Source organism: Bubalus bubalis, chromosome 1, assembly GCF_019923935.1.
Source record: "Bubalus bubalis isolate 160015118507 breed Murrah chromosome 1, NDDB_SH_1, whole genome shotgun sequence".
Taxonomy (NCBI): domain Eukaryota; kingdom Metazoa; phylum Chordata; class Mammalia; order Artiodactyla; family Bovidae; genus Bubalus; species Bubalus bubalis.
The window spans coordinates 192,341,112-192,485,290 of record NC_059157.1 but is presented as its reverse complement, the minus strand read 5'-3'; the positions used below and the strand labels follow the sequence as shown (position 1 = coordinate 192,485,290).

Here is a 144,179-nt window from a genome sequence, read left to right as displayed (position 1 = left end):
TCTTCCAGGGACTAATTTAAAGATGTTTATATTTTTATTTGATACCAGATATTTTAAATGTCTCATTCCAAATAATACCATGCCAATCTCTGAGTATAAATTTTATGAATAAATTTAAGAGTTGGAAAAGGAGACAGAAGCACTTTCTAGGGGAGGTGTCAGTGTTCTACCCAACCCTACAGCAAAGTGTAGATTACTGAAGAAGTGGTTGATTTCTGTCATTATCATAACTACTCCCATCATCTCATCAACATCCTCAATAATACATACTTTTGAGTGCCTATCATATAATAAGCTTATAAAGAATATGTGACTGAGAAGTTTACTATTTAAGTGGGAAGAAGGACAAATAAATCCCTTACAATTATACAGTAGAAGTAAGAAATGGATTCAAAGGATTAGATCTGATAGACAGAGGGCCTGAAGAACTATGGATAGAGGTTCGTGACATTGTACAAGAGGCAGGGATCAAGACCATTCCCAAGAAAAAGAAATGCAAAAGGCAAAATGGTTGTTTGAAGGGGCCTTACAAATAGCTGAGAAAAGAAGAGAAGCTAAAGGCAAAGGAGAAAAGGAAAGATATACCCATTTGAATGCAGAGTTCCTAAGAATAGCAAGGAGAGATAAGAAAGCCTTCCTCAGTGATCAATGTAACGCTACAACATTCGAATCATAGGGGTCCCAGAAGAAGAAGACAAAAAGAAAGACCATGAGAAAATACTTGAGGAGATAATAGTTGAAAACTTCCCTAAAATGGGGAAGGAAATAATCACCCAAGTCCAAGAAACCCAGAGAGTCCCAAACAGGATAAACCCAAGGCGAAACACCCCAAGACACATATTAATCAAATTAACAAAGATCAAACACAAAGAACAAATATTAAAAGCAGCAAGGGAAAAACAACAAATAACACACAAGGGAATATCCATAAGGATAACAGCTGATCTTTCAATAGAAACTCTTCAAGCCAGGAGGGAATGGCAAGACATACTTAAAATGATGAAAGAAAATAAACTACAGCCTAGACTATTGTACCCAGCAAGGATCTCATTCAAGTATAAAGGAGAAATCAAAAGCTTTTCAGACAAGCAAAAGCTGAGAGAATTCTGCACCACCAAACCAGCTCTCCAACAAATACTAAAGGATATTCTCTAGACAGGAAACACAAAAACGGTGTATAAATTCAAACCCAAAACAATAAAGTAAATGGCAATGGGATCATACTTATCAGTAATTACCTTAAACGTAAATGGGTTGAATGCCCCAACCAAAAGACAAAGACTGGCTGAATGGATACAAAAACAAGACCCCTACATATGTTGTCTACAAGAGACCCACCTCTAAACAGGGGACACACACAGACTGAAAGTGAAGAGCTGGAAAAAGATTTTCCATGCAAATAGGGACCAAAAGAAAGCAGGAGTAGCAATACTCATATCAGATAAAATAGACTTTAAAACAAAGGCTGTGAAAAGAGACAAAGAAGGTCACTACATAATGATCAAAGGATCAATCCAAGAAGAAGATATAACAATTATAAATATATATGCACCCAACAAGGGAGCACCTCAGTATGTAAGACAAATGCTAACAAGTATGAAAGGAGAAATTAACAATAACACAATAATAGTGGGAGACTTTAATACCCCACTCACACCTATGGATAGATCAACTAAACAGAAAATTAACAAGGAAACACAAACTTTAAATGATACAATAGACCAGTTAGACCTAATTTATATCTATAGGACATTTCATCCCAAAACAATGAATTTCACCTTTTTCTCAAGCGCACATGGAACCTTCTCCAGGATAGATCACATCCTGGGCCATAAAGCTAGCCTTGGTAAATTCAAAAAAATAGAAATCATTCCAGGCATCTTTTCTGACCACAATGCAGTAAGATTAGATCTCAATTACAGGAGAAAAACTATTAAAAATTCCAACATATGGAGGCTGAACAACACGCTGCTGAATAACCAACAAATCACAGAAGAAATCAAAAAAGAAATCAAAATATGCATAGAAACGAATGAAAATGAAAACACAACAACCCAAAACCTGTGGGACACGGTAAAAGCAGTCCTAAGGGGAAAGTTCATAGCAATACAGGCACGCCTCAAGAAACAAGAAAAAAGTCAAATAAATAACCTAACTCTACACCTAAAGCAACTAGAAAAGGAAGAAATGAAGAACCCCAGGGTTAGTAGAAGGAAAGAAATCTTAAAACTTAGAGCAGAAATAAATGCAAAAGAAACAAAAGAGATCATAGCAAAAATCAACAAAACCAAAAGCTGGTTTTTTGAAAGGATAAATAAAATTGACAAACCATTAGCCAGACTCATCAAGAAACAAAGGGAGAAAAATCAAATCAATAAAATTAGAAATGAAAATGAAGAGATCACAACAGACAACACAGAAATACAAAGGATCATAAGAGAGTACTATCAACAATTATATGCCAACAAAATGGACAATGTGGAAGAAATGGACAAATTCTTAGAAAAGTACAACTTTCCAAAACTTGACCAGGAAGAAATAGAAAATCTTAACAGACCCATCACAAGCATGGAAATTGAAACTGTAATCAAAAATCTTCCAGCAAACAAAAGCCCAGGTCCAGACGGCTTCACAGCTGAATTCTACCAAAAATTTAGAGAAGAGCTGACACCTATCCTGCTCAAACTCTTCCAGAAAATTGCAGAGGATGGTAAATTTCCAAACTCATTCTATGAGGCCACCATCACCCTAATACTAAAACCTGACAAAGATCCCACAAAAAAAGAAAACTACAGGCCAATATCACTGATGAACATAGATGCAAAAATCCTTAACAAAATTCTAGCAATCAGAATCCAACAACACATTAAAAAGATCATACACCATGACCAAGTGGGCTTTATCCCAGGGATGCAAGGATTCTTCAATATCCGCAAATCAATCAGTGTAATACACCACATTAACAAATTGAAAAATAAAAACCATATGATTATCTCAATAGATGCAGAGAAAGCCTTTGACAAAATTCAACATCCATTTATGATAAAAATTCTCCAGAAAGCAGGAATAGAAGGAACATACCTCAACATAATAAAAGCTATATATGACAAACCCACAGCAAACATTATCCTCAATGGTGAAAAATTGAAAGCATTTCCCCTAAAGTCAGGAACAAGACAAGGGTGCCCACTCTCACCATTACTATTCAACATAGTTTTGGAAGTTTTGGCCACAGCAATCAGAGCAGAAAAAGAAATAAAAGGAATCCAAATTGGAAAAGAAGAAGTAAAACTCTCACTATTTGCAGATGACATGATCCTCTACATAGAAAACCCTAAAGACTCCACCAGAAAATTACTAGAACTAATCAATGACTATAGTAAAGTTGCAGGATATAAAATCAACACCCAGAAATCCCTTGCATTCCTATACACTAATAATGAGAAAACAGAAAGAGAAATTAAGGAGACAATTCCATTCGCCATTGCAATGGAAAGAATAAAATACTTAGGAATCTATCTACCTAAAGAAACTAAAGACCTATATATAGAAAACTATAAAACACTGGTGAAAGAAATCAAAGCGAACACTAACAGATGGAGAAATATACCATGTTCATGGATTGGAAGAATCAATATAGTGAAAATGAGTATACTACCCAAAGCAATTTATAGATTCAATGCAATCCCTATCAAGCTACCAACAGTATTCTTCACAGAGCTAGAACAAATAATTTCACAATTTGTATGGAAATACAAAAAACCTCGAATAGCCAAAGCGATCTTGAGAAAGAAGAATGGAACTGGAGGAATCAACCTACCTGACTTCAGGCTCTATTACAAAGCCACAGTCATCAAGACAGTATGGTACTGGCACAAAGACAGAAATATAGATCAATGGAACAAAATAGAAAGCCCAGAGATAAATCCACGCACATATGGACACCTTATCTTTGACAAAGGAGGCAAGAATATACAGTGGATTAAAGACAATCTCTTTAACAAGTGGTGCTGGGAAATCTGGTCAACCACTTGTAAAAGAATGAAACTAGAACACTTTCTAACACCACACACAAAAATAAACTCAAAATGGATTAAAGATTTCAACGTAAGACCAGAAACTATAAAACTCCTAGAGGAGAACATAGGCAAAACACTCTCCGACATACATCACAGCAGGATCCTCTATGACCCACCTCCCAGAATATTGGAAATAAAAGCAAAAATAAACAAATGGGACCTAATTAACCTTAAAAGCTTCTGCACATCAAAGGAAACTATTAGCAAGGTGAAAAGACAGCCTTCAGAATGGGAGAGAATAATAGCAAATGAAGCAACTGACAAACAACTAATCTCGAGAATATACAAGCAACTCCTACAGCTCAACTCCAGAAAAATAAATGACCCAATCAAAAAATGGGCCAAAGAACTAAATAGACATTTCTCCAAAGAAGACATCCAGATGGCTAACAAACACATGAAAAGATGCTCAACATCACTCATTATCAGAGAAATGTAAATCAAAACCACTATGAGGTACCATTTCACGCCAGTCAGAATGGCTGTGATCCAAAAGTCTACAAGCAGTAAATGCTGGAGAGGGTGTGGAGAAAAGGGAACCCTCTTACACTGTTGGTGGGAATGCAAACTAGTACAGCCACTATGGAGAACAGTGTGGAGATTCCTTAAAAAACTGGAAATAGACCTTCCTTATGATCCAGCAATCCCACTGCTGGGCATACACACTGAGGAAACCAGAAGGGAAAGAGACACGTGTACCCCAATGTTCATCGCAGCACTGTTTATAATAGCCAGGACATGGAAGCAACCTAGATGCCCATCAGCAGATGAATGGATAAGAAAGTGGTGGTACGTATACACAATGGAGTATTACTCAGCCATTAAAAAGAATACATTTGAATCAGTTCTAATGAGGTGGATGAAACTGGAGCCTATTATACAGAGTGAAGTAAGCCAGAAAGAAAAACACCAATACAGTATACTAACGCATATATATGGAATTTAGAAAGATGGTAACAATAACCCTGTGTACGAGACAGCAAAAGAGACACTGATGTATAGAACAGTCTTATGGACTCTATGGGAGAGGGAGAGGGTGGGAAGATTTGGGAGAATGGCATTGAAACATGTAAAATATCATGTATGAAACGAGTTGCCAGTCCAGGTTTGATGCACGATACTGGATGCTTGGGGCTGGTGCACTGGGACGACCCAGAGGGATGGTATGGGGAGGGAGGAGGGAGGAGGGTTCAGGATGGGGAACACATGTATACCTGTGGCGGATTCATTTTGATATTTGGCAAAACTAATACAATTATGTAAAGTTTAAAAATAAAATAAAATTTAAAAAAATGAAAACTAAAAAAAAAAAAAAAAGAAAAGAAATAAAGAAATAGAGGAAAACCATGGAATGGGAAAGACTAGAGATATGTTCAAGAAAATTAGAGATACCAAGGGAACATTTCATGCAAAGATGGGCCTAATAAAGGACAGAAATGGTATGGACGTAACAGAAGCAGAAGATAATAAGGAAGAGGTGGCAAGAATACACAGAGCTATACAAAATAGATGTTCATGACCCAGATAACCACGATGGTGTGATTACTCACCTAGAGCCAGATGTACTGGAGTGTGATGTCAAATAGGCCTTAGGAAGCATCACTATGAACAAAGCTAATGGAGGTGATGGAATTCCAGTTGAGCTATTTCAAATCCTAAAACATGATGCTGTGAAAGTGCTGCACTCAGTATGTCAGCAAATTTGGAAAACACAGCAGTGGCCACAGGACTAGAAAAGGTCAGTTTTCATTCCAATCCCAAAGAAAGGCAATGCCAAAGAATATTCGAACTACCACACAATGCACTCATTTCACACACTAGCAAAATAATTCTCAAAATTCTCCAAGCCAGGCTTCAACAGTATGTGAACAGTGAACTTTCCAGATGTTCAAGCTGGATTTAGAAAATGCAGAAGAACCAGACATCAAATTGCCAACATACACTGGATCATCAAAAAAGCAAGAGATCCAGAAAAACATCTATTTCTGCTTTATTAACTATGCCAAAGCACTTGACATTGTGGATCACGACGAACTGGTAAATTCTTCAAGAGATGGGAATACCAGACCACCTTACCTGCCTCCTGAGAAATCTGTATGCAGATCAAGAAGCAACAGTTAGAACTGGACATGGAATAACAGACCAGTTCCAAATCAGGAAAGGAGTATGTCAAAGCTTATTTGTCACCCTGCTTATTTAACTTATATGCAGAGTACATCATGCGAAATGCTGGACTGAATGAAGCACAAGCTGGAATCAAGATTGCCAGGAGAAATATCAATGACTTCAGATATGCAGATGACACCACCCTTATGGCAGAGAGGGAAGAGGAACTAAAGAACCTCTCGATGAAAGTAAAAGAAGAGAGTGAAAAAGTTGGGTTAAAACTCAACATTCAGAAAACTAAGATCATGGCATCCAGTCCCATCATTTCATAGCAAAGAGATGGGGATACAATGGAAATAGTGAGAGACTTTATCTTTTTGGGCTCCAAAATCACTGCAGATGGTGGCTGCAGCCATGAAATTAAAAGATGCTTTCCTCTTGGCAGAAAAGCTATGACCAGCCTAGATAGCATATTAAGAAGCAGAGACATTACTTTGTCAACAAAGGTCCGCCTAGTTAAGGCTATGGTTTTTCCAGTGGTCATGTATGGATGTGAGAGTTGGACTATAAAGAAAGCTGAGCACCAAAGTTGCTTTTGAACTGTGGTAATGGAGAAGACTCTTGAGATTCAACCAGTCAATCCTAAAGGAAATCAGTCTTGAATACTCATTGGAAGGACTGATGTTGAAGCTGAAACTCCAATACTTTGGCCACCTGATGTGAAGAATTGACTCATTGGAAAATACCCTGATGCTGGGAAAGATTGAAGGCAATAGGCGAAGGGGATGACAGAGGATGAGATGGTTGGATGGCATCACGGATGTGATGGACATGCGTTTGAGTAGGCTCTGGGAATTGGTGATGGACAGGGAAGCTTGGCGTGCTGTAATCCATGGTGTCACAAAGAGTCAGACACGACTGAACTGAACTGAACTGAAGGACAAACAAAAGGGCACTGACAGTGTCCCAAGAAAATGAAGAATGAGACTTCCTTGGTTGGGAAAAACATGTGCGTCCCCAGAGGAAAGGCTCAGCTCAACAGGAAAGACCTAGCTCTTTAAAACTGGATTATGGCATTACTCCTGAAGAAACAACAGGACCTTCTCATTCTGGTAAAAACAGGAAATTTGTATTCCTATTCCTGGCAGGAATTACTTGGTTGACTCCTTGCCACTTGCTTACAATCAGGCCCTGCTGATGAGTTTAAGGAGCTTTGATTTTCAAAATGGGCTTGTAATCGCAGCTGTTGGAGGACCTAGGTCACAGCAACCTGGGGGTTGACATAAGGCTATAATTGTGTTAATTTCCTAGCATTGCTATAACATGGTCCCCAAGACTGAGCAGCTTACCAAACAGAAATGTATTATCTCACATTTCTGGAGTCTGTAAGCCCAAGATCAGATGTTGGCTAGATTGATTCCTTCTGTGACCATGAGGAAGAGTGCCTCTCCCCTAGTAATTGTAATCTTTGGCATTTTTTGGTTTGTAGACTTGACACTCCAGTGTCTCTGGAGTTCTCCCGGTATGCATGTCTGTGTCCAAATTTACCCCTTTTATGAGGACAGGAGTCATTTTTGATTAGGGCCCACCTTACTCTGGTATAATGTCAACTTAACTAATTATGTCTACATCTGCCCTATTTCCAGATAGGATCACATTCTGAGGCCCTGGGGGTTAGGACATCAACATACAAATGTGGGGGAAAACAGAGGATTCAACCCATTACAGTAGTAAAACCCCATATTTTGCTATCACCACCCCCTCCTGCCACAGATGAGGTTTCCTAGTGTTCTTGTCTCCTGTGCTGTGCTGTGCTTAGTTGCTCAGTCATGTCTGACTCTTTGCAACCCCATGGACTGTAGCCCACTAGGCTCCTCTGTGCATGTGGATTCTCCAGACAAGAATACTGGAGTGGGTTGCCATGCCCTCCTCCAGGGGATTTTCCCAACCCCGGAATCAAACCCAGGTCTCCCACATTATAGGCAGGTTCTTTACCATCTGAGCCACCAGGGAAGCCCAAGAATACTGGAGTAGGCAGCCTAGCCCTTTTCTAGGGCATCTTCCCAACCCAGGAATCAAACCAGGGTTTTCTGCATTGCAAGTGGATTCTTTACCAGCTGAGTCCCCTGCTCAATGTCCCTGTCTCCTAGTCCCCGGCTAAATGTCCTCCAGGTATTTCTGAGTGAATGGTGATGTTCTCAGAAATACCTGTCAGATACTGCTTGCTGTCTACTGTCACCAACAGTCTGCTTCTTCCCTTGGGCACAGGTGACTCTCCTGGGTACCAACACCTGTGCCATGGGTCCTTCAGTCCACAGACCCTTGGCACACTGGCACTCCTATAACTTTGCAGTCATCTTCATGCAAAGGGCTTTGTGAAGTGCAGAGAAGCTTCTTTCCCCCATGATCCTTACATGGTACATGCCATCAGAGTGTCATTGAAGCAGGATAGCCTACGTGCTGGCTGATTATGTAACAAAGCTTTTAGTGAAAACAGATACCATGCTATACTTGGACTGACTTGAGTCCACTGATGTCTCAGGCCCAGGGATCAAGCCAGCCCTGCCTTCTTGCCTTTGCGTTCCAACAGCATGAGCTCTTTTCCAGAAGGTGTTTATGTCCCGCATGCAAATCCCTTCCCTTTAGGCATCCCAAGCCTCACCATTGAACTAGACATCCTCAGGCAGTGCTGAATATTATGTAAAGTGGTGATATTTATCTTTGGATCTTCTTGGAGTTTTTCATTTCCCTCTTAGCAACCTCCCTTCCACCTTTACGTGTGTGTATGTTTGCAAGGGCATGTGCATACTACATGTCATCTTGGGGCTTTCTCTCAAATTTCTAGCCTGAGGGTTTCACTTCTGCCCTCATTTATTATAGTGGTAGTGGTTTAATTGCTAAGTCATGTCCAACTCTTGTGATCCCAGGGACTGGAACCCACCAGGCTCCTCTGTCCTTGGGATTTCCCAGGCAAGATTACTGGAGTAGGTTGCCATTTCCTTCTCCAGGGGATCTTCCTGACCCAGGGATCGAAGCTATATATATCCTGCATTGCAGTCAGATTCCTAGTGCTGAGTCAGTAGGGAAGCACATATTTAGTATAGTAGTTTTTGTGTAGTTTTGATCATTGAATTCTTTCTTCAGATATGAGTGGACAGTCAAACGTGGGCCCCTGAGTCTAACCATCTGACTTCTTAACTTACCTGCTGTGTGAGTAAGGTCAGTTTACCAGTGCATCAGTTTCCTATTCCCTAAAGTGGGGAAACTTTATACTCAACAGTGTTGTTACATAACACAGTGTTATTATAAGAGCAAGTGGCTGCACATTGTTTAGAACAATGCCTGGCATACAAGCTTCCGAATAGGACATAGGTGAGGGGTCAGTTCCCTCTCCTTAGATAAGCCCCTTTCTCCTTCTGTGTTACCTTTGAGTGAAAGGATTTCTGAAACAAGTATCAACCTCCCAGTTTCCAATATTTGGGCAGTGATGTACTTAGTGGTTCTCACACTTTGGGGACTCCTGGGCAGAGGAGTGGGGCTTCCTAGGTGGTGTTATTGGTAAAGAACCTGCCTGCCAAAGCAGAAGATATAAGAGGACATGGGTTGGATCTCTGGGTCAGAAAAATCCCCTGGAAGAGGGAATGGCAACCTACTCCAGTAATCTTTCCTGGAGAATCCCATGGACAGAGGATCCTGGCAGGGTACAGTCCATGGGGTCGCAAAGAGTCAGACATGACTGAAGTGACTCAGCGCACACGGGTAGAAGCAGTTGGGTATTCACCATGGAACATGGGCATTTGAATATTTTCTGATTCTGGGGGACTTGATGCTGCAGGTAAGAAATTAAATTGTGTTAAATAGGTATTAGGTAACAAATGTATGCACAAATCAGAAAACTTCCTTTTAGTTTAGATCCTTCTAAGGCCAGCCTATTGACTTTTTAATTTGTTTAGCTGAAAACTTCTGCACCACAAGACAGGGATTCCATGACTACAAGGCCGAGCAGCCTGACACACCTGAGTCACAGCCATTAAAGCAACTCAGGGCAATCCCGTTAGAGTTGATGCTTTAGTAATTACTTGGATGTTTCTTTGTCCCTTTAAGGATTGAATTTAGAGATACCAACATTGAAATCCCATGAGCCTAGGATTTAGTCAATTAATAAAGACTTCAAATAAATAAAATATCCTTTTCTTTTTTTATTTTATTTTTTTGAGAATGGCTATGAGCTATTTGGTGGATTAAAAAACACACACACACACACACACACACACATCAAGGTGATTTTGCATCTCAGAACAACAGTATTTATCAAGCAAGCCCAGGGGGACAGTTAGAAGTAAGATTACAAGAGATGACAGTCACCCTTGTGAAACCATCTTTGCCTCATATTTGACAGATGTTTCAGATAGCTGGATGAGACGAACAAATTGCTAAAATGAAACTGAGATAGCATCTCTCGTCAACACATCAAGACGCTTTGATAAAAGAAAAAGAACAAACAGGAAAGGCAAACTGCATGCTCAGAATCACTGGGACGTCTAGAAGGGTGACATGAGCTCCTGGGTGAGGCTAGTTTATTTACTTGTGAAGCTTGAATGTTAGGATTATAGCTCAGATGTGATGCCCAGGGTGATTAAGAGCCCAGGTGGAATACCAATCTGTAGGACAATTAGAGCAGGAAGCCAGGAGGAGAGATGCTGGTCACAATATGCCTGGACCCAGGTTTCCCCCAACCATAGTAGCCATGTGTATGAGGCTTTGGAAGCCCCTGGTGAGGTGATTGTCTGTGTAAGCAACAAGTACAGGGCATGAGTGTGAGGGACTGACTCCATTTAGATGCTGTTTCACAAACACACATAAAAAAGTTACAATTTAAAGAAAATGTTGCTTCTAATACATGCATACGTGGATGTTTCTGTTTTCAGTGTTTGAAAAATGGAAACTCCTGCGTCCATCTCAGAAATTCTATATCAGGCTTCAGGGGCTGGGATTTGCATTATTTACTCACATGCCAGGAGATTCTGATGAAGCCCATCAGGAGGCAAGGTTTGGAGGTCGGAGTTCTAGTGTTTTGCCTAAAACATCAAAAATGACATGTTGATAAGCACATAACTTATGGATGCAGGTCCTTAGCCACACTTGCTATGCTCTTTCATTACAGCCGTTTCTAGATGCACTCACTGGCATAAGAATCAATAATTTCATACTTAGACAAATTACAGAAATAAAAATACTACAGGTACTCTTTATTTACCATGCTCCTTTTAGTTTCCTTTGTTTTACTTTTTGTGCTCTCTCTCTTTCTGCGTGCAAACACACATACACACACATCTTTTCTTCTGAGTTATTTGAGGCTAAGTTATGAACTTGGGCAAACTCCAGGAGATGGTGAGGGACAGGGAAACCTGGTGTGCTGCAGTCCATGGGGGTGCAAGGGGTCGGGCATGACTGGGCGACTGAACAACAGCAACACTATGTACATCACAGCCTTTTCAGTTCAGTTCAGTTCAGTTGCTCAGTCGTGTCCGACTCTCTGCGACCCCATGAATTGCAGCACGCCAGGCCTCCCTGTCCATCACCAACTCCCGGAGCTCACTCAAACTCACGTCCATCGAGTTGGTGATGCCATCCAGCCATCACATCCTCTGTCGTCCCCTTCTCCTGCCCCCAATCCCTCCCAGCATCAGAGTTTTTTCCAATGAGTCAACTCTTCGCATGAGGTGGCCAAAGTACTGGAGTTTCAGCTTTAGCATCATTCCTTCCGAAGAACACCCAGGACTGATCTCCTTTAGAATGGACTGGTTGGATCTCCTTGCAGTCCAAGGGGCTCTGAAGAGTCTTCTCCAACACCACAGTTCAAAAGCATCAATTCTTCGGAGCTCAGCTTTCTTCACAGTCCAACTCTCATATCCATACATGACCACTGGAAAAACCATAGCCTTGACTAGACGGACCTTTGTTGGCAAAGTAATGTCTCTGCTTTTCAATATGCTAACTAGGTTGGTCGTAACTTTCCTTCCAAGAAGTTTTTTACTTCTTCCTAAACTCTTCACTGTGTATTTCCTCAGAATAGGGACATTATCTTACATCCACACCGTATAGTTATCCATTTTGGCGATTTTAACATTGATAAAATATTTTACCTCTCCTGACATTTGTGTTTCAGTTTTATCAGTTGACCTTAGCAATGTTTTTTAGAGTGTTTTCCTTCCAGGATCGGATCCCTGTAGGGTCAGGAATTGCATTTCATTGTCCTGTCTCTTTAATTTTGCTATTGAGTCTGGGTATTTCCACAGGCTTTCTTTGTGTTTTAGGAACATTTTGAAGAATACAGTCACCCCACAGCCCTACTTCTTTTTGTGAAAGCTTCTCATTCAGGGCTTCAGTGATGTTTCACTGAGATTGGATGCAGTTGACAATGCATTCCATGCTGATGGACTATGCAGGGGATGTAGTCCTTCTCAGGGCACCATATCTGCAGACATGCAGTGGTCACCTAGCCTCATTGGTGATGTTAATATTAGTCACTTGGTTGATATCTGCACTATTTAATTACTATTTTTTTCTCCCTTGCAACTAATAAACAGATGACACTTGAAGACCATGCGTATATTCTATTGCTGTTGTTCAGTTGCTAAGTTGTGTCTGGTGTCCGACTCATTGAACTCCAGCACACCAGGTTTCCTTGTCTTTCACTCTCTTGTGGAGTTTGCTCAAACTCATGTCCACTGCAGAGAAGGCAATGGCACCCCACTCCGGTACTCTTGCCTGCAAAACCCCATGGACGGAGGAACCTGGTGGGCTGTAGCCCATGGGGTCGCTAAGAGTCAGACATGACTGAGCGACTTCACTTTCACTTTTCACTTTCATGCATTGGAGAAGGAAATGGCAACCCACTCCAGTGTTCTTGCCTGGAGAATCCCAGGGACGGGGGAGCCTGGTGGGCTGCCGTCTATGGGGTCGCACAGAGTCAGACACAACTGAAGCGACTTAGCAGCAGCAGCAGCATGTCCACTGAGTCAGTGATACTCTCTAACCATCTCATCCTCTGCCACCCTCTTCTCCTTTAGCTCTCAATCTTTCTCAGAATCAAGGTCTTTTCCAATGAGTCAGCTCTTCTCATCAGGTGGCATAAGTATTGGAGCTTTAGTTAGTTTCAGCATCAGTCCTTCCAGTGAATGTTCAATATTGATTTCCCCTACTAATAAAGGAGGGGTGGGGAAAGACGTGAATTCGTATTACCTTTACCAACATGGTCTAGTGTAGTTCTTTCTTAAGCTCCTTCACACCCCCAGGCACCTGCTGTTGCCCATCCTGGCTAATGTCAGTGGCACTGCCTTGCTCACCAGCCTTGCCCACTACAGGTTACTGGATAAGGCAGGATTCAAATCTCACCTGGGATGCCTCTTCCCTCAGCTTCTTTTTTTTTTTTTTCCCAGGAGGATGCTTCATGCCTAAGCCTCCCCTCTGGTCCTTATATCCATGTTACTTCTTTTTCTGTTCCCATCATCCTTTCTTACCATTTCCAACAGGAGAACTCACGGATACTGGAAACAAAAAGCCCAACTGTGACAGAAAGATAAATGATTACAATCTGCTTGTTTTACCCTTTACGGGGCTGGGGACCAAAATCTCTCGTTCCATTTTTGATGTTTTTGTCATTACAAAGCACAGGTGAGGCCCTGCAGCCTCCATGCTATGCACTAGATTCAAGGGGAGGACTTTAGGTACCAAATGGAAAAAAAAAAAAAAAAAAAAAGCAGGTCCAGGAAGGGACAAAGGCAGCACACGGGAGCAGGGTGGAGAGCCTTAACCTCCTCCTGGCCTCAGTTTCCTCATCTGCAAAATGGACAAAAGCAGTCCTTTACAGAGCAGTTGTGAAGTGAAATATAGATTTTCTAGAACAGTTCCTGGCATAAGATAAAGTGTGAACCAGACTAAGCAGCTTCAATCCCCACTTCCATCACTTTGATTCATGGGCCTTTTTCCTCAGTCAGCCCCACCTTATTTGTAAAATGGAGAGGAAAGATTGTCTGCCAGGAAAACACACAAGATCAGGCATGAAATCTCCTGCACATACAGTGTACAGGGGAGCTCCTGTTTGTTGGAAAAGTCGGGGTAAGCAAAGTTTCTCTGCAGAGACCCAAACAATCATATTTGGGGCATTCTTTCTGCACCATGCACTGACTGTAAGGTTCACTCGGCATCCACCAGGTGTGAGTCCCATCCCATCCTGCAGCCATTTATGATGAAGTTCTATAAATACAAAAGATGAGGTAAGGTGGTGGAGGTTATGTCACAAAGACGGTGGCTGTAGGAGTCCCAGGAAGGCAGCCGTACTGATGGTTCTGATAATCATCAATGAACAGCAGGCTGCAGCACTGAAGTAGACTAATGTTCAACAGCAGCTAACATTTTCTGAGCCCCAGCTGAGTGCCCAGCCCCGTGCTGAGCATTTATGGGTCTGCCTGGTACCCTTTGGGCTGAACTTCTTGGAGTGAATTCACATGTTACAGGCAAGGGAATGGGGCCCAGGAGGGTTGCACAAGCAAAACTGGGTTCTAGAGAAGGAAGGTCAACTGAATGGATTTAGGTGATACTTTGGGATGGCCTCGGAAGGGTGCAGTTGAACACCTGTCAGGCAGCTTACACCCGGTGGGAGCACCACGGGGTCGATTCATGGGGAACTCTAACGAGATGGTTTCCAACTTAATGAAGAGGTACTCCACGTTATGTGTGAAGTTCTGAACAATGATTTTGATTTTGGGGTGTTTGGTGCATGAGTTTAAAATATTTTAAAGTAGTCATAGGTACTGGGATAGCCCGGAATTCTTTTCACGTGTGTGTGAGTGTGTGTATGTGCGTGAATTTCTCTATTTAAAGAGCCAGCAGTGAAAGTCTTTTTTATTAAATGCTGCATTCTTATAAACAAAATAAAGAGATTTTATTGGTTAAAGAGATTTAACTATAGACTTTTAAGATTACTGGTTTGACTATATCAAATGAAAAAAAAATCCATGATCAATGGAAAACGTTCAATGCGCGTTTTCAAACAATTCTTAAATTCAGCATGTAGATAGGAAACTGATGTTTGTTCCAAGGAATGAAAGAATCTAAAAAGAAATAAGAAAGGAAGGAAATTTGGAAACTTCTCACAGTGACTTCTGTCTGTAAGTTGGAGAGATGTTTCACACTTACATAATCTGTTGTGGGTGAGAGACTGACTCCTACAAAACCTCATAGGTTACATTCATCAAACTACAAGTTCAAGTTTTTTAGCAGAGTAAGTAGCCTTCAAGGAGATCCATCCTAAAGGAGATCAGTCCTGGGTGTCCACTGGTAGGACAGATGTTGAAGCTGAAACTCCAGGACTTTGGCCACCTGATGTGAAGAGCTGACTCATTTGAAAAGACCCTGATGCTGGGAAAGGTTGAGGGTAGGAGGAGAAGGGGATGACAGAGGATGAGATGGTTAGATGGCATCACTGACTCAATGGACATGGGTTTGGGTGAACGCTGGGAGTTGGTGATGGACAGGGAGGCCTGGTGTGCTGAGGTTTATGGGGTCGCTAAGAGTCAGACACGACTGAGCGACTGAACTGCACTGAACTGAGCTGAAGTAGCCTTCAGTGATGGATGGTGAATGACACATGCACAGCTTGGTGAAACGGTCTCTGAGGATCCCTTCAGAGTCACGTGAGTTGAGAGTAAGTATTTGTTCACCACTGCCCTCATGACCACTTTAGACCAACTTGTTTGTTTTCTTTTCTGTTTGGTTTCTGATGAAGCATCCAGAAAGCGTAGGTTTACTGAATAGATCCTTTTCAGTTTCAATAAGCCTCAGTTGTGTGGATTTGTAGGGAAGTAACTGACCTGTTTACACACAGCATCTTGATTCCAGTAGTTCCCAGTGGAAACAATTTTCCTCCAGATATTTAGCAAAGTCTAAAGACGCCTTTTTTTTTTTTTTTTTTGGACTGGGGGTTAGCAGGTACTTCTATACTAGTGGTATTTCCAGTGGTAGAGGCCAGGGATGCTGCCAATCATTCTGCAATGCACAGGGAGAGCCCCCACAGCAAAGACCTATCTGGCCTAAAACATCCACAGTGCCAGGTTGAGAAATCTTGCTCTGTTCTAATATCATGCTGGTTGCGTCCTATTGTTTAATTTGAAAGACCTTCGTCAGATAGGGGTGACTTACAGAACTAAACTCACGCACAGTACAGATGAGTAATGTGTCCCAAGCCTTGAGTTACAGTACAACAAAGAAAAAGTTGCCAGCCTGCAATTGCTTGTAACTTGACAACAAGTAAATGGGCTAAAGTTTCATGGGTACAAGCAGTGAGGGACAATGGGAGGAAGGGCAGACGCACTTTTTAAATTTCAGAAATAATAGCTGTAAATTAGTTCAGATGATGTACATTTCCCCTGGACCGATTTGTACCATTTCTCCCTCCCTCGACATTGAGGTTTTTCCTTGTTTATTTGTAAAGGAAAATGGTATACATTTAAGGCATACAATGTGGCGACTGGATATGCACATACACTGTGGAATGACTCCTGTGATCCATTTCTGTATACATTCTTGCTGCGATGGGAGAATGAAGTGCTGTTGTTTCCACTTGTGCCAGCTTCTCAATACCCTGCTGTGGACCCGCGTGCCTCCTGCCGGCAGCCGGTCCAAGCAGAGGTTGATTGAGCGCCGCTGTCTTCTCCTCAACGATCTGAGCACGGCTACACCTGCTTGTAGCAATTAGAATGTGTTGTGCGCAAAGACTCGGGTGTTGACTGAACCAATTAAAAGATCAATTAGTGCAGTGCAAGTGCTTAGAGAAGTAGTTTTCTATGACACAGAGCAGATTTTCCATCAGTACAGAGAGCTACAAGTGAAACCAACCTTCAGGAACGTGTGTTCTTTCTTCTTAACTCTTTTTTTCTTTTAAAACATTCTGTGTGTTGTTAAATATTCAACAGAGGCTATCAGTCAATGGACTCATGTGAGAAAAAAAGCATTTCTTGCATTTTGATTTCCAGTAATCAATGAGTTACTCCACATTCATAGAATGTATATTAATTAAATAATCATAATTAAAAAATAGTAAAGTAATACTGGACTTTATGCAACTACTTTGTTTATGGCTCTGATAGAGACCAGTCAGAAAGGCTGTTTTCCCACTATTTATTTCTATAGGGTTTGGATGTCTTGTTGTTTCCATAACCAGAGAATTCCAGTTTTAGTTTTTCTTCTTACTTTGGAATCTCAGTGCGTGTGTACCACAAGCTATATGCAAAACTCGGGATGTCACAGATTTTGTGACGTGGTTCTTATAGGCCACGGGATGGAGTGAAGATGGAATGCATTGCATTTTCCAGTTTCTGAAGTACCTAAGTCCAGGAGCGTTCTTCTCAGTAGGTGAGAAATAAAAACTGACTCCAAGAGAAGTTATCAAGATGTAAACTCCTCCTAATTTTATCCAATGAGTATTCATACAATTAGTGGGAAACAGAAGGTGTTATGACGGATGCCCAGGACACATTTCCTGCTCGTTGGTGGTTTATACTTTAGCTGGAGAGGCAACTAAGGTTATGTTAGGGACCGTTATGACTGTGGGTGACCAGGAGCAGAATCCTTGCCTCCTTTCTCCACTTTCTATGACCCTGCGAGGTCCCCAGAAAGACAGTCACTAAAAAGAGAAGCAGATGACATCATGGGGTGTGTTGTCCAGGGCTTTGGAGATAAACCTCTCTAAGGAAGTTCTACCCTTGATGAGTTAAATTGGACCAGAGTGACCCAGGAGAGGGGTCATCTTTTCTGTGGAAAGAAGTCCATCATATGACCTCCCTTAGGTAGTCTTTCACTTGGGTCTTGCCTCATTTCCTACTTGGCTCTTTCCTTATTCTGGAATCCTCTAACAAAAAGAAGTCTTCTCCAGGTAGTTCTCACTCCCGAGCCACAAGGATTGCCAAAGGAGACAATTCAGAAAGAAATTCAAGAGAGGAACTAAAAGGCAGATTCTTGGGAGAGTATTTCAGGTTGATATCTTAGGGTTTGCTCTTTCCTTTTCCAAAATCTCTGCCCCAGCATCATGGTCCAGCATCCCTTGACATGGGATGATTCTGGCATTTCTCCTTGTGGATGTAAGGGTAGAAGGAGCTACAGTCATCCTCTGGAAGCAAGGCTGCCTGGCCCACAAAGTATTTATGTGAAAGAGTTGTGACATAATATGGTATTTGATTGGGCTCCAACATGAGGGCTTCATTGTAGAGTATGCCCCAGAGTTCTTAGTTACAGGCAACAGAATTCAGTCTAGCTTAGTGTATCTATATAGGCAACCTGGTTCTGGGTAGCTGGTGAAAATTCTAAGAAATTCAGAGAATAATGCTTCTACACGTGCCAGGAGAAACCCACTCACACTGGGGCTGTCCTAGCAGAAACCTCTTTGCTGCTACCATTACTGTCATGGATGACCAAGGAGATCCATGTCCCCTCCTGTAGAGGCCCCTGGTGCTCACTTTCAAGTTGCCCCTGGGGGCATCTGTGTGGCAGAACACAGCCGATCAAGAAGAAAAACTAGGGAGTCTGGGGAATGTAGTTTTTAGCTTTGCAGATGAAAGGATGGGAGTACACTAGAACAGATGGGAATGGGTATTGACTGGTCCCATCTGTATCTGCAAAAATGTTACAGGACTTGGTTGAAGGTGAACATGAAAGGGGATGGAGTTGTTGGGCGAGACCTTGTGAGGAAGTGGACCTTGAGTTGAAGTAAAAGGGTCTGGGCTGTTCAGATGAGGGATGTGGCCAGTCCCTGGAAAAAAGCCTGGCATTGAGGTGGATATGACTTTGTCTATAGGGATGGGGGGATCTCAGGCCTACCGTGGCAGGGATGGACCGAGAGTTCATATTTGAGAGTCATCATAGCTGAGACCAAGCAGAGAAGATGAGGCCAAGATTTGAAAGCATTTGGGTACCAGGAGATTTGGGACTGTATCTTGTGTGTGCCAAAGAGTGACTGGAGGCTTATCACAGAGCAAGGCCGAGATCAGTGTGTTAGGAATTGTGTGGTTCTCCTATGTAGGATTGCTCGAATGGAGACAGCTTAGAGGCAGGGAAACCAGCTAGGGGGTCAAATAATCTGGGTGACAGGTGGTGACAGCCTAGTCTAGGGCAACAGCGGGAATACACACTCTCAGGGAATGGCTCTCAGAGTCTTTTCAAAAGAAACAGCAGGATGGGGAGAGGGACCCAAGTTCAAATGTTACAGTTTTTCACTTACTAATGGTGGGACCTTCATATCTCTTGGTGTTGCTGAGTTGACTTTTGCATCTGTAAATGAAAAGATAATACTCCTTCACCATCCCACTGTCCTGAGCAGCCATGAGACTCCAATAAGGACAGTTTACAAAAAAAAAAAAAAAACAAAAAAAACAAAAGCACTTTGCAACCCAGGAGACATCATGTGTTATTTTCATTGTGAAAGGAAGAGTCAGCATGGTTGGGTGACTGATAAGGAGAGAAGAAAGGAAACTGTCAAAAATGATACCTGGATTTCTCCTAAGAGCAAGTGTGATCTGGGTGGGAAAAAGGAACTCTATGAGACTTGGGGGAGGTGTGAACAGTCTGAATTTGAACAGGGTCACGGCAGACACAAGTGAAGACACACACAGGAAAGCTGCAGAATCAGGACTAAAGCCCTGGTGAGTTCCAGGCAGGATGAAATAAGAGTGTGATTTATGCTCCTTGTTGTTCTGGAAAAGTCATAAGAAATGAGTAACAGGTTAATTTTCTGTGTTGATCACTTTTTTGTTTGTTTGTCTTAGGGATAATATCTGTTTAAATTCTGCTTTAGCTGCAAGCCAGGAATATTTCAGCTGCTTAAGGCCTAAAATGGTACTGAACTGAATGGTAGCTCAGTTGGTAAAGAATCCACCTGCAATGCAGAAGACCTGGGTTCAATCTCTGGGTCGGGAAGATCCCCTGGAGAAGGGAAAGGCTACCCACTTCAGGATTCTGGCCTGGAGATTTCCATGGACTGTATAGTCCATGGGGTCTCAAAGAGTCAAACACAACTGAGCAAATTTCACTAAGGACTAAAATATATCACAGGAAGAGAAAATTAACAGTAGGAGACTGACCTTCACATTTGCCTGAGACTGGAGGGTTCCCAGCACTTGAGAATTTTAGCCAAAACTGGGGGGAGTCTGGGCAGTTGAGGGTGAGATAGATGGGCACTCTAACAGGTGCAGAAGAAGCAGGAGGAGGTGAGATGGTAGCTCCTAGAATATTGAATGGTTACTGAAACAAGACTTGGGGGGCTCAAGGAGGAGTAAGAAGTGCAGCTAGAAAATACTCTAGCTTAGTAAAAGAAATTCTGTAGAGCTATAGGGTCTTGCTGAGTTCTTTAAAGTGTCACAAAAGTCTCTCCTGGGAAGAAAGAAAGCTGTCATCTTCAATACTCCAAACAGTTCCAGGGGTGGGGCTTATCACATCAAGTTATGAAGGAAACCTGTGAAAAATATGTGGAAGTGATTGAAGCTAGGCTGACTAATAAGGACACATGTGTACTTTGTACTTTGTATACAAAGGTCTGTATGGTCAAAGCTATGGTTTTTCTAGTAGTCATGTACAGATGTAAGAGTTGGACCATAAAGAAGGCAGAGTGCTGAGGAACAGATGTTTTCAAGCTATGGTGCTGGAGAAGACTCAAGAGTCCCTTGGATTGTAAGGAGATCATACCAGTCAATCCTAAATCAACTCTGAATATTCATCGAAAGGACTGATGCTGAAGCTGAAGCTCCAACAATTTGGCCACCTGATGTGAACAGCTGACTCACTGAAAAAGACCCTGATGCTGGAAAAAACCGAAGGCAGAAGGAGAAGAGGGTGACAGAGGATGAGAAGGTTGGATAGCATTACCGATCCAATGGACATGAACTTGGGCCAACTCCAGGAGATGGTGAGGGACAGGCAGGTCTGGTGTGCTACAGTCCATGGGGGTGCAAAGAGTCGGATATGACTTGGCAACTAAACAACAATAAGTGTACTTTGTCCTTTGGGAATCTTCATTTTTTGTGAAGTTGCTCTGAGAAAAGATTTTTCCTCTGTGTATTTGATGCGAGTTTACATTTACCTGATTCAACACATAAACATCTTTTTTACTTTGATCAAAGACCAGGGAATAGAAAGATGGATGTTGGCATGGAGCAGGACTGGGTGGGAATGTTCCCATCTTGTCTGTTAGGAGGAAAGGTCTGGATGACCTCATCAAGGGGTGATGGTGGCCTCACCAAAGTGAGAGCAGAGCTTCATCGAGGGAGCAGGTCCAAGAAGTATAAGGACCCTCATGTTCTGAACTTTCTGGACTAAGTGGCTCTGAGAGGCTAGATGTTTGGCCACTGCAGATTTCCTTGCCCAGCTGTGAGCTTTTGTGAATGATCCAGAATTAAATGGGGCTCTGATAACTGGGGAAGCCAAGAATCATTAGAAAAATATCAACTGTACCTGGGGGGTTCTCAACTTAAAAAAAAAAAAAAAAGAAGAAGCATACCCTTAAAAATACTTACTTCATGTGTTAAAGTCCTAACCCCTAGTGCCTCAGCACATTGATCTGATTTGGAAAATAGGGTCATGGCAGATGTAATTAGTTAAATGAGTTTGTGAAAGTGGGTCTGTAATCCCTTGTGATTAAAGACTGATGTCTCTTTAAAAAGGAGAAATTTGGATGCAGGCTGCAAGCAGGGAAGATGCCATGTCAACTTGAAGACAGATTGGGGTGAAGTTTCTACAAGCCAGAGAATGCCAAAGATTGACCCAAATACCAGAAATGTATAAATATCTGGAATCCATTCTCCCTCCTAGCCTCAGAAGGAGCCAACCCTGCTGACACCTTGATGTAAGATTCCTAGCTTCCAGAATGCTGAGACAATGAATGCATCTCTTTAAGTTGCCCAATATGTGGTGCTTTGTTATAGTAGCCCCAGGAAACAGATACACCAATAAAGTTTTATTTGTACATTTTCTCATCCAAACAAAAACAATAGAATGTCATTTTACCACTGTTTATTTACCTTTAGGTTGAGTAAGAAAGCGTAGCAAGGTCCACATTTTCAAAGCTATGGTTTTCCCAGTAGTCATGTACGGATGTGAGAGTTGGACCATAAAGAAGGCTGAACACTGAAGAACTGATGCTTTCAAATTATGATGCTGGAGAAGACTCTTGAGAGTCCCTTGGACAGCAAGGAGATCAAACCAGTCAATCCTAAAGGAAATCAGTCCTGAATATCCACTGGAAGGACTGATGCTGAAGCTGAAGCTCCAGTACTTTGGCCACCTGATGTGAAGAACTGACTCATTGGAAAAGAGTCAGATGCTGGGAAAGATTGAGGGCAGGAGGAGAAGGGGATGGCAGAGGATGAGATAATTAGATAGCATCACCGACTCAACGGACATGAGTTTGAGCAAACTTTGGGCGATAGTGAAGGACAGGGAAGCCTAGTGTGCTTCATGTGTGTCCATGGGGTCACAGAGAGTCGGGCACAACTTAGCAACTCAACAACAGCAACAAGAAAGCATTAGTTTGAGAGATTATTTCTAAACAAACTGAAAACCATTATACAAACTAGAAGAAACCAGAAATATTTTTATTCATTTGTGTCAAGAATTATTTTTCAAAAATCGTGATTGACAGTCACTCATGTGTATACAGACTTCCCAGGTGGTGCTAGTGGTAAAGAACCTGTCTGCCAAAGCAGGAGATATAAGAGATGCAGGCTCAGTCCCTGAGTCGGGAAGATCCCCTGGAGGAGGGCATGGCAACCCACTCCAGCATTTTTGTCTGGAGAATCCCATGGACAGAGGAGCCTGGTGGGCTACAGTCCATGGTGTTGCAAAGAGTCAAATACGACTGAAGCAACCAAGCATGCATGCACGCACACATTTGTATACAGTAGGATTTCCCCTGTTAGCAGTGATCATTTAGGAAATGAAATATTAGTTGAAGACCTCAAAAGATTGGCAATAAAACTGCTAAAAGACTTTTGATCTCTAGGAAGCACCGAGGACAGATGCCACTTCATTCCTCCTGTAAAATTCTTTGTTCTTTTCACTCCACTTACAGAGGCAATAAGAAAGCATATAATACATTGGGCTTTCCGTCTTAGTACCATAACATTAATCCAGGTCCTTATCGTATGAAACTGCACAGGGATATAATCTTTTAGAAGACATAAATAATTATCTGTAATACATTTGGAAATACTTTGATCTTTCTGTATATTTCTCCACAGCAAGATTCCTGCAAACCTATTTTACTGATTTAGAGACTGGTTAAATAAATAGGGTCATAATAGTAGAGTTTTAAAATTGCATTTTAAATATAAGCTACCAAAAGGATAAAGATAATTTTACTATGTCCTGAAAGATTCTGAATTACATGCCAGCCTGCTACCTCCCATTCCAATGTCAACACCACAGACTTAGTTTTCATATATTTACTCTTCTCCTGTTTTATTAACTCTGTTAATGGACTTTAAAAGATTCTTTAAAGCCTATCCTCCCTTGAAAATTTTAATATTCAAGCAAAATGTTCTTTCTTGTAGCATTCCTACTTTACTTGTTCTAATGGTCCTAATGGTCTTTCCAGCCCATTGAGGATTAGGGTGATTGAGGGATTGGTGGGAAAGGGTGCTAGAGAGGAGGGTGTATCCTAGAAGGTCCTTATTCATTCCCTGATAAAGATCTGAGATTCCTTTCACAGGGGGTGGGGAGCTGCTGAAGGATATGAACCAAGGAAATGATAGGATCAGATTTACATCTCGAAAAAATCACTCTGGAAGCAGCTTGGAGAAGGGGTTCATGGCCTGGGGGTGGGGGTATCAGACTAGAATCAGAGATCTGGTCAAAAGGCCACTGAAGCACTCAGACAGGGTGGCATCCTGGGGCTCGGGGAGAAAGTATAGATGGACTCAATGAGATTTTGTCAGCTATCCAGCACTACCCATTTATTAGTAACTTCACTGCTAAAAACGCAGGTAATATTAATTGCTTGACCCATTGTAGGAAAATACAATTTAGTGGCTGGTGCGGTTTAAATGAGCACTCTAAGAAAATCAGGGGTCATCATTTGCCCCTAGATGTTTCCACCCCCAACTCTCTTAATCTCATTCTAAGGAATTCAACCCACGTCAGATCAAGAAAATAGAGTGAGGTGAGCTCTTGGGTCACAGAGCTCCCTGGGCTAGTCCAGGGGGCGTCAGCTACCTTACGGTATTTCTTTGCTGTGTCTGTCATCTGAAACACTTGGGGTCATTCCCTTCTGATAGGCATAGACAGAGCTGGAGATGAGCTAAGCCTGAATTCCCAGTGTGTTGGGGTGGGGCATTGGAGAGTTTGCTTAGCATCCAATGGCCCCCTGAGTTGTGATCACTTGCCCTGCTCACAGTAGTTGAGGGAAGTGGTCAGTGATCTCTGAGAACTGGGTGCACTACTGTGGCATTAGAGGGACCCCTATCATTCTCCAAGGGGAAACCCTTGGCCAAAGGTCTGGCTGCAGTGACATCATCTCCAATCCTGGAGCAGGTAAAGCCTCGCTTCCAGGTGTGATGAAATCTATTTCATGCAGCAGGCCAATAGGTGGCAGAACAATCTTTGCTACTTGCCACAGTAAGGATATATAGAGAAATCACCATTCACAGAGCTCCACTGCTCAGCTTTGATAACGCGCATCCCGAACGATTCTATAACCGTGCAGTTACACATCTTTATACATTTTGCATATTATATATTAACGTTGTGTAAAAAGCATCGAGCTAATGACAGTTGTAAGCTCCAGCACAATTCCTCAAAGTATTTATAGACACTGTTTACTTAAATCTTATCTTCCTGTGGCTAGAATTTTTTTCTCTAATTTTATGGGATATTTCCACTTTTTTAGTGTGCAGAAACAAAGGTGAAAATAATTCTAATTTTAGGCTATTTAAAGCTTCTATTCTCTATTGATTAGAAAAGCAGAATATAGAGGGAGGGCTTATCTCCTTGATTTCAAAAAGTCAAGCACCTAATAACAGATTCACAGATGCCCTGAAATCTTGGAATTAGAGAGCTGGAAAGATCGGTCTATTTGAAACCTTAAAATTTTGTTCTTAAGATGGAAGTTAAGATATTGGCTCCAGGAGTTGGTGATGGACAGGGAAGTGTGGCGTGCTGCAGTCCATGGGGTAACAAAGAGTCGGACACAGCTGAGTGACTGAACTGACTGAACTAAAGATATTGTCTTAGAATCCTCCCCAATATTATTCTAACTATGTATGTTTTGTTAACATATGCTGCTGCTGCTGCTAAGTCGCTTCAGTTGTGTCTGACTCTGTGCGACCCCATAGACGGCAGCCCACCAGGCTCCTCCATCCCTGGGATTCTCCAGGCAAGAATACTGGAGCGGGTTGCCATTTAATGCATGCGTGCATGCTAAGTCGCTTCAGTCATGTCCGATTCTGTGTGACCCTATGGACAGCAGCCCACCAGGCTCCTCTGTCCACAGGATTCTCTAGGCAAGAATACTGGAGTGGGTTGCCATTTCTTTCTCCAGTTAAAACTGCTTTTCCTGCATTAAAACTCAGTATTGAGAGCTAATTTAGGAACATCCAAATAGGAAGATTTTATAAACAGTCATAGATGTCCTGGGCTTCCCAGGTAGAGCTAGTGGTAAAGAATCCGCTTGCCATCACAGGACTAGCGAGAGATGCCAGTTTGTGGTGTCTGCTCCTCAGTGGGGAAGATCCCCTGGAGGAGGAGATGGCAACCCACTCCAGTCTTCTTTCCTGGAGAATCCCATGGACAGAGGAGCCTGGTGGACTACAGTCCATGGGGTCACACAGAGTCAGACAGGACTGAGCGACCAACATGCACAGATGTCCTGGTGGCTGATCTCCAATGCACAGTGGTCTCTGGGGTTTCGTCTGCCTTGGCACACACTTATGGGGTTTCCTCTGCCCCTCATCTTTGATTTTATTCCCTGGTGGTCAAGTCAGGGCTCGGATGAGAGTGGGGTGAGTGAGGCATGGCCTGGGCCACATCATTTAAGGGACACAAAAAACCTTAATCATCAGGATAAACAACTTCTTTAATGCAATGTTTTTGAAAATCAAAATACAGAAAAACCCCAATGATTAAGATGTCAAGAAACTGCATAGCAATAGGATCAAGAGCAGTGCTATGCCAAGCCCTGTTTGAACCTGGGGCAAGAAGAAACACTAGGGATGCCAAGCCTGCCTTTTTCTTTTTTTAATTAATTTTTATTGGCATATAGTTGCTTTACATTGTTGTGATAGGTTTTGCTGTATAGCAGCATCCGTTATATGTTTCCATGTATCTACTCTTCTTTGGGTTTCCTTCCCCTTTAGGTCACTACAGAGCATGAGTAGAGTTCCCTGTGCTCTACAATAGCTTCTCATTAGTTATTTGTTTTATACATAGTATTTCTAGTGTATATATGTCAATCCCAGTCTCCCAGTTCATCTCACCACTACCCCTTTCCCCTTTGGTGTTCTTTATGTCTGTGCCTCTCTTTCTGCTTTTGCAAATAAGATCTATACCATTTTTTCTAGATTTTACATATATGAATGAATATATGATATTTGTTTTTCTTTTTCTGACTTCACTTTGTATGGCAGTCTCTAAAGTCCATCCACATTGAGCCTATCTTTAAATTTTGATATTTTATTCATCGTGAATTTGGGCATTGATTTTTCCTTTTTAAAATATTGCATAAAAATATTACTTATCATGATTCCTACATTTTGAGGGTTCTTCCCTAAACTCTGCTCCAGGCTAGCGCCTCGCTGTTCTCACCCTGATCTGAGGCTGCTTGTTCTCAGGGTTTGCTTACTCCTTGTCAAAGGTCTGGAAGCCCTTCTCAAGGAGAAGTCCATGGCCCCTTTAAGGCTGTTTGTGATCCAAAGGAAAAGCAGTACTGAAATGCAGAGAGAAAGGATGTCAGCAAATTGTTGATGTTTCTCAGGGTGGCCTCGATTTTAAAAAGAAATATATATTATATTCTTAAGGCATTTCTTTTGTCTCATCTCTTTTTATTAATTCCCAATTTTGCTTGCGGCCCACACACACCCTTAGTCTGCACCCTAGGTAGCTGAGCTCCAGCCAGATCTGAAGATGCTTAGATATTTCAGAAAGCAACTCTCTTGCTGAAGTCTTCAGAGCCCATGTCACTGCTTCTTCAACTAGATCTCTGATGGAAGAAATTGGCATGACCTGGCACTTTGAGTTTTAAGTCACCTGAATATCTCACTAATTGTCAAATTGAATCCAAACCTTTGGCTCAGACAGTAAATCTGCCTGCAATGCAGGGGACACAGGTTTGATCCCTGTGTTGAGAAGATCCCCTGGAGAAGGGAATGGCTACCCACTCCAGTATTCTTGTCTGGAGAATTCCATGGACAGAGGAGCCTGGTGGGATACAGTCCATGGGGTCACAGAGAGTTGGACATGACTGAGCGACTAACACTTTTCACTCCTTACAGATCACTTGGGGTTATTGCCTAGTGGCACTGGGGACAATGTGACTTGTTAGCGGTCCCTTTTGCCACAAGGAACAGCTTGCTTCTAGGAATTTCCTTGTTTCTGTTTTCTGCTCTCAACACCTGTAGAAAGTCTCCTCACAGTACATAAAGCATCCTAACTCCGTCACTCTCTTTCTTACTGTTGCCATTATTTGGTCTGTTCTCAGATGGCTGTGAACCAACTCAACACTTTCCTGTGGAATTTGCTTTGAAGTTTGCCACAGGAAACATTTTCCTACGAATGGAGATGAGCACCTTTGAAAGAGCAAAGTGAAACTATTTGTTCTATTCAACTCCTTTTCCTCTCTTTCCACTTTTCAAAGGTACTTGACTTTAAGTCTTGCTTATAGAAAACAAACCTGTGGTTACCAAAGTGCAAGTGTGGGGAGGGATCAATTAGGAATTTGGGATTAACAGATATACAGTGAGTGAGTGAGTGAGTGAGTGAGTGAAGTCGCTCAGTCGTGTCCGACTCTTTGCGACCCCATGGACTGTAGCCTACAAGGCTCCTCTGTCCATGGAATTTTCCAGGCAAGAGTACTGGAGTGGGTTGCCATTTCCTTCTCCAGATACACAGTACTATATATAAAATAGATAATCAGCAAGGACCTACTGTATACCACAGGGACCTATACTCAGCATTCTGTAATAACTTATAAAGGAAACAAATCTGAAATTAGTTATATTGGATACACATGTATGGAAGGTGAAAGAGTTAGTTGCTCAATTGTGTCTGACTCTTTGCGACCCCATGGACTGTAGCCTGCCAGGCTCCTCTGTCCATGGAATTCTTGAGACAAGAATACTGGAGTGGTAGCCATTCCCTTATCCAGGGGATCTTCCTGACCCAGGGCTCAAACCCAGGTCTCCTGCATCACAGGTAGATATTTTTTTACTATCTGAGCCACCAGGAAAGCCATATAAAAGGGCTAACCTGAAACTAACACAACAGTGTGAATCAACTGTACTCCAGCAATTTTTTTTAACGAAAAAAATATAAAGAGAATAAGGATGGAAAATGTTAGGCATGATTACACATTGGAAAATTACAAGTTCGAGGGCTGGTGTCCTTAGAAAGACAGAATAAAGAGACAAATAAACATCAGTTAGAAGAAGTACAAATCCTTTTGGGAAAATTCTGTGAATGGACAATTTAAGTCCCGCTGGGGCCGATGACATTTACGTGTGTTTGTTTATTGGACTACAAAAAAATAAACATTTAGGATGTGGATTAAAAAAAAAAGGACAGATTTTAGGATTATTTAAGTTAAAACACTTTGAAGAAAAGAGATTAGAATCAGACTTTTTTCATAAAAATTTTAATTTTTCATTGAAACACTCTAAAGAAAAAGATTTTCTGCTTAGAAAAACAGGCTATATTTATTCAAACATTGTCTCAGCTATAAAAACTCTTTGGCTGAAAACTGTAGACCCAGAAGATATGTCATTCTTAATATGTCAATTCTCGATTAGTTTTTTTTTTAATTTTTTTAAAAAATAGCAGAATGTTTTACTTTTATGCTTATTTTACAATTTATATTTTTTAGTTTTTCTTTTCCTCTATCGTTAAGTGATTCTGGACAATAAGAGTGAAACGAAATTGCATATTTAATCTTTCAGTTATTTATCATGTTTATGTTTAAAGTCACATTGGGAAAAAAGTTGGATGACTTGCTTCTTAAGGATATAAATGTATATCCTGTCTTTTCCTGAATACACAAGAAAACTGGTTTAAGCCATTTTTTTCTTGAAAATTATTCTTGGCAACTCTTTGGGAAAATCTGTTAGCTTGTCAAGATAAATTTTACAAGCAGTATCCCAGGTTATGGAAACCATTGCTAAATATCTGAGAGATAAAGGACCTTTGCAGAACTAGGGTTACAAATGTGTTTATATATTTTATATATATTTCGGTACTGTGAGTACTCAAAATATTTGGATGTTGTGGAAGCTAGAGACAGCTTTCATTATTTTGTTTTTTAAGTAAGAGATACGGTAGTGGGAGAGGATTTAAAGCTTTAAGAGGGCACCTGGCAAAAATGAATATGCTCAAATTCCTTGAGAAGCAGTGCTCTGCTGTTTCCAGAATATATATGTATATATTTTGTGAACAACCGTCTAGCGTGTCGTTTCTGTTCCCAAATGTTTATTGAGTTTTATAAAGCCTATGACCTCACACTAACCCAGTGAGTTGGGGCTTGATTTTGAATTTGCATGTCACCTTGGCATAAAGCCTTTCATCTCTCAATTTATCTGAATATGTATATGCCCCCATATGCTTTTATTTCAAATTTCTGTATGTTGTCAAGTGCCCACCTCTGATTATTCCTTCTGACACACAGACATCTGCTTTCCTTCTATCTCTGACATAGGGTACTGTTTTCAGGCTACTGGAAAGAGAGGCCACGAAAAAACTTGGGCCCACCCACTGTGCTGTTCATTTTTGTAAGACCATAAGGAATAGAGAGTTGGGATGTCCTAAATTGAAAGCATGGGCCTTGGAGTCAAATGAGCCTGCTGCAAACCCCATAACCCACTCGTTGGCTATGTGAATGCAGACAAATTATCACCCACTCGGAGCTCTTTCCTCCTTTATCTCATTTAGCTGCTGCGAACACTGAATACAATAAAGTGTGCAAAGTGCTGTACATGGTATCAACATGCTGGAGTTGCCCCAATAAGGGATTTTGGTTCTACATTGTTACTATTATTATGAAATTTTGGAGTTCTGAAGAGAGTAAGACAGTACATAAGATGAGAGGAGAAAGCAGGGTGAGACGTATTTGGGAGAGGAGGCTGGTAGGGCTGGGAGGTGATGGCACTAACAAGGGACACCAGTGAGAAGTGCACATTCCAAGAGCAAGTTCAGTTCACCTTCTTATCAGACCTCTGGCCTAAACCAGGACGGCAAGAGCAGGCGATGAAAAGATGCCATGTATCATGAAGCTCTATGGATGCCTAGGAGAAAGGAGCTGGAAAGCTGGATTCTTGAAAACCCTCTCCCTGTGAAAAGGAACAATGGAGAAGGTCCTTGCTGCTCAGTCCTGAGCATCCCAGCTGTCCCTAGTTATTATGTCCCCAGGTTAGTTTAGTCCCAAACCTTCCTGCACTGGTTTCATCCGGGCCTTCCCAGCAGGGTCAGGTGCAGGTACCGGCCTTGGACAAAGCCTCCTCCCCTTCTTGGCTCCCCTCTCCCGACCTTGGTTAAGCTGGCGTTCTCTGCATCCATCTGGGTCCTGATCGCCACCTACCATGGTGATCTATGTGTCCTATTTGGGTCTGCTCCAAGAGCCATAGGGCTTCAAGAAAATGCTGGAAGTTTCTCTGGATCTTTTATCAACCACTTGCATCATTTCAGCATTTGTAATTCTTCCCTTTCCATCTTTCAAACCTCAATATGATGAATGGAATTCAGGCTATTTTTCCTAAGTTTTACACTTATTTCTTGAATTTCCCTTACTCCTTGAGTTAGCAAGACTCAATACTTACTTAATATAGAATTTATTTTGAGTATTGAAAAGTATTTTTGGAAAAAATGGAATTCTTTCTCATATAGAAGAGTATTTTGAATTAATTAGAATTAATTTTGACTAAGACAGAGGTTAAGGATATGAAAAGAATGTCTTTGGCCATCACAAAAGAAATAGAGTGATCCAATATTCTGTTTATTTTATTTATTCCTTTTTTTCCTTTTTAAAAATTGTGATAAAATATATATAACATAATATTTACTATTTTAACCATTTGTAAGTGTAAAAACATTTACAATGGTGTGCAACCATCATCACCATCTTTACTCAGAACGTTTTCATCATACCCAACAAGCTCTCCCTCCCACCCCATCCCACCCCTTAGCTCCACTAACCTCTATTTATTCATCTTTTTAACCATTAAGAACTGAACTCAGCTAGCTAACTATATGCATTAGTTTTCTTGTGCCACATAATTATCACAAACTGAGTGACAGAACACAAATTTATGATCTCAGTTTCTGTAAGCAAGAAGTCCAGGCTTGGTGTCAGAAGGTTAACTGCTTGGGGTTTCACAGCTACAGTGAAGATGCTGGGTGCTCGATGGCCTTCATCTGTGGCTCAGGGCCTTCTCCCAAGTTCACTGTTAGTGGAACTCATTTTCTTATGGTTGTAGGACTGAGGTCCCCATTTCCAAGCTACCTGTTGTCTTAGGACTGCTTTCAGCTATTTCTGACTATGAGGTCTTATCAGTGGTTCACAGCATAGTTGCTTCTTCTTCCAGGCCAACAGGAACATATCTCTGACTTCTCCCCCAGGGACCAGCTAGAGAAACTTGCTTTTAAAGGCCTCACATGAGGAGGCCAGGCTCATCCTCAGAAAATTTCCCTTTGCCATAAAAATGAACATGGTCCTGGGACTGATATCATATTTCTGCCCCCCAGTGCAGAGGAAGAAATTATATAGGGCATGTGTACACCAAGGGAGGACATTTTGGGACTGCTTTAGAATTTTGCTACCAGGCTCTAGCAGGATCAGGAGCCCTCAACTCAAGTGTTCTACAATAGTTCTTTCTTTACTTCATTTCTACCAAGCTATTTCTCATGTTCTACTTTTTAAGGCTCTGTATGTTGGATACTGGGGCAAGGACTCTAAGTCCTTACTTCTAATTCATGTGAACTTGATCAAGTCCTTTCACTTTCTGGATCATTTAACCTATGTCTATACATAGTGGCCCTCAGTAAAGGGCTGAGTCTATGACTTGATGGACAGTTATATATTCCTTCCACAAATACCCACTAAACATCTTCCATGTGCCAGGCCCTGGGCTGGGTGCCCAAGGGCTATGGTTATGCTGCCAGCTCTATATGTCTCGTCAGGAGGTCCCCTTAGTCATTTATCAAAAAATCACTGAATGCCTATAGAATGTCAGATATTGTTTCAGGCACTGAAGATGCATCAGTGATCCAAGCTAAAAGTCCTGCCTTCATGGAACTGATATTATTATTAGGGGAAAGAGAAAGTAAGCAACATACATATATAAGGTATATAATGTGCCAGACTATGATAAATGCTCTGTATGAAAAGTGTACCAGGTAAAGCAGTTCAGGAATGCTAGGTGGTGAGGTAGGAGGAAGTTGTAATTTTCAAAAGTGGTCCTTAATAATACAACAAGTTTCAGGAATACCATCCAGGTGTGATTCTGAAATCATCTCTTGAAAATAATCATTAACAGAGAGCAGCCTTTCTAACACATCTAACTACAGAGGATGATGCACGGCAGGCTGTTGAAAGAGAATTTCACCTCTGTGGCCCCTGTCCAGAGGGAGTGAAGAATTTCAGTCTCATGTACAGCCACAGCAAACAGAATAAAAGAATGACGCCAATACACAATGAAATGTTCGTATCTGAGACACGGGGAGATACAGCCCTCTGCGAACTTTCGAAAGGATTTGGAGGTTATTTGGGGAACTGCTTTCCCGGAGGCTCAGTGTTAAAGAATCTGCCTAAGCAGGAGACTCGAGTTTGATCCCTGGGTCAGAAAGATCCCCTGGAGAAGGAAATAGCTACTCATTACAGTATTCTTGCCTGGGAAATCCCATGGACAGAGGAGACTGATGGGCTACCGTCCATGGGGCTGCAAAGAGTCAGACACGACTGAGTGACTAAACCATCATCACCCCTTCCACTGGAGCCTCCCCAGCTTTGGCAGTGCCCCTAGGGCAGGCATGAAGAAAAAGTGTAAGTGTTAGTCCCTCAGTCATGTCCAACTCTTTGTAACCCTGTGGTCTGTAGCCTGCCAGGCTCCTCTGTCCATGGGATTCTCCAGACAAGAACACTGGAGTAGGCTGCCGTGACCTCCTCCAGGGGATCTTCCCAACCCAGGGATCAAACCCGGGTCCCTTGTATTGCAGGAAGTTTCTTTACCATCTGAACCACCAGGACAGGCATTTGTTGTCGTTCAGTTGCTCAGTGGCATCTGACACTCTTTGCGACCCCATGGACTGACCTGTCCTTCACTATCTCACAGAGCTTGCTCAAACTCATGTCCATTGAGTCCGTGATGCCATCCAACCATCTCATCCTCTTTTGTCCCCTTCTCCTCTCGCCTTCAATCTTTCCCAGCACCAGGGTCTTTTCCAATGAGTCAGCTCTTCACATCAGGTGGCCAAGGTTTTGGAGCTTCAGCTTCAGCATCAGTCTTTCCAGTGACTGTTCGGAGTTGATTTCCTTTAGGATTTACTGGACAGGCATAGAGCCAGGCACATTGGAGAACTAGAGGAACTTGGAGATGACCTCCTTCAAAGCTTTTATTAACTAGTTTAGGAAATGGTGGTTCTAGGAAGTAAAGTAACTTCCCAAGTTCACCCAGACAGTGGCAGAGCTGAAACTATGCCCAGTCCTCCTGACTCCTCATGCTGGACTCTTCCCATGATAGCTCCCATCTCCCCACTTCCCTTCCCTGCACTCCCTGCTATGCCCTGAAGGTTCCTCCTCCAGGCCTGGCTCAGATTCCTCCCAACTCTCTGTAGCCTGCAGGTGCCCAAGGAAAGGAGATGGGCCTTATTTGATGCTGGATTCCTTTGCTAGGGCTGCTTTAGTGAAGTACCAATAACTGAGTAGTTTAAACACCAGAAATTGATGGTCTGGAGGCTAGAAGTCGAAGATCAAGGTGTGAGCAGGTTTGGTTCTGTCTGAAGCTGTGAGGAAGACCATCTCCGGATTTCTGGTGATTTGTTGGTGGTTTTGGCATTCTGTGGCCCAGATCTCTGCCTTCATCTTCAATGATGTTCTTCCTATGTGCATATTTGCCTCTAGATGTCCTCTTTTTATAAAGATACCACCCCTGAAGCTCAGATGGTAAAGAAATCACCTGCAGTTTAGGAGACCTGGGTTCTATACCTGGGTCAGGAAGATCCGTTGGAGAAGGGCATGGCAACCCACTCCAGTATTCTTGCGTGGAGAATGCCATGGACAGAGGTGCCTGGCGGGATACAGTCCATGGGGTCACAAAGAGTCGAGCATGACTGAGCAACTAACACTACAGTACATATTGGATTAGGGGTCACTGTAAGAACTTGTCTTAACTAATTACATCTGCACTGGCCCTGTTTGCAAATAAAGTCACGTTGTGAGGTCCTGGGGGTTAAAACTTTAACAAATGAATTTTGAGTGGACAGAATTCAGCCCATAACAGATGCTATAGCCTCAGCACACACCATGGAAGAGATACTTAATAAAAATGTGATTGATTAAATAGCAGAGTATATATTGTATTCTTTTGTCTCTACATTGCTGTGATCTGCCTGCCCTCTTGACCATTTACTTTTCCCATCTCTGTGCATCAGCTATGGGATCTAGTTTAGGGATGTGTACCAAAGAGAGATGACTAGACAGTCCATCCCAATTCCCCAGAGGCAGTTCCCAAAGGGAAAGAGGCAGGCATGACTGAGTGACTTCACTTTAGCTTTAGCTTTTAGCTAGAAGGCTGTGAGTTTAGTAAATTTTGTGGTTCTTAGCAAAAGAATGATTTAGCAAAGTTCAGACTTAGCAAAGTCTGAACTCAGGTGGATATTTTAGACATGACCTCAGAGATGACCCAGGCTAAGGTCAGGACCACCTGTTTTTCTCTTTTCTTCATGAATTCCAGACTCTACTCGTCAATTAGTGGAGTATCTTGGCCATGTTCTTCCATGTACATTGTTCTAGTTAAGTTTCACCATGAATATGTCATAGCAGCAGAAATAGATACTAGGATACGCATTTCAAGGCTCAGCACTAATCCTGCTTCTTCCATGAAGGCTTCCAGGGTTTTTCCAGCCAGGAGAGATCTCTTTTCCCTCTGAATCCCTGTAGCACATACCATCTCCATCATGTACAAGTGCCTTTTCCCAGAATCCATTACATCATAACTGTTGGCCAAAAGACTGAATATAGGAATAAATGATTGATGTGGTTTGGAGATGATTTCATGTGTTAGTAGAGTACGTAGGGATGCTGGAGAATTCATCTTTATCTAAACAACTCTTGCTACTCTGATATTAGAAATTGCTTTTAGCAGAGAAAGATGATGTACATCATGATTTTTGTTGCTGTTGTTTTTCAGCCACTCAGTCATGTCCAACTCTTTATGACCACATGGGCTGCAATGCAACAGGTTTCCCTGTTCTTCACTATCTCCTGGAGCTTGCACAAACTCATGTCCATTGAGTCGGTGATGCCACCCAACCATCTCATCCTTTGTCATCCCCTTCTCCTTCTGCCGTCAGTCTTTCCCAGCATCAGGGTCTTTTCCAATGAGTCAGTTCTTCGCATCAGGTGGCCAAAGTATTGGAGCTTCAGCTTCAGCATCAGTCCTTCCAATGAATATTCAGGGTTGATTTCCTTTAGGATGGACTAGTTTGATCTTCTTGCTGTCCAAGGACATCACAATTATCAAGCTAAAGCATTTACTTTACATATACTAGGGTGTGAATGGCTGGTATAGCATTCTTGTCCAAGATTTGTCTTTAATAAAAGAAAAGGGAGCATGATAATACAGAGGTTGCTTGCAGGAAGGAGAGAAGGAGTAATAGGGAAAGTGAACAAAACATGAGGAAGGGAATAGAAAGAGACAGTCACTGAATATCAGCTTCACTTACTTTGCAATTTTGTTGGTAGCCACATGTGGAGGAGAAAAAAAGAAATGAAAGCTTTTTGGTCCCTTGATTCCCAAGAGAATTTTTCTGTTCTCCTGCCTATCAGGCTGCAATGGCTTTGCTTTTCAGTAAGAGGATTTTCCTTATCAAAATCTGTGAATGCCTAGACATTCAGAAATATACTGGAAGTTAATCAGCTTTATCCTTGAACTTCTTCTGCTACAGTTAAAAGCATACATATAGGTATTCACCTAACAAGACAAAGTCACAACCTAAACATTAATATTTTTGGTGAAATGTCTGTGAAAAAAGAAAGGTGGTTAATTGGGACTTCCTTGGTAGCTCAGACGGTAACACGTCTGCCTACAATGTGGGATACCTGGGTTCAATCCCTGGGTCAGGAAGATCTCCTGGAGGAGGAAATGGCAACCCACTCCAGTATTCTTGCCTAGAAAATCCCATGGATGGAGAAGCCTGGTAGGCTATAGTCCATGGGCTCACAAAGAGGCGGGCATGACTGAGTAACTTCACTTTAGCTTTAGCTTTTAGCTAGAAGGCTGTGAGTTTAGTAAATTTTGTGGTTCTTAGCAATCAGTAGAGATCGTCAGGACGGTTCTCTGATATATGGAGGTCCCTTATCTCGTGTAATTTAAAACATGTCCCATCAGGCCAGTAAATGTGTTAGGGGGAGCTGAAGCTCCCTGGAATATCTGTGGGAGAGAGAGGTTCATGATATCTCACCAACTGATAGTTAGTTAAGTCCTGTTGAAAGATGTGTCTCAGATTATGTCTAACTATTTGTCCTAAAGCATGCCAGAAAGTTTAAAGGGAGACTCAGCTATAGACAAGCCAAAGATCTGTCTTGTATCTGTAAGGCAGAACTTAAGCACAGATATTGGAACATGCACACTTGCATCGTATTTAAAAAAAGAAAAAGAAAAAAGGTCGGCCATGGTGACCGCCAGGAAGAAATGCCAGACATTCTACTGGCTTGGCTGTACCCTGATGTATGTTCATTCATGGGCATGGAGCCGAGACAGGGCTGTTCTCAGCCCAGGCCAGACTTAATGCTTCATTACCTTGCCCACCTCAACACAGGATGTAATGTTGAACATTGAGCAGTAATAGCTGGCAATAGAAATCTACATAAATTACTGTATGTTTAAATGCTTGGATGTTTTTCCAGGGTAAGTTCACAGTCTGTATTCTGAAAATAATGTGGTAGGGTACTTAACAAACCATAGATCTTTGCTCTTAAGTGAATTAAATCTGGTAAATATTTTCTTATTGTGAAGGTCAATTTCTGCACAGCATGCAAAATACAAGGAAAACAAATCTGTGATTTTCCTTATTAAGCTTATGTATTTTTCCAGAAACTGAGTTTTAACACTAAAAGAAGAGCAAAAGGCCACTTGTTATATGCATTTGTTAAATATTTATCTATGTTTAGTGTTCTCTGTTCAGTTCAGTTCAGTCACTCAGTCCTGTCTGCCTCTTTGAGACCCCATGGGCTGCAGCACGCCAAACTTCATTGTCCATCACCAACTCCCAGAACTTGCTCAAACTCATGTCCATCAAGTTGGTGATGCATCCAACCATCTCATCCTCTGTCATCTCCTTCTCTTCCTGCCTTCAATCTTTTCCAGCATCAGGGTCCAATGAGTCAGTTCTTCTCATCAGGTGGCCAAAGTATCAGAGCTTCAGCTTCAACATCAGTCCTTCCAATGAATATTCAGGACTGATCTCCTTTAGGATTGACTGGTTGGATCTCCTTGCAGGCCAAAGGACTCTCAAGAATCTTCTCCAGCACCACAGTTCAAAAGCACCAATTTTTCAGTGCTCAGCTTTCTTTATGGTCCAACTCTCACATCCATACATGACCACTGGAAAAACAATAGCTTTGACCAGATGGACCTTTGTTTGCAAAGTAACGTCTCTGCTTTTCAATATGTTGTCTAGGTTGGTTATAGCTTTCCTTCCAATGAGCAAGCATCTTTTATTTTCATGGCTGCAGTCACCATCTGCAATGATTTTGGAGCCCAAGAAAATAAAGTATGTCCCTATTTCCATTGTTTCCCCATCTTTTTACAATGAAGTGATGGGATCAAATTGCATGATCTTAGTCTCTTGAATGTTGAGTTTTAATCCAGTTTTTTCACTCTCCTCTTTCACTTTCATCAAGAGGCTCTTTAGTTCCTCTTCACTTTCTGTTATAAGGGTGGTGTCATCTGCATATCTGAGGTTATTGATGTTTCTCCCAGCAATCTTGATTCCACCTTGTGCTTCATCCTCTGCATTTTGCATGATGTACTCTGCATATGAGTTAAATAAGCAGGGTGACAATATGTAGCCTTGATGTACTCCTTTCCCAATTTGGAATCAGTCCATTGTTCCATGTCTGGTTCTAACGGTTGCTTCTTGATCTGTGTGCAGATTTCTCAGGAGGCAGGTCAGGTGGTCTGGTATCCCCATCTCTTGAAGAATTTACCAGTTTGTTGTGATCCACTCAGCTCTCTGTATTGAGTGATAAGTAAGATGTGACGTTAGTGGTAAAGGTTCCACCTACCAGTGCAGGAGATGCAAGAGATACAGGTTCAATCCCTGGTTGGGGAGATCCTCTGGAGTAGGAATTGGCAACCCACTCCAGAATTCTTGCCTGGAAGATACCGTGGAAAGAGATGGCTGATCGGCTGGAGTCCAGAGGCATTGCAAAGAGTCGGACACGACTGAGCATACACACGAGATCATCTTCCGTATGCCTTTATATTTTGAATCATAGTTATTATACAATCATGTAAATTGGAAGATGTGACTGACAAGCTTTATTTTTTAAAATTACTTTATTAAGACATTGACATACAAAAATTTTACATATTTAATGCATAAAACTTGAAGAGTTTCATGTTATACACTGGTAAAACCATCACCACATTCTACGATATAAACATATCCATCACCTCCAAAAGTTTCCTACCATCTTCTTTATAATTATCATTATTATTTTTCTAGTAAGAACACTTAACATGAGATCTACTCACTTAGTAAATTATTGACTATAAAAAACAGTGTTAACTATAGTATCTGTGATGTACAAAGATCCCAAGAACTTATTCATCTTGCATATTTGAAACTTCCTGCCCTGTGACTAATATAGTTAGCTACTTTCCAATTTCAAAAGTGAATCTGTCTATACTCCAACTTCTCTAGCCAGAAAGGAAGGAAAACACCTGGACGTTGTGTGGAAGGAATAAGAAGTTTTGAACATGTAATTTAAAGCTCAAAAGGTAATAAGCATTAACCGATCAGAGCAGAATTCTTCTGTGACTTGTTACATGACATTTTCTTTTTTCTGTCTGCTCACAATATCTTTAGAAAGCATTGACAAACTTTGACAAAAATTATACACTATGAAATACTAATAATTGTCTATACTTGAACTTTGACCTACTTCTTTTTTTTTTTTTTTGACACCAAATAAAATGTGCCGAATGAGATTTCTCATTGGATTTCAATGAGACGTGATTTGTAATTATGTGATCACACTGGATGGAAATCTGTGCTTCATAGTCTCTACGATGCCAAATAAATTGTTTCTGTGTCAAATTGATTTGGTCTTTAAATGAGTGCTTTCAAGGGTTGTGAATGATTTTAAGATAATTGGGAAACTGCTAAAGTATATCTATATATTTTTAATAATTTTTAGTCACTCTGACATTTTGCAAAGAAGAAAAACACTGGTTAAAAAGATTTAAAAAATATTTCAAATTGTTATATCTTTAATTATTATAATGGGTTGAGTCTTTAGTTATACCTTAAAGGTTGACACAATTTTGAATGTTGGAATTTAATGAACCTTAAAGAACATCTTGGTCACTTTTTGTAATGCAAAAAAATTGATCTGGAAGCCAAGATTGTCTGTTCTCTGGCTAGAGTCATAGTACCAGTGATCTGCCAGAGTTCCACGTCTTGTGCTCTTTCTTCTAACCAAGGCACCACCTTTTCTGATTTCAGTACAAGATAAGATAATTAATGAATGCCATAGTATTCCAGAAAGTCTAGGATCTTCCTGATACTGTCATCCAGTGGCTGTCCTCAGTTCTTCTTGTTGACCAATACTTCTGATGGGAGCCTGGGAGAAGAAGAGACTTCATATTCACTATTAACACCAGAACTTTGACAGTATCCCTAAGTGATAATATGTTTGTGTGCATATATGGAAAACATTGATTTGTTTAACATGAAATTTAAAAATAGAGTAGAACCTCAAACAACATAGGAGTTAGGGGTACTAATCCCATAATGCAGTCAAAGATCCACATCTAACTTTTGACTCTCCCCAAGTAAAGGCAAAGAAGAGGGAAGATATACCCATTTGAATTCAGAGTTCCAAAGAATAGCAAGGAGAGATAAGAAAGCCTTCCTCAGTGATCAGTGCAAAGAAACAGAGGAAAGCAGTAGAATGGGAAAGACTAGAGATGTCTTCAAGGAAATTAGAGATACCAAGGGAACATTTCATGCAAAGATGAGCACAATCAAGGAAAGAAACAGTATGGACCTAACAGAAGCAGAAGAGATTAAGAAGAGGTTGTAAGAATACACAGAAGAACTATACAAAAAAGATCTTCATGACCCAGATAACCATGAGGGTGTAATCACCCACCTAGAGCCAGACATCCTGAAATGTGAAGTCAAGTGGGCCTTAGGAAGCATCACTGTGAACAAAGCTAGTGGAGGTGATGGAATTCCAGTTGAACTATTTCACATCCTAAAAGATGATGCTGTGAAAGTGCTGCACTCAATATACCAGCAAATTTGGAAAACTCAACAGTGGCCACAGGACTGGAAAAGTTGTGTTCATTCCAATCCCAAAGAATATTCAAACTACCGCACAATTGCACTCATCTCACACGCTAGCAAAGTAATGATGGAAATTCTCCAAGTTAGGCTTTAACAGTATGTGAACCGAGAACTTCCAGATGTTCAAGTTGGATTTAGAAAAGGCAGAGGAACCAGAGATCAAATTGCCAACATCCGTTGGATCATTGAAAAAGCAAGAGAGTTCCAGAAAAGCATCTACTTCTGCTTCATTGACTATGCCAAAACCTTTGACTGTGTGAATCAGAACAAATTGTGGAAAATTCTATAAGAGATGGAAATGCCAGACCACCTTACCTGCCTCCTGAGAAATCTGTATGCAGGTCAAGAAGCAACAATTAGAGCCAAGCATGGAAAAATGGACCGGTTCCAAATTGGGAAAGGAGTACGTCAAGGCTGTATATTGTCACCTTGCTTATTTAACTCATATGCAGAGTACATCAGGTGAAATGCCGGGCTGGATGATGCACAAGCTAGAATCAAGATTGCAGATGACACCACCCTTATAGCAGAAAGTGAAGAAGAACTAAAGAGCTTCTTGATGAAAGTGAAAGAGGAGAGTGAAAAAGCTGGCTTAAAACTCAACATTCAAAAGACTAAGACCAGGCAATCCAATCCCATCACTTCATGGCAAATAGATGGGAAAACAGTGGAAACAGTGACAGATTTTATTTTCTTGGGCTTCAAAATAACTGCAGATGGTTACTGTGGCCATGAAATGAAAAGATGCTTCCTTTTTGGAAGTAAAGCTATGACAAAACTTGAGAGCATATTGAAAAGCAGAGACATTACTTTACCAGCAAATGTCTGGCTAATCAAAACTATGGTTTTTCTAGTAGTCATGTACAGATGTGGGAGCTGGACCATAAAGAAAGCTGAACACTGAAGAATTATTGCTTTTGAACTGTGGTGTTGGAGAAGACTCTTGAGAGTTCCTTGGCCTGCAAGGAGATTAAACCAGTCCATCCTAAAGGAAATCAGTCCTGAATATTCATTGGAAGGACTGATGCTGAAGCTGAAAGTCCAATACTTTGGCCACCTGATGAGAAGAACTGACTCATTGGACCCTGATGCTGGGAAAGATTGAAGACAGGAGGAGAGGATGACAGAAAATGAGATGGTTGGATGGCATCAATGCCTTGATGGACTTGAGTTTGAGCAAGCTCTGGGAGTTGGTGAAAGCCTGGTATGCTGCAGTCCATGGGGTCACAAAGTCACATCAAAGTGACTGAACTGAACTGAAGTCTTAACTACTAATGGCCTACTGATGACTGGAAGCCTTACTGATAACGTAAATAGTTAACACATTTTATATATTTGTTGGTGTTGTTGTTCAGTCGTTAAGTTGTGTCTGACTCTCTGTGATGCCATGAACTGTAGCATGCCTGGCTTCCCTGTCCATCATTGTCTCCTGGAGTTTGCTCAAACTCATGTTATTCATGTATATGCTGTGCAGCCCATGGGGCCATAAAGAGTTGGACATGACTTAGCTACTGAGCAGCAATATATATTATAAGCTGTATTCTTAGAATAAAGTTACCTAGAGAAAAGAAAATGTTGTTAAGAAAGATGTAAGTCAGGGAAAGTATATTTACAGCACTGCATTGTATTTTTTGATGCCATAGGTTTACACTGTCTGTTTAAAAGATGAATTGTCTGTCAGTACTTATATCAATATTTTCTTATATGATACAAAACACTGTAGATGTCATATGTATTACCAACACTAGATAATACAATTGAAAAGATGCTGTAAAAAAGAAATTCAGATTTATTTACAGGTATAATCATTCATGCATGACAATGAAGATGCAGCAACATGATGGTTTTATTGTAGCATACTATAATCCATACAATTACTTCACTCCAGCCTAGGCTATACACTAAAGAATGAATGGTTATAACATTTTATGGCTTAGCGTATTACAGTCATATTCACAACACAGCATTGGAAACAACGGCACAGGGGGTCTTCCCAACCCAGGGGTCGAACCCAGGTCTCCTGCATTGCAGGCGGATTCTTTACCAGCTGAGCCACAAGCGAAACCCAAAAAATACCCCTACCTTTGATGAAAGGAAGATACGTATTTTCTCCAATTAGAAGTGAAGAGGCATAGCATACGGTAATATAACTCTTTGAAAGCAAAATTATAAAATAGTAAGAAAGCCAGCACATTGTTAATTTCATATTAAATATCACTTGTTTTATGCCATGCAAGGATAGACTAGTATGTACATATATTTTATGCATTTATGACATATCTAATTTTTCCTTAATTTTTGATATCTCTAGGCGATCTGGCTTATCTGTGAGTTTTTTCTATTTAGCATGTCTCCAAAAATTGTTCCAGTATTGTCATTCAAAACAATCCTATGTAAGTGGATCCAGCTAGTTCAAATTCATGTTCTTCAAAAGTCAACTGCATATCACCATTCTGTAACCATGTTTTAATAGTTCGCTCCTTGAACTACTCAAGAATAAGCTGAGGTCACTCAACTCTGCAAGGTTCTGTTAATACTTGTGACTCGAAGAATCCATGTTCTCCCTCTTTCCTTTATAATTATTGGATAAAATATCAGTTTTTTTTCCAGCCAAAATGTGTGATGGAATCTTGGCTGCATCTAAACCATTCAAATTCCACAAATTCTCCAAGAAAGTTTTTCTTGATTTCCAGAGATAGGAATCACCCCGTGATCTTTTCAGCAATCATGACACTAAAACTTTATGTTTTAGTTTTCTGTTTTTGTGTCTTATCCCACCTGACAGATGGCAAGGTCTTTGATGGCAGAGCCAGGGTCACTCAAGTTTGCATTCTTTACCACAGAAGTGGCGGGTGATGGTAAAGTGTCTGCCCTCCTTGGTAAATGATGTATTTAATCTAATCCCTTGTATTATGGGTCTGCTCCTTGAAAGAAAAGCTATGACCAACCTAGACAGCATATTAAAAAGCAGAGACATCATTTTCCTGACAAAGGTCTGAATAGTAAAAGCTATGGTTTTTCCAGTAGTCATATGTGGATGTGAGAGCTGGACCATAAAGAAGTCTGGGCACTGAAGAATTGATGCTTTGAACTGTGGTGTTGGAGAAGAGTCTTGAGAGTCCTTTGGACAGCAAGGAGATCAAATCAGTCAATCCTAAAGGAAATCGACCCTGAATATTCCCTGGAAGGACTGATGCCAAAGCTCAGCCTCCAATACTTTGGCCACCTGATGCCAAGAGCTGACTCATTGGAAAAGATCTTAATGCTGGGAAAGATTGAGGACAGGAAGAGAAGAGGGTGACAGAGGATAAGATGGTGGGATGGCATCACCAACTCAATGGACATGAGTTTGAGCAAACTCTGAAAGACAGTGAAGGACAGGGAAGCCTGGTGTGCTGCAGACCATGGGGTGGCAAAGAGTTGGACATGACTTTGTGACCAAACAATAGCAAAATTTGTATCTTGAAACCCTAAACCCCAGTGATGGTTTTTGGAGAGTGAGATCTATCAGAGGTAATTAGGTCATGAGAGTGGAGTCCTCATGGACAGGATTAGTCCATTAGGTCTTTATGAGAAAATAAACAGAGAGCTCACTCTTTTTTTACCCTATGCCATGTGAGGATACAAGAAGAAGATAACTATCTGCAAACCAGAAAGTAGCTCTCACCAGACACAGGATCTGCTGGCATCTTGATATTGGACTTCCCAGCCTCCAGATCTATGAGAAATAACTTGTTGTCTAATCCACCTTCTGTATAGTAATTTGTTGCCCAACCTGAACTGTCACCCATAATTGGCATACAGAGCAGAGTAGGGAGAGGCTAGGGAATAGAGATTGGGGCTTGGTTTTGTATGGCTAAGAGATCTGGGTTTTAATCCATAGATAATGAGGATCATTAAGAACTGCTGGCTAAAGAGGAAAGTCATGAGTAGAATATGACCCTGGAGACTTAACCTGATCCATTCTTGTTTGGAAGATTGGAGGGAGACCTTTGCAACATTTAGGACAACTGGAAATATTGGATTGACCTTGTTAGTAAGAGAAAGAGGGGTAAAACCTGGAGTTATGACAAGAGTAGTATTGACTTGGAATTGGCTTGGAATTGACTGGATCACAGAACTACATTAAAAATGACCTTATAGGTCAGACTGCCCAGCCATGTCCTGCCCCTGAATCTCCCTAGAATCTAGGTAGCAGATGGGGAACCAAGATTTGATGTCCTAATGCCAGTCTCACCTCCTCCTAATGGATCTGTCATCATCTCTGGACAATCTAAATCTTCCCTGGAGTAAGCCAAAAATCTTCCTCATGTCCCATCCATGGGTTCTGTTTGATGCCCTCTGGGATAGTGCTACTATCACATGGTAATGCTTTAAATATTTGAAGATGGCAATCCTGTTTGTTCATAGTAAACCTGCTCTTTCTAGCTCCCAGTTCAGCCCTTCACACTGCTACCTAGCCGGATGTTTCCTTGCCATCACAGTGGTTTTCCCTTGAATGGCCTCCAGGTTCTGTTTCATATAAGGTGCAACATCGAGACTCATTTTAGCCATATCCTTGAGAAGGTACCTAAGCTATAAACTCATGAGAAATGAGAGGGAAAAAAGCAAGTAGCACAGTCATATCAAGAGAGGGAGTTTGCTGAGACTCATGTCCATTGAGCTGGTGATGCTATCCAACCATACACATGCTAATTAAACAGCAAAAATATATATTTTTTACAAGAGATGTGCTTTAAACAAAGACAATAGATAGGTTAAAACAAACAGGGTTGACAAGCTAAAACATGCAAATATTAATCACAAGAAAACAGAAGTGGTTACATTAATATCAACCAAATAGTTTTAAGATAACTAGTATTCCCAGAGGTATAGAGAATATTTTACTATGGTGAAATTGTCAAGAAGACATAATAATCCTAAATGTATATTTGCTTTATGACAAAATATCACAATTCAGGAAGCAAAATTTCAGAAAGAAAAGCAGAAATAAAGCCACAAGTATAGTTGGAGATCTTAGCACTACTCTCTCAGGAATTTATGAAACTATGTGAAAATCAGTAACTTTGTAAGATTTGAGCAACAGTATCAACCAAATTTACACAATTTACATTTACAGAATGACCAGCCAACAACCACAGAAAGGTATTCTTATATAGGACCAATAAAAAAACAAATTTTGCATCATAAACTGAGTCTCAGTAGATTTCAAAGAACTGAAATTATACAGAGTATGCTTTCTGATAACTTCAGAATTAAATTAGATATCATTAATTAAAAAGATATTTGCGAAATTGTCACATATTTAGAAATTAGACAACACATTAACAAATCATTCATGAGTTAAATTTGGGAATTGGGAATATATTGTGAACTAAATAATATTGAAAACACAGCATATCAAAGTGTATGGATACAGCTATAGTAGTACTTAGGGGGAAATTTATGGCTTTAAGTATTTATATAAGGAAAGCAAAAAAAAGACAAAATTAATGAAATTGGCTTCCATCATAAGAAACCAGGAAAAGAAGAGCAAATTGAAGTCAAATGAAGTAGGAGAAAGGCATAATAAAGATAAGAATAGATATAAATTAGAGAGAAAATTTATTTTAAAAATAGCTAAAATAAATATAATTTAAATGTGTTTCTTTGAAAAGATTAAAAAATTGATAAACCCTTAAATAGAAGTATCAAGAAAATGAAGAACAGAAATTACTATGTATGGAATAAAAGATAAAACAACAGTATAGATTTTTTGGACAATAGAAATAAAAATAAGGAAATATTAGGAAAAATTTTTGTACCAATACATTAAACAAATTAGGAGAAAGTTGAAAAATTCTTTAAAAATATAAATTATCAAAATGTACCCCAGAAAAAATAGAAATTCAGGGAATGGAGGACAAAATTTAAATTTTCATCTCAATAGGTGAAGAAAAAACATTTTGCAACTAAGAATAAAAACATTTTCATCTCAATAGGTGAAGACAAAACATTTGATAAATAAAAGAATAGAACAAAATTTTCTCAGACCGATAAAGATCATCTCCAAAATCTATAACCCACATAATACTTATTGATAAAGAGGACCAGAGAATTGATTCTTTTGAGCTGTGGTATTGGAGAAGACTCCTGAGAGTCCCTTAGACTGCAAAGAGATCCAACCAGTCCATCCTAAAGGAGATCAGTGCTGGGTGTTCATTGGAAGGACTGATGCTGAAGCTGAAACTCCAATACTTCGTCCACCTGATGCGAAGAACCGACTCATTTGAAAAGACCCTGATGCTGGGAAAGACTGAAGGTGGGAGGAGAAGGGGATGACAGAGGATGAGATGGTTGGATGGCATTACCAATGTGATGGGCATGACTTTGAGTAAGTTCCGGGAGTTGGTGACTGACAGGGAGGCCTGGCGTGCTGCAGTCCATGGGGTCACAAAGAGTCAGACATGACTGAGTGACTGAACTGAACTGAAAGAATAAATACTTTTCCTCTTAAGACTGAAAATGAAGAAATTATGTTCACTCTTACCATTATTTTTTTCAAATAAACTTTGTCCTGAAACAACTTTCTACCTTATATCATAGAGCTAGAAAAGAAAATGTTAGGCTGTATTCACAGATAATGTGATTATGTAGTAGAAGATACTACACAAACTATAATCCAACTACTAAAACCAAAAATAATTTAGTAAGGTTATGGGTTATGAGGTCAATATTAACAAAAAATTCCATTGTATTTCTACAGAGTAGCCACAATAAGTTAAAAATACAATTAACCTATATCACTTGTAATGACATAAATATCCATGGAAGATCCCTACATTGAATACTCAAAAGGTTGCTCAAGGAAATTAAAGAAGACCTAAGGAAGGAATGATTCTAAAGCTGAAACTCCAGTACTTTGGCCACCTCATGCAAAGAGTTGACTCGTTGGAAAATTCTCTGATGCTGGGAGGGACTGGGGGCAGGAGGAGAAGGGGACGACAGAGGATGAAATGGCTGGATGGCATCACTGACTCAATGGACGTGAGTCTGAGTGAACTCCAGGAGTTGGTGATGGACAGGGAGGCCTGGTGTGCTGCGATTTATGGGGTTGCAAACAGTCGGACACGACTGAGCCGACTGAACTGAACTGAACTGAAAGTGAAATAGATAGATGTGTGACTCAATTTGTTACAATGTCTATTCTCCCCCAAATGACCTATAGATTCAATGCAACCCCAATTAAAAATTTCACCAGTCCTTCTTATAGAACTTTCAAGGTGATTTAAAAATTCATATGGTATTAGTTGTTTGCTAGTTGCTTCATTTGCTATTATTTTCTCCCATTCTGAAGGCTGTCTTTTCACCTTGCTTATAGTTTCCTTTGTTGTGCAGAAGCTTTTAAGTTTAATTAGGTCCCATTTGTTTATTTTTGCTTTTATTTCCAATATTCTGGGAGATGGGTCATAGAGGATCCTGCTGTGATGTATGTCGGAGAGTGTTTTGCCTATGTTCTCCTCTAGGAGTTTTATAGTTTCTGGTCTTACATTTAGATCTTTAATCCATTTTGAGTTTACTTTTGTGTATGGTGTTAGAAAACGCTCTAGTTTCATTCTTTTACAAGTGGTTGACCAGATTTCCCAGCACCATTTGTTAAAGAGATTGTCTTTAATTCAAAAAATATACAAGTAACTCCTACAGCTCAATTCCAGAAAAATAAATGACCCAATCAAAAAATGGGCCAAAGAACTAAATAGACATTTCTCCAACCAAGACATACAGATGGCTAACAAACACATGAAAAGATGCTCAACATCACTCATTATCAGAGAAATGCAAATCAAAACCACTATGAGGTACCATTTCATGCCAGTCAGAATGCCTGTGATCCAAAATTCTACAAGCAATAAATGCTGGAGAGGGTGTGGAGAAAAGGGAACCCTCTTACACTGTTGGTAGGAATGCAAACTAGTATAGCCACTATGGAGAACAGTGTGGAGATTCCTTAAAAAACTGGAAATAGAACTGCCATATGATCCAGCAATCCCACTGCTGGGCATACACACTGAGGAAACCAGAAGGGAAAGAGACATATGTACCCCAATGTTCATCGCAGCACTGTTTATAATAGCCAAGACATGGAAGCAACCTAGATGTCCATCAACAGATGAATGGATAAGAAAGCAGTGGTACATATACACAATGGAGTATTACTCAGCCATTAAAAAGAATACATTTGCATCAGTTCTAATGAGGTGGATGAAACTGGAGCCTATTATACAGAGTGAAGTTAGCCAGAAAGAAAAACACCAATACAGTATACTAACACATATATATGAAATTTAGAAAGATGGTAACAATAACCCTGTATACGAGACAGCAAAAGAGACACTGATGTATAGAACAGTCTTTTGGACTCTGTGGGTGAGGGAAAGGGTGGGATGATTTGGGAGAATGGCATTGAAATATGTATAATATCATATATGAAGCGAGTCGCCAGTCCAGGTTCGATGCACGATACTGGATGCTTGGGGCTGGTGCACTGGGATGACCCAGAGGGATGGTATGGGGAGGGAGGAGGGTTCAGGATGGGGAACACATGTATACCTGTGGCGGATTCATTTTGATATATGGCAAAACCAATACAAAATTGTAAAGTTAAAAAATAAAATAAAATTAAAAAAAAATTCATATGGTAATGGAAAGGATATAGAATACTCAACAATCTAGAAAAAAAACACATACATGTTCTTCAACAACTTGCATTTTCTCTATTTTAAAATATATCTCACAAGTTGTATGTAAAATGTATAAGGTAAAAAACAGTATTTTCAAATATTTATAGCGTATATTGCCATATATCTCTATGAGCAGTAAATACTTAATCCATGATAGGGATCAGCTTTGAGGAATGTGTTAGTTTGATAGTGCTGCCCTAACAAAATTCCACATACCAGGTGGCTTAAACCACACAGAATTATTGTGTCATAGCTCTGGAGGTCAGAAGTCCTTACTCTAGTATGACCTCATCTTAACTAATTATATTTGCAATGGCTTTATTTCACAATAAGATCACTTTCTGAGGCCTGGGGATTAGAACTTTGACATATGAATTTGGAGGGGACACAATTCAACTCAAAACAGGGAGGCATCTGGCAACAGTAAATGTGGGATCTTGTGTATCTGTAATGATATTTAAAAAGATTTGAGGCAAATATGATAGAACTATACAAACTGATTGGAAAAGGAAATGGCAACCCACTCCAGTATTCTTGCCTGGAGAATCCCATGGAACCTGGCAGTCTATGGGGTCACAAGAGTTGGACACAACTGAGCAACTGAGGACACATACAAATTGATAGAGTTGAAAGTCAGATATAACATTTTGTAATTTTGACTGATCAATGGTATAATTTCACACTTTCAAAAGGTCTTTAAAATACTAAGAGGCGCCTTACTTGGTTCTGGCACTGTGTGGCACGTTGGACAATGTTGACATCAATGACAAAACTCTTCAAGGAAGATTCCTTGAAGAAACAGGGCTAGGAAGAGTGAGTGAGAAGCCTAATGTCCCTGTTCACATATGAATCGCCCCTAGGTGGAAAGTGAAAGTGGTCTTCTCTGGTGGCTCAGATGGTAAACAAACTCTCTGCAGTACAGGAGATCCAGGTCCAATCCCGAGGTTGAGAAGATCCCCTGGAGAAGGGAATGGCTACCCACTCCAGTATTCCTTCCTGGAGAATTCCGTGGACAGAAGAGCCTGAGGGACTACTATCCCTGGGGTCCATCCTCAGGTGGAAAGGAACACCAGATTTGAGTTGAATTCCTCCAAGAGCTTGAAGCAGTACCAAGCAGGGGAAGCCTTCATGACAGTAGATTTCAGCTCATTATAAGAAAATACTTGCTGACTTATCCAAGCTTTCCAAAAGAGTTTCAACTCTTCATAAATGAAATGTGTCTTTATGAGTCAGTGAATCCCACACACTAAGGATGACAAATAAAAGCAAAGTGATCCCTTAGTGAGGAAGTTATATGTGAATTTATATACTGCCCAACCAGCCTAAAGTTCCTTTCCAATCTGAAACGCTGCATTTGCTCCAGACTTCTGATTCCCAATCTCATAAAATTATGGCAGAAAAATGAGAAGGTAGTTGTTCTGACTTTCTCTGTTGTAGAAGAACCCATGCTGCCTCCTCTTTAGGCCCTTAAAACTGTCAACCTAAGGACTGATTCTTGAATCATATTAGAATTATCACTTTGCAGAACTGACCTTGTCTGCCTTTTTAAAAATTAAAACTTGTATCCTTTATCAGTCTCAGATTCCTCCCCCTTGCCCAAACACACACATCATTTCCTGTTTTCTTTAGAGATTGGTAATGATTCAGTGGTCATGCCTGCCAAATGTCCCAGTCCTGAAATTGGAATTCGAAGGATAACAAAGTCAAGAAGTGGTATAACATAATGGTGAACTTGACTTTCAGAGTCCATGGTATACAAATCTGGGCTCAGCTATTTAGCTAAGTGCTTTGAGCCTCCTGGAGAGTGTCAGTTACTGCATCTGTAAACCTATCTTTCTAATTTAGAGAGTGGTTGCGGGGATAAAATGAGAATGCATACAACACACAGGAAGTACCCAGTGAATGTCTACTATTCCCATCACTATCAGGCATCAGTTTTAACACAGCACAACATTTTTTCAGGCCAAAGTGAATTTTCCACAGAGGAGATAGATGATGGACGTCAAATAGGACCTGGGGTGGTTTCAATTTACTTCCGTTGCCTGCAACATACATTGGCTTCTCAGTGCAGTATAGCAGTAAAATTCACCCCTTATTGTCCTTGGGGCTTTTAAAACGACTTGGTTTCTTGGACTTCAGAATTCTCAATAATCTTATTACAAGCTGGTGCTATTGGTTCTGAGTCCCTCGTTCCTTCTGTTGACCATGTCTTGGAGTAGCTCCAGCTCACCAGATGACCTCCTGGACAGTCCTTGTCACCCTTGTAGACACTGGTCTTCAATTTTCCTAATCAAAGATATCCCAAGTTTAGCATCAGAACTTCATTTTTAGGAGTATTTTTCTTCTTGAAGGGCTTCCCTGATGGCTCAGACCATAAAAGATTTTTTTCCTCCCTGAAATAGCACCTTTTCCTTTATATAAAACTCCTAGGATAGCCTTTGAAACATGGTAGATGTCAAGTGAAACTTCTGTTTTCCTTAATTCTTCTGCAGCCATTAAAACCTCAAAAATCACATTTTCTTTGGGATTTCCTTTCTTCATATTCCAACTGTCTGCTTAGATTCAGGGGAACAGTTCTCTGTGTCTCTCTGAGAGGTGAAATTAACTTTGAGAGTAAATGAGAGGGAGCTGAGATGGCCCTCCATTTCATAGCCTGGGAATTGTTAATGGTTTTCACAGAATCAGGAGAGAGTGGAATAGGCTTTGTGGGATGGGAAGGAAAGGATACTTGGATTTTAATGTGTGAGATTTAATGTGTTTGTGATATACACTGATGTATCAGGAACTGTTCAGCAGATAATTTATGGGAGAGGCTGATACTGGCCTCCACATTTGGGAGTGACTCATGGGCATAACAGCGATGATGTGAGTCCTGGTCATGGGGAAATCACAAGGGAGAGTGGTGTAGGAAGGGTGGGAGTCAGCTGACAGCTGAGTCCTGAAGACCATCTACATCCTAGGGGAGGAGTTGGATCCACCCAAGACAGAAGAGAAATCATCAGAGATAAGAGCAGGAATAGATGAGTTATGGGAAAGAAGAAAGAACAACACCGAAACAATTTAAACCATTTTGAAACAGATGGTGCGGAGAAGTTAAAGTAGATGAAAATTGTTATTTTGCCCCTGAACATGAAAACAATAGAAACACACAACATTCAGCACAATATCCAGCATCCCTGATCACTCAAGATGAGACCACTATGGCATTAAGGACTATGTTACTGAATCATTGCAACAACTTATTGTATTATTGTAATAAATACCAATAAAACATTGATATTCATTATAATTGTATTTTAAGATGAAGAAAGATAAGTAGGTAGGATAAACAAATTCAACATCATTAACCTTTGGAAGAATTGGAGTTCCAACTCTTGGTATCTGAGTCTAAAGTATGAGTTCCTTAACATCTAATTTCTACAGAAAACTCATCTCTAGGATAAAGCTGAAGAACAGATTATAAAGGGCAAGGAACATTTGGGTAGAGAGGAAGTAATGGCAGGAGGTGACAAGTGCAGTTTTAAGAATTTGGCAGGGATGAGAAGGGGAGAAAAATAACAAAAATATGGTGAAGAAGAGTTCAGGCTTTTACATTTTTTTCTGAGACTGAGGAATATGGGATATAAGTTAAGAGATGGACTCAACACACATTAAGAGAGAAGCAAGATTTTGTAACTTCATCCAGAAAGTTATGGTAAAATGAAACTGGGTGTTACTAAAGTGGGTACAGCAACAGGTTAAAAACGCAAATATAAACCTCAAAGTCACCATCAGGAAGGTTAGTCAAGGAAAAGTGTCTTGAGCACAGTGAAGGATGAAGACTAGATAGGGAGGGAAGAGAAGATGAGATGCATTTCAAAAGGGAACAATATGCTGGAAGGATGAGCCAAGAGAGATTAAGCAGTGACTTCAGTTAAGGGAGGCTGAATGGAAGGCGTGCTGCACTGCGGAACCCAACTCCTGATAGGAAAAGAAGCAGTAACCCTTGTCCAGCATCTTTTTTTTGGGTAAAGTTTCTGCAGAAAACCATGTCATCAGGTATGACATCCTAGATTTGCCATTCCGTAGTGTAATCTATGCAGGAAGGAGGGAGTTGGAAAGTGTATCTTTGCGATGTATTTATTGGACATTTTGCCAACTATCAGGTGCCTGGATTTGAGATTAACTTGGTGGTATGTTATGGAATTGCACAGGTCAAACCAATTTCAATTTCAAATATTAACATAACCAGAAGTTCCTTGTGTCTTAATTAGAGGTCATCAACTCCCTTGTAAAGTGGTCCCTGTCAAGACTGCCTGTGGGTAATTTGGGGAGTTCAGTGAAGCTTAAAATGAAGGATTTGATAGTCAGTGGGTTTTATTTTAATTTTTTAGTCATATTGTTTTGCTCTTCTGCAAATAATGGGTAGCCCAGACTCCAATTAGAGCAATATTCAAATAATTTTAGATTTGCATATTTGAATTGGCCGTCTTTGGGAAGGAGAGGCTAGGCCATGCAGTCCTCCAATTATTTAGAGCAATTAGAGGAGATGATCAGACACTTCTGAGGTCTCATTAGCAGGCCTGTTGCCTGCACCGACATCTCCGAAGATCATAGCGGCGACTGGCCTGGCCGCCCACAGTTCCTTAGGGTTCTACAGACAGTGACTCTCTCTGAGTTAAACAAAGCTAGCTATTTTCACAGCCTATTTCCACTTCTGCTCTGAAAAGTCACTCATTACTGCTGTTTCTCTAGAACATACATTGTAAATACCAATGTCTTTTTCTACTTACAAGCTCTCTAATTTTTGTTTTAGATCTAAATCCCTCATCATCTTGGTACTTAATACCAGACCACAGCAATTTCCCAGCAAAAAAATCTGGTGTTTAGACAACTAACTTTTGGAAAATGAGGTGTCCAAGCATTCTAAATTTTGGTGTATCCAAGTGTAATCACCTTTACACTACTGATCAGCACCTTAAAAACGAGCAGAGTTCTAGCAGTACAATTCCTCCAATTGGCAGAGGCATGGTCTTAGCAATTTGTTTATTACTGCACTTGGTATCACAGTTTCCCAATTAGGGATTTCCTTTGGAATGATACTCAGGCTCCCCATTCTGGTATAACCTTGAAGCCACCCTCAAAATCAGGGAGAAAAATGAGAGTGGTGGTTTCCCTTTCTTGGGATGTCCCTTCACCAAGCAGAAGCCTGCCTCTCTCTCCTGTAATCCCAGATTTAAGGACCTGCCTGCATTCAAACATCCAGATTTTAAGTTACAGCAAAAATAACTGCTTTCAACATTTTCTAGATTACATGTTAATGTCTGTAGTGAACATAGATCGAGTGGAAAGAAAATGGAGTTTCAATTAGGATACACAGCATCACTGACCCACTAATATTGGGCCCATGATGTGTCTTATCTCTACTCTTAGTCTTCTTATCTACAAAAATGGCAGTAACAATATGTAATACCTGCCCTTCCTACCACATTCAGGTACTCTAAGATCCAAATGAGAGGATGCTTATAAAGCAGTCTTGGAAATACTGAATTGGTCACTTGCTTTGTCTCTCGTGGACTTCCCTGGTGGCTCAGACGGTAAAGTGTCTGCCTACAATGTGGGAGACTGGGGTTCAATCCCTGGATCAGAAAGATCTCCTGGAGAAAGACATGGCAACCCACTCCAGTATTCTTGCCTGGAAAATTCCATGGACAGAGGAGCCTGGTAGGCTATAGTCCATGGGGTTGCAAAGAGTTGGAAATGACAGAGCAACTTCACTTTCACTTTTCTCTCTCGTGTCTGCAGAGAATTCTTGATCTGTTTCCAAAACTGTGCAGCAGGTGGAAGTGGTGGGGGTGGGGGTGGGGATTGGCACCAGTGCTTAGTCGTTCAGAACATGGGCCAGCCTGCCTGGGTTTGAATCCTTACATCACCCCTTACTAGCTGTGTGACCTTGGGATGGCTTTTAACCCCTCTGCTCCTGTTTCTCTTCATTCAATTCAATTCAGTTGCTCAGTCATTTCCAACTCTTTGCAACCACATGGACTGCAGCACACCAGGCTTCCCTGTCCATCATCAACTCCTGGAGCTTGACTCTCAGAGCTTGCTCAAACTCATGTCCATTGAGTCGATGATGCCATCCAGCCATCTCATCCTCTGTTGTCTCCTTCTCTTCTTGTTTCAATCATTCCCAGCATCAGGGTCTTTTCAAATAGCCAAAGTATTGGAGCTTCAGCTTCAGTATCTGTCCTTCCAATGAATATTTAGGGCTGATTTCCTTTAGCATTGACCAGTTTGATCTTGCAGTCCAAGGCACTCTCAAGAGTCTTCTCCAACACCACAGTTCAAAAGCATCAGTTCTTCAGTGCTCAGCTTTTTTTTTAATAGTCCAACTCTCACATCCATACATGACTACTGGAAAAACCATAACTTTGACTAGATGGACCTTTGTCAGCAAAGTAATGTCTCTGCTTTTTTTTTTCTCTTCATTAGCATTGGAGTAATAATAGGATCTATATCATGCGGTTTCATGTGGTTTTAAAGGATAAGAGAAACAAAGCAATGTCTACCATGTTAATGCAACATGAATATCAATTGAACTTTAAAAGATTACCTTTTTTGAGAGGCTTGAAAAAATTAAGATTGGGGATCTGGTGTTGATGTTGGCTTGTCCAAGTTTTTGCAGTTACCAACCTTTTAAACTTACTGTGTTTTGATTATGCCATATTTTTGTGCTCACAGTTTTATTTTAAGCCAGAGGCTTGGGCCTGTCTCTTGATGTATTAAACCCAGACCAGTCTGTCACACAAGGTCATTTAAGCGCAATTCTTGAGCAAACTGGGGAGGGTCTCTCCGAGCATCCATTTAAGATAACTTTGGGAGTTAGGAAGAAAAAGAATGACAAAGATTCCTGAGCATACAAGCCGCCTTACAAATGTCTCTATGCTTCCATGAAGCTGGGTTTATTCCAATTACATATATATATAATATATACATAAGCCAGTTGTATATATGTACTCAAAAGAGTATAATTGAATAATGCTTGAGAAAAGTTTTACTAATATTATAGCACCAAAGTAATCATCCATATATTTTAAATGACAAATAATGTTTTTTTTATAGTTGTGTCTCAAATATAAGACTAAAATAGTATTCATTGTTTATCAGAAATTCATTGATTAACTGGCCATTCTGTATTTTTATTTGCTAAATCCAGCAACACTTGAAAATAGGTTTACCTCCAAAGCTTTGAGGATCAAAGCAAGCTCAGCATTCTTAACACATAATATATTTAATCAACCTCTTGAAGTAAACAGAAAACCATTTCCTAGTTATTTAATGATTTTGGGGCTTAGCCATCCTTAATTTTCACATATTAAGAATAAACATTCAGTCAAACATTTCTCCACTTGTGTTGGTTTTAGTTAGATTCTATCTAGTCTTTCAGTCCTTTAAGAATGCCTAGAGTTTCATTTCTACATTTTGTTGTGGCTGTGTAGTGAATTTTAAAATTTAGCCTTTTTTGTTAATTAAAAAAATAGTTAAACATTCAACTTTCAAAGACATGGCCTTTTATCATTACTGTTTTGTTTTGTTTTTTTGTTTTTGTTTTTTTTTTTGTTTATCTGTCTCCAGTTATTCCCCTGTCTTGCCATCATTTTCTTCCAGAAAAAAAGGGACTTCCAAAACTCATCCCTGCATCCTGGTGCCAAAGATAGCCCCCACTTTTGTGGATTTCCGTGAGAACACAGCATTTGGAGTCAAATATACAATTCAATCCTTTTCTCTCTTTCTGTTCCTGAAAGCACTGTTTATTTAAATTACTGAAAGATCTCCCTTTGTTAGTTAATAGCTTCTATCCTCCCTATTCCTTCCAAAGTGCCATAATTCAGCTCATCACATCACTCAGTTCAGTTCAGTTCAGTTCACTTGCTCAGTCATGTCCAACTCTTTGCGATCCCATGAATCGCAGCACACCAGGCTTCCCTGTCCATCACCAACTCCCAGAGTTTACCCAAACTCATGTCCATTGAGTCAGTGACGCCATCCAGCCATCTCATCCTCTGTCATCCCCTTCTCCTCCTGCCCCCAATCCCTCCCAGCATCAGAGTCTTTTCCAATGAGTCAACCTTTCGCATGAGGTGGCCAAAGTATTGGAGTTTCAGCTTTAGCATCAGTCCTTCCAATGAACACCCAGGACTGATCTCCTTCAGAATGGACTGGTTGGATCTCCTTGCAGTCCAACGGAATCTCAAGAGTCTTCTGCAACACCACAGTTCAAAAGCATCAATTCTTTGGCGCTCAGCTTTCTTCACAGTCCAACTCTCACATCCATACATGACCACTGGAAAAACCATAGCCTTGACTAGACGGACCTTTGTTGGCAAAGTAGTGTCTCTGTTTTTCAATATGCTATCCAGGTTAGTCATAACTTTCCTTCCAAGGAGTGCTGAGAGCCAGCGTGAGGAATTCCGCCCGTGGCAAAGGTCATGAGGAAGGAGGCTCGGCATATGCAAAGGCGGGATCGAGCCTCAGGAGTCCCCTGGAAATTCTCGAGCATCTACCCACAAAACCAGAGTCTGCCTACTTTACTGCTTTGTGCTCTCACCTACACCTCTGACTTTACAGGGGGCTGTCCCCCACCACCATCTCTCTCCTGAATAGGTTCTTCCGGCCACATGTGATTGTTCAGAGCCTCCCAACCGTGAGAGGCATGAGATGTTCTAAACTGTCTAAATACAGAGTCCTTTGAGCAGTTAAAAGATTGATTGGAAATTGTATTGGTGAAGGGTTTTTCACTTGTTGGGCCAATGTTTGCTGCTAAGTTTCTATATCCCTTACCTGCTGTGTCCCTGGCAGTTTATTAATATAATTGGTGTAAGCAGTAGCTTTAATGTTTGTAACCTTGGACCCTTGAGTTAATTCTTTTTCTTGTTATAGCCCACCACACCTTTGCCCTGTAGGAATGCAACTTTATCTAATGCTTTTGGAGGGTGGCGCCTGACTAATCACCTTTAGAGAAAAAGAAGTTCTCTGAAGAAAGGGTCTTAAAATGTTAACAGGCCTCCGGGCCAGAAGATGATGCAAATCACCTAAACTTTTGCATATGATAAGTTTGCAGGAAGAAAGCCTGGCTTACTGCATGACTCTACCCCTTCCCCCATTATCCTCTATGCATAACTTAAGGTATAAAAACTACTTTGGAAAATCAAGTGCGGGCCTTGTTCACCGAAACTTGGTCTCCCCATGTCGTTCTTTCTCTCACCTTCTGGCTGAATTATTCAGCCTCTTTTCTCCACTGAATTTCCTCACTGAGCTATCCTTATTTAACCACTCTTTATATCCTTAATTAACGTTTAATTAAGCAATTGTTTCCTGATCCTCACCGACGCCATCCCCGCTTCGAATTCCCTGGATCCACTGGGGCTGGACCCCGGCAAAGGAGTAAGCGTCTTTTAATTTCATGGCTACAATCACCATCTGCAGTGATTTTGGAGCCCCAAAAAATAAAGTCTGACACTGTTTCCACTGTTTCCCCATCCATTTCCCATGAAGTGATGGGACCAGATGCCATGATCTTAGTTTTCTGAATGTTGAGCTTTAAGCCAACTTTTTCTCTCTCCTCTTTCACTTTCTTTTTTTTTTTTTTCCTCTTTCACTTTCATCAAGAGGCTTTTTAGTTCCTCTTCACTCTCTGCCATAAGGGTGGTGTCATCTGCCTATCTGAGGTTATTGATATTTCTCCCAGCAATCTTGATTCCAGTTTGTGCTTCTCATGATGTACTCTGCATATAAGTTAAATAAGCAGGGTGACAATATACAGCCTTGACGTACTCCTTTTCCTATTTGGAACCAGTCTGTTGTTCCATGTCCAGTTCTAACTGTTGCTTCCTGACCTGCATATAGGTTTCTCAAGAGGCAGGTCAGGTGGTTTGGTATTCCCATCTCTTTCAGAATTTTCCACAGTTAATTGTGATCAACACAATCAAAGGCTTTGGCATAGTCAATAAAGCAGAAATAGATGTTTTTCTGGAACTCTCTTGCTTTTTCGATGATCCAGCGGATGTTGGCAATTTGATCTCTGGCTCCTCTGGTTTTTCTAAAACCAGCATGAACATCTGGAAGTTCATGGTTCACATACTGCTGAAGCCTGGCTTGGAGAATTTTGAGCATGACTTTCCTAGCATGTGATGTCACATCACTAGGTCTCCTATAATAAATGATATTAGATATGTTGTCCCCAGGAATGGAATCACACAGTGACTGTAAAGAGCTGGTCAGCTTGGATCTACTCTGAGTGAACAATTGGTTCACTGGATCACAAATTGGTTTTTCATCAGGGAAAAGTTTTGCATCAAAAGACTGATGCCCGGGTGAGGCAAACCTGCAGATTCTCTATGCCTTTTTGTAGGAACCAAAAAATCTCATGGAAAATGGCAAGGCCTATGGTACAAACAGCCAACCCTATCTTAAAGGAGAGGTCACACTGTGTCTGGAAGGGTTGATGTCTGCCCCCAGGGGAAGGGGAATGTGTCTGTAAGATCCAGGTCTTTTCCATGACTCCAGTCTATGCCTGGAACTTTGGTAAAGGAGAATAAACAGGGTCCAGGGCACTGTGGCAGCTTCTGTCTGCATGCTGAGTTCTTTCCGGGCCACTGTGATTAACTCATCATCATCCATTCTCACCTATGTGCTCTTTCTATTTCTTTCCTCCTCCCATCCATGCATGAGATCCAGTAAGAGAGAGTGTCTGCTATGACAACCACTCTTTTCACAGTGACTGCCAAGAGTCCTTACATGTCAAGTCTCTGCCACGTAATGCGATTGCTAATAGTAAAAGGGCAGCTTCCCTGGCATCACCTTAACTAAAGCTGGCTGTCAACATACCAATTACAGCTTTGTATTTTCATGGCCATTCCCTCATGTACTGATTCCCACTGCCAGAGAAGTTCTTATGTTTTCATTCATCTGTTCTTTGAAGAGAGAAAAAGGCAATTTGATACACACACACACACACACACACACACACACACACACAAATCTAATTTTAAGTAAATGTGGTCTTTTGGGAAAAGTTCTAAGGATTTCTTAAATATAATAAATAAAACAAAAAGTGATCAACCTTTGAAGTATGGCTTTTTGTCATTGTTGGTTTTATTGCTTACCTTGCCTTCAGTTATTCCACTGCCCTACTATCATTTTCTTCCAGAAAAAAAAAAAGGACTTCCAAAACCCATATATGCAACCTGGCCCCACAGTCAGTCCACTTTTGTGGATTTGAGTGAGAACACAGCATTTGCAGTCCTCAGTGTGTAAGTTCCAGCACTTTATGGGAAAAATGTGTAACCAAAGTTCCATAAATTCATCACCTCTTTATATTTACGACATATGGCAATTAGAGGAAGCACAGTGATTAGAGAGCAGGTTCTTCTCGAGTTCCTTCGCATGGGCTCTTAAGCAAACCTGTTTCACATAGAGTACTGCTTTCAAATATTTTCACCCTGGGAGGCAAGACCAGCCTACCACAGATGTTTTAGGACTCCTTCATTTCTTTTAAACTCAACTCAGTGATTTGGCACAGGATAAAGAGGTAGGGAACTTACTCTCAAAGGTTGTATAATTTCCTTTACTGGCATCCATTGTCAGAGTAGTGATAAGTACAAGATCCATATCACAGAAATACCAGGGATGTGAGGAAGACATAGAGGAAGCTCAGAGATCAGTCAGGCTGCACACCGTATCCAGAGAAGGCAATGGCACCCCACTCCAGTACTCTTGCCTGGAAAATCCCATGGATGGAGGAGCCTGGTGGGCTGCAGTCCATGGGGTCACTAAGAGTCGGACATGAGTGAGTGACTTCAATTTCACTTTTCACTTTCATGCATTGGAGAAGGAAATGGCAACCCGCTCCAGTGTTCTTGCCTGGAGAATCCCAGGGATGGGGGAGCCTGATGGGCTGCCATCTATAGGGTTGCACAGAGTCAGACACGACTGAAGCGACTTAGCAGCAGCAGCAGCAGCACACCGTATCTCAAAGGAAGAGCTAAGGGATATCGCCGGTGGCTAAGCTGATACAGCAACCTGGGGAGTTGAGGAGAGATGGAGGTCAATGGAGATCAGACCTCACCTTCTGCTTTCCCCTGTCTGCTGCCCCCTAACTTTGCTTTGCAGAAATGTGTGTTCTCTATTGCCCCTGAGCTGTATATCTGAATGAACTCTACCTCATTTGCAAATAATGCCAAGATCAATGTTTAGCATAAAAATATCAGGAAGTGGGAATTAAAAATGTGTACTGCAGAGAAGAGACTTTCAAGAGCACATTTATGAGATAGCATCACCAGAAAGTGCTTGAGAAATGACTAAATGAATTTCACACAACTCAAACTATTTGTATGATGAGATTGTATTTTAAATTTAATATCCTTGGCACTCAGCAATAGTTTAAACTACAGATTGTAATTAAAAGTCTGTGTTCTTTCTGATGTTGCCTTCAATGTGCTCACTTAGATGTATGTGCCTCTTTGGGCTAAATCTTAGGATTTTATTAAAGGATGAATCCTGTGAAAAAATAAGTATTCAAATATCTGCATGTAAAGTGAGATTATATTACTTATTATTTAATAATAATAAAATGAAAACAATGAAATAAATAAACATGGAAAGCATGGGAATCCCAAACTTGAATCTCTTGCTGTTCTAGCCTGTTAAGAAATCTGTTGTTTATAAAATGTGGTCTCTTAAACCACTCAGAAGTTCAGTGTTAACCTTTTAGAGTTCAACTACTATTCCTCCCACTGAAGTCACGGCTGGCAGTTGCATAGTAATTTCAATTCCACCGATCAGCAACAACAACAACATACACACTCATAAACATGCCACACACACACACACAAACCCCAAAAAAAACAAAAACAAAACTAATTCATGAAATACTCAGAAATTGTCAGAAAGGAACAGAAATTGGGTGGCACTGGAAATGAGGAGTCAGGTGGGTGGATGTTGGACCCTATAGTATGCTTAAAGAAATCTGAAGTTAGACACAAGTGTCGGGGAAGTCTGTGTGGGGTACACAAAAATAAAAAAACATAAAACCAGAACTGTCAAATGATTAAAAAATCCCACTACTGGGTATTAATTCAAAAGAATAGAAATCAGGATATCAGAGAGATATCTGTATTTTTATGTTCATGGCAGCACTACTCACAATAGCCAGTACGTGAAGACAACCTCAACGTCCACTGACAAATGAATGGAAAGGGCAAACGTGATATATGTATACAATGGAATATTGTTTAACCTTAAAAGGGAAGGAAATATTGCCATATGCAATAACATGGATGAGCCTTATGACATTCTAAGAGAACTAAGCCAGTCACAGGACAAATGTATGATTCTGTTTATATGAGGCATCAAAAGTAGTCAAGCTCACAGAAGCAAAGTTAGAAGTCGATGGTGGCCAAGGCTGAGGGGAGGGCAAGCAAGGAGCCACTTAAATGTGGGCATAAAATGTCAGTTGTGTTAGATGAATAAGTGCTAAAGAGCTGCTGTACAACATAGTGCCAATAGGTAACAGTCCTGTATTGTGCAGTTAATGGATAAAGAAGACGAGGTACATATATACAATAGAATATCACTCAACCATAAAAGTGAATTAAATTGGTTCATTTGTAGAGATATGGATGGACATACAGTAGATCATACAGAATGAAGTTAAATCATAGGGAGAAAAACAAATATTGTATATTAATGCATATATGATTATTAAATTGAAGAAAGTAGGGAAAATCACTAGACCATTCAGGTATGACCTAAATCAAATCCCTTACAATTATACAGTGGAAGTGATACATAGATCCAAGGGATTAGATCTTATAGACAGAGTGCCTGAAGAACTATGGATAGAGGTTCGTGACGTTGTACAGGAGGCAGTGATCAAAATCATTCCCAAGAAAAAGAAATGCAAGAAGGCAAAATGGTTGTTTGAGGAGGCCTTACAAATAGATAAGAAAAGAAGAGAAGAAAAAGGCAAAGGAGAAAAGGAAAGATATACCCATTTGAATGCAGAGTTCCAAAGAATAGCAAGGAGAGATAAGAAAGCCTTCCTTAGCAATCAAAGCAAAGAAATAGAGGAAAACAATAGAATGGGAAAGACTAGAGCTCTCTTCAAGAAAATTAGAGATACCGAGGGAATATTTCATGCAAAGATGGACACAACAAAGGCCAGAAACTGTATGGACCTAACAGAAGCAGAAGATATTAAGAAGAGGTGGCAAGAATACACAGAATTATACAAAAAATATATATTAATGACCCAGATAACCATGATGATGTGATTCACCTAAAAGAGGTGGCAAGAATACACAGAAGAACTATACAAAAAAGATATTAATGACCCAGATAACCATAATGGTGTGATTCACCTAGAGCCAGATATCCTGGAATGTGAAGTCAAGTGGGCCTTAGGAAGCATCACTCTGAACAAAGATAGTGGAGGTAATGGAATTCCAGCGGAGCTATTTCAAATCGTAAAAGATGATGTTGTGAAAGTGCTGCACTCAATATGGCAGCAAATTTGGAAAACTCAGCAGTGACCACAGGACTGGAAAAGGTCAGTTTTCATTCTAATCCCAAAGAAAGGCAATGCCAAAGAATGCTCAAGCTACCGCACAATTGCACTCATCTCATACGCTAGCAAAGTAATGCTCAAAATTCTCCAAGCTAGGCTTCAACAGTACATGAACCAAGAACTTCCAGATATTCAAGCTGGACTTAGAAAAGGTAGAGGAGCCAGAGATCAAATTGCCAACATCTGCTGGATCATAGAAAAAGCAAAGCCAAAGTCTTTGACTGTGTGGATCACAACAAACTGTGGAAAATTCTTCAAGAGGTGGGAATACCAGACCACCATACCTGCCTCCTGGGAAATCTGTGTGCAGGTCAAGCAGCTCCAATCCTTTGGCCACCTGATGCAAAGAGCTTATTCATTGGAAAAGACCCTGATCCTGGGAAAGATTGAAGGCAGGAGGAGAAGGAGAGGACAGAGGATGAAATGATTGGATGGCATCACTGACTCGATGGACATGAGTTTGAGAAAACTCCAGGAGTTGGTGATGGACAGGGAAGCCTGGTGTGCTGCAGCCCATGGGGTTGCAAAGGGTCAGACTTGACTGAGCGACTTTAAAAATAAAGAGGAATGGGATGGGAGAATAGGAGGCCCAGGAGGGAGCTATATGTGTACATATAGCTAATTCACTTCCTTTTACAGCAGAAACAAATGCAACATTGTAAAGCAATTATACCTCAATTAAAAAAAAAAGTTTGAGGGTCACAATGATAAATGTTCTTACCACAATAATTTTTTTTTTTTTAAAGAGAAGTATAGAGTGGACACTCTATACCTCCTTGTGGAGAAAGCACGACAGTGTCTCCCTGTGATAGGTGTCACTTACCACAAAGAGGGTGAATTCCAGAAAGATTTGCCCCAAATCATGAAACATTAAACTTCATCATGATGTCATGGTGAGATCATGATGAAGCCAGCTCCAGAGGGGAAGGGTAGGGGGATAATCATTTGCATCTTCTACCTAAACTCTAAAAGCCAGAAACCACACACAGATTAGCACTTTCCCAGTCACAGGCTGTCCTCCATTGGAAAAGAAGCCTTTTAGATTGGTCTATACTGGGTGAAATAACTTCAGAAATATGGTGCAACTCATGGGCCAGAGAAGCACCTGCAGAAGGACCAGTAGGCATCCAGGAAGTGATAATACTGCTTCTGTCCAGGCAGAAGATCAGCTCTTCCTTATCTGGATTTAGGTCAGATTTTGTAAATTTAGCTTTTACAGTAATGTGAGCATCTGAAATAGGAGGGCAAGTCTTCCTTCAAATAATTCTAATATAAAAAAATTCTGAAACTAAAATTACTAATTCCAAAATAATTAGTAGTCACCATCAAGCGTTCTGAGGTCAGTTCATGTGCTCCTGTGATCTGTCTCCTCGATTTACCTGCAGGAATCAGAAACATACCCCTGATTGAAAAAGACCTCCGTTGACATTGTAGAATCCCCTCCCATTCCTTGTCTACAGGTCTAATTCTCAGAATTTCCATATGTAATATAAGGCCCATCTTTCTCGTGTTCAAAGGAAGATCATAATTGCCTCTTCACAAAAAGCGTTCTGATTTTGAAACTTGATAAACCTTCTAGAAAATGATTTGGTTATGCTTACCTAATTCTTATTCATCGGTGAGTGTCTAAAAGAAATCATTATTAAACCTAGCTCACTGATTGCTTTCACTAAGTGTTAAATAATAAATAATGCATTTCTACTTCAATTAATCTACTTAGACATCTTACAGGCCAAATGCTTTGGTGGAAATGTTCTAGCTACCGAATCAATCTGCAGCCTGACTCTGCCTCCTGACATCTTGGGATGCCTGAAAAAGAGTTTTAATTCCAGTTATGAGGTGAATTGATAATTTAGATGGCCATGTTCTGTCATTATACTCAAACTAATAAGGAAGATAAGGTGCTGTAAGGACAATTCGCAACTCCACTCAAGACAGAATTTGCAATGAATATGCCCTCCCTGCAAAATGATAACTTTGTTACTGAATCCAAGCTTATACTACTCACCACACAGCAGGCCAATAAATCAGGAAATGCATTGTTGAGGGTAAGAATAGCAACTTTATTCATAAAGTGAGCAGGTCAAGAAGATGGTGGACTACTGTCCCAAAGAACCATCTTCCCTGAGTTAGAATTCAGGTTTCTTTTGTATTAAAAGCGGGGGTTGGTTATTGCAGACTTCTTGGTGTCAGAATCCTTTGTTCTTGCATCTGTCATGATATTCTTATAAACTCTCAACAAAACAAATGCTTTTCACTGTTGTGCAACTTTTTATCTCTATATGAATGAAAAAGTATTACACCTTTAAAGGTCAGAACTTTGTGAGAATGAGCTATCTTGTCTATTTCAGGCTATAGGCAACAGCTGTAGCAAAAGCAATAGAATACAAAGGTTGAAGTAAAAGAAACAGATCCAATAAGGAGTCAGATTTGTTCTTCCCTATTACAATTTGCTTCTTAGTATCATATGCTTGTATATTTTTCACCTTAACAGAGGCTCTTCAAGGGCTTTCCACCGGGCTCAGCGACTTCACTTTTCACTTTCATGCATTTGGAGAAGGAAATGGCAACTCACTCCAGTATTCTTGCCTGCAGAATCTCTGGGATGGAGGAGCCCGGTGGGCTGCCGTCTATGGGGTCTCACAGAGTCTGACATGACTGATGCTCTGAAACAACTGAGAATATACACAGAGGCTCTACACATACCCAACACTGGACTTTCAAAGTGCTTTTGTATATTTTCCCATTACTGTGGGATTTATTAAATGATTCAAATTCCTCCATCTTGCTAACATTGCTAAAAAAAATTATTAACTGAAAGTCTGGGGACTCAAGATGCCAAAAACCCTTTATATAACATTAGCTGTTATTTTTGTGTATTCCTTCTGATTCTCCTCTAGATACATAAATCTTTTATGTGGTAGAAATGATACAGTACAAACCATTACTAATTTGTTTTAGTAATCATACTGAAAATATTTCCATGTGGCAAGAAATTTTATAATGACAAATTTTAACTTCAATTATAAAGCTATAACCTATTTAAATAATGAAGCATAAGTTAATATTGTTAGCATAAGTTGCTGCTGCTGCTGCTGCTAAGTCACTTCAGTCGTGTCCGACTCTGTGCGACCCCATAGACGGCAGCCCACTGGGCTCCCCAGTCCCTGGGATTCTCCAGGCAAGAACACTGGAGTGGGTTGCCATTGCCTTCTCCAATGCAGGAAAGTGAAAAGTCAAAGTGAAGTCGCTCAGTCGTGTCCCACTCTTAGCGACACCATGGACTGCAGCATACCAGGCTCCTCCATCCATGGGATTTTCCAGGCAAGAGTACTGGAGTGGGGTGCCATTGCCTTCTCCATAGCATAAGTTAATCTCTCACTAATATTGAAAATTCAGTTTGCTTCCATATTTTATTATATAAATAATGCTGAAGTGAACATCTTTCAGAATTAAGTTCCCCTTACCCCTCTTTCTTTGGGACTCAAGAAGCTAAAGATATATAGTCCACGTGCCACATGTGAGCATACAAGGTCATCAGCATCTCCTCAGGTTGAGACATTAACACTTTGTAAAATGTATGGCAACAGAATAAACAGAAGGTTACTTTACTTTAAGTGTATATTCTAATTACTCACGAGATTGAGCTTTTTTCCCCCATGTCTGTGATCATCAACTGAAATTCATCTTGTACTTTCACATATCATCTGGTTTTGTATCTACTGAGATCACTGTTTTATCTTTTTTGGGAAATTTCTTTCACATTTGGCAGGATTTGCAACCACATCTACAGGCATAATAGGAGATAAAAGGCAATGAGTTGAAAGCAAGGATAATTAGTGTACATTTCCCATGCTTGTAATCTCAAGGAGTTACATACATATATGATACTTTGAAGTGTGAGATAGAAAGTTCCCTAGAGGCAGCACCTCCCTTCATTTGTTCCACACTTTGCACAGCTTTCTTCCTGAAGAGTCCTCCATAAACTGTTGTGAAATTGACTTAGATGCTTTGTGCCTTGATATCTCTTTTCTCTCTGAGCACTTCCCTATCCAAGAACTGTACTTTTTGTCATCCTTGAGAAATTTAGACATCACCCATTTTCTGGGCTGAGTCTGCAGTTCTTCATCTGTGCTACCTCCCTTTCTGAATACATCTTCCTTCCTTGGCTCTGCTCTGTAGTTATTTCTTTACACCTCACTCTCCCCAGTGGACTGTGAGCCCCAGTGAGAGGATAACAGGAGTTGTGCATCTTCCTCTCTGCATCCTTAGTGTATAAAAGGATACCAGGAAGAGATTGAATGCTCGATAAATGCTTGCAGGCGCTCAACCAATGTTTGTGCCGCTCGGTAAATGCTTAGATTCAATTCCACATCAATAACACTTCTGTAATCCCATCATCTTCAGTTCAGTTCAGTTCAGTCGCTCAGTCGTGTCCGACTCTTTGCAACCCCATGGAATGCAGCACGCCAGGCCTCCCTGTCCATCACCAACTCCCGGAGCTTACTCAAACTCATGTCCATTGAGTCAATGATGCCATCCAACCATCTCCTCTGTCATTCCCTTCTCCTCCTGCGTTCAATCTTTCCCAGCATCAGAGTCTTTTCTAAGGAGTCAGTTCTTCCCATCAGCCAAAGTATTGGAGCTTCAGCATCAGACTTCTCAGAAAATGTTCAGGATTGATTTCCTTTAGGATTGGCTGGCTTGATCTCCTTGCAAGCCAAGGGACTCTCAAGAGTCTTCTCCAGCACCATAGTTTGAAGGCATCAATTCTTTGGCGTTCAGCTCTCTTTATGGTCCGAATTTCACATCCATACATGACTACTGGAAAAACCATAGCTTTGACTAGATGGACTTTTGTTGATAAAGGAATGTCTCTGCTTTTTAATATGCTGTCTAGGATGGTCATAGCTTTTCTTCCAAGGAGCAAGCGTCTTTTAATTTCATGGCTGCAGTCACCAGTCACCATCTGCGGTGATTTTGGAGTTTTAAGCCAGCTTTTTCACTCTCCTCTTTCACTTTCATCAAGAGTCTCTTTAGTTCTTCTTTGCTTTCTGCCATGAGGGTGGTATTATCTGCATATCTGAGGTTACTGATATTTCTCCTGGCAATCTTGATTCCAGCTTGTGCTTCCTCCAGCCCTACATTTTATGCATGATATACTCTGCATATAAATTAAATAAACAGGTTGACAGTATACAGCCTTGAGAATCCTTTCCCATTTTGGAACCAGTCCATTGTTTCATGTCCAGTTCTAACTGTTGCTTTGTGACCTGCATACAGATTTCTCAGGAGGCAGGTAAGATATGTCTGGTATTCCCATCTCTTGAAGGATTTTCCACAGTTTGTTGTGATCCACACAGTAAAGGCTTTAGCGTAGTCAATGAAGCAGAAGTAGGTGTTTTTTCTGGAATTCTCTAGCTTTTTCGATGCTCCAGTGAATGTTGGCAATTTGATCTTTGGTTCCTCCACCTTTTCCAAATCCAGCTTGAACATCTGGAATTTCTCAGTTCACATACAGTTGAAGCCTGGCTTGGAGAATTTTGAGCATTACTTTGCTAGCGTGTGAGATGAGTGCAATTGTGCAGTAGCATGGGGTGAGCATGGGGTCTAAATCAACTCTTAGTTATAAAAGACCTGGAGCCATATTTGAACTTCCTTGAGGTTTCAGCTGTTTCCAGCTGATGCTAGTGCTCTCCGCTTCCTTCTTGTATAGGATGAACCCAGGGATCCCGGTCTCTTTCCAGACTCTCAAGATGTGGTCCGGGTTCCACTTGGTTTGTTTGATGTTGAACCCCCTCTAGACATGATGGGGTAACTGATGGCACTGAAATATAAACTATCTTAATGTCAGCAAAGTGACTTTTGCTCTACTTTTTCCCTCTTTGGTTTCATCACACATACTTTTTACAGAGTATTGCTCTTCCCTATACATCACTGTATACTCTTGCCTATACATCACTGTATAATATCATGTGCTGTGAAACACTTGGAAGTATTTGTGTGCACTGCACACAGCTGTACAGCTTTGAGAAGGAAAGATACACATGTCCATGTCTGTCTGAGAGAACAGACTTAGAAACTTAGAAACTCAAACACACTGATTTTTTTTTACCCCAAATAAATATATATGTCAGACCTAATTCAACACTGGAGTGCAGTGTGTCAAAGCAAAGGCTGAGAAGACTTCATGAGATTTTTGAAGACCAAAGTTTTTCATTCTATCATTTAGAGGAAACTAGACATCATGCTTTGAAATAAATTAAGATCTTCTGGTTTGTATTTTTATTTGATATGATGATTATGGATAAAAGAATTATTCTTCAACCTGATTTTTCAGCAGGCATAAAGTGCCTCTGTTAAACATTTGTATAAATGATGATGGGGATTTGAGCTGCAAGTCATATCTGTAATTTGCTTTCTAAATTATGTGATAATAGTACTTAGAAACGTTCACACTGGGGAACTGCTTATGTGCGCTCTGTCGTTCAGTTGTGTTCTACTCTTTGTGACCCCATGGACTGTAGTTTGCCATGCCCCCCTGCCCGTGGAATTTTCCAGGCAAGAATACTGGAATAGGGTGCCATTTCCCCCTCCAGGGGATCTCCTGGACCCAGGGATCTACCCTGAGAATCTGCATCTCTTGGGAATCCTGCATGGGGTGGCAGATCTTTACCACTAGTGCTCCCTGGGAAGCTCCAGGGAACTGCTTATAATACGGACCTCACGATGTGACTGTGATGCGGAAATAAATCACAAAGTCAATATTGCCCCAGTCAGGGAATCTGTAGAAGTAAGCCATCTGATCTTTGTACTTAAGTGCCTTGCACTATGCCTGGTTCAGTAAGTAACAATGTCAATTCTTGCTCCAGCTTACCTCCCACAGAGTGTTAGAACACAAGCATTTGGGAATGAAAGATGCATTACAAACACAGTGACTCTTTCTCATATCTTTTAACATCACCATGGGAGGGGCTGGAATTTCCAGTTGGCTCATTGCACAAATGTCTCACTGAGTAAGGAAGAGGGGTTGCTTGAATGGGAGGATGCTGATTGGGCTCCCAGTGCAGTATTCCTGACCTGCAGATTCTTGCTAATATTCAGTAAATACACTTCATTAAATGTGTGACCTTCACAGCAGGGGAGCTAGAGTCTCATCTGGGAATTGGCAAGTGGATCGAATGTACTAACGTAACAGTGAAAAAGTCTTCTGTTCATTCTGGAACTGCACACCCAAAGGCCATCACTGACAGATAAGAATGCCACCGCCTGCGGTGACAGTGGGAAGCCACACTGTGGAATTAAAAAAAAACAAACAAACGTGCTGCCCGTGAAATGAGAACTTCTTTTTAAAAAAGAGAACTTAGATTTAGAGTCATTTATGAGAATCAAAGAGTCGTGGCAACATCAGCTTAGAAGAAAGGCATCTTTTTTTCCCCTATTACTTAGGTAGGGTAAATAAAATTCTGGATCATCATCTGAAATTTCCAAATACTCCCTCTCAACCAGGGTTTTTAAACTGCAGTACTATTGACATGTTGATCCCAATCATAACTTGATATGTGGTGTCCTGGGCATTGAAAGATGCTGAGCAGCATCTCTGGCCTCTACCCATCAGATGCAGTGGTCCTCCCATCCCCTCATCATGACACTTAAAAATGTCCCCAGGCATGACCCACTGTGGCCCGAGCTGGCAGCCACTATTCCTGGCTTGGGAACTATTGCTCTAAGCCAAACCAAACCAAAACTGAATAAGGAATCCAAGAACTTGATTTTAGTTTTGCCTCAGTTGCTCCTTCACAAATCAGGTTCTTCAGCCTTTCATTGCCTTCTGTCCACAGCTATGAAATGGGCTCAATGCCATTTACTTCATTCATTTGATAGAAATATGGCTGGGTCATAGACACAGCCTGGTACATTGAAAGTAGTCAAGAGAGATTTGAAGAATGAATGAATGATGAATGAATGTAGATGCATAAGCATATCTCTAAGAAGAGGGAGTCCTCCTTTTATGGGTCCACCCTGCAGTTCCAGAGGCTCCTGTGCTTAGTCACTCACTCATGTCTGACTCTTTGTGACCCCATGGACTGTAGCCCATCAGGCTCCTCTGTCCATGGAGATTCTCCAGGCAAGAATACTGGAGTGGGCTGCTGTGCCCTCCTCCAGGGGATCTTCCCAACCCGGGGATCGAACCCAGGTGTCCCGCATTACAGGCGGATTCTATGCTGTCTGAGCCAACAGGGAAGCCCAGAGGCTCCTGAACTTTCCTTTATGTTTAAGTTCCCACAGTATGGCTGGAAGGCAGAAGCCTTGCTCAAGCACTGCAAGTCTGCTCTTCTTAAGTAATAGATCCACATTGCACAACCGACAGCGTTAACCCCTCGTGGAATAACCCAGCGGTGTATGCATGTGTTTTTGTTGTTGTTGGCTTATCTTTTTTTGTTGCTTTTGTTTTTGAGTGTCAAAGTGTCAAAATGTCAAATGTAAAACTACAGTCATGCCGTGGTGAAGCTTATGCAAAAACAGAATGTCTTGGTTCTACCATACTGTTTCTTAAGACCTTTGCATCCCTTTCTCCTGATGCTAGTGGATTCATCCTGTTCCTTGATTTAAAATTTTCTCCTGTCCCTCCCTGCCCTCCACCCTAAGAAAGGCTTAATGTACACATAGACACATGTGTATATAAAATAAAAAGCCCACTTTAGATGGTTTTACTTGTTGTAGTGACTGAGTTAAACCACAAAATAAATCACTACAGAAAATAAAAGCATAAATACCAATGGCTTTACACACCCATCTTCTGTAGAAGAAAAAAGACCACTCATTAACAGGGATTAACAAAATTAACTCATAGGGCTTTGACAGCTAGCCTCAGAAAATTACTGACATTGTTATCTGAACACTTACAGAAAATATCTCTGAATTATAGAAACTCCTTTTCTACGTCTCCAAACTCTTCCTGAAAGGCTTTCTAAACACATTTATTTTCAAGATGACACTGTGGGAAAGCTGCTATAGCCTAGCTTCATTAATGTATTCAGGAAATGGTGTAAATATAGAGTTGAGAAGATTTAAGTTCCTCATAAGTTTTGCAGGCTTTCCAAACAGCTTGTTTCTCAGGTTACCTTTGTTTTGTGATTTTCGTGAAATTTGGCAAGCAGCTAGAATATTAAAAACAATCATTGGTATAAATAAAAAATATCTTCCTTGATGATTATTTAATTGATTAAAGTGTTACAAAGCACAATTACATTATCTTCACCCAGCTAAGAATATAGAATAATATTCCTGAAAGTGTGTTAGTCGCTTAGTCATGTCTGACTCTTTGTGACCCCATGAACTGTAGCCCACCAGGCTCCTCTGTCCATGGGATTCTCTGGGCAAGAATACTGGAGTGGGTTGCCATTTCCTTCTCCAGGGGCTCTTCCTGACCCAGGGATTGAACTCAGATCTCCAGCATTGCAGGTAGATTCTTTACCATCTAAGCCACTATGGAGGCCTGCCAAAAGGCAATATTGTTGACAACAAAAGCAGTGATACAAGAAGTGTTGAAAACTTGGGGGGTTGATAATAGAAACATCAAATCTAAATTTCTACTTTGAAAATGTCATTTAGCCTGTTGAAGACTGACTAAATTAAGTAAGATAATGAAGGATTCTGGTTCATGGATATCAGATCCAGACATCTCAAGACATCTTAAAATTCTAGGCCTTGCAGTTGATGTCCTGTTAGGGTAGCCCCCTTCTGATCTTCTTGGATACACTCTGGTCCCATTAAATCCACTCTTTGTTTGACAGGGACTTTTTTCAAAGTATGAATGTGGTTTTCCATTTATGAGTGTGATGACCAGACCCTATCAGCCTCCCAGGGCACATGCCACTTCTATCTTTTCTCAACGTTGGATCTCTAGCATCTTGCATCATGCCCAAGGCAAAAGAAGTATTTAGGAACCGTTGATGGAATTCATGAATATACCGCCATTACACCCATGCCTTCTCTCCTTTCTCATTCCCAGCCAGGAGACTCCCCTGGACAGTCATGACTTTTGCTTTGTCACTGGGAGCTGAAAAGGCCCCCAGCTGGTGTCTTCATCCCGGCTCCAGCTCTGTCTCTTTAGGATGGACCCAAGCTTCACCCTTTCTACATCGTGGCCATTTACACACCAGATGCTGCTGTTGCGTCTCTTCTGAGTCCTCTTCAGCCTGTTTGTCTCCTTTTCTTGTTATCCATCACACGTTTCTGCCCTCTCATGCCTACCAGAATAATGCTAGCTGTCCTGTTGGCCTGTTTAAGGTTATCTGTCTCTCTTATGGGAGAAGGCTGAAAAATCAGACCTGGACAGCTTTCTGGGTGTTTCCTCATCTGTTAGGAATAGTTAAGCTCTTGGTGCTGGGTTGGGGGAAGGAGGGGGCTGCTAGTCATTGCATCAGATGCCGGCAGAAGAGGTATAATAATGGCAGGCTGAGGCAAGTTACAATATTTTACAATATTGTCAGGAATCGAACCAGGGTCTCCTGATTGCAAGCAGATTCTTTACCAGCTGAGGTACCAGGGAAGCCCTGTGACAGGAATAGCCTGTCAAAATTGATCAGCACATACAATACTGTGAAGTGTCATGCCATTTGTATTTCTACTACCAAAGCTAGATTTCTTTTTACAATGAGTTTGCTGTTCTGCCTTTTCCCTTAGAGATGGGTAGAAAACTCTAGAGATTTTAATTAGGGAATAAAGCATATGCATTTCAGCAAATGCTGGGGTTGATTTAAACCTCTCAACTCTATAGATACCTTGGGAGAACTAGGGTATAAGAGAATCATACTGGAAACACAATCTGTCAATGCTATACTCTCTCCTCTCCAGAGGACCTCTTGACCAACTCATCTGTGTGAACATAGCATGAAATCCTCAGACATTTGAGCAAACATGACTCAAGTCATTTCAGCCCAATGGTGAACCTGAAGTGGATTTAGATTTCTCCTGGAAGTATATGCCCATTATATCTACTACTGTGGGCAGGAATCCCTTAGAAGAAATGGAGTAGCCATCATGGTCAACAAAAGAGTCTGAAATGCAGTACTTGGATGCAATCTCAAAAACGACAGAATGATCTCTGTTCATTTTCAAGGCAAACCATTCAATATCACAGTAATCCAAGTCTATGCCCCAACCAGTAATGCTGAAGAAGCTAAAGTTGAAAGGTTCAGATTAAGGCAATGCTCAAACTACCACACAATTGCACTCATCTCACATGCTAGTAAAGTAATGCTCAAAATTCTCCAAGCCAGGCTTCAGCAGTATGTGAACAATGAACTTCCAGATGTTCAAGCTGGTTTTAGAAAAGGCAGAGGAACCAGAGATCAAATTGCCAACATCTGCTGGATCATCGAAAAAGCAAGAGAGTTCCAGAAAAAAACATCTACTTCTGCTTTATTGACTACGCCAAAGCCTTTGACTGTGTGGATCACAATAAACTGTGGAAAATTCTAAAAGAGAGAGGAATACCGGACCACCCGACCTGCCTCTTGAGAAACCTATATGCAGGTCAGAAAGCAACAGTTAGAACTGGACATGAAACAACAGAGTGGTTCCAAACAGGAAAAGGAGTACATCAAGGCTGTATATTGTGCCCCTGCTTATTTGACTTCTATGCAGAGTACATCATGAGAAATGCTGGGCTGGATGAAACACAAGCTGGAATCAAGATTGCTGGGAGAAATATCAGTAACCTCAGATAGGCAGATGACACCACCCTTATGGCAGAAAGTGAGAGGAACTAAAAAGCCTCTTGATGAAAGTGAAAGAGGAGAGTGAAAAAGTTGGCTTAAAGCTCAACATTCAGAAAATGAAGATCATGGCATCTGGTCCCATCACTTCATGGGAAATAGATGGGGAAACACTGGAAGCAGTGTCAGACTTGATTTTTTGGGGGCTCCAAAATCACTGCAGATGGTGACTGCAGCCATGAAATTAAAAAAGACGCTTACTCCTTGGAAGGAAAGTTATGACCAACCTAGATAGCATATTCAAAAGCAGAGACATTACTTTGCCAACAAAGGTCCGTCTAGTCAAGGCTATGGTTTTTCCAGTAGTCATGTACGGATATGAAAGTTGAACTGTGAAGAAAGCTGAGCACCAAAGAATTGATGCTTTTGAACTGTGATGTTGGAGAAGACCCTTGAGAGTCCCTTGGACTGCAAGGAAATCCAACCAGTCCATTCTAAAGGAGATCAGTTCTGGGTGTTCTTTGGAAGGAATGATGCTAAAGCTGAAACTCCAATACTTTGGCCACCTCATGAGAAGAGTTGACTCATTGGAAAAGACTCTGATGCTGGGAGGGACTGGGAGCAGGAGGAGAAAGGGACAACAGAGGATGAGATGGCTGGATGGCATCACTGAGTTGATGGATGTGAGTTTGGGTAAACTCCGGGAGTTGGTGATGGACAGGGAGGCCTGGCGTGCTGCGATTCATGGGGTCGCAAAGAGTTGGACACGACTGAGCAACTGAACTGAACTGAACTGAACTGGAAGTATATACTTCAAGTCTAGACTGTCAAAGAGTCTGAAGAAAATTTAATACATCTCCTTATAGGTCCACCGATGAAAAGTGCTACATAAGTACAACATAAGAATTGTAATTGCTATTTACTTCTGTTATTTAAAGTGTGATTGGTCATCTCAATAGTGAGACCTAATGTTCGATGGGTATTGACAAGCCATCATCTGATTTAAGCATCTTTCTAGCCAATTTTATTTATAAATGTATCTTCTGTCAATATCAAATTCTCATTAGCATTCTTATGATTCTACAGTCTCCTCGGTGGGATCATGTAAAATTGATGGGATCAAATTTCTATTAAATGCAGTGCATGCTGCTAGGTTGTTATTTATACTGAGCATTCTGGAAGACTTGGGGCATAATATCTTGTAAATAAACATTACATCCAATGATATCACCTTTCAATTTAAAAAGATCTTTAGAAAGCTTTTAAAATGGTGCAGGAATGGAGCATTCATTAAGATTGGTGGGAATGGAGAAATCATTTTATGCACAAGGAATTTCTGGGTAATAAGTGCAAATGAACAGGACAGAGAAATTGAGATAGGATCCTCAGATTAAGAGCAAAAAAGTTTTTTTCGTGTACTTATTTGCCCAGAGGTTTTCCAAGCATTATAAAAACTAAAGTTTTCCATGTTGGCCCTCAGTTATAATGGGGCATAACGTTGGATACTGAACACTGTTCAAATGATGAAACATATTTTTCAAAGACCCAGGAACAGCTGCTGCTTATTGAGTTACTAACACCACTTCCTGAAGAATGTGATTTTGTTTCAAAGATAGCCAAGTCCCGACTAGGCTGTGTCATCTTAGTGTGAGCTATGATAACGTGGCATGTTGTTGTCATATTATTATTAGGTACAGTTCATTAAGTGATTCCAGATCCTTCTCCCTTTTACTTAGGGAGGAAGGCCCTATCGATTTTGGAGACTGTAAATTGCAATGGCACTTTTATGATTGAAAGATACACACCAGTTAGAGGATTTGTATGCTGTTTTAGGAAAATTAGAAAATTTCATAAACTCCAAAGAAAGAAAGACTCACGGGGTAGAATCTGGATTGCAAAATTCATGGAAGCTTACTGGAATCAGTGAACTTGTTAGGGTTACAAGAAAGATGGTGAACTGCTTGCCAAGTCTCCCTCCTATGGGATTAAGTTTAAGGCCGACTTTCAAAGTATTTCTTGTGCTGCAAGATTTTGGAATGTCTCTTCAGTGAGACAGCTAAAATACTGTTGGTACTTTTAACTCATTCAACTTGTCTCCATCCTACATTCCCCAACTATTTTTCTGCTAAACAATGTAAATATAGAGAGAACTTTTGTACTTAACTTAAGATACAGCATCATCACTGTAATCCTCTTTTAGGTGAGAATAAACATTTTGTCATCCAAAAGATTCTTGATCTGCAATGAAATTATCTTTCAGATTGAATCGTGAAATTTAAAAGAAGAATGAAAAATATCCATGCAAGTTTAAACAAGAGGACAATTCTTGTCAGTAAATATTTTTATTGTCTTCAAAGGTTAGAAAAATATATGACATATTTAAATCCAAGTAATTTAAAAATGTATTTTGACCTGAAAAATCCCACTTTTAAGGGTTTACTCTAAAGGTATCAATCAGGATATATAAAAATATATTCCTAAAATGATATTCCTTGTAGAATTTTTTTATAACAAAAAAGATCTGTTCACACAGCAAACTGCTAATAGGTATTAATAGTTTTTTTTGGAGGACTATAATTATAAATTGTTAAGATGTTCACTGACTTAATACAGAGATATTCCACAATGCTAGATAGTCATTTCTTAGGAAAATGTTATTTAGATTAATCATTTTTCTATTTATATGTTAGTGATTTGGAGCAATGGTATGAAAACTGGACTTAATTAACAAAACCATCAACAATTAAACCATTAGATGAAGTTCAGTCTTCCTAGAAACATGGTCAATTTCACATTTTGATTTTTGGAAAAAGACTTTGTTACTGTACTGAACAATTGTGGTTTAATTTTGGCATAACTGTTAAATAAAATAGGTATTTCATTTCTACCTACTAAGAAGTAGGAAGTAGGGCTCCCCAGGTGGCAGAGTGGCAAAGAATCTGCCTGTCAATGCAAGACATGCAGGAGACAAGGGTTCGATCCCCGGGTTGGGAAGAGGAGGGATTGGCAACCCACTCCAGTACCCTTGCCTGCAAAATCCAGTCCCATGGACAGTGTATTTTTACTTTGATGTCTTTGCCTCCTTAGTTAAGAAAAATGTAAGAGCTACCAGGTGGTGAACAATGCCTGGAATATAGCGGCCCATGGATGCACGTTGAGTAAGTGAATGGATAACTGCATTTGTGCAACGGTAACCCTGAAGCATTAAAAGATGCTTACTCCTTGGAAGGAAAGTTATGACCAACCTAGACAGCATATTAAAAAGCAGGGACATTACTTTGCCAACAAAGATCCGTTTAGTCAAGGCTATGGTTTTTCCAGTGGTCATATATGGATGTGAGAGTTGGACTATAAAGAAAGCTGAGTGCTGAAGAATTGATGCTTTTGAACTGTGGTGTTGGAGAAGACTCTTGAGAGTCCCTTGGACTGCAAGGAAATCCAACTAGTCCATCCTAAAGGAGATCAGTCCTGGGTGTTCATTGGAAGGACTGATGTTGAGGCTGAAACTCTAATACTTTGGCCACCTTATATGAACAAAGAACTGACTCATTGGAAAAGACCCTGATGCTGGGAAAGATTGAGGGCAGGAGGAGAAATGGACAATAGAGGATGAGATGGTTGGATGGCATCATCGACTCGATGGACATGGGTTTGGGTGGACTCTGGGATTGGTGATGGACAAGGAGGCCTGGCGTGCTGCAGTTCATGGGGTTGCAAAGAGTCAGACATGACTGAGCGACTAAACTAAACTGAAACCTGAAGCAGTTTGGCAAACTTTTTATCATTCATTCATTTGAAAGCATTAACTGAGCAGTTACTATGTTAAATTCCTGGGAAGATGGGTGTCAGAAATCGCTATTCAGAAGGAGCATGTGGTGTAGTGTGGATCTAATGAGGTCAGATCTCTTAATAAAAGTTTAGGAAGAAAAAAATATGGAAAGATTTGTACAGAGATCTATGGGTACCCTGAGACAAATAGGGTCACCAACTTGTCTGGTTTGCCCCAAACCTTCTTGTTTTTGGCACTGGAAGTACAGAAACCTCTTCAGCCCCAGACAAATGGAGGTGGTAGGTCATCTTAGAAAACGCATCTAACCCAGCTAAGGCTTTCTGGAGGAGGTGGTCCTGGACTTCTGGGCTGAATCTTCAAGTCAAGAGGGGACAAATATGGGGAGGGTATGTTGTATGTGGAAGGTCTGAGTGAGGGTCAGGGGCAGATCCAGGCAGAGGAGGCTGCTGGAGTAGAAAAATAGCGCAGTGCATGTAAGGAAGGAGGAGACAGTTTTCTCGAGTACTACTTGGTGTAGATGGAGCTGGGGAAAGCTGACCAAGGCCTGATGACAGAGGGTGGAGGGGCTGGGGTGAGTGTGTGGTTTGCTAGGGCTGCTGGGACAAAAAGCACCAAACAGTGGGCGGCTTTGGTTGTTGTTGTTCAGTCGCTCAGTCGTGTCCGACTCTTGGCGACCCCATGGGCTGCAGCATGCCAGGTTCCCTGTCCATCACCAACTCCCAGAGTTCACTCAGACTCACGTCCATTGAGTCAGTGATGCCATCCAGCCATCTCATCCTCTGTTGTCCATTTCTCCTCCTGCCTTCAGTCTTTCCCAGCAGCAGGGTCTTGTCCAGTGAGTTAGCTCTTCACATCAGGTGGCCAAAGCATGCGTGGCTTAAACAACAGAAATGTATTGTTTCATGGTTCTGGGGAACAGAAGTCCTAGCTCTAGGTATCAGCAGGGTCGGCTCCTTCTGAGGCTGTGAGAGGGAACCCGCTCCCTCCCTCTCCCCTACTCTGGAGTTGCTGGCAGTCTTTGAGTCCTTGGTTTGGTGAAGCATCACTCTGGCCCCTACCTTCATCTTCATGTGGTATTCTCCATGGTGTGTGTATGTGTTCAGATGTCCCCTTTTTAAAAAAGGATACCAGTCATAAAGGATTTAAAGTGAAAGTGTTAGTTGCTCAGTCATGTCTGACTCTTGCGACCCCATGGAATGATGCCCGCCTGGCTCCTCTGTGCATGGAATTCTCCAGGAAAGAATACTGGAGCGGGTTGTCATTCCCTCATCCAGGGGATCTTCCCAACCCAGGGATTGAACCTGGGTCTCCCCCATTGCAGGCAAATTCTTTACCTTCTGAGCCACCACGGAATGGGTTTGGGTCACCCTAATAGCATTATCTCATTATAACTAATTATATCTGCAGTGACCCTATTTCCAAAGAAATTTATACTTTAAGCTACTAGGGATTAGGACATTAACATATGAGTTTCTGGAGAACGCAACTCAACTTGCTACAGTGGGGATGGATGTAGAAGGTTAAACAGAGACCTTAAGAAGCCTGGGAATTCCCTCAGCCCAGGGAATCTGCTGTCAGTATTGGTTCATGATGGCAGAGGCCCCAACAGGGCAGCGATAGATCACATTTCGGTTCAACAGATACACACTATGGGAGAACAGCTGAGCACTGGGGGTGGGGCCCGATGCCACCCGCTCCCCTGGCTGTGGGTCTGAGAGGGGGCTGACCACTCCCCACGTGGACAGTGAGGGAGGCAAGGGGAAAGGGCCACCTTTTCCCATCGGCAAATACTGGATCTGCTGAGATCTCTTTTCAGTTTGGAGTAAATTGAAAAAAACAGAACGTACAAACATTACTCCAGGTCCAGAGAAAAGACGTGCCATTCTGAGGAATGTCTTCTAATGAAGCTTTCCAAAAACTGTTTACCAAGGTAACCGAAAGAAAACAATTTGGCAACTGGGATGCAAAAGTATGTGGTCTCTCTGAAACAGCAACTGAAAGCTGTGATGAGGTGACAGTGACCTAAATAAATACCTAGAGGGAATGGGAAGGAGTAAAAAGAAAGCAAACAGGGACTCGCCTGGTGGGACAGTGGTTAAGACTCCAGGCAGGGATTGCGGGTTCAGTCCCTGGTCAGGGAACTAAGATCCCACATGCGAACCTGGCATGCTCAAAATATAAAAATAAGAAAGGAAGCAAACATGACGTAGGGTCAAAAGCTCTATTGCACACTATTCAGCATAGAATGACACTGTGGAAAATAGCATATATATTCTCCTAGAACATGAAAGTTAAGGACAGAAAGATGGGGGAAATGGAAGAGAAAATGAAAGGCAAAGGGCAAAAAACCAGAGTCCTTATGTGATCGTGGGTATTTATGAGAAAAGGTCAGGCTCTTTGGATAAGAAGACAGTTGAATACAATATTCTTGATCAAGAAAATACATAACTATAAATACATTTTGGCTTTGTTTTCATATATTATGATGGTACATTTAATTTTCAGGAAGTTGAAATCATTTTATACATGTGTGTTCTTTCTTTCCTGTCCCCTTAACATTATATATGAGCATTTCACATGTCATTAGATAAATCACACAAGGAAATTTTGATGGTCGTATTTTATTTCATATGACTATACGTTCCTGCGGTAATTGAAGTATCCCATAATTTTATTTTGAGATTTTGCTTTCTACCAGTAACGCCGCACTGTATATTTTTGCTTACCATTTTTTCCCTATAGCACACATTATTTCAGGGGGATCATTTCCTAGAAGTTGAATGAGTAGGTCAAAGGACATGTAAACCAAAGATTCCCAGACTTTAAGATTCCACAGACCAAGACATTTAAAAAAATAAAGGACCAAAATAGAGTTGTCTACATTTTTTTGTCAAGTAAGCACATTAAGGAAAAAAGCCTATGATATAGCATGATTACTCATAACAAAGAATATATTTTACACTGAAAATTTGAGAGGATATAATCTCATAATAAAGGATTAGCTTTAAGCTGAATAATTTAGTTCTATGCCAAACTCAGCATGTCATCTTTATCATTTTTATTTTTACTCTATACTGGTGACAGTTTGGTCATCAATGGATGGTGACCCATCAGTGGGTGCTTTTGAGTAAATCACTCTGTGTCTGCCACGAGGCAATGTATTATTTGCTACTCTGAATATATAACTTTCCTTAAATTTTTGTTACATATTCTGCAGATAGATGGATTCAAGCTGAATAGGTCAATTTGTTAGTCATAATCCTGAAGTCATAAATCACTTTGATGGTAATTCCTAATGCAGATTGGGCCTTTCTGCTTGGCAGAAAGGATCCCTTTAAGTGAAGTGTGAGGGGGAGATTAGTGAACTGGAGCCAAGGTTAAAGGAGCCTGGAATCAAATTCTACTTCTGCCATTTTTCTGTGGTGCGGCAAACCTGAGTTTCCTTGACTCAAAAATGGGGGCTGATACTGCTACCTAATTCAAGAGATGGTTGTATTTTTAAAAAATAAACAAAATCACTTACTGCAGTGCCTGGCATATTCTAAGTACTTCAGTAAATTGTACCTAGTCTGTCTACAAATTTCTACTTGTTTTCAAATGCTATAAATCAAAGGCAAACATTTTCCCTGTAGGGATAGATGGTAAACATTTCAGGTTCTGTGGGCCCTGTGGCCTCTGTCACAACCAGTCAGCTTGACCACCGCACCATGATATAACCACAGTCAGCAGGAAACCAATGTGTGAAACTGTGTTCCAATAAAACTTTATTTATAAACACTGAAATTTAAATTTCACATAATTTTTGTATGCTATGAAATCTTCTTCTTCTGGCTCCCCCCAACCCCATCCATTGAAACATATAAAAACTAGTCTTAGTTCAGGGGCCATACAAAAACAGTTGTATGGATTTGGAGGTCATGGTTTGCCAGTCCCTGCTATAAACCATAAGGATATGTTAGAAAAATTGTATCCAGTAGTTCTTTTGTGAATAACACATTTTCTTGTCAAATAAGACTAAAGATTAAAAATAGGCAGTTTGAAAGGAAGGTTTTAAAAACATTGCCTCGAATGTATGGCAAGAAGAATTGTGGGATTGTTAGAGGTCTAGAATTTCTGAGGCTCCCTTCTTAACCCATGGAACAGTGGACTGAGGCCCAGCAGGCTATGTGATGTCCTCCAGGTCACACTACAAGCTTAAGGACTGTTCCAGACTCCTGGCTTGGTATCCTTTCCACGGCACCGAGTATCATGATTTTATAATGTGTACTTCATTGTGAGCTAGACACTGAGATTTTTATTCTTCAATGAAAAGCTTCTTTAAAACTTTGTTCCCCTGAGAAGAAAAGATAAACAATAATTTCACGTGGTAATTTTCCAAATTTCTGTACCATATCTGCATATCCAAACACAGCTGTATGAAGGCAGAAATTGGCTTCAGGAGAAGAAGCCCGTTTACTCTGGTTTTTGAAGGCAACGCATGGTATTTGTACAATGAAGTGTAACACATGGTCCCCACCCCAACTACAGAACCAAAACAAACTAAAACTAAAAAAAAAAAATAATAGTTGTTAAGAGTGTTCCCCACTGACTCTCTGTCTGAATGGTAAGAAAGGAGAGAGAGACAGACAGATTTCACATTTTCAAACAAAAAAATAAATATATTTACTATTGGCTAATGAATTCCCTCTCCTCACAATACAAAATTTTAACTGAATGACATTTTGAACAGCCTTTTAAGGTCTATGAATCTGTGATTAAATTTTATTTATATTTGATAAAACTTTGATTACATTTTATTTATGCTTGATAAAATTTTATATATTTGATTACATTTTATTTATATTATTCCAGAGGCTTCAGAACTATCCTTACACCTATACTAAAACACTGAAATAGCATTGCTGCTGCTGCTAAGTCGCTTCAGTCGTGTCCTACTCTGTGCGACCCCATAGACGGCAGCCCACCAGGCTCCCCCATCCCTGGGATTCTCCAGGCAAGAACACTGGACTGGGTCGCCATTTCCTTCTCCAATGCATGAAAGTGAAAAGTGAAAGTGAAGTCACTCAGTCGTGCCCGACTCCTAGCAACCCCATGGACTGCAGCCCACCAGGCTCCTCCAACCATGGGATTCTCCAGGCAAGAGTACATTAGAGATGCCATTTTTCTCTGTACTTTCTAGTTTTTATGTAGCATGTAGTTTCTATGTATGTAACTCTGTAACCATGTCTAAAAAAATGAAGAACAATGTATGCTGTTGTATGGAAGCATTAAACATTTTCTTCTTAATTCTTAAAAAAAAAATGGTTCTTAGAGATTATGGAACTTGGCTGAACTGTGTTGTTCAGTATAGTACTCACTTTTACAGTGAAGCGTGACTGGTCCGAATTGAATCATGCTTTGAGTATACATGGGCTTCTCTCCCTGGCGGCGCTAGTTATAAAGAACCCATCTGCCAATGCAGGCGACGTAAGAGACACAGGCAGGTTCAATCCCTGGGTCAGCAAGATCCCCTGGAAGAGGGTATGGCAACCTACTCCAGTACTCTTGCCTAGAGAATCCCATGGACAGAGGAGCCTGGTGGGCTACAGTCCATGGGATCTCAAAGAGTCAGACACGACTGAAGCAACTTAGCACGCATGTATGCATGCAGGTGAGTGTACATACACCCTGGATTTCAAAGTCTTGGGAGGAAAAAAGAATGTGCAATATTTCATTCATATTTCTATACTGTTTACATGTTGAAATAACATGTTGCCTATACTGGGCCAAATAAAAGTATTAGTAAATATCACCAGCTTCTTTTTACTTTCTAAATCTAGCTGCTAGAAAATGTTCAGCTGCACTTGGGGTTGCATTCTAGTTCTCTTGGACAGCACTGCAATTGTTGTGAAGTTGTTACGGGATATATCTGAGTGATTCTTAAGGAGAACTCACAGAAGTTAACACTGGATCTATCTGATGAAAACTTGGGAAGGCGTGGAGGGAGACTCAGCTTTCAGAGCATTCTCTTGTGCGTTTTAAATTTTTTCCACATGCATTTATTACCTATCTAAAAGCTAAATAAATATCAAAATGATAAAAATAAAAATAAAACAAATTCTTAAAGAAAATTCTACTTTAGTGCATTAATAAATAAATGAATTACTGTAATTGTTGATCAGAATCTTGAAGAGTTTTGAATAATTCTTTTCTTTACTGTCCAGAAAAATAACTATCAGTGTATGCTATTTCTTGTTGCTGGTGTGTATTTGTGTGTGTGTGTTTGTGTGTATGTACATGTATATGTGAATGTGTGTCTACGTATATTTGACAATTTTCTTAAGGACAGAACTAGATATGATTAATTAAGAATCTTAGTCTCCCATATATTAAAGAAAGTAAGTTTGTTAGAGAGTGGAATAATGTTTTTGTGTTGAAAACTAAAATGTATTCCCCAAATATCCTGTATTAAGAGGAAGACAGTTAATAGAGTTTAAAATCCTGGCTTGGGACCCATCTCCCACAAAGGATGTAACTTAATGACCCTGTGGTCATTTAAAACAACAAATATTTTCTTCCACTGACATAAAAATACGATTGTTTGCTTTTAATATAAATTTCAGTTTTCTTCCTTTTTTAAAAAAATCAATTGCAAGGCAATATTCTGAAATTAAACAGTTTATCTGCTAACATTTAACTTTCTTTTATGAGGAATTATTCTATGAATTATAGTCAAAGATCAAATTCTGTAAATTTCACAATTATTGGTTTTATTACTAATCATCTGGTTTATCACAGTCTTAAAAAATTAAATTCTAAAAAGCTATTCTCAAGGTTAATTTGTGTTTAGTTAATAGCTTGTTTTTATAACACTACAAGATGTGAGCAATTACATAAACCTCATATGCTAAGGCGGAGAAGGCAATGGCATCCCACTCCAGTACTCTTGCCTGGAAAACCCCATGGATGGAGAAGCCTGGTAGGCTGCGGTCCATGGGGTCACTAAGAGTCGGACACGACTGAGCGACTTCACTTTCACTTTTCACTTTCATGCATTGGAGAAGGAAATGGCAACCCACTCCAGTGTTCTTGCCTGGAGAATCCCAGGGACGAGGGAGCCTGGTGGGCTGCCATCTATGGGGTCGCACAGAGTCGGACACAACACAAGTGACTTAGCAGCAGCAGCATATGCTAAGGGGCTTCCATGGTGGCTCAGACAGTAAAGAATGTGCCTTCGATGTAGGAGACCTAGGTTTGATCCCTGGGTTGGGAAGATGCCCTGGAGAAGGAAATGGCAACCCACTCCAATATTCTTGTCTGGAGAATTCCATGAACAGAGAGGGGCCTGATGGGCTGCAATCCATGAGGTCACAAAGAGTCAGACACGACTGAGTGACTAACACTTTCACTTTCTTACATTAAGGAACTAATTACAGCAATATCATCTTTTAGAATTAGGTTCTAAATATCATATCATAGGTGTGATATTGTGGTTTATAGTAAGAAAGGCATATTTTGTCTTCATCCATTTCCTTGGCATGGAGCTCCTAAAACCTTTGGAATTTCCTATGTGATTAGAACAAGAAGGGTGAAAAGAACATATTTTGTTGTTCATAAAAAAAAAAAAAATCTTTCAACCATGCTTGATTTTATGCTGATGAAATTACTTTGGGAAAGCCCTTGGGTCACCTACTGATGTGGGCTGGTTTCTGGGGAAATCAACCTTGTGTTTAAAGGATTGGTGCTTTCAGCCCAACCCCCTCGCCACACTGAAACTTCGAGGAGGGGAGAGGTGCTGGAATCACCAATGGCCATTGATTTAGTCAATCATGCCTATGGAAAGGAGCCTCCATAAAAATCCTAAATTATATAATTTGGAGACTTTCCAGGCTAATGAACACCCATGTGCCAGGAGGGTGAAAGTCACTCAGTCGTGTGTGATCCTTTGCGACCCATGGACTATACACAGTCCATGGAATTCTCCAAGCCAGAATACTGGAGTGGGAAGACTTTACGTAGCCTTTCCCTTCTTCAGGGGATCTTCCCAACCCAGGGATTGAACCCAGGTCTCCTGCTTTGTGTGCAGATTCTTTACCCAGCTGAGCCACAGGGGAAGCCCAAGAATACTAGAGGAGGGGAGCCTATCCCTTCTCCAGCCGATCTTCCAGACCCAAGCATCAAACTGGAGTCTCCTGCATTGCAGGCGGATTCTTTACCAGCTGAGCTATCCACTGGAACAAAAACTCTTGTGTTTGGGATCCTTCTAAACTTTACTCTACGTACCTCTTCATCTGATTCTTTATTCTTATCCTTTAATATCCTTTGTAATAAGCCAGTAATCTACTAAGGAAACTGGTATCTTGAGTTCTGTGAGTCTCTCTAGCAACTTAATTGTGCCTGAGAAGGGGATTATGGGAACTTCTGATTTGTAGCCAGTAGGTAAGAAGTACAGATGATCACCTGGGCTTGAGATTGGCATCTGAAGGGTATGTATGGGATGGTCTCGAAGAACTGAGTTTTTACCCTGTGGAACTTGATCCTATCTCCAGGTATGTAGCATCAGGATTGAGTTGAATGGTAGGACTTTGGGCTCCTGTCCCAGCTTGATGTGTGTGAAACCCATATGTATGGTGTCAGAAGTGAAGTAGGGTGTGGTTTCAGTGTGTGTAAAGAAGACACAGGAAAAGTAAGCTTTTCCTCTACAGCATGAAACTGCTCTTATTTTAAAAATGAAAATAAAAACAACTTTATTTTATATTGAAGTATAGTTCATTAACAATATTGTGTTAGTTTCAGGTGTACAGAAAAGTGATCAAAGTATACATATATCCACTCTTTTTTAGATTCTTTTCCCAAATAGGTCATTGTAGAGGAGGTCTTTGTTGGTTATCTGTTTTAAATATAACAGTGTGAACATGTCAATTCCAAACTCCCCAACTATCCCTCTCCCCTTCTCTTGCCCCTGATAACCATGAGTTTGTTCTGTAAGTCTGTGAGTGTGAAAGTGTTCTGATGAGATCAGCTTTGTCTACTAAAATGTCATTTTTATCTAGTTCAACCTAATACTTACTGAAGTATCATCATTTCCCCCTTTTTATCTATTGGAAAATAATCTGTGTTCTAAAAACATGGACCACTGTTCCCTTATATACTTTCATTTATTTAGCCACACTTCTCAAGCACCTACTTTATAATTCAATAAAAACTGATGTTCTCTTTTAACAAATTTGTTCTACCTATAAATGGTTTCCAACTATTAAACAATACAATCTCATACTTTGTGGTCTTTAGAAGATTTACTGTTCCAGTTGTTGAAATATTTCAGCTGTTTAGCAACTCTGCTTCCCACTTCCTTAGTATAAAACTTACTTATTGATTTCAAAATATTATTTAAAAAAATAGCCCCAGTGTCTTTTTCAGTTTGAGTTGTCATAATAAAATACCATAGGATAAGCGGCTTAAACAACAGAAATTTATTGCTCATAATTCTGGAGGCTGAAAGTCCAGCATCAAGGTGCCGGCCAATCCAATTTCTGGTAAGGCTTCTTTTCCTGGCTTGTAGGCAGCCAGCTTCTTTCTGTATTTTCACATGATGATGGAGAGGAAAGTGATGGAGAGTGAGCACTCTGGTATCTCTTCTTATAAGGGCACCAATCCCATGGGTAGGGCCCCACCCTCATGACATCATCTAGCCCCAATTTCCTCCCAATGTCCCATCTCCAAATGCCACTGAGTTGGGTGTTAGAGTTTCTCTGTAGGAATTTAGGGAGGATTGTAAACATTCAGTCCATAATACCCACCAAAAACAATGAGCCATCTCTTTCATGTCACTAGCCATTGCTTCATAAAGACTTTCAGGAGGAAAGAATCTTTTTCAAAAAACTATTTAATCATACATTCATTTAAAAAATAATTATCAGGTTATAATCTGGCTCTAGTCTACATCTCTTGGATCTATTGTCTTTCCTTCTACTCATTGTGCTCTTAGCTCTAGTTACAGAAGCTTATTTATTCTTCTTCCAGGAGTCCAAGTGTTAAAACTTTGTGGTTTTCTTCCTTGTTCCTCTACCCAGCTTGCCTTATATACTAGCTGCCTTCTTGCTCATCTTTTAAGGTCTAACTCGAAGAATATCTTTTGTATGAAGCTCTCTCCACTTCCCTGGGCAAAACTAGCCCTCCATGGCTCCCTCTGCATGCAGTTCCAGGGTCTCCTCTACCACTGTTTCCATTAGACTATCCACTTTTTCGGGTTAAGTATTTTAGTACAGGGTCTTACACATGGCAGAAGGCAGATGGAATGAAAGCTGCTGGGGACCATGGGCTCTGTCATGTGGATTCAAGGGTCCATCACATAGAAGGTAAAGGTCCCTTAAGTGACTCTTGGGTTGTGGGGGCTGAAGGCTTCTGAACTTTTTAGAAGATCCCATCTTAAGAATTTTTTGCTCTACACAGATTTCAGTGGGGTGAAGCTCTAATGTAATGCCAGCCTATGGGAAGACATAGTAAGAGACTTCTGCTCCAACCTGGGGGTCTGGATACTGACACATAAACAGTTCACTTGTGCTTTGGTTTCTGTACATTTCTCTACCACTGCCTGCTCCCCTTGTCTTTTTTTTTTTTTTTTTTTTTTCTGGTCTAACCCCTCCTAGAATTACATCAGTCTTAACACAAATTCATGAACTCTCCTGGGAAAGAATTTTTACTCAGAATACAAGGATTTTTTTCCTTCCACTGTTGGCACGTATCTATGACTTTATGAAAGCCAATAGGATCATTGAATTTATTTAATACTATTTTTTCAAATAGTATTAGCCTAACTTGAATGCATATATTTATTATATTATGATTAGAAAAGGAACATTCATGTTGACAGAGAAAGGAAGAGTCCATGCTTAACACTGGAAAATCAGCAGATAACAGAAATAAAATATACAAATCTGCCATGGGTAAATATAGATTCATCTGATTGGTGGCAGAAAGAAAAGGAACATTTACTAAACTGCAATACTAATGGTAATTCAGGCTTGCTTTACAGTTCAAACTTGAAAAGCTTTGAAGGGTACGTTTTAGGGATAAAAAGATTGTGAGCTCCCTTCTCTTGCATAGAGGGAAAAATCTCATGATTCCTTAATGTTTAGCTTCAGGATTTGCAGGCTACATCAAAATGATAGTTTTTTATGCATTAATGTTTACATAACTGCTATTTTTGCAGACGTTGAAATTATAGAGAGCAGCAATTGTTGAGGGAAAAAAGCAGTATAAATAAATAGAAGCTAGAATTTTCCCCCTTCAGAGGTAGGCTTTTGCTATTCCTAGCCCAGAATACTTGTGCTATTTGTGTGAGATTGTGCTTCAGGCCATGGAGAGACTAGTTTGCCCCCAAAATAAAAACTCCACAAGTAGGAGGATATACAATAGACTAATAAAGCAAATGTTTGACTCTCCACAAGTGGCATAATGAATAATACATTTTTATTTCTTGGAGTTACGCTCGCTGACATTAGGTCTCTGTTATTCTAAGGGGAAGTAAACAAACAGGAAGAATGAGTAAGCAGAGTAAATTTCACATCATGCGTCTTTGGCTTGGGCACGGTGTATATCCTGTGTTATTTGGTAGCTTGGGATTTTATGTCATGAGGCACGTGTTTTGTGGGCAGAGGGCATGGGTGGGAGGGGCTGGTGAGGAGGAGGCAGGGTGCTTACACATCCTTTTGCTTGGATGAGCCCCAGTTGTCTTTGGGTTAACTGCTCATATCTCCTCTTTCACTTGCAAAAGTGCCCCACTTTACTGGATGGTAAAGTTTATGTTTACTATTAACTAACAATGAACATCAAGGATGGAGGGAAAGTACCCAGTTTATGCCTCCATAACATCTTCCAAGTCATTGTAAAGAAAGGCAGTAATAACAATCCTTGACAAGGACAATTGATGCTTACTTGATCTTAAATAGAATGCGAATATTAACCTTTATGAACAGATTTGACTATTTTTATTGATCTGTCACTTATAAGTCATGATATTGAGCTTGCTACACAAATACAACATCAACAAATCTCTTAGTTGCTGCTTCCTACCCCTTCCCCACACCTCCACAAGTCATTGGATTCCGTCCCTAAATCTTATTTAAATATCTATAGAAATCCTTCAGTCTTCACTGCCAAGAACTATCCTGAAAAGGGCCGTTACTGGAGAAGGAGCCTGGTCTAGTGATGAGCCTAGTTAGAAGAAAGGAAGCAAGGAAGGAATTCAAGTGAGATGGCAAGGGAGAAGTAAAAGATTTTGAGAATGAGATATTTGTTCATCCATCTTCACAGCAGCATTATTCACAACAGCCAACCCAAGTGTCTGTTAGCAGATGACTGGATAAAAAATGTGGCATATATGTGTGTGCATATATGTATTAATATGAAATCCATATATATATAACATGTCTGTATGTATATATATTATATATTGTATATAATGGGGCTCCCCTGGTGGCACAGTGGTAGAATCTGCCTGCCAACACGGCAGACATAGGGTCAGTCCCCGGATTGGGAAGATCCCCTGGAGAAGGAAATGGCAACCCACTCCAGTACACTTGCCTGGGAAATGCCGTGGATTGAGGAGCGTGGTGGGTTACAGCCCATGGGGTTGCAAAGCGTCAGACATAACTTAGCATCTAAACAACAACAATAACACCCTCGTATATAATGGATTACTATTCAGCTTTAGAAGAGAACGAAATACTGATATGTGCTATGATAGGACCGGATGTTGAAAACAGTATCCTAAGTGAAAGAAGCAAGACCCAAAAGGACAAATATTGTAAGATTCCACTTAGATGCAGTGCCTAGAGTAGACACATTCATCCTAACAGAAAGTAGAATATCAGTTATCTGGAACTGGAGGAGAAGGTAAAGGGCAGTCAGTGTTTGAAGAGTAAAGAGTTTCTGTCTGGGAAGAAACGTTCTGGAGGCTGGAGGAGGTAATGACTGTACTTCCTTGGGAATGTGCTTAATGCTGCTGAACTGTACACTTAAAATGGTTAAGATGTAAATTTCACGTTGTATGTATTTTGCCAAAATACCAGTAGTATCAGGATAAGCTGCATTAAGGCAGAAAACAGCATGATCTAATGTTTCTTGTTGGGTGTATTAGTTTCCCAGGGCAGTTGTAAGCAAATTTGGTACAAACTTGTAACTTAAAACAACAGAAAGCTGTTTTCTCACAGTTCTGCAGGCCAGAAGTCTGAAATCAAGGTGCCAGCAAGGTTGGTTTCTTTTGGAGGTTCTGAAGGAGACTGTTCCTTGGGTCTTTCCAATAGCCAAAAGGTAGAAGGAACTCAAGTGTTTATCAGCAGATGAATGAATAACCAAATGTATGTGTACACACACACTCACATGTGTGTGTGCATGTGCGTACTGCCCTTTGGCTTGTAGTTACATGATTCCAGTCTCTGACTCCCCGTTCACGTTGTGCTGGGTCTCTGAGTCTCAAATCTCCCTCTGCCTTTCTCTTTCTAAGAACCCCTGCCATTGGATTTGTTTCATACTAAATCTAGGGTGCTCTTATCTTAATATCCCTAATTTAATTACATCTGCAAAGTCCCTTTTTCCATGTAAGGTCACATTTGCAGGTTCTGAGTGGACATATCTTTTTTGGGGGGAGGTGCACAATTAGTCACCCAGAGCCAGACATTCTGGAGTGTGAAGTCAAGTGGGCCTTAAGAAGGGCCTTAATAAAGCTAATGGATGTGATGAAATTCCAGCAGAACTATTCAGAGCCCTAAAGGATGATGCCATAAAGGTTTTGCATTCACTGGAAGACCCATTTGTGGCCACAGGACTGGAAAAGGTCAACTTTCATCCCAATTCCCAGGAACAGCAGTACCAAAGGATGTGCTATCAGACAATTGCACTCATCTCCCATGCTAGTAAGGTCATGCTTAACATCTTGCATGCTAGGCTTCAGCATTATGAGAATCAAGAACTTCTAGATGTCCAAGATGGGTTCAGAAAAGGAAGAGGAACTAGATATCAAATTGCCAACATTTTCTGGATTATAGAGAATGCCAGGGCATTTCAGAGAAGCATCTATCTCTGTTTCATCAACTACACTAAAGCTTTGACTGTGTGGATCATGACAAAATGTGGAAAGCTCTTAGAGAGATAGGAATACCAAACCATCTTGCCTGTCTTCTGATAAACCTGTATACGGGTCAAGAAGCAACAGTTAGAACCCTGTATGGACAACTGATTTGTTCAAGAACAAGAAAGGAGCTCGAAAGGGCTGTCTGCTGTCACTCTGTTTGTTTAACCTGTACACTGAGCACATCATGAGAAATGCCGGGCTGGATGAGTTACAACCTGGAATCAAGATAGGCAGGAGAAACATCAACAACCTCACATACGCGGGTGATACCACTCTACTGACAGAAAGTGAACAGGAACTAAAGAACCTCTTGATAAGGGTGAAGGAGGAGAGTGAAAGAGCCGGCTTAAGACTAAATAATAAAAAACTAAGATCATGGCATCTGCCCCCATTACTGCATGGCAGATAGAAGGGGAAAAGATGGAAGTAGTGACAGATTACCTCTTCTTGGGCTCTAAAATCACTGCAGATAGTGACTGCAGCCATGAAATTAGAAGACGATTGCTTCTTGGCCAGAAAGTGATGACATTGCTCTGCCAACAAAGGTCCGTATAGTCAAGGCTATGGTCTTCCCAGTGGTCAGGTTCAGTTGTGAGAGCTGGACCATAAAGAAGGCAGAATGCCAAAGAATTGATGACTTCAAACTGTGGTGCTGGAAAAAACTCCTGAAAGTCCCTTGGACAGCAAGGAGATCAAACCAGTCAATCTTAAGGGAGATCAACCCTGAATATTCACTGGAAGGACTGATGCTGAAGCTGAAGCTCCAGTATTTCAGTCATCTGATATGAACAGAAGACTCATTGGAAAAGTCCCTGATGCTGGGAAAGATTGAGGGCTGAAGGAGAAGAGGGCATCATAGGATGAGATGGCTGGACGGCATCATAGATGCAATGAATATGAACTTGGGAAAACTCCGGGAGATGGTGATGGACAAGGAGGCCTGGTGTGCTACAGTCCATGGGATTGCAAAGAGCTAGACATGACTGGGTGACTGAACAGCAACAACAGTTTGACTCAGTGTGTGTGGGTGCTCATGTCTGACTCTTTGGGATCCTATGGACTGTAGTCTACCAGCATCTTCTGTCCATGGAATTCTCCAGGCAAGAATACTGGAGTGGTTTGCCATTTCCTTCTCCAGGGGATCTTCTTGACCCAGGGATCAAACCTGAGTCTCTTGCATCTCCTGCATTGATAGGCAGATTCTTTACCACTGTGCCACCAGGGAAACCCAGTTTGACTCAGTACATTTGGAAAAGAGCTGGCTTCACTCATAGAAGCAAAGTGAACGTGTTATCGATGAGCCGCCCTCCCTTTCAGTAGGCTACAGAAACTTCTTCCTGCTCCCTGCTCGTGTGTTGCACCCCACTTCACCACCCTCCTCTAGGAATCTACCCCACCTGTTCTGCCAGAAGCCTAAGCTCATTACCTGCACAAATGAATTTGAAATCCATGTTAAATGTCTTCTTTCCATTTTGTGAGATAGAGCAAGCAGGCTGACATCACAAGAGTGGAGGAAGGTTCCCTTTTACCCCATCCACCCCTAAATTTTCAAGTAATGGGGTCTCCTTTAGGTAATGCACTGACTCCAAGGGTGATTACACTGTGGAAACAGCACGTGTGACGGTCCGTGGAACCTTGACACTGTCCCCATGTCATGCTCTGTCAGCGCCATCCCCCTGCCAAGGCCGTATGTCTGCCTGCCTCTCCCAGTCTATGTCTTTTCCTTGGCCAAACAAACTTCTTACACGTCTCTTTGATCATTTTCCATTTCCACGCCAGAAATAAACCTTGTTATCCTCTGTGTCTGGAACATCCTCCCACCTTCCAAGCCATATTGTTTTTCATTTCTGCATTGATTTCAAAATCTTCCACCTTCAGGTGGGTTTAAATGTGATGTCATGACATCACAACCCTTATTCTTCATTAAGATGGTGGTTTTTAAAAGCACATTGTTTTATTTTGAAAACACCCAAGAGACAAACCATTGACTGCTACCTGTACCTTGGACCAGGCACATGAAATTAGATTACAAAGCCTAATTACGGGCAAACAAAAAACATCTCCAGAAATTCCTGGGTCTTTTTTTTTTTTTTTTAATTGGAATGGCTTTGGGTAAGCCAACCTATCTGGCAGGCAATGATTTGTAGTAAAAGTATTTGAAGGACCTGTGTAAGATCTCTCCCAGGTGAATGAAGTAAGAAAAATACAGGATGGATTGCCCCAGCATTCGCAGAAAGATATGAGGCACATTAATATTATTTTTTCTTTTAGCTTCAAGAATCTCATATTTCATTTCAATTATTTAAAAAAAAGTGTGGTTCACCGGATGGTTTGATTAAGTAAGTGTTCTCTACTTAAATAGTGAAAATAAATATCAAGAGAATAATCACACATGCCAAGTGCGTTCAGTGAAGCAATATGTGTAGGCAGCATTGGAAACAGTGACACAGTGATTATCTGTGCATAACTTGGTCATAATATCATCACTGTCTAGACTACTAGACAATTAACATCCAGACATACTATAGCTCAGATTGAGGAAGGTCATTGAAAAAATGAAAGATAGAATTGGCCTCTTTGGGAAAGAAACATCTAGCTCATATTTTTCTAGAGAGGTATTCATTGGAATTTAACTTTGGACTGAGATATGCTTTTAGTTCCAGCTTCCTTTTATGAATCTCTGATTGACCCCCGTTTTCACAACTGTCAATAATGACAATTGTATCTGTCAATCAGCTGGTTTAATAATTTTATATGTATTTCATGCAAACACATTTGTTTGAGGTGATAATTAACTCCGGTTTGCACCTCTTCATGCTTCTCCATCTATTTTGATTTAAAGGGAAGATTTCAGACTTTAAGAAATTATTGGTGTTGTAATGGAAGGTCTGATGCAGAACACAGCATGACCCCAACATCCTCAGCACAATCTAACAGGGATCTCAAAATGGGTTAAAGATCTAAACGTAAGACCAGAAACTATAAAACTCCTAGAGGAGAACATAGGCAAAACACTCTCCGACATACATCACAGCAGGATCTTCTATGACCCACCTCCCAGAATATTGGAAATAAAAGCAAAAATAAACAAATGGGACCTAATTAAACTTAAAACCTTCTGCACATCAAAGGAAACTATAAGCAAGGTGAAAAGACAGCCTTCAGAATGGGAGAAAATAATAGCAAATGAAGCAACTGACAAACAACTAATCTCAAAAATATAAAGCAACTCCTACAGCTCAACTCCAGAAAAATAAATGACCCAATCAAAAAATGGGCCAAAGAACTAAATAGACATTTCTCCAAAGAAGACATACAGATGGCTAACAAACACATGAAAAGATGCTCAACATCACTCATTATCAGAGAAATTCAAATCAAAACCACTATGAAGTACCATTTCACGCCAGTCAGAATGGCTGCGATCCAAAAGTCTACAAGCAGTAAATGCTGGAGAGGGTGTGGAGAAAAGGGAACCCTCTTACACTGTTGGTGGGAATGCAAACTAGTACAGCCACTATGGAGAACAGTGTGGAGATTCCTTAAAAAACTGGAAATAGAACTGCCTTATAACCCAGCAATACCACTGCTGGGCATACACACCAAGGAAACCAGAATTAAAAGAGACATGTGTACCCCAATGTTCATCACAGCACTGTTTATAATAGCCAGTACATGGAAGCAACCTAGATGTCCATCAGCAGATGAATGGATAAGAAAGCAGTGGTACATATACACAATGGAGTATTACTCAGCCATTAAAAAGAATACATTTGAATCAGTTCTAATGAGGTGGATGAAACTGGAGCCTATTATACAGACTGAAGTAAGCCAGAAAGAAAACACGAATACAGTATACTAACGCATATATATGGAATTTATAAAGATGGTAACAATAACCATCAAAAGAGACACTGATGTATAGAACAGTCTTTTGGACTCTGTGGGAGAGGGAGAGGGTGGGAAGATTTGGGAGAATGGCATTGAAACATGTATAATATTATATATGAAACAAGTCGCCAGTCCAGGTTCAATGCATGATACTGGATGCTTGGGGCTGGTGCACTGGGATGACCTAGAGGGATGGTACAGGGAGGGAGGAGGGTTCAGGATGGGGAACACGTGTATACCTGTGGCAGATTCATGTTGATATATGGCAAAACCAATACAATATTGTAAATTTAAAAAAGAAAAAAAAAAAAGAAAACAACTGCATGTCTTCACGTGATCATATGTCTTTCTATCTAAGGGAAATTTATGTCATCAGTTCAAAGAATGGCAGAGGCTGCTGTGTGCTCACAAATTCCCAATTCTTTGTTCTTCTGCTGTAATAGCTAGACTACATTTCCCAGTCTCCTTTGTTATTGGGTGGTGTCTCGTGTTTGAGTTCTGGCCAATGAAATATGAGCAGAATTAAAAGCATGGTGCTTCTAAATTTGGCCCTTAAGACCCACCATCTAATTCTCCATGCTCTCTCTTTCCCCTTGTCTACTGTCTGTTGTGAATAAGAGCTACAAAGCCCTAGGTAAGGGCAGATTCAGAAAAAATGAAGCCTCAGTAGCAAGTCAACACTGGAAGGAGGCCGTGCCACCTGGAAGTCTTGCATTTATTCATGGCCCAAGTGAGAAATAGAATTTGTTTTAAGTCATTGAGAATTTTGGTTATAGCAATTTGTTAAAGCAATTTTGGTTTGTTATAGAATTTTGTTTGCTATAGCAGATAGCCCACACTGAACAATGCATTTAGCTGTCACAAGAGCTATTTATCATGTGCTAAAATCTAAAATAACTCTCAGATGTACCTAAGGCAGCTGAAGCATATTTTTCAGATGTTTAAGGAACTGCATCCAGTGTGGTCACTCTCTAATGGATGCATCCCATGTAATTAACATGTTCCCAGAAGACGGTCTATTGGTTTTCAGTACCCAAACATCATAGAACACATCTTTCAATATAACATTGATACTTATATCCCAAAAGGGCAATACAACACCCAGTCTACTAATGAGAAAAGATCAGACAAAGTCAGATGGAGGGACAGCCTACACACCACCTGACCAATACTCCCCCAAATCGTCAAGGTCATCAAAAACAAGGAGAGTCTGAGAAGCTTTCAAGACCAGGGGAGCCTAAAGAAACATCATAGCTCCATGTATTGTGATATCCCAATGGGATCCTAGGACAGAAAAGGACATCAGGAAAACATTGTGTGCTTACTTGGTAAGTCAGGTCTGACTCTTTGCAACCCCATTGCCTGTAGCCTGCCAGGCTCCTCTGTCCACGGGCTTTCCCAGGAGCGAACTGGAGTGGGTTGCCATTTCCTTCTCTAGGGGATCTTCCCAACCCAGGGATGGAACTTATGTGTCCTGCATTGGTAGGTGGATTCTTTATCACTGAGCCACCTGGGAAGCCTCGGAAAATACTAGAGAAGTCTAAGTAAAATATCAGCTTTAATTTATAATAATGTTTCAATATTGGTTCATTAGTTGTGATGAATGTATGTAGCGATGTAGGATGTTAACAATGGGAGAAACAGTATGGGGTAACAGAAACTCTGTTTCAGCATTCCCATTTTTGTATAAGGGCTTCCCTTGTGGCTTAGCTGGTAAAGAATCTGCCTGCAATGCGGGAGACCTGGGTTCAATCCCTGGGTTGGGAAGATCCGCTGGATAAGGGAACGGCTGCCCACTCCAGTATTCTGGCCTGGAGAATTCCATGGACTGTATAGTACATGGGGTTACAGAGTCGGACATGACTGAGCAACTTTCACTTTTCTTTTAATTTTTCTATACATCTGAAACCATCTCAAAATTTTAAAATGTTCTTTTTTTTTTTTTAAGTGCCTACATCAGTTTTCATAGAATGACTTATGGGAAAAATCTCTAGTTACAAGTACAGTGGGATGACGTAGGGTGGTGAAAGCGTGGGTCAAGGTCGGGGGGAGGGTGTGTGCCTTGGGTGTTGTCAGCTCTGGGAGGGGCCAGCTCTGCACAAACAGCAGCTGCTGTTAACAAGCTTGGCCATGGCTCTGGCAGTCAGAAAGCAGGGTTGTAAGCATTTATCATGTCAGCCTGACATTGAGGAATAAAAGTCGACAGAAGGTGGAAGGGTTTGAGGTTTGGAATGGGAACATGTGGGACTGCCTTGCACCACGAAGGCCCTCTGAAATCCATTCAATCATAACTTCTTTGCATTGTGATTTTACTTTTCATCTGTTCTGTCTCAATTCAGCACTGAAATGATAAATTCCTTCAAAAAAAGACTGAGTGTATTTTACTCATCTTGCCATCTCTCCATCTTCCATAGTCCATAGGCATATGCCATATGAGTGCATGTATACACACACGCACACACACACACACTTCCTATACACACACACACACACACACACTTCCTATACACATACACACATACACACACACAGTACCTAGCAGGCAGACCCTCATAAACTGTACGAACATGGATAAGAGACATCACTGTGGAGTAGACGGTGCAAGGCAGAGACCTCCATTTGATGGCTGTCCAGGATTTTGGGCAGGATGCTTTGTGGAAACTCTGGCACAGAACCAAAAAATCAGGGAGTGATGCATTTGCTCTGGAATTAATGTTTTCTTAAACATAAGTCAAGTTGAAAGAGTTAATGTTTTATTTTTTGCCCTACGATGGAAACATAACACCAGAGATACAGAAAGCCAGCTTTCAAAGGCAGATGCTGAAATAACAAAGTCGCTTTTAAAATGAGTACTTAAGAAAATGGCCATTTTAAGTGGCATGGCACCAACATGGTTACACCAGTATTTATTTTTCTGGGGAACGTGTGTGTATGTTGTGGGTTGTAAGTGGAACCCTGGCCAATCCTGGCCAGGCATAAAGGAATCATTTAGGGCCCTTCAAAATCATTAGGACTATTAGTCCTGACTTGAAATGAGTGAAATGCACAAATGCCTGCCAAGGGGGGAACAAGTTCTGCTACTTTTCAAAGTCATCAAAGTGAGCTGCTCTGGGAAGAAATATTTCAGAGCAGGAAGCCTGCCTGTACAACTGTCTGTGACATGTACCTAGCCTGCACGCCAGGCTGTGACCCCTGCTGGTCTCATAGCACTCCACGGCGGTGCACGAGAAGCTGTCATTGGCCACCCTCTCAGTGTCCAGTGAGTGTCCTTCCAGAAGCATCGGGGCACCTTGCTTTACCTGCAGGTAGAGGAGGTGTGGGGCTTCCCAAGTGGCGCTAGTGGTAAAGAACCCTCCTGCCAATTCAGCAGACTTAAGAGACTCCCCATTTGATCCCTGGGTAGGAAAGATTCCCTGGAGAAGAGCATGGCAACCCACTCCTGTATTCTTGCCTGGAGAATCCCATGGATGGAGGAGAGGAGACTGGCGGGCTACAGTCCATGAAGGTGCAGAGTCAGACACGACTAAGCAACTCAACACGCACACATACACACACAGAGGATGTGAGCCTGCTCGCAGCAATCCCTCCTAAAGAGGTCGGCACTGGATCCCAAGCAACTTCCCCTGTAGGAAGAATCAAGACCTCACCCCTCCAGTTTCCTGAAGCTCTGCCCTGTTCGCTCACAGCACAAGGAAGACTGTTTATTTCACTGATCATTAAATTGAGGTGTCACCCAATACCTGCTTCACTAAAAACCTTTCAGAACAAGCCGACTGAATGTGGTTTGGAAGAGAACATTTGGATAGATGAAACGAGCTGAGTTGTTTTTTTTTTTTTCTTAATCTGATAAATGTAGATGCCTACATCATCCCAACTATATATATTATGCACTGGGGCAAGGACCTTCACCTTTCCAGGTCCTAGAGATTATACTTTTTAAACGGAGGGACTGGCCTTGGCCAGAGGCCTTCAGACTGTGACTGGTGAAGTCAGTTTCATGGGTTGCCACCAGAGTTGAAACATGGAACAGAAGAGAGTAAAATGAGTTGTTTTTTTTTTTTTTTTTTTTTTGGGGGGGGGGGAGGTGGTAAGTCCATAAAAACACATATATTTAGGCATATACCCACTGTGTTATAAAATATATTCTGAATTCTGAAATCCACTGGCAGAATTGATACTCTAGGTGGGTGAACCTAGAGCCTATTATATGGAGTGAAGTAAGTCAGAAAGAGAAAAACAAATATCGTATACTACTGCACATATATGAAATCTAGAAAGACAGTACTGATGAACCCATTTGCAAGGCAGTGGTGGAGACACATAGAAAGCAGACCTATGGACATGGGGCAGGGGGAGGAAGGAGAAGGTAGGATGTATGGACAGAATAACATGGAAACATCCATCTCCATATGTAAAATAGATAGTCAATGGGAATTTGCTGTACGACTCAGGGAACTCAAACCTGGTCTCTGTGACAACCCAGAGGGGTGGGATGGGGAGGGAGGTGAGAGAGAGGTTCAAGAGGAAGGGATAATAGGTATACTTATGGCTGATTCAGTGACCCCTCTTGACTCTGGTCCTCACTGGGTTCAGCTAAAAGGAAGCCCAGCAAAGCATGGAGGGAAAATAGACTGCTGAAATCAGCCTTCATTTCCTCAGCTTGAATTTCATGGGGTCTCAATGAGGAAACACTCCTTGCCTATGCCACTCTATCCTCAGTTCAGTTCAGTCGCTCACTCGTGTCCGACTCTTTGTGACCCCATGGACTGCAGCACACCAGGCTTCCCTGTCCATCACCAACTCCTGGAGTTTACTCAAACTCACATCCATTGAGTCGGTGATGCCATCCAACCATCTCACCCTCTGTGGTCCCCTTCTCCTCCCACCTTCAATCTTTCCCAGCATCAGGGTCTTTTCAAATGAGTTGGCTCTTCGCATCAGGTGACCAAAGTATTGGAGTTTCAGCTTCAGCATCAGTCCTTCCAATAAACACCCAGGATGATCTCCTTTAGGACGGACTGGTTGGATCTCCTTGCAGTCCAAGGGACTCTCAAGAGTATTCTCCAACACCACAGTTCAAAAGCATCAATTCTTTGGTGCTCAGCTTTTTTTGTAGTCCAAGTCTCACATCCATACATGACTACTGGAGAAACCATAGCTTTGACTAGACACACCTTAGCTTATTCTAACTGGAGTCTGCCTTCTGTCTCTTCTGGAAGTGGGACAAATATAATGAAGTCGCTTTGAATTATAGTCATGTATAGGCTTTATCCATAATAGTTTAATATATAAATTGAAGTTTACAGGGAGGAGGTAAGGGATTTTTGCGTTCTGTAAAATACTCACTTGGTGGTAAGCTGGCTACTATATTTTTTAACAAAATGTGGGAGGTAGTTATTATGGTTCTTTGATGTAATCAGTGCAAATGTATTCCAGAGATTAGCTAGAATCCTCTTTTCTTGACTGGGTGTATCCCCAGATAATTGCTAGACAATTTAGAAGAAGGATCATAGAAAACATTATCTAAATGAACACATTTCCGTTGATTATATTCAATTAAAAGGTATTGTTTAATTTGATTTTCAACCTACACGAACAATAAATTTTCATTTGAAAGCTCTTATTTGCCCAGCACCATTCTAGGTGTTTAGAATACATCAGAAAATACAACAACGATTTCTGCCCTCGTGGAGCTTACATTCTAGCAGAGAGAGTCAGAAATTAAACTGTATTTATTATAAGTAAATGCATTCTATTAAAGATGCTTAATGCTATGAAAGCAAGCAGACGAGGGTGAGGAGGGGCAAATTGCAATGTTACATCGAAAGGTCAGGTTGAGTTTCAGTGAGAGGAAACATAACAAAAACCTGAAGGGGAACACAGGTAATCGGTCAAGACATCTGAGAGAACAATATTCGGGCTAGAAGAACCATCCGTGCTTCAGGGAGGTTGACTGAGGCCACAGGTTGAACACAGAGGCCAGTGTGATTGGTGCTGAGTGGGTGAAGGGGGGCAGGAGTTAAGAGGGAGATTGCAGTGGAAGGGAGGGACCCTCTTGGAATGCTGGTTGTTGCTTTCTGTGAAATGGAGAACTCTTGAAGGGTCTGGGCAGGAGAGTGACATGAACTGACTTCAGTGATAAGCACTCTAGCTGATGTGATAAGAATAGACCATGAGGAGGAAAGCTGGAAACTGTGGCATCTGTTAGGAGGCTAGTTGGGGTCATCCCGGAGAGGTGGGTGGGTTCTGGATATTTTCAGAAAGGAGACCCAAGCAGATTGCAGTGAGTTGAAGAGAAGAGTCAAAGATGACGCCAAGATTTTGGGCCTGATTAAATCCAAAAAGTATCATTCATTAAACTCACATCATGGAAAATTATAGCTATGAGAATCCGCTGTAGCACTTTTCTCAAATGATGGAGACAAATCTCATTGTGAGGATTCAATTTCCAAAGAATTGGCAGTTGACTATGAGCCACTGGACACCTCCAACAGAACACAGCTTATAAAATTCCACACTCGCTTTTTGTCTTCCCGTGTTGATTATTTCATGAGCTTTTTTTGGAGGTTCTCATTTACATTGGTCAAATCGTGCAGAATGACTGTGGAAGGTTTTTGAAGGAGCCAGACTGCAAGTTTGGTGCCAAATTTCAAATCAAGTGTGTTTGTGCAAACAGTGTCCTATTAAAATAACATTTTGTAGCTTACTTCTATAGACATGTAGCTGTTGCTCTGCATGCTGGCAATTAACTACTGATGTATGGATGTTTTGTTACAGCTGGTGCTAAAAAAGAGACACATTCAGTGAATTATTTTTTAAGATTTGAGTACTTTATAGTGTTGATTGCTGTGAAAAAAAAAAAGGGGGTTGGGGAGGACGAAAATGAGAATGCTGCCATGTACAGTTAGTAGTCCCAGAGCGAGGCTTTTTAATCTAGTCCAGATAACCAAAGCTTGTCTTAAGATGTAGAATTTATAGCAAGAAGGGATTATGTAAATCATAGACCTCAGCCACCAGCTTTAAACAGTGAGGAGAAGGAGGCCCATTATGTTAACTGGCTGAGCCAAGAGCATGCAGAGTAGAACCTAGCTGGATGAACGGCTGGCTGGTGTTCTTTTCAGTATCCAGTCTATTTCCCTTCTTTCTATACTATGAAAGTGGAGATACAGTGGGCTTGCGTTTCAGGAGTCAATGGAATGTCCAGAAAGCCTGGGTTCTTGGGGCTTTGAGACCCACCAGAAAGAAGAGCCCTGGTCAGTTTTGTAATCTAATAAATGGGTATTATTTAAAGCAGCTAAGCTTGTGGAACTTTGTTACAGAGCAATAGAAAACTAGTACAGTGCTCCTGAAGGCAAGAGATATGACATCTAAAATGTCAGACCTTCCCAGAGTCAACACAATGGCTTCTAGGTATTGAAATAATAAACTTATCTTGAATGAGTCAGGTGAAAACATCACATTGTTTGATTTTTGCCCCAAAGCATGGACAAATTTAGCCTTCTCTGATGTCATACCTTATCACCAAGCCTCAGTCCAGACAGACAGGAGGTAGCAGTGACAGGACCAGAGCTTTTGAGCATCATCTTTTGTCAAGGGCTGTGCTAAACCAGATGGAGCACTTGAGGCGATGAGGTCTTTATAAGCCACCCTGGTCAGCTGCTCATCAGTACTAGAACTTTAATCAGGTTTCTCATCTAATGAGCTTTCTGCTGGTCTATATTTTCTTCCTTATGACTTCTTAGGTCTATGAAGTTCAGCAGTTAGGGGACTATGAGTGTATGTCTGAGGATGTGTGTGTGTGTGTGTGTGTGTGTGTGTGCGTGTGTGTGTACATTTTCTTTAGGCAGACACATTTCCCCCCTTACTCCTTCGGCTATCGCATTGTGTTTTTCAAAGTTTACACAGCAAAAAGAACTATAGCTTAAGCCATTATTATACTGCTGCTCTATTTTTATACATCATTATTCATTTTTTTTTCTTTCTTACAAGTACAGTACATGAAAGCCTCAGTATGAACTTTCTCTAATTCCCTCTCATCACTGTAATCCTTTAAAAATTTCCTCTTATTTCTTGCTGTTCCTCACCTGTTCTGTTCACTTTATTAAAATGTTCTTTGAATGGTTTTTTGATGTGAGAAGGAAAAGGAAGCAGTTAAAGAGTGGTGAAGCCACCTTGTTCTTATGAAAAATGAAGCAAATTAAGGCAGTACATTTAGAAATTTTTCAGTCTCCTGGGTTGAAATTGCTTGGGTATTACCTATACTGCTTACTCTACCCTTCAGCAAAATAAGTACCTGCCTTTCCCTCAGGCATGCCCCTTAGAACATAATCTCCCTATTCTTCGATTTCTCCACTGGTAAAAAGAGGCAACAATTGTGCCCACATCATAGTAGTATCAGGATTACATATAGTTGTCATGAAGGAGGACAGAATAAAGCCCATCAAATTTTTGACCCTTTGGTCTAAATATTATTTTGAGTTAAAGGCAACTGAGAATCAATGATGGAAAAAGAGTTCTCTGTCTAAAAGCAGAGCATAAATTTCCCGTTGAGAAAGGTATCTCCCCACCAAGTCTACTAGGAAGAAAAGAGCAACTCTTATCATTGAAGACAGGGCATCAACACTAAGATGAGTTTGCATAAACAGACTGTCCTTAAATAGCCCTTATCTTCCATTGGTTCCCTCATATATTTCCTAGTTACTTCCCCTAAATTTATCATTTTCGAAGTCCGGACCCTGTTTTCTTGTTTGAAAGGGTACCAGGTCTAACCACGTACTTGAGTTTCACTTCTATTCTATAAATTCTCAAACACATCAATATTAATAAAAATGGTGTGCTCTTTCTCCTGTTAATCCAACTTTTCTTTGTTTAATTCACATACCCCTAAAGAATTATTCTAAAAGGGTGGGGAAAAAGTTTTCATTTCCACTTGATTAAAAAATATCTTACACCAGTGTCTGGCATATGATTAGATAAACTTAGATATTGTCATTATCCTTTTTCTACCTTTATTTCTTCCATGCTTTTCATAAAACAATTTATTAAATATCATGAGATATATGCTTCAGAGGAAATGATAGTTATGTTCAAAGGTCTCAGAAAAAAATCATATAACATCCAATTTTTTTAATTAATAGTAGCTATATTTCTTCTCCTTCACCATGTTATTAGATAAGTTTGAATCTATGTAAAGTAAGATGTCTGTAAAGCTGAAGTTTTCCCAAGCATATTGACATATTTTTCTCTATAACAACCTTAGCATAGGTAACAGTAAAAATATGTAAATATGAAATACTAAGTCTCATGTATCTATCCCCAGGTTTTTAAGTTGGTTACAGTTGTGTTAGAATATTATATGTTTTAGGTATAAAAGATGGTGATTTACAATTTCTAAATGTAATATTCTATTTATTATTACTATAAATATTGGCTATATTCCCCACATTGTATAATATATATTTATTGCTTTTTTATACATAATAGTTTGTACCCCTTACTTCCCTCGCCTATTCGTCCATCCTCCCTTCTCTCTCCCACTGGTAATCCCTAGTTTGTTCTCTTTATCTGTTAAGTCTACATCTTTTTTGCCATATTCACTAATTTGTTGTAATCTTTTTTGAGTTCACATATAAATTGTATCATATGGTATTTGTCTTTCTCTGTCTGACTTGTTTCAATTAGTATAATGCCCTCCATGTCCACTCATGCTGTTGCAGATTGTAAGTTTGTGCTTTTTTATGGTTGAGTAATATTGCATTGTGGAGAAGGCAATGGCAACCCGCTCCAGTGTTCTTGCCTGGAGAATCCCAGGGACGGGGTAGCCTGGTGGGCTGCTGTCTATGGGGTCGCACAGAGTCGGACATGACTGAAGCGACTTAGCAGCAGCAGCAGTCATGTCTGACTCTTTGCGACCCCATGGACCATACAGTCCATGGAATTCTCCAGGCCAAATACTGGAGTTGGTAACCTATCCCTTCTCCAGCAGATCTTCCCAACAAAGGAATGGAACCAAGGTCTCCTGCGTTGCAGGCAGATTCTTTACCAGCTGAGCCACAAGAGAAGCCTAAGGAAGAGAGATTCTTCTCTTTCACATTATACAGATTCTGTTGCTTTTTCTGTAGTTAGAAACATCTGCTAGACATTCTTCTAAATCATGATAACACTCCATTTGTTTATACTATTTCATTAAATCCTAATCATGAGTCATATTTAAAGCCCATGTTGAGTCATGCTTCCCAATGAGCTCTTGGTAACTAGTTAAGTGTATCTTCTCCTCTCCCTTTCCTTAAATTTTTCTAAATTGTAATTTTTCTATACTATGCAATGTGATATTTAATAAAATAAAAATATTCTATGTTTGTATTTTTTAATATATCTTGAATATTGGGAAAATATTTTAATACTCTAAAGGGCAAAGATAGATTTTATTTGGGTATATATGGTTTATATTCTTTTGTTTCTTTTTTGGCTCCTAAACAGAAATAATCACAAGGCCAGATACAAAGTGAGAATTCATAAATATTTTGTCTATTTGAATATAATAGAAATGTAAAGTCCTCTTAATGAATTTATTAGATGCTCACTTTAAGAAAGAATGGGAACAACACAAAGAAAGAAAATGTCTTTTAGTATTTGGGAGGACAGCAGTTAATAATGGCCTTGCCAAAGATAGTCCTAGTCCCTAGAACGTGTAAATGTGACATTAAAAAGAAAAGGGGACTTTACAGATGCGATTAAGCTAATGAATTTGACATAGAGACATCATTCTCAATTGTCTCTGCGGGTCCTAAATCCAAACACAAGGGTTCTTATAAGAAAAAGGGTGTGCTCATTCTCTCAGTTGAGTCCAACTCTTTGTGACCCCATGGACTGTAGCCCGCAAGGATCCTCTGTCCATGGGATTCTCCAGACAAAGGATACTGGGGTGGGTTGCCATTTCTTCCTCCAGGGCATCTTCCCGACCCAGGGATTGAACTCATCTCCTGCATTGGCAGGCAGGTTCTTTACCATGGAGCCACCTAGAAAGCCCTGAAGAAAGAGGACGGGGGAGATAATACACAGAAAAGGCGAAAGTAGTGTAAAGACAGAGGCAGAGATTGGAGTTATGTGGCCACAAGCCAAGGAGTGCCAGTGGCCACCAGAAGCTCTCTCTCCCTTTGGCAGGAGCTCGGTCCTACCTCTCCCTTGGATTTAGCCCAGTGAACCTGCTAAACTTCTGGCCTCCATAGCTGTGAGAAAATACATTTCTGTTGTTTTAAGCCACAGTGTTTTTGGTAATTTGTTACAGCAGACATAGGAAACTAATATAATGCAAAAACTTGAATATCTTCCCTATGTATATTTATACTTTTAATAAGAATGACATTATACCATGCATATTATTTTTGTCACATGTGTGTACATATCCTAAATAACTTCCAGGAAAGAATTTCAGTGTCTCCATGGAATTTATTATATGGATGATACAATTTATTCAACCAGTGTCTAGTGGTTGTAGGGCTTCCCCAGTGGCTCAGTTGGTAAAGAACCCTCTTGCTAATGCAGGAGAGGCAAGAGACAAAGGTTTGATCCCTGGGTTAGGAAGATACCCTGAAGAAGGAAATGCCAACCCACTCCAGTATTCTTGCCTGAGAAATCCCATGGACAGAGGAGCCTGATGGGCTACTGTCCATGAGGTCTCAGGGTCGGACTGAGCGCACATACCACAGGCCACGCCCTTCAGTGGTTGCGGATTAAAAAACCCATTGGCAGTTCTTTGCCATTAAACTTACCTAAAGTAATAATCATTTTAATGAAATCTGTACACATCCATGACTTTTCTTTAGATAAAAATTCTAAAAATATGATTTCCAGGTTAAGGACACATGCAGTGTAAAATACCTATGGCTGATTCATGTTGAGGTTTGACAGAAAACCAAAAAATTCTGTAAAGCAATTATTCGTCAATAAAAAAAATTTTTTTAAGTTTTAATATTCATCTGGTATATCCAGGAATTGCTTTTATTGTCTAAATTTCATAACTTAAGCACCCCACCTGCATGAGAGCTTTCAAACTCCCATCCCTGTCCCCAGCCCATAGAGTCTTTTCTGTGGTCCCCGGGTGTGCCATCGGCTCCACTCGTCTCTTCTCCGTCTGGTTACCACATGGTGCATGCAACTCCATGGCACCACTTGGAGAGGCTCACCCTGCTTCTACCACAGGAGCTCATGATGAGTTGGCAGTCTTATTTCCAGGGTACTGTTTCCAGAAGCTTCCAAAGCTACAGTGCTCGGAGCTCCTGATCCACAGTGGATTCTGTTTTGGAGCTCACTGTGTGGAGGGACATTCTCCCCACAAGAGCATTGCATCTGTGAACATGGAGGCCACCTCCAGTTTTGCCTACATCTATCTTTTTGGTCTGTCCACAGCTAGTCAGCTTTCCTGCAATCTTCTGCGTCTCAAGGTCAAATACAAACCAGACCAGGCCTGTAAACATGAGTGGAACAGGCTGGATGTGAGTACAGAGAGGTGGCAGGGAGCTGGGACCAGTGGATTTTGGAGAGGTCACCTGCACTTCTCCTCCACCTCTGAAATTGTTGACTTGTGGGAATGAAGGCTTGGCATGGCCAGATTTTCAGTTTTCAAAAGGAGTCTTCAATCTGTATTGTTGTTGTTGCTCAGTTGTTAAGTTGTATCTGACTCTTTTGTGACTCCACGGACTGTAGCCTGTCAGATGCCTCTGTCCACGGGATCTCTCAGGCAAGAATACTGGAGGGGGTTGCCATTTCCTCTTCCGGGGATCTTCCTGACCTTGGGATCAAACCCACGTCTCCTGCAGACTCTTTACCACTGAGTCAACAGGGAAGCCCCCTGAAATCTCAATCTGTATGTAAAATACCTATAGTCATAAGTATTGAAAAGTTATGCGACATTTTTTCATACCAAAGGGCAAAACAAAACATACGGACCACTGAGTCCAGTGCAGTCCTCCCAGGTAGAAGCACAGTAGCAGGTAAGGAGCCAGGCCCTGCCTGCCATGTGCTCCCCTCCTGCACCCCTAAGTTGTCTCCTCCCAAACACCTCTTTTTTAGCTCTTTGGAACTAAATCTCCAAACATCTCTATTCAGCAGGTCCTTTCTTCACCTTAGTGCTGCACTAAGTCACTTCACTCATGTCTGACTCTGCGACCCCCTGGAGTGTAGCCTGCCAGACTCCTGTGTCCATGGAATTCTCCAAGCAAGAATACTGGAGTGGGTTGCCATTTCCTTCTCCAGGGGATCTTCCTGACCCAGGGACCAAACCCGAGTCTCTTAAGTCTCCAGCATTGGCAGGCAGGTTCTTTACCACTAGCACCACCTGGGAAGCTCACCTTTGCATAACCTCAAATTTCTCTGTGGTAATTTGAAGGGATTTTTCCATGTCCACAGTTCCCCAAATCAGGAACCATCTGCCTTGAAACTCAAATTTGAGGCATGGGTACATGTTATATAAGAGAAGTTCTAAAGTTTTTCTAGCTTCTACCTTCTAAGGCTCCAGAGCCATTGGCAAGAAGTACCATACAGTCGATAAGCCCTGTGCTTCTCCTTCTTCTAAAGTCTCCCAGGGAAGACACAGACTCTTCCCATTACAGGCACTCTCCTTGCCCATCGCACACATTTCAGTGTAAGCACCATAAAGTGAGGTCTCTTATTCAGCATCGCACCAGCATGCTTTATTGATGCTCCTCATTTTTCCCACCCAACATCCATTATCCTCATCCACAGCGAACTGCATTGTCTTCTGTGGCTTTGCTCATTTTGAGCTCCAAGGAGGCTCACCTGTAATGTAGTTTGGGAAAGCTCTTAGCTGCCTCAAGTTTGCACATTTCTTCTGTAGCCCCCTTTTTTAAAATTTTCACCTTAGGAAAGAACTTTGAGAGTGGTTTAAATGATTTCTAAAAAAAAAAAAAAAAATTCCAGGGGGTGAGGAGGGAAATCAGTATAATAGAACATAAGACTTCCAGAATGCACTGCTCCCTAGCTGAGATCCTGAAGTATTTGATAGTTGGAGCCTCAAAATTCCTGAATTGCTTAATTCCCTTTCTTGTCTGGGATATTATCTCCTCCACATGTTCCTTAAACATACTCAAAATGTTTACAGAAAACTTCTTGAAAGCATCAAAAAAAATTGGCTCTATTTTGATTTCAGTGATTTTGAAAATCAAATTTAGTAAGGTGCCTTTGACTTCTCTCTTTTCTTCTCTGCATGCATTTGGCATCTATGTCTTCAGCATGTGCTTAGTCACTTCAGTTGTGTCTGACTCTTTGCGACCTGATCGATTGTATAGCCTAGCAGGCTCCTTGGACCATGAGATTCTCCAGGCAAGAATACTGGAGTGGGTATCTTCCCAACCCAAGGATTGAACCCATATCTCCTGCCTAACAGGCAGATTCTTTACCACTGATCCACCAGAGAAGCCCTGTCTTCAGTATGGCTTTTTATTATTACACATTGAATCTTTTCTCTCTTCTTGGCTTCTGCTGCTGCCTTGGTTCAGTCCTGGGTGAATACACCTACGTTCCTACCAGCACCTCTTACTCCATGACAGGTCTTTATCAACTTCAGTCCTACCTTCTCATGGTCACGTTAGCCTAGTTACATCAGCCCTGATGAGCATCTTTCCTTGGATCCTCATGGCCTTTGGGGTAAAGGCCAACCCAGGCACTCTGTGATGGGGCTCCGGCTCCAGTTTAATCCCCACCTTTTGTTGTGGCTTTGCCTGCAGGAAGACTGTGATGAGAAGCTCTTGATTCACAGACTTCAAGTCTAATTAAGTGTCTAGAAAAGAACTTTCCTTCCTGTCCAATGAAAAAATTCAAGCTGGAGCCAATTAGCTAATTTACCAATCAGGATTGCTGTAAGGGTAAGTTGCTGTGGTGAGCTCAGTTTGGGTTGGTCCATCTCATGACTGTGACCAGGGTTTATCCCCCGGGTGGCAGGAGGGAGGGGAGGCAAATGAGGTACCACATAGATACTAGGCAGGCACAACAGTCTATAAAGCCTCTATTCTGACCTGAATACTGGGACTGCTGGATCCTATGGTGGCTCTATTTTTAGTTTTTTAAGGAACCTCCCTACTCTTCTCCTCAGTGGTTGTACCAATGTACATTTCCACCAGCAGCGTGGGAGGGTTCCCTTTTCTTTACACCCTCCCCAGCATTTATTGTTTGTAGGCTTTTTAATGGCGGCCATTCTGACCAGTGCGAAGTGATAATTCGTTGTAGTTTTGATTTGCATTTCTATAATGATTAGTGATTTTGAGTGTCTTTTCATGTGCCTCTTGGGCATCTGTGTGTCTTCTTTGGAGAAATGTCTATTTAGATCTTCTACCCACTTTTCTATTTTTATTTTTGATATTGAGCTGCATGAGCTGTTTGTATATTTTGGAGATTAATCCCTTGTTGGTCACTTCATTTGCAAATATTTTCTCCCATTTTGTGGGTTTTCTTTTCATTTTGTTTATGGTTTCTTTTGCTGTGCAGAAGCTTTTAAGTTTAATTAGGTCCTGTTTGTTTATTTTTATTTCTATTTTCATCACTCTTGAAGGTGCATTCAAAAAGATCTTGCTGTTATTTATGTCAGAGAGTGTTCTGTTTATATTTTCCTCTAAGATTTTTATAGTATCCAATCTTACATTTAGGTCTTTAATCCATTTTGAGTTTATTTTTGTGTATGGTGTTAGAAAATGTTCTAATTTCATTCTTTCATGTGTAGATGTCCAGTTTTCCCTGTATTACTTATTGAAGAGACTGTCTTTTCTCCATTGTGTATTCTTGCCTCCTTGGTCATAGATTTGTTGACCACAGGTGTTTAGGCTTTCTAGCATGTTCCATTGATCTATATTTCTGTTTTTGTGCCAGTACCATACTATTTTGATTACTGTAGCTTTGTAGTATAATCTGAAGTCAGAGATTAAACGACTCATAACAGTAAGTCTTCTGTTCAATGTCAAAGATTCAAACCAAGTATATAAGAGTCCTATGGCTGCCTTAACAAAATATCATAAACTTGTTGGCTTAAAACAACAGAAATTGATCCCCTCACAATTGTGGAGTCTACGATCAGGGTGGCCTCTGAAATCAGGGTGTCAACAGGGTTGGTTTCTTCCAAAGCTTCTGAGGGAGAATTCATTCCATGCCTCTCTGTTAGCTTCTGAAACCTGCTGGCACTCTTGGCATTCCCTGGCTTGAGACTGCAAGTCTCCATCTCTGCCTTTGTCTTGATCTTACCCTGTGTCCCTATCTCTCAAATCTCTCTCTCCTTTCTCTTTGAAGGACAATTACTATGGGACTTAAGGCCCATCCTACTACAAATTGATCTCATCTTAAGATCCTTAATTATATCTGCAAAAACCCTATTTCCAAACAAAATCACATTCACAGGTATGGATGTTAGTCTTTGGACTTCTCTTTTTGGGGAGAGACTATTCAATCCACTATGGGGAGTGAAATGGTTATATCCCCAGGAAGTCAAGGAAGGTTTTCCCTTATGGCTTGTTGCTCCAAAGTCATATATATGACTAAACACACTCTCTAAAAATAAAGCTTTTGAACAAAATGTGTAGATGGAGAAAATGAGCCCCAATTAAACTCCCTTTGTGACAAACCTCTTAGAAAAGCATTAACTCTAATCTTCAGTGAAAAGCATTGTAAAATCAAGATTGAATGGGAGGATGGTGTGTGAAATGGCTTGGGTTCCCTTTAATGGGGCAAAGTGAGGCAGAATTTACTGTGATTATGATATGCTTTTAGTCAACAAGGAGTCAGAGTCAGAGAATTAAGTGAAACCAACAAAACCGTGGCCAACTGTGGTTTTGTCTTTGGGAGACTTTGTGAATTATCAACAAAGAGTTGGAAATGGTCTCTTTTCATTCATGACACCTTCAGAGTTTGCAGGAACCAAACTCTCTCTGGCTTCCCTGGTGGCTCAGAGGGTAAAGAATCTGCCCACAGTGTGGGAGACCTGGGTTTGATCCGTGAGTTGGGAAGATTCCCAGAGGAGGGCATGGTAACCCACTCTAGTATTCTTGCCTGGAGAATCCCCATGGACAGAGGAGCCTGGGGGGCTACAGTCCAGGGGGTCGCAAAGAGTCAGGCTTGACTGAGTGACTAAGCACCCAGACTCCCTCCAGTTTTCAGAACAGCTCTTTCCTTTTCCATCACACTTCCAGTTTTACTCTTTTATTGTAGGGCACTGAAGAAAGGGTAAAAGATCTTCTGTTGGCAGTGGTGACAAAAATTCTCCATAATTAATTTTATTATAAAAGCAAGGACAGCACTCACCAGATCTTTGCATGGCTTCTCTATCCAATCAATCAGGGCTTGGCTCAAAGCTCACTTCCTCACAGAGCCCATTTCTCTTTCTGAAGCATCTTCCCCACCACCCTCCACCCATGTTCAACCACTGCCTGCTAACATCCTGTCTCTGTCCCCTGCTTTATTTTGCTTCATGGCATTGGTAATGTTTCATTGAAGATGTATTGATTCAGCTGTGGCTTGTTTCCATTCTAGATTTCAAGCTCTGAGAAGGCAGAACCTTGCATTACCTTGTATACCCGAGTCCTAGAACAGTACCTGACACATTAGGGGGCTGTCATTCGATATTTGTTGAGTGGATGAAGGAGTGTACATGTGAATCCTTCGCTGAGTGCCATGTGTACTGACTTACGTCCTCCTTGAAGCTGAAATGAGTCAGAATAGTTGTCTGGTGATGAGCACAGGAATTCAGCAACTAGAGATTCAGTATAAGACACATGTGAGAACACAGGCCTGGATTACCAACACTTCTCTGCCAGTTTCCATGTGGGTGCTGGGCCTTTGTTTCCACACCTGTAAAATGGCATGATAATGGTATCTGCTGTTATTATGACAATTAAGTGACACTGTCTTTGATGGGAACAGAGCCTGGTACATTGTAGGCCATCAGTAAATACTAGCTAGTACGGTGGCCCTTGGAGAAGGCAATGGCACGCCACTCCAGTACTTTTGCCTGGAAAATCCCACGGATGGAGGAGCCTGGTAGGCTGCAGTCCGTGGGATCGCGAAGAGTCTGAGGGTTGGACATGACTGAATGACTTCACTTTCACTTTTCACTTTCATGCATTGGAGAAGGAAACGGCAACCCACTCCAGTGTTCTTGCCTGGAGAATCCCAGGGATGGGGGAACCTGGTGGGCTGCCATCTATGGGGTCACACAGAGTTGGACACGACTGAAGTGACTTAGCAGCAGCCTGGTGGCCATTTCCCAGATGAGGAAACCAGACTTAGCATGCAGTAACTTCTGTAGGAATACAGAGGTGCTAGGTGGCAGAGACAGAATCTGAACCCAGATCCAGCTTCCTCTAGAGTCTGAGTCAGATCTTATCTGCAGCATTAACTTTGTTGTTGTTTCATCTTTAAGTTGTATCTGACACTTTTGCAATTCCATGGACTGTACCCTGCCAGGGCATCTTCCCAACCCAGGGATTGAACTCATGTCTCCTACATTAGCAAGCAAGTTCTTTACCACTGAGCCACCAGGGAAGCTCTGAAGCATTAACTTGGTTGATGCATTTGAGGTAGATTTGCAAGACATAACAAGCATTCCCTGTCAAGGGCGCACTGTAGCAGACTGAAGCATGGGTCATTCAGTGCTACAAATGGCACCACTGCCAGACAATGGTCAGTATGGAGAAACAGTCCTGGCCAATGTGGGCAAATATAGCACAGCTCTGCAAGACAAAATCTGATGCTTTCGTTTTGATTTCTTAGAGATGGTGATACAAGAGGAGCAGACCAACCTATGCCAATTTAGCAATAAGTAATTTTTACCAAACTCATCTCAAAAGATGAAAGAATAGTTTAGTTCAAGCCATAGTTTTGCATGATAAAAAGAAGTCAAGTAGGTGACTGATAGCATGGCCAACCCTACTCAGGCACCCTACTCAGCTACCATTGTTCTAGCCCTAGATTCCCCACTTGCCTTCAGTACCCTTAAGATAAATGTGTCAGTGGCTCAGTCGTGTCCAGTTCTTTGCGACCCCATGAACTATATAGTCTGCCAGTCTCCTCTGTCCGTGGAATTCTCCAGGCAAGAATACTGGAGTGGGTAACTATTCCCTTCTCCAGGGGATCTTTCGAGCTCAGGGATGGAACCTGGGTCCCCTGCATTGCAGGCAGATTCTTTACCATCTGAGCTACCAGGGAAGTCTTTTTTACAACACATGTGTATCTGCTAAGGCCCTTTGTGCACTTCCTTCTTGATCATCTGCTACTTAATTATGGATCAACTGAGTCCACGTATAATCCAAAATACAGGTATACTGTCCTATCTCTTCAACCTTACCCTATCTTCCTAACTATGTTGTGTTCCACCAACAATTATTGTAATTTTTATTGGAGCACAAACCAGTTGCAGGTTTTGGAATATGTTTAGACATATGGTAGAAATAAAGGATGATGTTCTAAATATTTCAGTGGACCATGCACAATGCAATTGTGATTCAAAACTTAGAGTTCTGAGTTCCGTTATGGGGGCACGGCATTTATTAGGTATCCTGATCATTAAGGCTTAAGGACATCTGGACTATAACCTTCAAGGTCTTGAAATTGAAGCTAAAGTGCTGGATCCTTTTCATCTGTTGACCTTCCTTTCTTATGTGTGGCTTTTAGAAATAAAATCTATAAAGACAATTGACCAGCTACTTAGCTATAACAGAAAGAGATAAAAATAATTTGCTTATGTATTTATTTACTTTAGCTCATCCTGGCAGTTCTGAAAATACCAAAGTAAAAAATGTACTTTCTTCTCATCGGTGACACAATTAAATAACTGGCTTAATAAAAAGAAGTAATAATAATTTGGATGTATCAGTTTCTCAAGTGCTGATTTTCTGGTATTCTACAGAAACATTCATGGATTTCTAAGTTGATTTAATTCTACTTGATTTCTTTCTGTTTTCAGGGTCTCTAGAGAATATCCACATAGTTTTCTTATGAACTTTGTTCATTATAAAAAGAATCACTCATTTATTTCTACCCTGGTTGTTGAGAATTAATATTATATCCTAAAATACAGTGAAAATCCATGTTAATAATCAGTTCACATTTTCTCCCAACTTACACTTCTCCATACATATCCCATGTCCTGTGTTACAAATATCTTAAATTACTGAAACTTGTACTGTAATTAGAAGAATTTGCTTTTAAAAAAATTAGTAAATTACCTACTATCCCATTAGTATTTTATTAGTATTATGCTGTGCCTTAGAAAATATAATAGGCAAAAGTCCTTATGAAAATCCCTGCTAATCCTATACCTTTGAGCATATAGAGCCCTCTTCTAGCAAGTACACAGTTGGGCTTTCAGGCATCTAGTGTTAAATGTTTAACATGTTTAGAGAGACCTCCTGGGCTGCTGCTGAAACCAATGGTGAGCACTAGGCTGGGAGAATCTCTCCTGTTAGAAAGTCCTTTGCTTGTCAGGAATGAGAAAATCATTCGGAATTCTGTTGAATTGACTACTGAATTCTCCTCTTTTGATATATTTTGTTATTGTTGATGGCAAAGTACAGGAAGCTGCTATTTACTAATTTCCATCAATCTCCTTCCTGGGATCTGTAGCAGGTTTCCCTTGGTGAGGAAGCTGCTGAATCAGACAAATGTTTTGTGCACTAGACTGTATTAGGAAGAAGGTGTCCAGCTAGAATACTATTTGGCCAAATATGTACATACTGTGGCCCAGCTAAGCCAACACATAAAATAGACCATCACAGGTGCCTGCCACCTCTCCACTGAAAGCATTTTAGACTGGGCCACTGATTGCAGCAGACTTTGTCTGCACATGTGGTCAACACCAGCTGTGTCCCTTGGGTGGATCCTGAGGAAGACACCTCAGCCTTCATATCCTAAGGGTAGGTATACTATGTCTAGTTAAGGAAATGAGGAAACTTTGAAAACACACGGACATTATCCGTTTTAGACAAACAATTAGATAACAGGACCAGAGGACCCAGAAGGCCCTGAACTGCAAAAGTTCTGGCTTTCAAAGCCACCAGCCCATTCTGAGACAGATGAGTAAATGCCTCACGAAATTCCAGAAGAACTCAGCTAAACCAGATAAATTTATTTTATGTGGAAAAAAGAATACTTCCATCTGAGCAGAAGCGCTATGCTAGCAAGAATAAGAAATATACACGGCTCTTCATCAACACCCTTCATAGCAATAATTTTTGTTTCCTCCTGGGGTTAACCAGATGACCCCAAAGCTCTTTTCCTGCTCCTCACATTTTGGTGTTTCTCCATTCTACCCTAATGTATGAAATATCCACTCAAATCGTGATTATAATACAGTTTTATAATTTAGTACTTTTCTTCCTTTCTTCGCTTCTTCTTTAACAAGGAAAACAGAGACCTCAACGCTCATAAGCAAATCACTGTTTTGTTTGGTCTCAAGTCAGATGGGAGGCCTCCAAGGAAAACTCCCTTTTAGCATTTTCCAATTAGAAAGTGCTGCACACTGCACTAAGAAACCATGTTCTTTCCCACTTTCCATTTACTTTTATTGCCATTATTTATCTGAGAGGATCATATTTCAGGAAAGACTCTTTTCCTAACCAAAGGGGAAAATTACATTTCTTCTTCTTAAAAAAAATCCAGCAAACCCAGATCTAGTGGGATGTCTATCATTTCAACCCATGGTATTTTTTAAGGAGTTTTGAATAAGTGGATATTAGGAAGAGTGGTAGCTTATAAAAGCAGCTTGCTGGATAGAGACCTATTTGGAAAGGCTTTTAAAACGTGCATTATTTACCCACTGGAGCTGTCAGGTTCCCGTGTTTACTCAAGGGAAGGCAGATTTTCTTTCCTTTTTTTAAAATCTGGCCAAAGCTTTTCTTAAAACAGGCTATTGACCAGAATCAAAGCAGAGAGTGGCTTAAAAAGACACAGGACAGTCTGGCCTCACTGAAACCTAAATAAATTATCAGCTCAAGGTTATGCCACCTATTGGTATCAGAAGCTATTTTGGGGTAGTTTATATTGAATGTGAACTGCTGGAGGTCCAAAATACATCTGGAGGCCAAGATACAAAACATCTTTGGGATGGGAAGCCACTCCAAGTAGCTCCCTGGATTCCTCAGGTTTCCCTCCAATATTTAAGAAACAGGAGCACATTTTGAATGCCCTATGTCACCAAATTTGATCATCCAGTGTCAGTTGCTCAGTTGTGTCTGACTTTTTGTGATCCCGTGGACTGAAGTCCACCAGACTCCTCTGTCCATAGGATTGATCATCAAAGCTATTGGTAATTACTATTTTGTTTATGTAACTGATTGCTCATATAATTTAAGTGAAACTGAATATGAAATATAATCAATCTGTTCTCTTTTCTTTCTTAGCCTGGCAGAACTTACTGTAGTCTATGACCTGTTCTTCCATCAGAATGTCCAGAAAATGTTCCAGAGAGCTCACATGCAGCTTTGGACCTATTCCTCAGTGGATGTACCAGTCAGTTACTAGTGCACCATAAGCCCGGTTAGGCTGTGTAACAAACAGGCCCACAGACTCAATGACCTAATAACACCATGGTTTATTTCTCAGTCAAGCAAAATCCACCATGGCTTTGGGAAACTCCTCAAGGCAGCTGTCTGCCACGTACCAACCTGACAGACCATATTGTTTCCATCATGAAGCCCAACCGTGTTAGCTCAGGGCCTCTTCCATAGATGCTGCAGTGGATAATTAGAGGGACATAGCACTTATCTTATAACGCATTGGGTAGAACTAATCCACGTGGGTCTAGCAACTTGGAAATGGCAGGAAAGGAGAAGTGCCACCTGCCTGGCAGGACAAGAGACCAAGATGAAGATGGAGCCCTAGTAGATGTTAATTATTCACATTTTAGAAAGGAAGTTGTGTGTATGTGTGTGTGTGTGTGTATGCATGTGTAATTGTGTGAGAGAGAAGGGGGCAGAGTTTTGGGGAGATGAATTGAATGAAGAGAGCAGTGTGATGTTGTTAGGTATTCTGGTCTGAAAATGAATTTTAAATGGTCTTATGCCTGGGTAAGGCGTAAAAGTTGACCATGAAGATGTGTGATTAGTATAACTAGAACATAGAATGTAACCAATTTAGATGTTTATGTTCTTATTGTTTCTGTTCATTGATTGAATAAGAGATGTGCAAAGGAATTTGAAACTAGAACTTTTACAATGAAAAAACAACTTTATATAGGTGTGTGCACGCTCAGTTATGTCCAACTCTTCATGACCCCATGGACTGTAGCTTTCCAGGCTCCTCTGTCCATGGAGTTTTCCAGGCAAGAAGAATGGAATGGGTTGTCATTTCCTACTCCAGGGAATCTTCCCAACCCAGGGATTGAACTCGCATCTCTTGTGTCTCCTGTATTGGCAAGCAGATTCTTTACCACTGCGACACCAGGAAAGCTTAATTAAACATAGAGAAAAATATATCCAAGAAGGCTCCCCCATACAATCCTAAAAGTGGCCCCAAACCAAGGACAATTTTTCCCCTAGGGAAACTTTGGCATTGTCTGGTGACATTTTTTCCTGTCATAACTGAGAGTGGGGGGTAAATGGCATCACTGACAAGTCACAGGACAGCTCTACCAACGCAGAATAACCCAGCTCACAATGTCAGTCAAGTTGAGTACCCTTAACCTTAGGTTCAAGGTTGTGAACTTATGTGTCTCATTGAAGGTAAGTTCTTTGTGGTTTAAGTTTTTCCATGACTTAAGGAGAGAACTTATTTTCATCCCTTGTATATTTAAAGATCAATGAATAAGAAATCACAAAAATTGGAATGACCATGGGTTCCACAAAAGCAGAATTCCCATATGCCTAAAACATAAACTTTGAGGGGTGCTGGTGATGTCACTTATTCATTAGACAGACTTGCTGGCACCCCTTGAGCACCTGCCATGCTCCAGTCACCTTAGGCCCCAGCTTCGTGGAAATGAGCAAAACAGAGCAACCATACCCAGGGATCAAATCCAAAACAAACATATCCACAGATAACCAAACCTTGGTCAGTATTAAGGTACAGGTTCATCCCAAGAGCCATGATCAGTTCATCTAGGTATGAGTGTATGTCTGTGTGTATTATGTATACACACATCAGATCAGATCAGATCAGATCAGTCGCTCAGTTGTGTCCAACTCTTTGCTACCCCATGAATCGCAGCACGCCAGGCCTTCCTGTCCATCACCAACTCCTGGAGTTCACTCAGACTCACGTCCATAGAGTCAGTGATGCCATCCAGCCATCTCATCCTCTGTCGTCCCCTTCTCCTCTTGCCCCCAATCCCTCCCAGCATCAGTCTTTTCCAATGAGTCAACTCTTCACATGAGGTGGCCAAAGTACTGGAGTTTCAGCTTTAGCATCATTCCTTCCAAAGAAATCCCAGGGCTGATCTCCTTCAGAATGGACTGGTTGGATCTCCTTGCAGTCCAAGGGACTCTCAAGAGGCTTCTCGAACACCACAGTTCAAAAGCATCAATTCTTCAGCACTCAGCCTTCTTCACAGTCCAACTCTCACATCCATACATGACCACAGGAAAAACCATAGCCTTGACTAGATGGACCTTTGTTGGCAAAGTAATGTCTCTGCTTTTGAATATGCTATCTAGGTTGGTCATAACTTTCCTTCCAAGGAGTGTCTTTTAATTTCATGGCTGCAGTCACCATCTGCAGTGATTTTGGAGCCCAGAAAAATAAAGTCTGACACTGTTTCTACTGTTTCCCCATCTATTTCCCATGAAGTGATGGGACCAGATGCCATAATCTTCGTTTTCTGAATGTTGAGCTTTAAGCCAACTTTTTCACTCTCCACTTTCACTTTCATCAAGAGGCTATTGAGTTCCTCTTCACTTTCTGCCATAAGAGTGGTGTCATCTGCATATCTGAGGTTATTGATATTTCTCCCGGCAATCTTGATTCCAGCTTGTGTTTCTTCCAGTCCAGCGTTTCTCATGATGTACTCACATAAGTGAAAACAAACACACTCTTTCAAATATCCCACCATAGTCATATACCACAAACACATACTAATATACAGTGGAATTATGGCCTTTTATTTCTTTGTGGCTTTAGGGAGACTTTCTTTTATTCATAGCAGAGAACTCATGGGGTTTATAGGAAGGCTCTGAGCTTGGAGTGACCCAACCAAACCCTTGGTACACTATCACATTACCAAGAGGCACCGTGCCAAGAACTGCATGAGATATAAAGCAATACAAGCAGACTAACCAAAGCGTGGAGTATGTGCCACATTTTTGCATTTGTACAATAAATATTGCTTCAATGCCTACTGTGTGCAAATGATAGAGGATAACATTATGAACTACTAAACGGAAAGGTATACCATTTGTGACCTCAAAGAGATGGCAGACACACACTGAGAAAGAAGAAGGCAGGGAAGAGAGAGTAGGGGAGGGCAGACTGGTAGGATGAGCTCACTGAGGACTGGCCCGTGAGTGTTCTGACCTGGGGCTCTACTGGTGCTTGTTTATTTGTATACAGTCCACCCTTTGCCTTGACCATCTTGCTCAGCACTGTACTCCTGACTTCTGGAGCAGTGCTTGGCATGTAGTGAGTGCTCAGTAAACACTGGTGGGATATAAGGAATGGACAAATGGATGGATCTCAGTCTGAGAAGGTGAGGGGCAACTTTATAGGTCTGAGGGACATGCACATGGCAGGGAGGAAAGAGAGATGGCAAAGAATGGCTACCCTTGAGGATGGGATAAACTCTCTACCCATTGCTTCACAGAGGAGAGACAATGCAAGGAAGGAAGGAATGACTTTCTCAAGTCCAGAGGGCTTAACAAATTGGAGTTCAGAGAGGACAGAAGAGGACTGGGAGGATTGAGAAGGGTCACCCAGCCTCTCACAATAGGGGTGACCTTCTTGGAGTCAGATTGTAGGTCTCAGTTCCAATGAAGCTCAAGAGCAAAAGTGAACAGTGACTGTCTTTGGATGGGGGTCCCTGATGTCTGCCACATCCTCCCCAAATCCCATTGAAAACCTAGCAGGGATTTGAATCCAGCTTTGTAATACCCAAGGATGTGGTTCACCCTCAGGAAAAAGGTATTTGTTTAAATCGGCTTTAATCTGAGTGCTAAATCTGTTATAAAAACATTCACAGTGTTCCACTGTGAGGACTTTGTGCTTAATTGCTTCAGTCGTGTCTGACTCTGCAACCTCATGGACTTAGCCTTCCAGGCTCTTCTGTCCATGGGATTCTCCAGGCCAGAATACTGGAGTGGGATGCCATGCCCTCCTCCAGGGGATCTTCCCAAACCAGGGGTCAAACCCAGGTCTCCCGCATTGCAGGCAGATTCTTTACCATCTGAACCATCAATTGGGTATAGGAACCACTGACCTTATGAAGCAGAAACATTGCGTGTTTTTTGGTTTATTGAGATGTAATTCACACTGCATAAGCTCACTCCTTTAAAGGATCCAGATCAGCAGCTTTTAATTTATTGTCAAGATTGGGCCATCACAACTATCTAATTCCAGAATATTTTTGTCACAAAAAGAAAACCATACCTGTCAGCAATCACACCCAATCCCCCTTTCCCCAAGCGGCTGGAAACCTTCATTTATTTCCTATCTCTACCAATGTGCCTATTCTGGACATGTCATGTGAATAAAATCATACAATATGTGGTCCTTTTCACTAATTTCACTTGGCATAATGTTTCCAAGGTTTACTCATGTTGTATTGGATGGTATATATCAGTACTCCATTCCTTTTTATTGTCAAATAATTTGCTGCGGCAAAGATGTGCACTGCTAGGGACTGGTTGTCTCCTCCAAGCTCTTATGTTGAAGTTCTACGTCCCAGTGCCTTTGAATGCCATTGTATTCAGAGATAAGTTCTTTAAAGAGGATATTAAGTTAAGAGAAGGTCTTTACTTTGGGCTGTAATTCCATATGACTTGTGTTCTTATAAGAAGAGGAGATTTGGACACAAACATGTACATGGACAGAGGAGAGACCGAGTAGAGGATACAGAGAGAAGGCGGCCGTCTGCAAGCTAAGGAAAGAGGCCTTCTAAGAAACTAAATCTACCAACACTTTATCTTGGATTCTGTGGTTTCCAGAACCATAAAAAAAAAAAATCAATTTCTGTTTAAGCCAGTTTGTAGAATTTTGTTATGATAGCTCTAGTAAATGTGCAACATCTGTTATTAACAAACTGCAACAGTTTGTTATTCATTCATTAACTGATGGGCATTTGGGAATCAGATTTTTTTTTTAAGCATATTCCATTTGACTCTTACATGCCAGGCCCATTTTACTGTGTCCTGGGGAATTTGGAAGCCTGTTTCATCAAGCTAGAGTCTTTCGGAGCTCATGGGGTATAAGTACCAGCATGGCAGACTGGTTTCTAATCCAGAATGAAGGTTCACAGGCACACATGTGGTATGACCATGAGAATGGATACCGAGATTTCAGAGCTCTGGAAAGGCCCACCTTCACAAAAGTATCTTTCTCACTGCCTTGGCAAGCTACTACCTTCATTCTTGCCTGGTTAGATCACTGGTAAAGAATCTGCCCATAATGCAGGAGATGCAAGAGACACCAGTTTGATCCCTGGGTCAAGAAGATCCCCTGGAGGAGGAAATGGCAACTTATTCCAGTATTCTTGCCTGGGAAATCCCATGGACAGAGGAGCCTAGCGGGCTACAGTCCGTGGGGTTGCAAAGAGCAGGACACAACTTAGTGACTGAACAAAAGCAGCAATAAGCTCATGAAGTATGCATGGGTTTACAGAAGGACTCCACAAAAATTTATGTTTTCACCTGCAATAAGACTGAGTGCTGAGTGAGCCCCTGGTCTCGCCCCAGCACAGATTACAGTCAAGTTGATAATGATGGGGGGAAGCCTGCCCAGTCTGACCAAAGTGGGATAAGATCTTGGAGAGGATATGACACATGGAGACAGAGACTCAGACTCAGGGCCACTGAACTGAGCACAGGAGGCTCTGTGTGGAAGAGGGCAGACAGGTCAGCTTAGCTCAGCCCAGGAGTGCACAGCAGAAAACTGCAACACAGAGTCTAGTTCTCACCGATAGCTTTATAACCTGCCCATTATATCAACACACTTGCAAGAATATATCTATTAATATAATATTATATCTAATATAATATTAATGTATTCAGTTCAGTTCAGTCACTCAGTCATGTCTGACTCTTTGCGACCCCATGGACTGCAGCACGCCAGGCTTCCCTGTCCATCACCAACTCCCAGCGCTTGCTCAAACTCATGTCCATTGAGTCAGTGATGCCATCCAACCATCTCATCCTCTGTCATCCCCTTCTCCTCCCACCTTTAATCTTTCCCAGCATCAGGGTCTTTTCCAATGAGTTGGTTCTTCACATCAGGTGGCCAAAGTATTGGAGTTTCAGCTTCAGCATCAGTTCTTCCAATGAATATACAGGACTGATTTCCTTTAGGATGGACTGGTTGGATCTCCTTGCAGTCCAAGGGACTCTCAAGAGTCTTCTCCAATACCACAGTTCAAAGGCATCAGTTCTTTGGCACTCAGCTTCCTTTATAGTCCAACTCTCACATCCATACATGACTACTGGAAAAACCATAGCTTTGACTAGACAGACTTCTGTTGGCAAAGTAATGTCTCTGCTTTTTAATATGCTGTCTAGGTTGGTCACAGGTTTTCTTCCAAGCAGCAAGTGTCTTTTAATTTCATGACTGCAGTCACCATCTGCAGTGATTTTGGAGTGCCCCCCCCAATTAATTATATATATAACTAATATATTATATATTAATTTAATATACTAATATAATATAATTATATACTAGTATATAATTAGTATATAATTATATACTAATATTAGTTCTGTACTAATATAACTAATGCTATATACTTATAATAGCTAATATATATGAATGTATGTAATAAAACATATTATGCTCACTTTCCATGTCAAGAGAGATTGAGGATGAAAAGTCATCCTGGTTGTATGGGAATTTTCTCTTATTTCTTTGACCTGAGGTGCAAGTCAAGCTCCCTGGACTTAGACCATTGACAATGACATCTGCGTACTTTTCTTACGCTGTTCAATTTCTCTGATCAGGAGATTTCCCCCAGGCAGCTGAGTGATGGAGCACGTGGAAGCCTTCCCCATGGGGCTGCAGGTCTTTGCCTACTGGCAGGTCAGCGCTCAGCCCAGACTTACCGTCATGGGGGCAGCCGGGAAGGTGACCAGTCGCACGGTTGGCATGTTTTGTGTGCGGGTGTAACTCACACAAGCATGGCTGACAGTGTGCATCTACCCCAGCTATCCTTTTATGCGATCTTGGGTGCTCAGGGCTGTTTGTGTAATTGCTTCTTGTAAATGAGCTTCTACACTCTGCAACACTTTACAGTAAACCACTTTCCTTCGCCATCTGGTATCCAGTTGTTTTAACCGGGTTTCCAGGATTTGCATCCGTCATTTACAAGAACCTTTTTAACCTTCACAAAATGAAATAATTGAAGGCTATCCTTTCAACTTCACATTTGTCTGAGAAAGGCTTTGAAATCAAGGGACGGAGAGCCCGAAAGATGGATGAGATGAAAAGAAAAGGGCTCATCTCTTCTGCCTTGGAGAGGCTCAGAAACGCTGCCTTTGAGGTGAGGGGTTGGGAGGCTGGAATGAGTTATCACCTCTGTTATGGGCTCATCTGCATGGTAAAACGCTTGCGATGGTGAAATGGAGAGCCTAATAAGCTGGGAAAAAGGAGCGCCCTTCCTCTGAGCCGGGTCTAGAAATCCTCTTGGTATGAAGTGGTGTCTCCTTGTCCTCTCTGCCTTTCTCACCCTTCCTGCCTCCTGCTTAAGCAATGAGTTGCCTGCCTTGCTCAGAGGGAGAGGAAAATGAAGAGAAATCCAAATGTGCACAAATATTATTTCTCTACAGCAATGCAGGTGGAAGGGGATTGTAATCCCTGGATAATACGGGTGGATTGCACCTACATTCTCCAAGCAGCCCAGAAGATAAAAGACCTTATGGCCTTGCCTGGTGATCTGGTGGTTAAGACACCATGCTTGCAATGCAGGGGACATGGGCTTAATCCCTGGTCAGGGAACTAAGATCCCATCTGCCACGTGGCATGACCAAAAATAATGATAATCTTTTTTTTTAAAAAAAGACATTAGTTACACAAAAATATAAAAATAAAAAAGCAAACAAAAAAAAGATCTTAGTTACAGATAAGAATATAATTCAAACGTATTTGGCTCTTTTGACTATCTGACCAACTTTTTCTTTCTCATTTCTGGTCCTCATCCCAATAGATGACATAGAAGGCTCTAGAGGCTTAAGTAAAGAGAAACTTTACCTAGAAATAAACTCTCTGCCTTTCCTGGAAAAGCCTTTCCGGAGGTGCTTGATACTTAAATGTTAATCCCACAAAGACTGGCTAACCCTTGGACCTGTGGCTGAAAATCATTTCTGACTCAAAAAACCCACAGTTTGGTTGGGTTATCTTGACTGTTCTCTGATGAACAATTCTCATATGGTCCCATGGAACAGTCTGAGAGTGATTCTTTTTATTAAAAGGTCTTTATGGCAGTTTCAAACATTTTCCCAAGAAAAGATTCCTGCTCTCATTTACCTTCTTGTCTTTCTTCTCACCCCGGACTGTTGATGACTCTGTCTTTTGGATGAAGGCATGGAACATGTCCCATCAAAAGAACAATCTGTGGAATCCTTACAGCCCATCTCAATCAGCATATGTATCCACAAGATCCCCCTCAAGTCTCCATGACGAGCTGTGTGAAGCTTCTTTAGGTACTAGTGGAAACACACATCCAACTGCAGGAGAGTCAAGCAGCGATGTGCTTCTTTACCCTGGCCTTGGAGAAAGAGGGAATGCAAACCATATTGTCCAGGAAGTCTTACTGGACACCTGGTCTGTGGGCTCTTCTCTCCTTGTAATTGTTACGACCCCTCTACCATTCTCCCCGTCTCCGGGTTCCAGACCCTTCACTCTCCCCACCTCCTCAACGGTTCTCCTTACTTACTGGTCCCCTTGCCCTGCCCCTCCTCTTCTTTCTTACTCGAGATGACTTGATGAGCTCTGTGGCCATGCACGCCACCCCCCGACACACACATGCATCCCATAACCAAGGTCAGGCAGGTAGGTCCAGATCCTACCTCCTTAAAAGGCTAGGCCAAGGGCGGTGATGCAGATACTCTAGCTGCACAGTCTCTGACTCAGCGGAAGAAAGGAGGACCGAGATAAAGAGCTTCCCACACTGAGGGGGATGTGGCCCTGTGGTTCATTCCCAGAGCTTTCAGGGAACATTGGGTCATGTCCTCCCATATTTGAGACTTTAGTTCTGAGATGCCCCTGGAAGTTGCCCAGTGCCTTAGTGGGCCACTTGTGAATTGCATCCTCTTATGTGAGAGGTGAGGACAGGTTTCCTAGGAAACCTTGATTTTCAATTTCTCCCTTTGCTTCTTGGTTCTCAATGTCCTACTTCGTGTTATTCATTTTCCTGACTTCTTTGAACCACACAGCAAAGTATATCTTTGCACCCAAAGAGAAACTTCAGGATGCAAAATGTCGATATGTCTGAGTGAGACTTTATTGTAGTTTTCTGCAAACATCAATAGTACTTCACTCACAGTATTTCCTAACAGCGTCTCCTAAACCAGGAAGGCAGAGACTCGTTCTTCAGTTTGAAACCGAGGCCATCCATAGACGGAGTCCTCCTGAGGGTTAAACCCTGAAGGATTTCATTCTGAAGAAAACATGGGCTCGTGGAAGAAGTGGAGCCTATCATTGATGCCAAGATCTACCCAAGAGGATTGGGCGCCCTTGAGGTCTCTGCTATGCAAGCTGATGGTCTCCTTCATGGATACTAAGTTTCACCCATATGAGTTCCTGACACTCAGGCTAGTTTGTGTCCTTGGCAGGGGGTTTTGGAGAAAGAGGCGGATGCTTTCCATCAGCGCACCCAAGAGATCTATCAACACTACAGCACCAAAGAGCTTCATTAGTCCTCTATGTGACACACACCATCAGGAAGTGGCATCCGAGAAAGCTAGCATTAGCAGCGCTGACAGCAAAGGCTGGGTTAAAAAACACTTTCTGTTTAAGGAGAGCGTTGGGGTTCTGCAGTACATTCATCTGGCAGTCTTCTTGGATGCCATGTCTTTATCCTTCCAAGCACCAAGTGCATTATAGCCACTCACTTATTTGAGGAAACTACTTTCTGTGGGGGGTGCTTGGCGCCACCCCCCAACTGGCCAGGGCACTTTCCTGTGTTAGCCTGGGCACTGTTCCCCTTTAAGCAGGGAAGAGATCCGACATGAATTGAAGCCTGTGCTGAAGCCCCCGTCCAGTGTAAGCAGAGCAGGCCTGCACTCTGACAGCTTGGCGTTCCAAGTCAATGTTTCGTGGAGAAATATTAAGTGTAACTGAATATTACAGGGCACACTCTGTTCCTGCTATATTTCCAGGGCGTCAGATCAATGGAGAAAAATGAGAAGTGGAAATAAACAGAAAGGACAGAGAACTGAGCAGGCGATGGGGCTCAAAGGAAAATGGAGTAAAGCAGAGGAAATCATTTTTCCAAGTAAACACAGATAGCCGGGAAAAGAGAGGCCGATGCTCTGCGGAGTAGAGACGTCTGACTGTTGCTCTGGGTCTGGTCAAGCCAGGCAGCATGGAAGGACCGCGCTGAGCACTTTCCTCTGGGGCCTGGTCTCTCAATAAGTTCTTGCTGCCAGAGGCGATGCCAAGAACAGACGAGATGTAGAGCAGTTTGGGGAAGGAGGTCCAACCTTCTGGAGAAAACAACCCAGGGTAACGGGAGCTGATGAACGGCAGGCTGCCAGCAGGCCTGGCTGCGGAGGAGCCCTGCAGGATTTTACTCTGGAGGAAACATGGGTTTCATGGAGGAATTGGAGCCTTTCATTGAAGCAAACATGGAGAAGTCCATCTAAGAGGCATGGTTCCCATTGGGGACCGTGCCGTTTAAGCCAACAGTCTCTGCCTGGGGAGACTCACCTACATTAGCTCCCAGGATTAATGTCTCAGAGTGGAATGTGACGCAGGCTGCATGATGAGGCCTGCTCTGAAGAGCAGGATTCTCCCATGTTGAGGGGCTGCCCTGCATTGTAGGGTGTTGAGCATCTTCCCGGGTCTCTACTCACTAGATGCTGGTCCCTCCCTGCAAGTCAGACCACCAAAGATATATCTTCAGACATGGCTGATTGTCCCTCCTGGGAACCACCGTCACCCTCCTTGCTGAGAACCATTGTTATATACAGGAAGAAATAAGACCCAGAGAGCCCACGTGGCCCATCTGGGTTTGCTTGAGAAATCAGTGCAAAGTCAGACCTGGAACCCATGAACGACATGGCTTTGAAGGCATTCGGCCTTCCTATGACTGCGGGATCAACTGAAGCAGGATAATGGTGGAGATCTGGGTTCTGGGTTCAGACCTGGACTCTAAGCTTGACTCACTGTCTTTGTGAGCACAGCTGTCTTCCCCCGGTTCACTGAGTGCCAGGGTCTTCATCTGTTGAACATCTCTGGTGGTAACAACATCCACCTTACAGGGTAATAGGCGAGTGGAACAAGATAGGCCAGGTAGAGAGAGTATTGTGCAGTCTTGCTCCATGGTAAGTTCTCGTAATGACTGGTCTCGGCCCTTCTCCTCTGTGTACTATATACTCTGATAAAGCACTGTGATTTCCTTCACTTCTGTGGTTCCCTCTTCCTGGAATACCCTGCCACCAACTTCTTCATGTGAGTTATTCCTTTCTGCTCATCACAGTTGTTTTCATCCTCACAAAGAAGGTTATGGGGTCCCATGTTCTTTCCCCCTAGCAGCCCCCAAAGCACTGGGCTGACAGCATTGTACGTGTTGAGATGTCTATGTTTTGTCTGTCATAGTTTGAACTACTATGAGTTAGTAGGTGAGGGACCCTGTATAACGAATTGGCACACAGCAATGGCACTCAGTGAGTGGGTAGGATTTTGCTTGATAGAAATGGGGATGAGGGAGGGAGATTTAAGAGGAGAAATGGTCAAGATCTCAGAGAAGATCTGAGCAAGAAGGATGCTTAGAGAAGCCCTGGGGCCTGGCTGGAAGGCATGAGTGCCAGGAATGGCCCCCTACAAAAGCCTAAAGTGATGCTTTTGTACTCAGTTTACCAGGCAATAGGGTGCTCTCATAAGCCCTTGTTGACGGCTGGGGGGGATGGCTAGGAGTGGCTTGATGGGAACTGTGTCAAAGGAAGATTAAACTGGCAGAAGGACTGAGGCCGAAGCTGAAGCTTCAGTACTTCAGTACTTCAATACCACCTGATGCAAAGAGCCAACTCACTGGAAAAGACCCTGATGCTGGGAAGGACTGAGGGCAGGAGGAGAAGGGGCGATAGAGAGTGAGATGGCTGATGGCATTATCCACTCAATGGACATGAATTTGAGCAAACTCTGGGAGATAGTGCAGGACAGGGAAGCCTGGTGTGCTGTAGTCCATGGGGTCGCAAAGAGTCAGACACGACTTTAGCAAATGAACAACAATGAGCTTGCAGTATACATTGGACTAGATGAGGTTTAGAGGCAGGAAAAATTAGTCAAACAACTTAAATAACTGTGGCAGATACCTCAAACTATAAACACAACCATGAAACATCTTTGAGTTAGTAAAGGTATTACTGTTAGTAGAAGGGTGTCAAATGACCCATCGCTGATTGTTTGGGGGAGATGATAGGAAGCACCCTCAGAAGTGGTATGAATATTTGAGGGTATGAGAAGGTTGTCCTGCCTATGGGGACCACTGCACAAGAGTGGGATCTCAAAGAAAGTTCTGGGAACTTCTCTGGAGGTCTTTAAAAAATAAGGATGACCCTCCCCAGGCAGGGGCGTTTAAGTGTCTAAACTCAAGTTAGGGGATGAGATCAGTGGGGGAAACAGTTGAAAAGTTTGGTAAAGAAGAACACGTATTCCTGTGTCTGTATTCTGGAAGTGAAATCGTTTCTCACAATTGAATTAGCAATCCCACTACTGAGCAGAGCAACCTCGCTGGGCAGGGCGGTGGGGTTGGTGGGGAAGGTTGAGGACTGCAGGGAGAAGCCAGATTCAACCCTAGAACTAAGAGTGATCCCAGAGACAAAGCACTGTGAATGTTTGGGAAAGAAGAGTGTGTCAGTACCCGCTTAAGTAAATCTCTGCAGCTGTGAAACTTAACACACACCCTAGAGGTCTTAAGAGCACATTCTACCTCCTTCTAGACCCTGGATATAAAGTCTAACTCAGGCTGGCAGTCAGCCTCTCTTAGGCATGGCCACATCTTCATCTTTGAGTCTCGTGTAAATATTTCTAAAATCAAAGAATGGATTTGAAGTTCCCTTACCTGGTCCGGTAGGAGGAGCCTGGGTCTGAAGCTAGATCAGAATCCTCTCCGGGTGTCACGCTGCTGCTCATGGACCGTGGTATCTCCACCCCAGATGTGGCCTCTGATATTTTCACAGACTCAGGAGATCTGGGAAGCCACTAAAGACGGAGCACAAAAGCAGCTCTCAACTCAGAAGTCAAAGCTCACGGTGTTCTCCTCTCCAAGGGCAGCCGTGGTCTGGCCAGCCAGGAGCCTGGAGTGATTTCCACAGAGTCTTGCAGGAGAGAGTAAATGAGCTGCTGGCCTGGAGAGGCCCATGGCCCTCACCTGGGCTTTCAGAAAGGGAGCTGGTGTCCTGAATTATTGATGCCTGCCTAAGTAAACGGTTACAGAAAACGGGAGGAGCCCCCTCCCCTCCCATCAGCAGAAGGAAAAGGGGAGGGAGGCAGTTCTGTCGGGGATGGTACAAGTTTGAGCAGATTTCTCATGGAAGATCTGGGCCTTCCACTTGTGGAGCCTCCTTCCCAGCTTTCACCATACAGAGATCCTCTCATTTTTTTGCTTCTGATTTAAGACATTGATGAATGGGCTGGAAGAGACCACAAATTCAGACACTCCGAGCTCAGGCAAAAATAGACATGTTGCTGATATTTGCAAATGCTGCTGCTGCTGCTGCTGCTAAGTCGCTTCAGTCATGTCTGACTCTGTGCGACCCCATAGACGGCAGCCCACCAGGCTCCTCTGTCTCTGGGATTCTCCAGGCAAGAACACTGGAGTGGGTTGCTATTTCTTTCTCCATTGAATGCATGCATGCTAAGTCACTTCAGTCGTGTCCGACTCTGTGCGACCCTATGGACAGCAGCCCACCAGGCTCCTCCGTCCACAGGATTCTCCAGACAAAACTGGAGTGGGTTGTCATTTTATTCTCCTATTTGCAAATGAAATGCATTAAAATCATCATGTAAGAGAGAAAAGAAAGAAGGGAGAGAAGGATAAACCATTACTTCCTTCCTTTGTCTGGTTACATGGGCAAAGGAGGGACCCTCTTCATCAGGATCCCTGACAAAAGGAATGAAGAGTGTAAGATGTAACATACATAGCCAGTGGGGATTTGCTGTATGATGCAGGGAGCTCAAATCTGGTGCTCTGTGGTAGCCTATTAATAGAGCTGTGAGATGGGGTGGGAGGTGGGAGGGAAGTTCAAGAAGGCGGGAACATGTTAGACCTATGGCTGACACAGGTTGCTGTACGGCAGAAAACAACACAATATTGTAAAGCAGTTATCCTCCAATAAAAAAAAATAAAAAAAAAAAGAATGAAGGGTATAGGACAGGATGAAGGTGGTAGAAAATGATGCGACTCTAAGTGGTGGCAGGTGATAGGGAAAAAGGGAAATAGTTGATCTACTTATTATTACATTTTCACCTGTTTGCTGCTGTCTTTTAACATCTAAATTGGACCAGGGTAGACGGTGAAAATGTAGTGTGCCCTTCACAAGGATGGTGTAGCTGTCTCTCAGTGGGCTTCCTAACTATAGACGAGATGCCACTAGGGAGCTTGTCCCTTCCAAGTGAGCCCAAGGCTCATTGTTCCTTTCATTATTTGTGCCCTTGGCCTAGGTGTCTAGAGAGCCTAATATGTGTCAGGCACGTGTTACATTGCCTGTGCTGAGATGGATAGTGTGTTTAGGGCGTTTACAGCCTAGTCACAGGAGCAATTGAGAATATATGACTGTTGGCTTAAGCACCTCCATTTACTTTGAGTAACAGGAGTTAATTGAACACGTTTCGTGCTTCCCCGCAGCTCTTACCACGCCTTTGGAGGTTTCAGACCATCGTTGCTGCCAAATGTAGCCCACCAGGGACAGATACTATGCTTAAAAGAATAGTCTCGTATTCTCTCCATAGAGTTGGTTAGGAAAGGATAGTCCAAGAAGTGGGCTCATGCAAATAAAAATCAGATGTTAATGGCAAAGAAAGACGTATAAGCAGCCAAGACAGCTACAATTGATCATTCGTTCCTTCAGCAGATATCCTTGAGTACTCACATCAAAGATGCTGGACCAGGTGTTACCCCTGAAGTAGGGGACCAGGAGGTATTTAAGGGCCATTCACACCATCCAGGTGTTCTTGAAGCAGATGGAAGATCAAACTCAGAAATTGAAGCAGCTTGCTGAGCACTGCAGATGCGAACAGTCCTGATAATCTGTGCGGTAGCATTTCCAAGAAATAAAGGATACATTCACCAAGAGGGAGAATATATCTGAAGTCTGGAAGGATAGGTGGAATTGCAAAAGCAAAAATTAAAAAAGAAGAGCATCCCAAGGGATGCAAGGGTGGGCTTCACTCCTGTTGGGTGACACATGGGCCATGAAGCCCATTGCCAGCGGACAGTCCTCCCTGGCCATCATGCTGTGCAGCATGACCTTCACCTTGGGCACTGTGCCCTGAGTGGTGCTGGCTGGATTTGACATGGATTTATGCTGTGTGGAGCACCTGACTTCCCCCAAAGACAACTTTTTTTATAAGATTTGTTAACTGGTTTGCTTAGAGTCATCTATTATAATAATTACCCTTGCAAGCTCTTAGCCCGGCTAGAACTGGCTTCCCAAAGCCCGTGAATCCAAAGAGAGCAGGAATGGGTTTTCTATATCAACACGTGTCCCACAAACTCCAGTAACTGAAGGAAGAGCAGAAGTAGAGTGGTCCAGATGTCTGAAAGGTCTTGTGTCATTAAATGATCCAGAGACCAAGGGCACGGCACAGAGAGGTTAAGGACCACAGGGGTAATCCCAAGGTGAGGAGGTCTTGGTCAGAGGGCAAAGGGTCACTGACAGTCTTGAGGCAGAGGCAGCCACCATGCTTTTGGAATGTGGAGCTTGTTTCACAAAGCCGAGCAGTGGGCTGCATGAACATATGTTGTGTTATCATGGGATCATCAACTCAGACTGGGAAACACCCCAGATTCCATCTCCTCTACATCTCACCCCTCTTTGACGTAGGCGTCTGTGAGTCATCTGGGTTGATAAGATAACAAAATCCCCTCCTAGGGAGTCAGCAGCCAATGGTTGCCAATACTTTTGGTTCTGGTGAATTTCAAGATGCTGGGAGTGGGCAGGAGGAACCCAGGCAGTTTGAAAAATGGCATCCCCAAGGCACTGCAGTGGTGCTGCTCTTTCCGATGACCTGGCTCCTCTCCACCCATCACCCCTTTCCCAGTACTGTGCCGGGAGTGTTTGCCCCTAACTGCACCCCTGGCAGAGGGAACAGAGCCCTTGGTCTAAAGACCCCACCTCCCACCCCAGTCCTGCCTCTTCTGCTGATTCTGTACCCTTAGAGAACCGTTTTCCTCCTGGGGTGCACCCAGACTTCGGGACTCCTAGAAGGGATGCCCAGATGAGCTGGACGTCCTCCGTATAACACTCACATGCAGATGTTGCTTCTGCACACAATGCCCCCTTACCCAGGGGCTGGGCTTCTCTAGGAGAGGCTGAAAGAGCAGAACTGGAGGTCCGCTTGGCCCTGATAATCATCATTTTGACCCAGCATCTCCTTCAAAGGCAGCTCCTCCACCAAGTGGCAAAGCAAAGGACTCAAACAAACAGTTGTTTATACCATACTGGGACCTTTCCTGTAAGAGTTGAGTGAAGCTTCCTAATTTCCCCAGTTTGAAAGCTATGGAGTTCTGTGGTTACAGGGAAGCTCCATAGTCATAGCAACCAGGATCCATGCCCAGCTTTTCCGAGAGGCACAGTCTCTTTGAGGCTCTGTCGCCTCATCTGTAAATGAGCAATGCTAGCATCTCTATCCTGGGGCTTCTGTGAGGACGTGCACCTCTTAGTAAAGTACCCACCCATGGTAATAAATGGGCACCATGGCTAGTTTGCCAACAAGCTTGTCCCTCTTGGGACCCATAGGACAGTCTGAAGAATGTAGGGGGCATGGCCTGGTCCTTACTCTCTTTGGCACTCTGTACCAGAAGTCGTCAGAAGAGAAGCTGAAAACAGCAAATGACAAAGCCACCAATGGGAATATGGGAACTGAGATGTCCTAAACCACCAGAAAGAAAGAAAGTGAGGTCACTCACTCGTGTCCGAGTCTTTGTGATCCCATGGAGTGTAACCTACCAGGCTCCTCGGTCCATGGGATTTTACAGGCACAAGTACTGGAGTGGGTTGCCATTTCCTTCTCCAAGGGATCTTTCCGACCCAGGGATCAAACCAGGGTATTCCACATTGCAGGCAGATGCTTTACCGTCTGAGCCACCAGGGAAACCAGATTCTCAGTCTTTTGGCTGCTTCCATCTGCCTCTGATTGCCAAAGTGCTGGAGCTCTCTGGGTGCAGCTTTCTTACTTATTTCAATGGCACGTGACAAGCAAATGGCTTTCAGTCATGGCCAGTAACTAACTTTATTATTATTATTATTATTGAAGTGCAGTTGATCTATGTTGCTGCTACTGCTGCTAAGTCTCTTCAGTCCTGTCCGACTCTGTGCGACCCCATAGACAGCAGCCCACCAGGCTCCTCCGTCCATGGGATTTTCCAGGCAAGAGTACTGGAGTGGGGTGCAATTGCCTTCTCCGTCCCTTTGCATGACCTACAGCTAATCCATGGAGTTGAGTTTGCTTTTCTGAAATAAAGGCCTTCATTTTTACTCTGCCCTTTACAGATGAGGTGAGGAGCCCACAAAGACTTGAGATTCTGATACAACCTGAGGTTATCTGATGAATTTATTCCCTACAAAACTGCTTACATTCTGATGACATGTGTAAAGTAAGACATATTTTTATCCAACTGGGCAGAGAAACCCACTAGATCCAGACTTTAGAGTGGATTCTAATTCTCTTAGAGAGTATAATTCCTCCACAGAAACGGACACAACATTGTAAAAAAACAACTATAGTACCATAATAATAATAAAGTGGAATTCTTCTTAAGAAAACTATAAGGCCACAGCGTTCACTTTGTCCTGAGCTGGCATTATTGCCATGGGTGCTAAGAGTACTCTAAGTTTGTACAGAAGCCTGAAACTGATGCTGAATTCTTGGTTTCTCAGACTGGCTTATTATAAATAAACGGGGTGAAGAACAAAAGGGAAGGCAGAAACCCCCAGTTATTTTTAAGAGATGCCACCTCTGTATGTGTTTTTCACTCAATGTCAACTCTCCACTCTTTGATCCTTTCTACATATCATGAGAAATACCCTTGGAATCTCCCTCCCTCTTCATTCTGTGGTTTTTTTTTTTTTTTTTTTTTTTTCCCTTTCTCTGGTATTGCCTTTGTCATCCCTACTATGACAAGCTAAGGAGATGCAGTCAAATTTTTTGTTAACAATTTCATTGCAGCCTTCTTATCCTTGATATCATCCTTGGTTATCTGGCACCAGAAATGCAGTGGAAATTACTTAATGAAAATGACACTTAGTTGATGTCACTGAAAGGGAGTGCTAAGTGCGATGAGAAACAACAGCTCATGCTCTTCTGAGAGATAAACAGCTCTGCTGATTGGCCCCAAATGTGGCAAAGTAATTCAGCCAGGGAGTTGGAGGAAATTCCAACTGAGAGCTAAAGTATAAAGTAATTCAAATGGGGAGCTCGAGAGTAAGCCCAAGGGATACCTGCGTGCCGAAGCTTAAAACATAGCATAGTTCAGCATTAAGACAACATCACTGCATTGCCAACACTCTGCGTGATTTGTATTACCTGAAAGTAATGTTGTCTTGCAAAATGTTCTTGTCTAAGAGTCAAGGCCAGCAGGAAACTGTCAACATTTCAACCAAGCAGTTTGCCCTGTGCCTGAATCAGTTCAACGGCACACAAAATTGGATGACAGTTGATATGGAAATAAATTTTGCCTCATCAGCATAGCATGACTATGTCTTCATAATTGAGATGGAATTCCAAGGGATAAAGTGTCAAGTATAGCCTTAATCCTAATAGGAAACCAAAGAGATGAGTCTTCCATTAAATACACATTTTTAAAAAAGAACTGAGGGGTAAGTTACCCTTAACTTTGGGGTAAGGGGAAAAGCTACGGTTTTTCCAGTGGTCATGTATGGATGTAAGAGTTGGACTATAAAGAAAACTGAATATACAATGGATTAAAGACAATCTCTTTAACAAGTGGTGCTGGGAAATCTGGTCAACCACTTGTAAAAGAATGAAACTAGAACACTTTCTAACACCATATACAAAAATAAACTCAAAATGGATTAAAGATCTAAACGTAAGACCAGAAACTATAAAACTCCTAGAGGAGAACATAGGCAAAACACTCTCTGACATACATCACAGCAGGATCCTCTATGACCCACCTCCCAGAATATTGGAAATAAAAGCAAAAATAAACAAATGGGACCTAATTAAACTTAAAACCTTCTGCACATCAAAGGAAACTATTAGCAAGGTGAAAAGGCAGCCTTCAGAATGGGAGAGAATAATAGCAAATGAAGCAACTGACAAACAACTAATCTCAAAAATATAAAGCAACTCCTACAGCTCAACTCCAGAAAAATAAATGACCCAATTAAAAAATGGGCCAAAGAACTAAATAGACATTTCTCCAAAGAAGACATACAGATGGCTAACAAACACATGAAAAGATGCTCAACATCACTCATTATCAGAGAAATGCAAATCAAAACCACTATGAGGTATCATTTCACACCAGTCAGAATGGCTGCGATCCAAAAGTCTACAAGTAATAAATGCTGGAGAGGCTGTGGAGAAAAGGGAACCCTCTTACACTGTTGGTGGGAATGCAAACTAGTACAGCCACTATGGAGAACAGTGTGGAGATTCCTTAAAAAACTGGAAATAGAACTGCCTTATGATCCAACAATCCCACTGCTTGGCATACACACTGAGGAAACCAGAAGGGAAAGAGACACATGTACCCCAATGTTCATCACAGCACTGTTTACAATAGCCAGTACATGGAAGCAACCTAGGTGTCCATCAGCAGATGAATGGATAAGAAAGCTGTGGTACATATACACAATGGAGTATTACTCAGCCATTAAAAAGAATACATTTGAATCAGTTCTAATGAGGTGGATGAAACTGGAGCCTATTATACAGAGTGAAGTAAGCCAGAAAGAAGAACACCAATACAGTATACTAACGCACATATATGGAATTTAGAAAGATGGTAACAATAACCCTGCGTACCAGACAGCAAAAGAGACACTGATGTATAGAACAGTCTTATGGACTCTGTGGGAGAGGGAGAGGGTGGGAAGATTTGGGAGAATGGCATTGAAACATGTAAAATATCATGTATGAAATGAGTTGCCAGTCCAGGTTCGATGCACAATACTGGATGCTTGGGGCTAGTGCACTGGGACGACCCAGAGGGATGGTATGGGGAGGGAGGAGGGAGGAGGGTTCAGGATGGGAAACACATGTATACCTGTGGTGGATTCATTTTGATATTTGGCAAAACTAATACAATTTTGTAAAGTTTAAAAATAAAATAAAATTAAAAAAAAAAAGAAAACTGAGTGCCAAAGAATTGATGCTTTTGAACTGTGGTGTTGGAGAAGACTCTTGAGAGTCCCTTGGACTGCAAGGAGATCCAACCAGTCCATCTTAATGGAAACCAGTCCTGAATATTCTTTGGAAGGACTGATGTTGAAGCTGAAACTCCAATACTTTGGCAACATGATGTGAAGAACTGACTCATTGGAAAAGACTCTGATGCTGGGAAAGATTGAGGGCAGGAGGAGAAGGGATGACAGAGGATGAGATGGTTGGATGGCATCACCGACTAAATGGACATGAGTTTGGGTGAAGTCCAGGAGTTGGTGATGGACAGGAAGGCCTGGAGTGCTGCAGTCTATGGGATCGCAAAGAGTGGGACACGACTGAGCGACTGAACTGAACTGAGAGGTAAGTTGTAAAAATAAGGGACTAATAACAAAGTGGGCTTCCCTCGTGGCTCAGTGGTAAAGAATCTGCCTGCCGATGCAGGAGATGCAATGAAAAATGGTGCTGTGGTGGTGCTGCTCCTGCTAACGACTTGGCTTCTTTTGGCCCATCACCCCTTCCCCAGTACTGTGCCATACGTGTTTGCCCCTAACTGCATCTGGGCACAGGAAACATAACCCTTGGTCTAAAGATGTCCCCCACCCCAGTCCTGCCTCTGCTGCCACAACTGCACCCTTAGGGAACCACTCTCCTCCTTAGGTGCACCCAGACCTCAGGGCTCCTGGAAGGGATGAACAAATGAGCTGGACTTGCTCTGATTTTCTTTCTTCTCTGCATGGGGAAGATCTTCTGGAAAAGGAAAGGGCAACCCTCTCCAGTATTATTGCCTGGGAAATCCCATGAACAGAGGAGCCTGGTGGGCTATAGTCCATGAGATCACAAAAGAGTTGGACAGGACTTAGCAACTAAACAACAGCAAAACAAATTGTGAAGTGTTGGATCCACCAACACTTATCCCAGTGAGTTAAATGAAAGTCTGTCTAATCTCACCAATATTCCAATGGACACCTTTGGGTGTTCCCTCCATTCTATGAAAAAGAACCAGTGTTGTTTGAAGTTGCCCCACCCATTAGCCACAGTGATTGGACTAGGACATAAATTCGGCCCAGCCTACACCAATCATCTTCTTTGAGAGGATCTCTAGGGTATCTGACAGGGCAGCTCTTGTCTAGATGTAGGCAGAAGCAGAGAAAGCCAGTCTGTAGGCAGAAAAAACTGAATGGAGAGCCTCAGAAAGAACCAGAAATAGGGTTCCAAGGACCACTGGAGAGATGGAAGGAGTAACTTGCATAGTTAGCTTTACAGTTCATGTTTCTGCCTCTCATAAATCCTGGCTAAAACTGTTCCCTGGGATTCTTGAGATACTTCCATATGCTTCCAATGATATTGCCTGAATTTTTTATAATTCAAGTGAGTTTCTGTTCCTTCAGAAAAAAAGAAATTGACCAAGAAAGTTTCCTTTAAGACTCCACTTTAATGTCTGTTTAGTTAAGTATTGTGTGTATCTCTAATAGCAACCCTCAATATCTCAGTGATTCAACACCGTAAAAATGTATCTCCTGCTGACACAGCAGACGCTCAATGGATGGCCTTCCACACGGTCACACAGGGATCCAGGCCCTACTAGCTTGTGGCCCAGCATCCTTTAGAATCTCCTGGTCCTGGTCAGGGTTTCGGTACCCAGCTGGTAGACCAAGAAGGAGAGAGTTTTGAAGGATGCTGGAGAAGTTTTTAAGGATCAGGCCTACAAAGAGCTTGTATCATTTTCCCCACGTTCTTTCAGCCAGAAGTCAGTCACATGGTCACACCTGACTACATAATAGGAAGAACAACAAATATTTTAGATTTAATGATAATAATTTTTAAAGCATCAACAATGATAATAGCATTTGTAGTAGCTGATAGTTTTTGAGACCTTCTATTTATCAGGCACTGTGTTGAGTCATTTTTAATCCAATTTTTAGCATAACAAGGGTTTAAAGCAGTTAAGCTACTTGCCTGAATGCACAAGCTTCTGTGTGATTTGTCAGAGTCCAGAGACAAAGGTCATCTTCACTAAACAGTACACAAACTTGAAGGTTAACTATATAATGGGGGTGAGAAGTCCAGGCCAGTCTCCTTGAGAATGACAGACCGCATACAGAGAGGGGACTAGCTGACAGCCAAGACCATCTCAGTTCATAGGAGCTGTTAATGTTGGGCTCTTAGTTGGAACATGGGTATCGTGGTTATATGTAAGGTATTAACTATGGGAGGAAATGAGTGAGGGATGTGCAAACAATCTCCATACTCTATTTGCAACTTTTCTACAAATCTAAAACCATTTTTAAATTAAAAGTTTATTCATATATATATATATATATATATAATTATTTTTAATTGGAGGGCAATTGCTCTACAATATTGGGTTTGTTTCTGCCATATATCAACATGAAACAGCCATAGGTACACATGTCCCCTCCCTCTTGAATTCCCCTCCCACCACCCACCCCTCTAAGAGCAAACTTTCATGGTCATTATCAAGCAGAGCAGATCATTTGAACACTTTGGACTAATCTAAGTTGACATAGTTTAATGTTTTTTTTCTGTCTGATGCTGTTACTTTCAGACTGCCCACTACATTTGGTGAATGCTGAGTTATTATCTGTTACTGGGCCATTTGTGCTATTACATAATTTGAAATCATTTGCAGTATCACTTTGAGAGCATTTTGAATGATTTGGTTTGAAAATAATATTTATAACCTCTACAAATCTTCACGTTGCATACAAAAGAATTCTGTTGACTTCTTTTTACGTGGTTTGTTTCTTTCCAGATGATGTTATAAATGCTTCCAGCTTTCAAGAAGCATGACTTGAGAATATGGACAGTAAAAAATGTAAATTAGAAGATAAATAAAACCTAACTTGATGTTCACTATTCATTTCTAGAATACTTGGTTCCATACATTGAAAGCTCATAGGCCTTCAGCTCTACACATAATTTTTATTGTATCGTATCACTTTGTTAATTGACTGCAATTTTTATCTTCTCTTTAATACAGGTCTCTGAGACAAAAAATAAAGCTCTACAAGGTTATTTCATGGATCTCAGGATTCTTCTTAATCTTACTAGAGTAATTGAATGAAGATTGATCAAAGGTATATTCCTGAATACAGTTATCTCCCACAAAGATTAAATGATTACACAATTATCTTTCAGATCTAGAACAAGCTTTCAAACTTTACCAATTCACCAAGGTTGAA

The 144,179-nt window shown here is 41.4% G+C and overlaps 1 long non-coding RNA gene across 1 annotated transcript; it reads right to left on the bottom strand.

Annotated features, from left to right (window-relative positions):
- Positions 1–39,197: 39,197 nt before the first annotated feature.
- Positions 39,198–134,206, bottom strand: LOC112586975. The gene is made up of 4 exons (XR_006553522.1): positions 133,466–134,206; positions 68,183–68,331; positions 65,868–65,923; positions 39,198–40,491 (listed from the first exon to the last, which is right to left on the bottom strand). It is a non-coding gene; the product is annotated as an uncharacterized LOC112586975 (long non-coding RNA).
- Between the last annotated feature and the right edge of the window lie 9,973 nt (positions 134,207–144,179).